This window comes from Rhinoderma darwinii, chromosome 5 (genome assembly GCF_050947455.1).
Source record: "Rhinoderma darwinii isolate aRhiDar2 chromosome 5, aRhiDar2.hap1, whole genome shotgun sequence".
In the NCBI taxonomy this organism is placed as follows: Eukaryota; Metazoa; Chordata; class Amphibia; order Anura; family Rhinodermatidae; genus Rhinoderma; species Rhinoderma darwinii.
In genome coordinates, this window is record NC_134691.1 from 163,549,607 (window position 1) to 163,671,502 (window position 121,896).

Sequence of the window (121,896 nt, forward strand, 5' to 3'; positions counted from 1 at the left end):
GTGGCAGTATACACAAGTGGGGCTGTGTGGCAGTATATACAAGGGGGGTCTGTGTCGCAGTATATACGGGGGGGGGGGGTCTGTGTGGCACTGTATAAAAGAGGGGGGCTGTGAGGCAGTATATACAAGGGGGTCTGTGTGGCACTATATACAAGGGGATCTGTGTGGCAGTATATACAAGGGTCTATGTGGCAGTATATACAAGGGGGGGTCTATGTGGCAGTATATACAAGGGGGGTCTGTGTGGCAGTATATACAAGTGGGGCTGTGTGGCAGTATATACAAGGGGGGTCTGTGTCGCAGTATATACGGGGGGGGGGGTCTGTGTGGCACTGTATAAAAGAGGGGGGCTGTGAGGCAGTATATACAAGGGGAGCTGTGTGCAGTATATACAAGGGGGGTTTGTGTGGCAGTATATACAAGAGGGGGGCTGTGAGGCAGTATATTCAAGGGGGGATGTGTGGCACTATATACAAGAGGGGGGCTGTGAGGCAGTATATACAAGGGGGCTGTGTGGCAGTATATACAAGGGGGGCTTTGTGGCAGTATATACAAAGGGGCTGTGTGGCACTATATACAAGAGGGGGCTGTTAGGCAGTATATACAAGGGGGGCTATGTGGCAGTATACATGTGCACACAGGATTTTTGGAGCTCAGCCAGAGTGACCATTGGATTCTTGGTCACCTCTCTTACCGAGGCCCCCCCCCCCCCCCCCCCCCCGATTACTTAGTTCGGTTGGGTGGCCAGCTCTAGGAAGAGTCCTGGTTGTTCCAAGCTTCTTCCATTTAAGAATTATGCAGGCCACAGTGCTCTTGGGAACTTTCAGTGCAGAAGTATTTTATTTCTACCCTTCTCCAGATCTGTGCATCCACACAATCCTGTCTCTGAGCTCCACAGACAGTTCCTTCCTGGCCAGTGTTCCCTATAAGGTGCACGGCAGCACACCTTCCACGGTCCGTCCGCTCACTAATTTTTAAAGCCCGTGCACTGTCACGGGCAGCGGGGGGATGCAGTGGCGTCGCTAGCACCGGAGGGGGCCCGGCTGCTAGCGACAGCCACATTCACTTGTATTTGGATCCTCAGGACTCAGATACAAATGAATATTATGGGCTGCAGGCTACGTTAGGCCTGCAGCCTATAAGGCACTGGGAAAATTCCCTGCGCAGGCTGGCATGATGCTGTCACTGCAACACGCCGGTGTGCACATCCGTCCCACCCGCAAGTCAGTGAAGTGCTCCGTTCGTCGCGGGAATGGGGCATGGTAAGTACAATCTTTTTTTTGGGTGGGGCAATGTGGCACTATATACACGGGGGGATTTCTGTATAGCACTATATACACGGGGGGAACTGTGTGTCAGTATATACAATAGAAGGGGCTGTGTGGCACTATATACAAGGGGGGCTGTGTGGCAGTATATACAAGGGGGGGCTGTGTGGCAGTATATACTAGGGGGGGCTGTGTGGCAGTATATACAAGGGAGGGTCTGTGTGGCAGTATATACAAGGGAGGGTCTGTGTGGCAGTATATACAAGGGAGGGTCTGTGTTGCAGTATATACAAGGGAGGGTCTGTGTGGCAGTATATACAAGGGGGCTGTTTGGCAGTATATATAAGGGGCTGTGTGGCAGTATATACAAGGGTCTATGTGGCAGTATATACAAGGGTCTGTGTGGCAGTATATACACAAGGGGGCGGTCTATGTGGCAGTATATACATGGGGGGGCTGTGTGGCAGTATATACAAGATGGGGGCTGTGTGGCAGTATCTACAAGTGGGGCTGTCTCAGTATATATGAGGGGGGTCTGTGTGGCACTATATACAGGAGTGGGAGCTATGAGGCAATATATACATGGGGGGCTGTGTGGCACTATATTCAAGGGGGGGCTGTGAGGCAGTATATACAAGGGGGCTGTGAGGCAGTATATACAAGGGGGGTCTGTGTGGCAGTATATACAAGGGGGGTCTGTGTGGCAGTATATACAAGGGGGGCTGCGTGGCACTATATACAATATGGGGGCTGTGTGGCACTATATATAATGGGGTCTGTGTGGCAGTATATACAAGGGGGGCTGCGTGGCACTATATACAATATGGGGGCTGTGTGGCACTATATATAATGGGGGATGTGTGGCAGTATATACAAGCGTGTCTGTGTGGCAGTATATACAAGGGGGCAGACTGTGTGGCAGTATATACAAGGGGGGGCTGTGTGGCAGTATATACAAGATGGGGGGCTGTGTGGCAGTATATACAAGTGGGGCAGTCTCAGTATATACAAGGGGGGTCTGTGTGGCACTATATACAGGAGTGGGGGCGATGAGGCAGTATATACAAGGGGGGCTGTGTGGCAGTATATACAAGGGGGGCTATGTGGCACTATATACAAGGTGGGGGCTGTGAGGCAGTATATACAAGGGGGGCTATGTGGCACTATATACAACGGGGGGCTGTGAGGCAGTATATACAGGAGTGGAGGGCTATGATGCAGTATATACAAGGGTCTGTGTGGTAGTATATACAAGGGGGCTGACTGTGTGGCAGTATATACAAGGGGGGGCTGTGTGGCAGTATATACAAGGGGGGGCTGTGTGGCAGTATATACAAGATGAGGGCTGTGAGGCAGTATATACAATGGGGGCTATGTGGCACTATATACAATGGGGGGGCTGTGAGGCAGTATATACAAGGTGTGTCTGTGTGGCACTATAAACAGGAGTTGGGGCTATGAGGCAGTATATACAAGGCGGACTGTGTGGCACTATATACAAGGGGGGGCTGTGAGGCAGTATATGCAAGGGGGGCTATGTGGCACTATATACAACCGGGGGCTGTGAGGCAGTATATACAGGAGTGGGGGCTATGAGGCAGTATATACAAGGGGGTTTGTGTGGCAGTATATACAAGGGGGGCTGTGTGGCAGTATATACAAGGGGGGGCTGTGAGGCAGTATGTACAAGGGGGGCTGTGTGACACTATATACAATGGGGGGCTATGTGGCACTATATACAATGGGGGGCTGTGAGGCAGTATATACAGGAGTGGGGGGATATGAGGCAGTATATACAAGGGGAGTCTGTGTGGCACTATATACAGGAGTGGGCGCTATGAGGCAGTATATACAAGAGGGGTTGTGTGGCAGTATATACAAGGGGGGGCTGTGTGGCAGTATATACAAGGGGGGCTATGTGGCACTATATACAACAGGGGGGCTGTGAGGCAGAATATACAGGAGTGGGGGGCTATGAGGCAGTATATACAAGGGGGACTGTGTGGCACTATATACAAGGGGGGCTTTGAAGCAGTATATACAAGGGGGGCTGTGTGGCACTATATACGAGGGGGGGCTATGTGGCACTATATACAAGGGGGGGCTGTGAGGCAGTATATACAAGGGGGGCTATGTGGCATTATATACAACGGGGGGCTGTGAGGCAGTATATACAGGAGTGGGGGGCTATGAGGCAGTATATACAAGGGGGGCTGTGTGGCAGTATATACAAGGGGGGCTGTGTGGCACTATATACAAGGGGGGGCTTTGAGGCAGTATATACAAGGGGGGCTGTGTGGCACTATATACAAGGGGGGGCTGTGAGGCAGTATATACAAGGGGGGCTGTGTAGCAGTATGTACAAGGAGGTCTGTGTGGCACTATATACATGAGGGGGCTGTGAGGCATTATATACAATGGGGGGGTCTGTGTGGCAGTATATACAAGGGGGGGTATGTGTGGCATTATATACAAGGGGGCTGTGTGGCCAAGAGGGGGGGCTGTGTGGCAGTATATACAAGAGGAGCTGTGTGGCACTATATACAAGATGGGGGGCTGTGTGGCACTATATACAAGATGGGGGGCTGTGTGGCACTATATACAAGGGGGATCTTTGGCAGTATATACAAGGGGGGCTGTGTGGCAGTATATACAAGGGGGGCTTTGTGTCACTATATACAAGATGGGGGTCTGTGTGCCACTATATAAATGATGGGGGTGTGTGGCACTATATACAAGGGGGATGTGTGGCAGTATATACAAGAGGGGGGCTGTGAGGCAGTATATACAAGGGGGGCTGTGCGGCAGTATATACAAGGGGGGCTGTGTGGCAGTATATACAAGGGGGGCTGTGTGGCTTTATATACAAGGGGGGCTGTGTGGCAGCATATACAAGGGGCTGTGTGGCAGTATATACAAGGAGGGCTGTGTGGCAGTATATACAAGGGGGGCTGTGGGGCACTATATACAAGATGGGGGGCTGTGTGGCACTATATGGGGGATGTGTGGCAGTTTGTACAAGATGGGGGCTGTGTGGCAGTATGTACAAGATGGGGGGCTGTGTGGCAGTATATACAAGATGGGGGGCGGTGTGGCAGTATATACAAGATGTGGGCTGTGTGGCAGTGTATACAAGGGGGATGAGTGGCAGTATATACAAGGTGGGCTGTGTGGCACTGTATAGAATATGCGGGGCTGTGTGGCACTATATACAAGATTGGGGCTGTGTGGCGCTATCTACAGGGGGCTGTGTGGCGCTATCTACTGGGGGCCGTGTGTGGCACGGTCTACAGGGGTCTGTGTGGCGCTATCTATTGGGACAGTGGTGTAAGAGAGGGATGCTTTCATTGATGCCTATAATTTGTGTTTATAAATGTCTATTTTACTGCTGGACTTGTAATATTATAGTATTTAAAAAAGTAATTAAAGGGAATGTGTCGCTAGAAATATTTTTTTTTATTTTTTCGTTTTAGGCTGGGTTCACACGACCTATTTTCAGGCGTAAACGAGGCGTATTATGCCTCGTTTTACGCCTGAAAATAGTGCTACAATACGTCGGCAAACATCTGCCCATTCATTTGAATGGGTTTGCCGACGTATTGTGCAGACGACCTGTAATTTACGCGTAAATTGACTGCCTCGGCAAAGAAGTGCAGGGCACTTCTTTGCCACGTAATTTGAGCTGTTCTTCATTGAACTCAATGAAGCACAGCTCAAGATTTACGAGCGTCACAGACGTCTCGTAAATTACGAGGAGGAGCATTTACGTGTGAAAAGAGGCAGCCGTAAACAGTCTGTCTTTTCACACGTAAATGCCTCTCAGCCTGTGAACATACCCAAACAGTTAGTATATACATGATTAGACATTGTTCTAATTTTTTTAATTTTTTCACAAGTCAGGAAATATTATAAATTAGATTCTAATTTATAACATTTCCATGTGCTGGTCACTACAGGGAGCAATTCCCAAAATTGCAGCATTGGCATGTGGTAAAGCAACCTCATTGCTTTATGCTGCAAAATTGGAGAAGACACACTCGCTATAGTGTGCTCAATTGATCCCCCTCCTTTATCCGGGCTAGTGCCAGGAGAAAGGAGGGGGTTGAATGTTCAAACCTCCTACACTGTGTGCCGCCATTTTTTGAGCGAATGCACAGTGTAGTAGGCTTACATACAGTGGTAATCACACAGTAAAACACGAACATACACAAACATAACTTACCTGCTCCTGCCGCCGCTCCCTCTGCTCCATCCGCTCCTAGTCCTTGCTTCTGAACACATGTCCGGCGCCAGATGTCACCAGAAAATGGCGCCAGATGTCGCTCGGCCGAAGACCTTCCTTTTGGACTGTGTGGGAGCGGTGCATGCGCTGTTCCCACACAGACGCCGTACACCATAGTGAATGGAACGGCTCCCGTTCGCATTCTCTATGGGGATGTATGTGCCGTATTCCATCTCTGTATGTGTCGTTAATCGACACATACAGAGATGAAAACAAATATGGCAGCCCCCAAAGTGAAGTAAAAGTTAGATAAAAGAAAAAAGTAAAACACAAACACACAAATAAATAAAATGTATTTTAATAACACACTAAAAGTAAATTGATATTAAAAAAAAAAAATTTGCGACACCTGTCCTTTAAAACGAATTTGACATAAGTTTTCTTATTCTCATATTTAGTCGCTATATTAGCGTTTACTGGGGAGTATTACCTTAGAGGGAACATTGCTCATGACTTGGTTTTTGCTCTGATCTGCATTGTCAGCTGTGAGACCATATATAGAAAGGGGTGTGTCTTTCCAAATCATGTCCAATCAAATTAATTTACCAAAGGTGGACTACAATGAAGGTGTCGAAACATTTCAAAGATTATCTAGACAAATGGGAGGCCCCCAGATCTAAATTTCAAGTGACATAGCAAAGAATCTGAATACATATGTCCATGCAAAATTTGAGTTTTTCATTTTTAATACATTTGCAAAAATGTCCAAATTCAGTTTTCACATTTTCATTATGGGGTATTGAGTGCAGAATGATGGGGAAAAGCTTGAATTTTTTTTATTGTAGCACAAGGCCCCAACATAATAAAATGTGAAAAAAGTGAAAGGGACTGAAGACTTTGCGAATGCACTGTATATTTCTTGTATGGACCATTCATATATTTATACAAGTTATTCATGTCCCTCCATGCTGGCTGTCACGTATAATACAATTTTTTGCCACATACTCTTGCATATAGTGCCTTAATAGCCCCTCGAACATTTATCCCACGATGGCTGTTAAGTTTACTGGTGCGGTTTAATTTTAGTCGTTTATACTTGTTACCTATAAGAATACATTTTGCACTATAATTACACAAAGTCGATTTTAATATCTCCCATTTATCATTTGTACCATTATTTGACAATAGTTGTTCCCAGACTGTTTCGTGCAGTCCTAATCCTGGGGATCTTCTGTCTAATTCTTGAGAGGATCTCCGTGTCCAGGCCATTTTTATTATTTATTTCTCTCTTAAACTTTTTATTGTAACCTTACTTCTTAATAAACATTTTATTTAATTTTACCGTAAGATAAGAGAGTTTGTTCAAGATTTCCTTATCACTGTCTATATACGGATAGTGATTTAAGGGGCTTTCAATTACAGAGTCTTCGGCCAGAGCATTTGTAACGTTCAGGCCGGGGACTCGATAGTTGAAAGCCCCTGACATCACCGTCTACATATGGACAGTGACATCAGGTAGTTCTCCAGGAGCAGAATCCCCGGCCAGAGCGATGCCGACGCCCTGGCTGGGAATTCCAGCATCCTAAAGCTGCTAATGTCACTGTCCATATAAGGACAGTGACGTCAAGGGCTTCCCCAGGACCTGAGTCCCCGGACAAATCGCTGGCGATGCTCTGGCCAGGGACTTCTGCATTGTAGCTCCTGACATCACTGTCAATATATGGATCCCCGACACAGCGCTTCCAGTGGCGCTCTGCCTAGGGAGTTCGGGCGACGTGTACCACTGTATGCATATAGAGTAGTATATGTAGCTACCTTTTGTTGCAGGCATATGTCGGGATTCCTCCCGACACATACCTCCAATGGAAGCAAAAAACTTAGTCTAAACCAGGTCAAAGTGATATAATTCTGGCTGTATAAAGCCACCACAAGGGGAGCTAACTACATATGGATTTTTTGCAGCTCGTATTGAACGCGACAGGAGCTGTAGAAATCTGTTTTCAGTGTTATCCCTCTAGTGGTGGCTGCAGGAAGCACTTATGGCAGTGTCATTGGAAGTAGTTCAGGGCTGGCAGCCCCATAGACAGGGCCGCACCGTCCATGAGGCAAGATGAGCTTGCCTCATGGACGGCTGCCTCTATGAGGGGCCACTGAAACCAGCTGCCGCATTGATTATCCTTCTTTGTGATACTTGAAAGTATAGCACTGTCTACAGGGAGGGCTGTATAGCACTGTATGCGGAGGCTGTATAGTCCTGTCTACAGGGGGGGATGTATAGCACTGTCTATAGGTGGGCCTGATAGCACTGTCTACAGGGGGGCTGTATAGCAGTCTACAGGGGGCACTGTATACAGGGGGCTGTATAGCACTGTCTACAGGGGCTGTATAGCACTGTCTACAGGAGGGGGCTGTATGGCACTATTTACAGGAGGGCACTATCTATAAGTGTTTGCTGTGTGTGGCACCCAGGGGAGGCGGCACCAGTCAAAAGTTTGCTATGGGGCCCAGTGTCTCCTAGTTACGCCCCTGGTGTGGCCATATTGTATTTAGGGGGCACAGTGTGCAGCAGCATTGTATTTAGGAGGCACAGTGCCTGGCAGTATTATATTCAGGGAGCACAGTGTACGGAAGTATAGCATTAAGGGGCACAATGTGTTCCAGTGTCATATTCAGGGGTACAGTGTGTGAGGTGCTTGTCTTAGCATACAGGGTTAGTGTCTGCTGCAAAAAAAGAAGAAGACAAAGACATCTGGGTGTCAAACTCTGTAGAGGTAATGCTTAGCTGGGAAAAAGTAGTCATGATGGTCTGGGAAGAACGGAGAAAAGAAGTGTAGCGAATAACTTCAATCAGAGAAGACACCACATGTAGGTCACTGATTATAAATGCTTAATCTGCCTGTGATTGTGTTTTATTAGTGCTATAGTCAATTATTAAATTTTTGTTTGTAAAACGACAGCTCTTACTATTGTTCAGATAATACTGAGAACTGTTGTTTCACGCCGTACAAACCTATATATCAGCGGTTAACCGGAGTTGGTAATTGGTTTATTTCATTATTAGAGTATATTCAGGCAGTGCGGTCAAGTCGCAGCATTTTGTTGTGATTTTGCGGTGGTCTTGGCAAAAAAAAAAGAGACATGACCACTATGTCTAAATATTCCTTTAGAGTAGAAATAATTTTATGCGGAACACTACACCACTGGCATTCCACACGCTAAGTAGGGAATCCCACCCAAGGTTATATTCCTTTTCAAACATACCAAGCTAACATTTTCTTATAACTGTGTACTTTAATCTGAGATGTAGCATTGCTCTTTAACACCGCATCATTTCTGACATGAAAGAACTCTGACATGAAAGGACTTGAAGGACAGCTATCTCCGTCCTTCTAGTATTCAGTGCTTGCTATACGTACCGAACAATATCCCGCATTCACTACTGAAGATTAGACATCCTACTTTATTCCAAGTTAGTGTAGTCTATAAAACCAATAGAACAGTGCCACCAAGTGCCTCAACTAATACAGTGAAAAACCTTCATGAAATGTTGTCATGAATTATATAGTTATGTAAACAGTATCTCTCCCCCCCCCCCCCAGGCTTGGGTAGATGACCCGGTGCAAAGATTGTGTTGTTGTCCCCCCTCCCCCCCCCCCCCACATAATACACACAAACCTAAAATGTATCTTAATCTGCCCCCTTCAAATAAAATGTATTGTTAAGGAAAATATTATTTATAATATCTATATATATATGTGTATATATATATATATATATATATATATATAGTCCAAAAATAGGCAGCACTCCAAGTCACAGTGAAAAAATTGCCTTTTTATTAGCCCTTGTGCAACGTTTCGGCTCTACATATGGAGCCTTTTTCAAGGATACAAACAGTGCATACAAAAGTGAAATATATGGAGACCAGACAATTGGTCCCATTTAACAAGTGATTTAGTATAAAAGTAGAAAAAGACAATGATATAAACATCGTACTGGTGAAAAATGTCCATATATGTATAACATAGTGATAAAGACACATAATCATCCATGTAAAAAATTTAAATCGCTGTATACATAAGTACAGAAGTGCTAATTGGTGAGCATGACATTAATTGCTCACATGTGTAAATAATACATTACAAATTAAAAACAGTTACCATGTGATACCGTGGATCCATGTTCCAGTGTGTATTTCCGGCGCCCTAGGAGTGGAACGGCACTCTTCTATGACATATATCCATGAATCTAGTGCGCACTCTCGTGCATGCGCATAGTAAATCTGATGTCAGCGGTGGCCATTTTGGTGAAGGAATCTATGCCCGATTGTTGCGTGGCAACAAGTAGCGTATGTACAAAGTAAATACTCATTGTAACTGTATAAATGAAGAACTATTATGTGGATAAAGTATCGATTTAGACATATATTAACCTCCATTCACTATAATATGTTAACTACAATGCGCACATATACGCCTACGTATGATCACTGTAAAGCCAACAGTGGCCATCTTAGTAACGTAAAGATTATTTCAGTCTGCTCTGTCAAAACGGCGCATGCGCTGTTCAAATTACGTGACTGGCTCATCCTAGCTGCAGAAGAAATGTAAGTAGTAAAAGCTCTAATTTAGTTATTCGGCTATATAGCCAAAATATATTATAGAATAAGTATATACTTATAGAAATGACAATCATGTCCTGTATCAAGTGGTAAGTAAATTAATATCATGGCAGAAGAGAGCCTGTTTGTAAGAACATGAATAATATCAACACTAAATCTTGGCAAAAAAACACGCTGCTAAAGCGCACAGTGTGTATTAGCAGGAGAATATATATATATATATATATATATATATATATATATATATATATATTATGTATAAAAGCAGGAAGGCAACACAGTGCTCCAGAAAGATAGTCCGGGTGCAAGCCCTTGAATGCTGATTCAACATTCAGATAATACACAAAGAATAAAAAGAATGGCATATTCCCCATACGTGCGACGTTTCAGCTCGCTCAATGGAGCCTTTTTCAAGCAATACAAACAGTGATAAAAGGCAGATATATAAAGGTGCTTAATAAATTACAATAATAAACATATTTAAAAGGGAATGTGCCTTTTTTTTTTTTTTATTACATTGCGTAAACAAAAATTTTATTTATTTGTGTTGTCACTTTCTACTTTTTAATGTATTCATACATTTACTTCTCTATGGGGGCTGCCATTTTTTTTCATCTCTGTATGTGTTGATTAACGACACATACACAGACGGAATACGGCAGCTACAGGTCATAAGGCACAATGAACGGCAGCCGTCCATTGCCTCTGCTATCTGGCTCTGTACTGCGCAGACGCAGGTCAGAGTCACACAGCAGAGAAGCCGGTTTGTAGGGAGATAACAGGTGCCATTATGAAGACCGGCTGCACTGCAGGTAAGGTGTGTGTCTCGGTCTGTTCCTCTCTCTCTCTCGTGACCCCCGACGGGCCGCCCACCCCCTCCCTGTCGCTAGATGAATTCTCAGTGTGGACGGTGTGCGGAGCTAAGCTTGTCAGATGTAGTATAGCTGAGTGAGTGTGTGTGTGTCTGTATAGTAGAGCTGAGTGTGTGTGTGTATGTATGTAGCAGTGCTGAGTGTGAGATGTATTGTCAGTGTGGACGGTGTGTGGACTGTGATCGGGTGAGGAGGTGAGGTATCCATCAGCAGGAGGTCGGGGAGGAGACTGTCAGCAGCAGATGGTTATTCCTATCACAGAGTGGTGTGACAGTCTCCTCTACTGCGTATCCTACTTCTTGGGTGGCTGCTTTTGTAATGTAACAGACTATTTTTGTCTGTTGGTTTGGAATAGAGATCCGTGGTGAGAAATCCATCATCATCCTTTGTAATGGTAGTGTCCAGAAAGCAGATGCTTTCTTTACTAAGACTCAAAGTAAACTTCAATTCCTCTCTAATTTAATTAATGAAATCAAAGAAATTATCTAGAGACCCTTGGGGACCATCCCATATGCAGAAGATATCATCAATATATCTATGCCAGCATATAGCATGTTGTATGAATAGGGAATTTTTATATATATATATTCTTCTTCAAAGAGAGACATGTATGCGTTGGCATAAGGTGGTGCTACGTTTGAGCCCATAGCTGTCCCGCAAACTTGTACATAGTAATCATCTCCAAATAAAAAGAAGTTTTCATGTAGAATCAGATTAAGTAATTGAAGGCACAGGGATATTGAATCTTCGTTCATCGTGGTTGATTTGAGAAGGTGTGTAACTGCCTGAATTCCCTTTTGGTGGGTTATGGAGGTATAAGACTATTTACGTCTAAGGTGACTAGAGTACAAGTGGAACTAACCCTTGAGAGTTCCTTTATTTTCCGTAGAAAATGGCCTGTATCTAAGATGAAAGATCTTGTAGTTTTAATTAAGGGTGTTAATATTTTCTCTAGAAAAATGGAAAGCGGTGAGAGGATAGAGTCAGTTGAGGCTACTATCGGTCTGCCAGGTGGATTTTGTAAGGATTTGTGGATTTTGGGTAAAATATAGAAAACGGGTATTATTGGATGAGAATTCAATAAAAATTTCAGAGTCTTATCATCAATTGTACCCCGATCTTTAAAGTCCTCCAAGACAGCGGAGATTTTCGTACGGATTTTCATTGCGCCAAGTGCCGCTTGCGTTCCACGCACCGGATGTCCGGTGTTGGCGCGCTATATCAATACCTCCTCAATGAACACAGGAATCAGACAGAATTCTTACCTTGCAGTACATTATTTTTACTTGATCTTTCTTTCTATCTGTTCCATCCTGTGCACGTTGTATACCGGTATTTTATGGTATGGTCTAAGGGGATATCGTATTGATACCCCTTCTCCATATAATTTTCCAATTTTCAATCGTCAACTAGTTGACACAATGTTTGTTCAGAATTAATATTCATTTCTCCATCTTAGATTGGGTTCTCCCTATTATAATTATGAAGAAATACCTTGTATAGTAAATACCTTTGCTTTATATAATATGGATATCTATCTAGTGAAAAATTTATCGGCATGTATATTGATACAATACTTACCATAGACATATTATACATATTTATCTTTGACAATGGCCATTTCTTCATTTGATACCATTGTTAGATATGGATTATTGTTTTTTTCAAACTATAAAATTTCATTTAAATATTTCATTTAGTTGTTTATTTTTGTTGTATTGCCTTATAAGATATATGTATTATATGACTGTTTATTTTGTATCTATAGCGATTGTGAAAAAGGCCTTGGCTAGGCCGAAACGTTCAGCAAAATCGCTTTAAACCATAAGAATATTATTCACGATATTGAATACAATAAAATTATTTTGAAAATCACCCTCAAGGATTACTAGAGTGCTTTCAGGTTTATTCCTTGGATCTGTCTGTGTAGTAGAGCTGAGTGTGTGTGTATGTATGTATGTATGTATGTAGCAGTGCTGAGTGTTAGATGTATTCTCAGTGTGGACGGTGTGCGGAGCTAAGCTTGTCAGATGTAGTAGTGCTGAGTGTGTGTGTGTGAGTGTGTGTGTCTGTGTAGTAGAGCAGTGTGTGTGTCTGTGTAGTACAGCTGAGTGTGTATGTATGTATGTATGTATGTATGTATGTATGTAGCAGTGCTGAGTGTGAGATGTATTCTGAGTGTGGACGGTGTGCGGAGCTAAGCTTGTCAGATGTAGTAGAGCTAGGTGTGTGTGTGTCTGTGTAGTAGAGCTGACTGCTGTGCTTGCCAACAAGGGTTTTGCCACCAGGTATTAAGTCTTGTTTGCCAAAGGGATCAAATACTTATTTCTCTGTGCACAATGCAAATAAATATATATAATTTTGACAATGTGATTTTCTTTTTTTTTTTTTTTTTTTTATATAATCTATCTCTCACTGGTAAAATTAACCTAGCCTAAAAATTCTAGACTGTTCATGTCTTTGACAGTGGGCAAACTTACAAAATCAGCGAGGGATCAAATACTTATTTCCTTCACTATATATATATATATATATATATATATATATATATATATATATATATATATATATATATATATGAATATTTGCCTGTATGTCTAAATATGTGCCTCTATGTATGTATAGTATCTATGTTCAAGTATGTGCGTGTCATATATATATATATATATATATATATATATATATAATGTGTGTGTGTGTGTGTGTGTGTGTGTGTATGTGGTTACGTTTTTTGTTTTGTGTGGGGCAGCAATAGAGAATCCCGCACAGGGCGCCATCCAACCTGAGGCCGGCCCTGGCTGCTACAATCAGAAGACTGTTGAGTGAAGCCAAGATCTCCCTGCAAAGTCTCATTGTTGAAAAAAAGACATGTCCTGAATAAGTTAAAATTTGCCAAGGAACACATAGTCAATGTGTTAGAAAATCCACAGCATGCTCTGATTTTTGTCCAGAAAATGTTCAGCAACATGTGGATGAGATTTATTGAAATGTCAGGCACTGTAATACGCTGCAGATTTTTTACAGCATTTCTGTCGTGTGTGAATGCAACCTTAGTACTGGACTGCACGGAGACTTTTTGTAGCGCAACTAATTGATTTTAATGGGGTTTTACAGGATTTCAAATACATGGCTGATTTCTTCTACGAATAGTATCACACAAGTGTGATATTGCAGATTAAAAAAAGGTTATTTATTGCCTTGGATGACAATTTCTAGTGTTCATTAATAATTTTGACCCACCACCTACTAGAGCAACTTTTTTTTGTTTTCTTTTGTATGCACGTTTTGGATGGTATTGCAGATCAGCACCGTTCACTTCAATGGAGCCCATGGACAGGTGTGGCACTGTTTCCCCTTAGTGACCAGCCCATTTTAGGCCCTAATGACCAAGCTATTTTATTCGTTTTTCTATAGTCGCATTCAAAGAGTTATAACGTTTTTATTTTTTCGTCTACATAGCTGTATGAGGACTTGTTTTTTGCGGGATTAGTTGTGCTTTTTAATAGCACCATTTTTGGGTACATAGAATTTTTTATTAACTTTTATTAACTTTTTTTGGGGGGATTATAAAAAAAACCTGAAATTCCGCCATTGTTCTATGCGTTTTTAAATTGACGCCGTTCACTATGCGACGTAAATAATATGTTACCCTTATTCTATGGGTCGGTACGATTACGGCGATACCACATATGTAGAGGTTTTTTATGTTTTACGACTTTTGCACAATAAAAACACTTTTGAACTAAAATTATTTGTTTTTGCATCGTCGCTTTCCAAGAGCCGTAATTTTTTTAGTTTTCCATCAATGTAGTGATTTTTTGGGCTTGTTTTCTGCGGGACGAGACGTAGTTTTGATTGGTACTGTTTTGGGGTGCATGGGACTTATTCATTCATTTTTATTATGACTTTTTTGGGGGGCAATGGAAAAAAATAGCAATTTCGCCATTGTTTTTTGCGTTTTTTTTTTACGGTGTTCACCTTGCGGTTTAACTGACATATTAACTTTATTAATGGAGTCATTACGGTCGCGGCGATACCATATATGTGTACTTTTATTTATTTTTTACACTTTTACTAAATAAAACCACTTTTTATGGAAAAAAATGTTTTTATTTATTTTTTTACTGTAACTTTTATGATTAATCTTTATTTCACATTTATTATTTATTTCATTAGTCCCACTAGGGGACTTTACTGTGCGATCTTCAGATCGCTGATATAATGCTCTGGTATACTTCGTATACCAGAGCATTATTGCCTGTCAGTGTAAATCTGACAGGCAATCTGTTAGGACGTGCCTCCGGCGCGTCCTAACAGGCATATGTCCAGGGCAGACCTGGGGGCTTTTATCAAGCCCCCAGCTGCCATGACACCCCATCGGAGACCCGCGATTGCATTCGCGGGCCGCCGATGGGTGACAGAGGGAGCTCACTCCCTTTGTAAACAAAGTTAAATGCCGCGGTCGCTATTGACGGCGGCATTTAACGGGTTAAACGGCCGCGTTCGAAGTAAACTTCGATCGCGGGCGTTGGAGCAGGAGCTCAGCTGTCATCAGACAGCAGAGCCCCGGCACCAGCCTGCACGGGAGACCCGTGCAGGACTTAGACTAGGCGAACGTTAAAAGGCGTCAGCCTAGCCTAAGGCCCCTTAGTGACCGACGTGAAAAGGTGTATTAGTGGTCACTAAGGGGTTAAAAAACAAAAAACATGATAAATAAAAGCAGCCATGTCTTCTTAATCCTGTACAACCCCTCTAAAATCAATCAGTTGCGCTACAAAAAGACTTCATGTAGCCAAGAGCTTAAAGGGAATGTGTCGCTAGAAAAGTTAAACAGTTAGTGTATAAATGATTACACATTGATCTAATTTTTTAATTTTTTCACGAGTCAGGAAATATTATAAATTAGATTCTAATTTATAACATTTCCCAGTGCTGGTCACTAGATGGAGCAATTCCCAAAATTGCAGCATTGGCATGTGGTAAAGCATTGCTTTATGCTGCAAAATTTGAGAATACACACTCGCTCTAGTGAGCTCACAGAATCCCCCCTCCTTTATCCTGGCTAGTGCCAGGAGAAAGGAGGGGATTGAACGTTCAAACCTCCTACACTGTGTGTTGCCATTTTTTGAGCTAACACACAGTGTAGTAGGTTTACATACAGTAGTAATCACACACTAAAACACGTACATACACAGAAATAACTTACCTGCTCCTGCCGCCGCCGCTCCCTCCGGTCCGTCCGCTCCGTCTGCTCCCTCCGCTCCAAGTGCTTGCTTCAGAACACAAGTCCGGAAGCCGCGACCGGAAGTAGTAATCTTACTGTCCGGCCGCGGCTTCCGGTCCACAAGAAAATGGCGCCGGACATCGCTCGGCCGAAGACCTTCAATTTGGACTGTGTGGGAGCGGCGCATGCGCCGTTCCCACACAGACAGCGTACAGCATAGTGGATGGAACGGGTTTCGTTCGCATTCACTATGGGGCTGTATGTGCCGTATTCCATGTCTGTATGTGTCGTTAATCAACACATACAGAGATGGAAAAAAAAATGGCTGCCCCCATAGACAAGGAAAAGTAAAAAAAAAAAAAAAAAGTAAAACACACAAATAAATAAAACATTATAGGAAAGGGGCTAAATAGCTCAGTAAGGCCGGATTCACACGAGTGTGTGCGTTTTGCGCACGCAAAAAACGCTGCGTTTTGCGTGCACAAAAGGCACTTAACAGCTCAGTGTGTCAGCCCCGTATAATGCGCGGCTGCATGATTTTCGCGCAACCGCCATCATTATGACACTCCGTTTGGATGTTTGTAAACAGAAAAGCACGTGGTGCTTTTCTGTTTACATTTATAATTTTACTGCTGTTGCGCGAATCACGCGCATCCAACGGAAGTGCTTCCGTGTGGTGCACATGATTTTCACGCACCCATTGACTTCAATGGGTGCGTGATGCGCGAAATACGCACAAAGAACGGACATGTCGTGAGTTTTACGCAGCGGACTCACGCTGCGCAAAAATCACTGACAGTCTGCACTGCCCCATAGACTAATATAGGTCCGTGCGAGGCGCGTGAAAATCATGCGCGTTGCACGGACGTATATCACGTTCGTCTGAATAAGCCCTAAAAGTGATGTTTCTTTATTTGTAATACATTTTCACAGATTTCTCTAAGGCTGGGTTCACACTACCTATTTTCAGGCGTAAACGAGGCGTATTATGCCTCGTTTTACGCCTGAAAATAGGGCTACAATACGTCGGCAAACATCTGCCCATTCATTTGAATGGGTTTGCCGATGTACAGTGCAGACGACCTGTAATTTACGCGTCGTCGTCGTTTGACAGCTGTCAAACGACGACGCGTAAATTGACTGCCTCGGCAAAGAAGTGCAGGGCACTTCTTTGCCACGTAATTTGAGCTGTTCTTCATTGAACTCAATGAAGCACAGCTCAAGATTTACGAGCGTCTCAGACGCCTCGTAAAATACGAGGAGGAGCTTTTACGGCTGAAACGAGGCAGCTGTTTTCTTCTGAAAACAGGCTGTCATTTCAGCCGTAAAAGCAAGCTAGCGTGTGAACATACCCTTACTCTTATTTTGCTTTGTCATTATGAGGTATTGCAGGAAGATTTATGAAAATAAAATGATTATCTATTTTAGAATATGGCAGTAACATATAAAACATGTAAAAAGTGACGGTCTGAATGCACTGTATATGGAGGATTTTCTTTCCACCTGTCCTAAAAGGGGGCAAAAACTCATCGGTTGCTCTGCTATATAACAAAAGTGTATAGTTTTAAGATACCTGCATAAAAATCATCATACACAAATGTGAAAGAGACAGAAACTACTAATAACAGGATATTTCTAGTATAGTTGTGATGGTGGAATGAAACAGTCGAGTAACAACATTAACCTCTTTCCGTCGGCCCCACGTAAATTCATGGGCTAATGGCACAATCTCATCTTAAGGCTTTATTCAGACGAACGTAAAATACGTGCGTGCAACGCGCATGATTTTCACGCGCGTTGCCCGGTCCTATATTAGTCTATGGGGCCGTGCAGACATGTGCGTGGTTTTTGCGCAGCGTTGCTCCGTTGCCAAAAAGCCACGACATGTCCGTTGATTCAGCGTTTTCAACGCATCACGCACCCATTGAAGTCAATGGGTGCGTGAAAACCACGCATGTCGCACGGAAGCACTTCCGTGCGAACTGCGTGTTTGCGCAACAGCTGTCAAAAGGATGAATGTAAACAGAAAAGCACCACGTGCTTTTCTGTTTCCGAACATCCAAACGGAGTGTCTTTGCGATTAGCGAAGCCGGACAAGCGAACCGAACTTCACCGGGTTCGGCCGAACTCGTTTTGGCCGAACCCGGCAAAAAAATTATCGGTACGCGACGTCAGGAGATAGTCACTGTCCATGGTGCAGAAAGAGTTAAACTGTTTCAGCACCATGGACAGTGACTTCCGATCCCAATAAACATGAACCTGTAAAAAAAAAACGAAGTTCTGACTTACCGATAACTCCCGGCGTCTTCCTCCAGTCTGACCTCCCGGGATGACAATTCAGGCCAAGTGACAGCTCCAGCCAATCACAGGCCAAGCACAGGCTGCAGCGGTCACATGGACTGGCGCGTCATCCAGGGAGATGGGGCCCGATGTCGAGAGGCGCGTCACCAAGGACGCGTCACCAAGGCAACGGCCGGGAAGTTCTCGGTAAGTACGAACTTTTTCTTTTTTTCAACAGGTTTTTCGATATTGTGTTCGGCATTCACTGTCGAGGGTGCTGAAAGAGTTAGCTCTTTCAGCACCTTGGACAGTGACGGGCGTCGACTAGCCTCATCTCTATGATGGCGGCTGCGCGAAAATCACGCAGCCGCGCATCAGACACGGATGACACACGCAGCTGTCAAATGGTTTTTGCGCGCGCAAAACGCTGCGTTGTTTGCGCGCGCAAAAACGCAACGCTCGTGTGAATCCAGCCTAAGGGCTGATTCAGACGAATGTGGCGTTTTTGCGCACGCAAAACACGTGGCGTTTTGCCTGCGCAAAAGCCACTTGACAGCTCCTTGTGGCAGCAGCATATGATGCGCGGCTGCGTGGTTTTCGCGCAGCCGCCTTCATTATGACAAGCCATTTGGATGTTTGTTAACATACTCTTATAAACGTACGGAGCAGGCTGCACAATCGTACAACCTGAAGGTCAGGTGCTAATCTGTAAGGGACTGGCTGGCACCCAGGAGAGAAGCAGTTTAGTACCATTTCAAAAGGTATTTCCATCAACTTCTGGGGCGCTGCCATACGAAACTGTGGCCTTGCACCATGGTGGGACGAGGAGAAACATTTTTTTTAGTAGAGGGCGCACTTCTGTGGCATCATTAAATTCTATAGACTTCACCATGTGGACCTAACATAAACATCCCTGTATTTGCCACTGATTGGAGAGATTAAACAGGTGAATTTGAGGAAACATTGTCAGAATATATTTTGTGCAGTTCTGGCAATTTAGTGAATGTTATATACACCCTAGCCCTATATGCCAACTTAAAAATGATAGCCTTTTAACCAGAATGTTCATAAACATATATATATATATATATATATATATATATATATATATAAAATGTGCGTATATATATATATATATATATATATATATGTGTGTGTGTAATATATATATATATATATGTGTGTGTGTAATATATATATGTATGTGTGTGTAATATATGTGTGTGTGTGTGTGTGTGTGTATGTGTATATATATATATATATATATGTGTGTATGTGTGTGTAATATATATATGTATGTGTGCGTATATTCGTTCAATAAGAGACAGCACTCCAATTTGTGATAGAAAAAACGGCTTTTTATTAGCCCCTGTGCGACGTTTCGGCTCTTTACATGGAGCCTTTCTCAAGCATACAAACAGTGTAAAAGCATGTGCTATATATGGAGACCACACAACTGGTCTCATTAGGCAGGTGATTTAACATAAAACATAAATAAGTACAAAGATACAGTCATGTTGCATCAGTAAAAGTTATAAAATACAAAGAAGTGCCATTGTGTATATATGATGGTCCTCAGATCAATCAGGGCCATCCAGTTTACAGCAGAAAAAATGCTAATTAGTGAACAACTTTAAAAAAAAGTGCAGGTGCACATAATATAACAAATTAAAAACATGAGCCTTGTGTTTACCTCGGATCCATGTGTTCGGGTTGTAGTTCCGGCGCCTGAAAAGTGGGGTGGCGACTATCTATGACAGAGTAGTCTCTTGCTACAGCGCACTTTCGCGCATGCGCAGTGCCACTATGAGGCAGGCGGCGGCCATCTTAGTACAGCATACAAGGCCAGCAGTGGCCATGTTTGTATAATCTTATTGTCAAAATGAAAACTTTATTCTAGGAACCGTGCATACAGTCGGTTGCGTCTATGTACAGCATATAGGGAACTTAGAGGATACCAAAAAAAATGCAATTTAATGGAGATGACAGGGAATACACCCAGTCACCAATCATAACTGCACTGTGAGATATAGACTAGTAACTTTAACCCCTTCCCGCTCCTTGACGTACTATTACGTCATGGCAGCTGTATCGTTCGCGCTCCATGCCGTAATAGTACGTCTCGGGAGTAACGGCCGTTTCGGCCGTCCTCCCGACACATACAGGAGCTGTGACGCTGCTGTCTTGTTCAGCAGCTGTCACAGCTCCTACAGCGGGGACCGATCGCTGTGTCCCCGCTGATTAACCCCTTAAAAGCCGCGTTCTATAGAGATCGCGGCTTTTTAGGGGTTAAGCTGCCATCGCCGGCCTGCTACGCGATAGCGGCCGGCGATGGTGACTATGGCAACCGGACACCAAACAATGGCGTCCGGCGATGCCATAGACGGAAGCCTAGTGGGTCCTGACAACGTCAGGACCCACTATGCTTGCTGTCAGTGAGTAGCTGACAGTTCTAATACACTGCACTACGCATGTAGTGCAGTGTATTAGAATAGCGATCAGGGCCTCCTGCCCTCATGTCCCCTAGTGGGACAAAGTAATAAAGTAAAAAAAAAGTTAAAAAAAGTTGTGTAAAAATAAGAAAATAAAAGATTTAAAAGTATTAAAAGTAAAAATCCCCCTTTTTCCCTTATCAGTCATTTATTATTAATAAAAATATATAAACAACCAAATTAACTATACATAATTGGTATCGCCGCGTCCGTAACGGCCTGAACTACAAAATTATTTCATTATTTATCCCGCACGGTGAACGCCGTAAAAAAAAAAAATAATAAACCGAACCACAATCACAATTCTTTGGTCACTTCACCTCCCAAAAAATGGAATAAAAAGAGATCAAAAAGTCGCATGTACCGAAAAATGGTACTGATCGAAACTACAGTTCGTTACGCAAAAAATAAGTCCTCGCACGGCTTTATTGATTGAAAAATAAAAACGTTATGGCTCTTAGAATAAGGCAACACAAAAAGTGAATGATTGTTTACAAAACGTATTTTATTGTGCAAACGCCATAAGACATAAAAAAAAACTATAAACATCTGGTATCGACGTAATCGTATCGCCCCGCAGAATAAAGTGAATATGTCATTTATAGCGCACGGTGAACGCTGTTAAAAAAAACGAAAAAAAAAACAATCGTACAATTGCTGTTTTTTAGTCACCAAGCCACCTAAAAATAGAATAAAAACTGATCAAAAAGCCGCATGCACCCCAAGAAAACTACAATGGATTCCTCAAGGGGTCTAGTTTCCAAATTGGGGTCACTTTTGGGGGGTTTCCAATGTTTTGGCACCACAAGACCTCTTCAAACCGGACATGGTGCCTAATAAAAAAGATGCTTCAAAATCCACTAGGTGCTCCTTTGCTTCGGAGGCCGGTGCTTCAGTCCATTACCGCACTAGGGCCACATGTGGGATATTTCTCAAAATGGCAGAATCTGGGCAATACGTATTAAGTTGCGTTTCTCTGATAAATCCTTTTGTGTTATAAAAAAAATGGTATAAAGAGGATTTTCTGACAAAAAAAAAAATGTAAATTTCACCTCTACTTTGCTCTAAATTCCCGTGAAACACCTAAAGGGTTCATAAACTTTCTAAATGCTGTTGTGGATACTTTGAGGGGTCTAGTTTCTAAAATGGGGTGTTTGATAGGGGTTTCTAATATATGGGCCCCTCAAAGCAACTTCAGAACTGAGCTGGAACCTAAAAAAATAAATAAATGAGGCAATACTTCGCTTCTTACATTATACTGATAATGAGCCGTGCCCACCCCGAGATGACCCCAGTTTTGACCGTTTGTATAAACGGAGACCCCTATTAGACCGTTCCAGTGCCCGGTTTTCCCCAGCATACACCCCTGAGAAGTGTATTTCTATTGATGAGTCCCTGGTACATTTTAAAGGGAGGGTTCAATTCCGCCAGTACCTGCCGGGTAAGAGGGCAAGGTATGGCGTGAAGATGTATAAGCTGTGAGAGTGCATCAGGGTATACCTACAGGTTTAGGATATATGAAAGAAAGGCCACCCCCAAACCAGACTGCATCCTGGACTACAATAGGTACATGGGAGGGATGGACTTGTAAGATCAAGCCCTGAAGCCCTACAGCGCCATGCGGTGTGGTATAAGAAGCTGGCCGGGCACATCATACAGATGGCATTGTACAATGCGTACATGCTACGTCGATGTGCAGGCCAGACGGGAACTTTCCTGGAATTTCAAGAGGTGATTATCAAGAACCTAATCTTTAGGGACCAAGAAGGGGGGGCACCCAGTACTTCTGGAAGCGAGCCCACACGCATCGTACCAGGGCAACACTTTCCAGGAGAAGTTCCCCAAACTGGCAAGAAGGGAAAAAGTCAAAAGAGGTGCAAAGTCTGCTATAAGAGGGGGTAAGGGAGGACACAATATATCAATGTGACACGTGTCCCGAATAACCAGAGCTCTGTATGAAAGTGTTTTAAAATTTATCATACATCCCTTGTTTTAGAATTTACCCCAATTTTACTTACCCTGATGCACTCCACACAGCTTATCCCCCCTCGTCTTTCCCCTCTGGGCCCTGCTGTGTGTCCAGGCAGCTGATAACAGCCACATGTAGGGTATTGCCATATCCGGGAGAACCCACATTACAGTTTATGGGGTGTAGGTCTCCGGTCAAAATGCTCACTACACATGTAGATGAATGCCTTAAGGGTGTAGTTTTTAAAACGGGGTCACTTCTTGGGGGTTTCAACTGTTCTGGTACCTCAGGGGCTTCTGCATACATGACTTCGCACTAGAAAATCCCCAGTAGGCCAAATGGTGGTCCTTTCCTTCTGAGCCCTCCCATGGGCCCAAATGGCAGTTTATCACAACAAATGGGGTATTGCGGCCCTCAGAACAAATTGCGCAACAGAATGGGGTATTTTGTTTCTTGTGAAAATAAGAAATTTTCAGCCAAAACTACATATTATTTGAAAAAAATAATTTTGTTTTCATTCCCAGCCCAATTCAAATAAGTTCTGTGAAAAAACTATGGGGTCAAAATGGTCACAACACCCATAAATGAATTCCTTGAGGGGTGTAGTTTCCAAAATGGGGTCATTTGTGGTTGGTTTCGATTGCTTTGATACCTCTGGGGCTCTGCAAATGCGACATGGCACCCGAAAACCAATCCAGCAAAATCTGGACTCCAAAGAACACACAGCGCTCCTTTCCTTCTGAGCCCTCCCATGGGCCCAAACGGCAGTTTATCACCACAAATGGGGTATTGCCGCACTCAGGACAAATTGGGCAACAGAATGGAGTATTTTATTTCTTGTGAAAATAAGAATTTTTGAGCTAAAATGACATATTATTGGAAAAAATATATATTTTTTTAATTCCCAGCCCAATTCAAATTAGTTCTGTGAAGAAACTATGGAGTCTAAATGGTCACATTACCCATAAATGAATTCCTTGAGGGGTGTAGTTTCCAAAATGGGGTCACTTCTGGTGGGTTTCCATTGCTTTGATACCTCTGGGGCTCTGCAAATGCGACATGGCATCCGAAAACCAAAGCAGCAAAATCTGTACTCCAAAGAACACACAGCGCTCCTTCCCTTCTGAGGCCTCCCATGGGCCCAATCGGCAGTTTATTGCCACAAATGGGGTATTGATGCACTCAGGAGAAATTGGGCAACAAAATTGAGTATTTTGTTCCCTGTGAAAATAAGAAATTTTGGTAAAAAATTACATCTTATTGGAAAAAATGTCATTTTTTTAATGTCACAGCCCAATTGAAATAGGTGCTGTGAAAAAACTGTGTGGTCAAAATGCTAACAACAACCATAAATGAATTCCTTGAGGGGTGTAGTTTCCAAAATGGGGTCACTTTTGGTGGGTTTCCATTGCTTTGATACCTCTGAGGCTCTGCAAATGCGACATGGCACCCGAAAACCAATCCAACAAAATCTGGACTCCAACAAACATATAGCGCTCCTTTCCTTCTGAGCCCTCCCATGGGCCCAAACGGCAGTTTATCACCAGAAATGGGGTATTGCCACACTAAGAACAAATTGGGCAACAAAATGGGGTATTTTGTTCCTTGTGAAAATAAGAAATTTTGATCACAAATGACATTTTATTGGAAAAAATGACTTTTTTTTCATTTCAGAGCCCAATTCAAATACGTGCTGTGAAAAAACTGTGCGGTCAAAATGGTAACAACAACCCTAAATGAATTCCTTGAGGGGTGTAGTTTCCAAAATGGGGTCACTATTGGGGGATTCCTACTGTTTTGACACCTCAACACCTCTTCAAACCTGGCATGCTGCCTAAAATATATTCTAATAAAAAAAGAGGACTCAAAATCCACTAGGTGCTTCTTTGCTTCTAGGGCTTGTGTTTTAGTCCACGAGCGCAGTAGGGCCACATGTGGGACATTTCTAAAAACTGCAGAATCTGGACAATACATATTTAGTAGTGTTTCTCTGGTAAAACCTTCTGTGTTACAGAAAAAAAATGAATAAAATTGAAATTCAGCAAGAAAAATGAAATTTGCAAATTTCACCTCCACTTTGCTTTAATTCCTGTGAAATGCCTGAAGGGTTAAAAAACTTTCTAACTGCTGTTTTGAATACTTTGAGGGGTCTAGTTTTTAAAATGGGGTGTTTTATCAGGGTTTCTAATACATAGGCCCCACAAAGCCACTTCAGAACTCAAGAGGTACCTTAAAAAAAAGGCTTTTGAAATTTTCCTAAAAATATGAGAAATTGCTGTTTATGTTCTAAGCCTTGTAACGTCCAAGAAAAATAAAAAAATTTTCAAAAAACGATGCCAATCTAAAGTAGACATATGGGAAATGTGAACTAGTAACTATTTTGGGTGGTATAACCGTCTGTTTTACAAGCAGATGCATTTAAATTCTGAAAAATGCAATTTTTTCAAAATTTTCTCTACATTTTGCAATTTTTCACCAATAAACACTGCATATATCGACCAAATTTTACCACGAACATGAAGCCCAATGTGTCACGAGAAAACAATCTCAGAATCGCTTGGGTAGGTTTAAGCATTCCGACGTTATTACCACATAAAGTGAAATATGTCAGATTTGAAAAATGGGCTCTGAGCCTTAAGGCCAAAACTAGGCTGCGTCCTTAAGGGGTTAAGAGTCAAGAATATGTTGCGCTGAAGATGCGCATATAAATGAGAGCAGTTGATAAAGAGAGTTAAGGTAGCCATTTATAGATAAAAAACGGCAAAATAAAAGGGAAGACAGTCATCATACATATCCAGAAAGGATTATGATGATTATAATAATGTTACCCCTGGGAAGATAGCAAAAAAACAAAAAAAAAACGCATCAAAAACGCTGTACAAACGCATGGTGTGCACAATACCCTTAAAAAAATCTTTTTTTTTTTTTAAAAAAAACAAAACAAAAAACCTTTTTCCCCCCAAAAATTTTCTTTTTTTATCTCCAAAAACTTTTTGGTAGATATATTCATATATAAAGTATTATTTCATGCAATTGAATAAGATACCATAAGAGGCAAATCATAACAATGTGATAAAGATGGTCCGATACCCCGAAATTGTGGATCCAAGGTGAAACACAAGTGATACTTGATATTTTCTGTTTATCAGAGATCTGGAAGAAATGAAATAGATAAGGTTACAAATTTGGTAGATTTTACACTGGTTCATATACAGGAAGACCTATGAACAATACATCCCCACGGAGTGTAAGCAGATCCCTAGACTACACCATGCGTTATGAAGTCAACATTGAGACCCCTAGGTCTCAATGTTTGCAATCTCTCAATCCATTGAAGCTCTCTATATTTGAGAGATTTAATACGGTCTCCACCTCTACGTAACATTGGTACATGGTCTATCAAATATACTCGTATATCTTTTTCCGTGTGTCCAGCTTCTATATAATGCTTGGACACAGGAAGGTCCATACGTTTTTTGCGGATCGTGTAGCGGTGTTGATTTAACCATGTTTTGAATTCGAGCGAAGTTTCTCCAACATAGAGGAGGTGGCATGGACATTCTAGTACATATATGACATTGTCTGAGTTACAATTTAAGTAGAACCTAATATCATATGTTCGTTTCGTCTGAGGATGGATAAATTGTGAGCCCTTTCGAATCAGAGGGCAATTGACACAATTCAGACACGGAAAACAGCCTGTTTTGCTTTTGGTAAAATACGTTTGTCTGTTCACTCTACCAGGGCCTATATCAGAGTGTACTAATCTGTCCTGAAGATTAGGTGACCTACGGTAGGAAAAAAGAGGATTACTCTTATGTGTGCGTATATATATATGTATGTGTGTGTAATATATATATGTATGTGTGTGTATATATGTGTATGTATGTGTGCGTATATATGTATGTGTTTGTATATATATGTATATATATATATATATATCATTAGTGTTCGGTAAGTAAAAAGGTCATGCTTCTAGCGAACACGTTTACAACAGCGTAACTGCATCAGATAAAGCCACAGCTAAATTTCTATTTTCTCAGACTCCTCCTCTAACATAAATGATCATCAAAATATGACTATACCGACCCTGCTTTTAAAAACTGTATCCAGCAGGTTGGACTTATGCTGGCAACGCGGACTGACTTGGGTGTGTGAAGGATGGTTTATTTGCTTATATTCTCTGTATGAAATTACATTGTGAATTATCAAACAGGATGCCAAATTACTACGATATGTATTCTCCATTTTGTAATGAACTTTCCTCTATATAATTCAAAGAAACATCTTATCTTCATGTGTTAAACGTGTGGCCTTCATAGCCCATTGTAGCCGGTTGGCTGAACGCCCAGACATAAAGTGCAACTATTATCGCAACAAACTACCCCATGAGAACAAATCACTAACAACTGCCCATTATATGCTTGTCTCCAGGTGTTACCTGATGTCAGCATTTTAATGAAGAATTAGAATTATGTATTTGAAATATTCTTATGGTCTGCTATTGGCTGAATAAGAGTGAGGCTGGGTTCACACGACCTATTTTCAGACGTAAACGAGGCGTATTATGCCTCGTTTTACGTCTGAAAATACGACTCCAATACGTCGGCAAACATCTGCCCATTCATTTGAATGGGTTTGCCGACGTACTGTGCAGACGACCTGTTATTTACGCGTCGTCGTTTGACAGATCTCAAACGACGATGCGTAAAAATACAGCCTCGTCAAAAGAAGTGCAGGACACTTCTTTGGACGTTTTTAGAGAAGTTTTCTCATAGACTCCAATGAAAACAGCTCCAAAAACGGACGTAAAAAACGCTGCGAAAACGGCGCGAAAAACGCTGCGAAAAACGCGAGTTGCTCAAAAAACTTCTGAAAATCAGGGGCTGTTTTCCCTTGAAAACAGCTCTGTATTTTCAGATGTTTTTGGTTACTACGTGTGCACATACCCTCATTGTCACATTGCCTCTGATTGGTTAACCTCAAGTCTACACCCCATTTGAATGATATTATTATAATTGAGTTTGGAAATAAACCTCCAGAGGAGTATTTTGAGCATGTCAGCAGCGTCTGTGTGTTTTTTCTCCTTTCTCGATATATATCGGTATGAAATATCCTGATTAGGAGGCTGGATAAAGTGCCTGGCGTGAGTCGTCTAAATTTCAGTCTAATATATTTTGAGCTTGACTTCCACGACAGGTGCTTTGGTCCGCGTGATTCATGTCTTTTGGACCAGTCATGGACTTGATCAGTATAACTGGCATGAATATTCCTAATATCCCACTAGCTCTCACAGATAGTTATCTCGAGACTTTGAAAGAAGTGTAAGATTAGAGAATTTTGGTTTAAGCTGCCCATACACTATAGAAAGCGCTCGGCTAAGCATGCGTTTTCAAAGGGAAGAGGGAAATAAGCAACTACCAGTCTGCTACTGGAACAAATGGTCAGGCATGTTGAAATCTAATTTATGAAGAGCAATGTAATAGTAGAGCAACTAAAATCTTAGAGGACACTTCACACCTGTGTAATAGCCTGTTTGGATGGAAGTTGGTATTGTGTTATTAGAGCACTAACGAGCAGTATTTAGAAGACTTTCCATACTACTACAGGATGGCTTCTAAATAAAATTTTATTGTAAGACATGTGCTAGCCTAATGTGCTTCCGACTGTTTGTGCTTTTACATTTTCCAATGTGTAAATTGCAAATATTCTTTTTCTGTGATGGTTATAGTAGGCAATAAAGTTTCCCATTCTATTAATTCTTTCCCCAACATCTGCCGTCAGCGGAGAGTCAGGACATCTCCAACTCCTCAAATGCCCAGTCGACGTCAATGATACAGTGCAGAGAAATCACATCTAATTTAGCAACATGTCAAAATAGTAAAATTGGTTCGAACGGTGTTTACAAGGTTTATCTGGAATGATAAGAGGGCGAGGGATGCTGCGAAAATATTGCATTTGCCTGTAGCTAAGGGAGGTTTGGGATATCCGAATATTGCTGCTTATCATAATGCGACCATTTTGGACCAATTAAAGCAATGGTGGATATATGATTCAAATAAGCGTTGGGTGGAGGTTGAAGCGCATATATTACACTGCTCAGACTTGAAAGTAGTGTTGGGTTCTTCTAGGATGGGGGAATTCAAAGTTGGTAATTTATCTCCCACGATCAAAGCGTCTATCCAAGTTTGGAAAGGAGTGACTAATAATGCCTCTATTCTCCCTTTAAGGCGTAGTATGGTCTCCTTAGACATGGTGCAGCATTGTATACCAAATTCTAATTTCTCTGACTGGATTGCCAAAGGTATTGTTTCAGTGGAGGTATTGTATGAAAATAATCTGCTACTACCCTATTCTACAATGTCTTCCAAATATGGTCTAGAGACTTTTATAAGTATCTCCGGTTACGGCATTTCCTTTCCTCTGTTAAATTTACAAACACTGGCCCTATTTCCAGTTCTGAACAATTCTTTTATAACCCTAAACTGGCATCTAAGGGTATATCTAAAGTTTATATAGCGATCCACCAGCATGTATCTTCTGTTTACACTTAATTTCATACAAAAGTGGGAAGTGGAATTGGGAAGTTCATTTAGTTCTAGACAGTGGGAGGCAGCATTTCAAATTTCTTATGTCATCTCGCTGTGTAAATCATTTGGAAGCTTCCCGGAAGTTGCTATACAGATGGTACATGACTCCATACCGCTTATCCAAATTATTTCCTAACGTGTCTTATACCTGTTGGCGATGTCAAATCTCCATTGGTTCTCTACATGTCTGGTGGATGTGTGATCTCATAGTTCCCTTCTGGTCGGAGATACAACAATTGTTGAATGGTGTTCTTGGCTTCCCTGTTCCTTGGGGACTGGAGGTAGCGCTGCTTTCGCTGAAATTAGATGATCTTGTTACTGAGAATAGTACGATTGTGGCTCATGTGAACAAGTATTGCTCAGAGATGGAAAAGTACTTCTATTCCGAATAAGTCAGAAATTATACGTAAGGTTCAGTATAACTGTGTGTTATGGAACATTTAATTTCAACACGACTGCATAGGCCACAGGTATTCGCTTATAAATAGTCCAAATGGCTTGCTTTTAATGGTCTGCAGCTTCCTTCATAGATTGATCGTGACCTTCTAGAAGCTCTTTAGGTTTCGCTTGTAAACTTTCAAATCCTAGGGCAGGGATTTTATATTTGTTATGTTTTATGTGTTAACACAATGTTCTTGTTTTTGATACATCTTTTTGCTTATTGGATGTCTGTAACCTGGCATAACTAATACACTGGAGGTTATGCCTTTTGTCCCTGTGATTTCACTATTTTGGTTATATTACCATTTAATAATGCTATACCTAGTTCTGTATCAAGTGTACTTTTACTGCATATGTGTACATTGATTCTGCCCTCCTATGCTTTTGTGATTTCCTGCTTCTGTGACATTCAATGTTCTAGTTTACTTTTGTATAACTTTGAAAACTTTCAATAAAAAATTTGGGAAATCCATGGGATAAGAAGGGTGGGATAAAAATGAGTAAATACGCTAGTGTTCAAAAAAATAGCAGTGAGTTTAAAAAGGCAAATAAACTGCAAAATCATTATAACAACTTTTATTTGACTAAATGCATTGGAAATACTACATGTTCAATTTCAAATCAAAACAATAACAAAGTTGTATCCAGTTTTTGTTAACCCCTTTAGGACACAGCCTGTTTTGGCCTTGTGGACACAGATGATTTTTTCAAATCTGACATGTGTCACTTTATGTGGTAATAACTCCGGAACGCTTTTACCTATCCAAGCGATTCTGAGATTGTTTTCTCGTGACATATTGTACTTTAGGTTAGTCAAAAAATTTGGTCGATAAATTCAATATTTATTTGTGAAAAACTTCACATTTTAGCAAAAATTTGCAAAAATTAGCATTTTTCTAAATTTAAATGTATTTGCTTGTAAAACAGATAGTAATACCACACAAAATAGTTACTAGTTAACATCCCCCATATGTCTACTTTATGTTTGCATCATTTTTTTTCACGTACTTTTATTTTTCTAGGACGTTACGAGGCTTAGAACTTTAGCAGCAATTTCTCATATTTTCAATAACATTTCAATAGGCCATTTTTACAAGGACCAGTTCAGTTCTGAAGTGGCTTTGAGGGCCTTATATATTAGAAAGTCCCCATAAATCACCCCATTTTGAAAACTGCACCCCTCAAGGTATTCAAAACCACATTCAGAAAGTATTTTAACCCTTTAGGCGTTTCACAGGAATTAAGGCAAAGTAGAGGTGAAATGTACAAATTTCATTTTTTTTGCCAAAATTCATTTGTAATAAAAAAAAATCTGTAACACAGAAGGTTTTACCAGGGAAACGCAACTCAATATTTATTGCCCAGATTCTGCAGATTTTAGAAATATCCAACATGTGGCCCTAGTGTCCTAATGGACTGAAGCACCGGCCTCAGAAGCAAAGGAGCACCTAGAGGATTTTGGGGCCTCCTTTTTTTAGGAATATATTTTTGGCACCATGTCAGGTTTGAGGAGGTCTTGTGGTACCTAAACAGTCGAAACCCCCAAAAAGTGACCCCATTTTGAAAACGACACCCCTCAAGGCATTTTTCTAGGGGTATACTTAGCATTTTGACCCCACAGTTTTTTTGCAGAATTTAGTGGAATTAGTCTGTGAAGATGAAAATCACCTATTTTTCTGTGGAAACATAGAATTTTTTCATTTTTACAAGGAATAAAGGAGAAAAAGCCGCCCAACATTTGTAAAGCAATTTCTCCCGATTACGGCAATACCCCATACGTGGTCGTAAACTGATGTTTGGACCCACAGCAGGGCTCAGGAGGGAACGAGGGCCTTTTGGATTTTGGAGCGCAGATTTTGCTGGATTGGTTTTCAGTGCCATGTCGGGTTTGCAACGCCCCGGAGGGACCAAAACAGTGGAAACCCCCCAAAAGTGACCCTATTTTGGAATCAACAGCCCTCAATGAATTTTTCTAGGGGTATAGTGAGCATTTTGGCCCCTCAGGATCTTTTTTAGAGCTAAGGTGACCAAAAAACAGCGATTTTGGCGCTTTAAATACTTTATTTCTTACAGTGTTCACCGTGCGCAATAAATTACGTTTTAATTTATTCTGCCGGTCGGTACGATTACGCCGATACCATATGTGTATAGTTTTTTTTAAGTTTTGCAGCGTTTGCACAATAAAATTACGTTTCTATAAAATTATTTATTTTCTGAGACACGCTATTCTGAGCCGTAACTTTTATTTTTTTTCGTCAAAAAAGCTGTGGGAGGTCTTGTTTTTTGCGGGACGGGTTGTACTTTTTATTGGTACCACTTTGGGGTAAATGCGACTTTTTGATCACTTTTTATTCTATATCTTGGGAGGGGTGGTGACCAAAAAATAGCGATGCTGACAGTTTTCCGTTTATTTTGTTTGCGGCGTTGACCGTGCGGAAAAATTAACATTATAGTTTCATAGTTTGGGTCGTTACGAACACGGTGATACCAAATATGTGTACTTTTTTTTTAACGTTTTCATTTTTTCCCTATAATAAATGACTTATTATAGGAAAACAAAACCTTTTATTTTTACACTTTTATAAAACATTTTTATAAACTTTTTTTTTACTTTTTACACTTTATATTTTTGTTTATTAACTTTTTTTTTACTTTTTACACTTTCATTTTTTGACCTGCAGCTCTGATCGCTGCTAGAATACATTACACTACCTAGGTAGTGTAACGTATTCCAACTGTCAGTGTGACGTCACAGTCACTCTGACAGTTGGTCTACGAGGATCAGCAGAGGCTGATCCTCATAGGCTGACATACATGGCAGACCTGGGGGCCGTTGTCTGGCCCCAGGGTGCCATCACAAGCATCAGAAGCCCCCACGATTGCATGGGGGCTGCTGATGCGCTACAAACCCGCTACATGCGGAGATCGCAATCGAGCCCCGCATGTAACGGGTTAATTGCCGAAATCAGCGGCGATGAGCCGCTGATCGGCAACACTGGAGTGTCAGCTGTCGGGGACAGCTGATCTCCAAGTTCCCGATGCACACTGTCGCCGACAGTGTGCCATCGGGAACGACACAGTGACTTCCTGTCACTCTGACAGGAAGCCTATCAGGACCAGCCGAAGGTTGGTCCTGATGGGCTACCGTCCATGGCAGACCCGGAAGCCATGGTCTGGCTTCCGTTTGCCATAGTAACTATCGGCAAACCCCGCGATTTCGGACCGGGGTCTGCCGATATGTTAGAAACCCCCAAAATTCGGCGATTGCACCCGATCGATCGCCGAATTTAAGGGGTTAATTCGCCGAAATCAGCGGCAAAGGACCGCTGGCCGGCAAGTGGGGAGTGTCAGCTGTCGGTGATAGCTGACCTCCCGGTTCCCGATGCACACTGTCGCCAACAGTGTGCACCGGGAAAAACTCAGTAACTATACGTCCTCGTGCGGGAAGTAACCTCCCGCAACGACGGACAGTTACGTCCTGGTGCGGGTAGGGGTTAATCCTTTACAGAAAGTAAAAAAAAGAAATATTAGGCTGTTCAAAAAAATAGCAGTGCCAGCATTTCACTTTAAAAACTCAAAAATGTAATGTATAAACTGAATTTTTTTTTTCAGATTTCAAATTACTGAAATAATATTTAGTGGCATAACCACTGTTGACCAACTTCTGACACCTCTGACCACATTCTGGCGCCTATTCCAGTCCAGGAAGATTGGACGACATTCCACAGTTCTTCTGCATTTTTGGGTTTTGCCTCATAAAGCACATTTTTGATGTCACCCCACAATTTCTCTATAGGATTGAGGTCAGGGGATTTGGCTGGCCACTCCATTACCTCAATCCTTTTGGTCTGCAACCAAGATGTTGTTGTTCGCTTACTGGCGTGTTTTGAGTCATTGTCGTGTTGCAACACCCATTTCAAGGGCATTTCTTCTTCGGCATAGGGCAACACGATCTCAAGTATTTTTATATATTCAATCTGATCCATGATCCCTTGTATGCGATAAATAGGCCCAACAACATGGTATGAGAAACATCCCCATATCATGATTTTTGCACCACCATGCTTTACGGTCTTCACAGAGTACTGTGGCTTGAATTTAGTGCCCGGGGGTCGTATGGCATACGGTCTGCGGCCACTAGCCCCAAAAAGAACAATTTGCTTTAATCAATCCCCAAAATGTTGTGCCATTTCTCTTTGTGCCTGTCAATGTGTTCCTTGGCAAATTTTAACCTATTTAGGACATGTCTTTTTTCAATAATGGGACTTTGTGGGGAGTTCTTGCTGGTAACTTCTAGTAATGATCAACTCCAGATCTTTTTGGAGGTGATCATTGGTTGAGCCTTTGCCATGTTGGCTATTCTTCTATCCATTCGAACAGTAGTTCCCCTCTTCCTTCTGCGTCCTTAAGATTTTGGTTGCCACTTCAAGGCATTGGAGATCATTTCAGCTGAGCAGCCTATAATTTGCTGCACTTCTCTATAGGTTTTTCCCTCTCCAATCAACTTTTTAATCAAAGTACGTTTTTCATCAGAACAATGCCTGGAACGACCCATTTTCCCCAGTATTTCAGAAAGAAATGCACTATAACCAACATGTGCAACATTTGCCACCCTATCTTAAATAAAGGCCAAAATTGACAGCTGATTCCGCAGAATGACTTCAATTTAACTCCTCACTGCTATTATTTTGAACAAGTCCCTTTCAATGAATAATAATTGTTGGCTCTGTTTTTTTTTCTACTACAATTACAAGTAAATTATTTGCTAGGTAGAAATATCACTTCTACCAGAAATATTGATTTATCAGGTTAATGACGTTGGACTGCTATTTTTTTTTTAACACTACTGTACATTCCTTTATACCTTTCCACTATTCTCTTAATAACAACTTGCTGGTGATTGGATCCAGCAGCTGAAAACCCCAGCTGCTGTCGTCAGAGTAAGTGGCTGTTCCTTTTATGTTTTTGCCCGACATACACACTAAATGTGCCTATGAGGCTCAATTGTCAGACGGAGGGCAAAAGTTTATCCTTTTGGCCTCCATCTGACCAGTATATGTCAGTATACAGCAATAAAGAGATATAGACTAGCAAAGTATACTTCACTAACCAATCCCGCATAGCCAAGTAAAAAAAATACAAAATGTATACGTTAAAAACAGGTGTTTTTTTTTTTCAACATAGTTAATAAGTTGAAAAAAGACAGGTCCATCAAGGCCAACCTATAATCCTACCCTGTTAATCCAGAGGAAGGCACAACCCCCATGAGGTTGATGCCAATTGCCTCATTAGGAAAAAAAAAATCCTCCCTGACTCCAAATCTGGCAGAATAAATCCCTGGATCAACATCCCATCTCCAGAATCTAGTACTCATAACCTGTAATATTATATTTTTCAAGAAAGGCATCAAGGCTCCTCCTGAACTTGTTCAATGAATCAACCATCACAACATCCTGTGGCAGAGAGTTCCGTAGTCTCATTGCTCTCACAGTATAGAATCCCAGTCTGTGATGGTGGTGAAACCTTTTTTCCTCTAGACGTGGAGAATGCCCTCTTTGTCCTTGTTACAGGCCTAGGTGTAAAAAGATCATTGTAATTCGATAGCCCCTTTTTTCTAAACAGTCTTTTTGCTAAACTGAATAGCCCCAAGTTTAAAAACCTTTTTTTCTACTGCAATGCACCCATTCCCATAATTACCTTGGTCCCCCTTTTGTGCACCCGTTCTAGTTCAGCCTGGTCCTTCATATACAGAGGTGCCCAAAATTGTACACAATATTCCATATGTGATCTGACTAGTGATTTGTATAGAGGCAAAACTGTGTTCTTGTCATGAGCATCTACATCTCTTTGGATGCATCCCAGGATTTTATTTGCCTTGGCAGCAGCTGCACCAAATCTTTTTCAGTAGTAGTTTTACTCAGTGTTTTACCATATAATGCAGAATTGTAAAAATTTGTTTCCTCATCCCAAGTTCATAACCTTACATTTATCCACATTAAACCTAATTTGCCATTTCTCTACCCAAAGCTCCAGCTTCCACAAATCCCTCTGTAGTATTATATTATTCTCCTGTGTTGATTACTTTACAGAGCTTAATATCCTCTCCAAACACTGAAATTATACTCTGTAAACCCGCTTCAAGGTCATTGAGAATATATTTAAAAAAAAAAAGGAGGAGCCAATACTGACCCATGTGGAACTCTACTGTTAACTGTGACCCATTCTGAGGATGTACTATTAATAACCACCCTCTGGCTCAGTGATAGAAACAATTACATTTTCCCTCAGACCCAGCATTTTCATTTTATATTCCAACCTTTTATGCGGCACGGTATCAAACGCCTTTGAAAAGTCTAGATGCACCACATCCACAGCGGCCAGGTCCAGTCTAGAACTTACCTCCTCATAAAAGCTAATCAGATTGGTTGGAGAGGACCGATCCCCCCTAAATCCATGCTGATGCTGCATTAACAGTATTTGTGCATTGAGATACTTGAGAATAGATCTCTTAGAAAACCCTCAAATATTTTACCCACAATGGCAGTCAACTTACAGGTCTATAAATTCCAGGCTCACTTTTTGAATATTGGCACCACATTTGCTATGCGCCAGTCCTGTGGAACAGACCAAGTCATGAAAGAATCATTAGATATCAGAAATCTATCTATCACGGTACTTAATTCCTGCAGAACGCAGGGGGGTTGTATACCGTCCGGACCCGGTGATTTGCCTTTTAGTGTTTTAAGGCAATGCTGCACTTCTCGCTGGGTTGAGCAGGTGACATTTAATGGAGAATTTACTTTATCCCTAATCACATCGCCTGACATTGGATTTTCCTGCGTAAATACAGTAGAAAAAAAATGCAACAAGTCTGTTTCAATTCTATTCAATGTCTCTTCACTACCAGTCTGCTTTAGTAGTTTGAAGGCTTATTTTTTTTTTTTCATCATTTATTGCCCCCCCTTATCGTTTTATTTAAATAAGTTATATGTTTATTCCCATAAGGTATATATTTTTTCAAAGTTCCTACTGTATTTAAGATGCTTTTAAAAAGGTCTCATTTAGTTTGTGCATCTTTATTTTTGAGCACATTGTCCCAGTTTATGCCCTTAAAGTCATCCCTTAGCCCATGAAAATTGGCCTTTCTGAAGTTTAGTGCTTTTGTAGGTGCTCTACCAAACACCTTAAGGGCTACATGAAAACTATTACCTAGGTGACCCCCCCCCCCCCCACCTGTACTTTGATATCCTGTCCAGCCTATTGGTTAAAACTAGGTCTAGAAGTGTCCCCCTCCTCTTGTTGGGTCCTGCAGCAGTTGTGAAAGGTAATTGTCCTTAATTATAGTCAAAAACCTGTTTCCCTTGTTAGACCTACAGGTTTCTGCCTCCCAGTTTATATCAGGGTAGTTAAAGCCCCTGACAATGATTTCATTATGGTTTGCTGCATCATCTGCTTTATTAGTTGATTTTCTGATTCTTCCATTATACTTGGAGACTTATAACAAACTCCTATCAGTATTTTATTATTCTATTTCTACCTATAGGGACTCCACATGATCATTTCCCTCATAGACATCATGCAGGATGGGTTTTAGGCAGGATTTTACATAAGCAAACCCATCCCCTTTTCTTAATAGTACGATCATTTCTAAATAGACTGCAACCCTGAAAATTAACAGCCCAGTTATAGCTATCATCCAGCTACGTCTCACTTATCTACACTATGTCACTATTCTCCTCCAGCACTATCAACTCTAATGCCTCGATCTTGTTATTGAGGCTTCTGGCAATGGTATACATGAAAAAATGGTACATATAAAAAGTTCTTCTTATGCCTATTAACTGTTCTAACCCATTCCCCTTATCCACCTCATGTTCATTTCTTAGCCCGAACTCACTAGCTACGCTGCCCCCCCCCCATTACCGTTTAAAACACCCCTCCAACCTTCTAGCCATCTTTTCCCCCAACAGTTGCACCCTCCCCATTTAGGTGCAGCCCATCCCTATCATAGTGTCTGTAGCCAACAGAGAAGTCGGCCCAGTTCTCCAAGAAAGAAAAACCCCATGCTTCCTACACCAATTCTTTAGCTACTTATTCACCTCCATAATCTCCCACTGTCCCTCTGGTGTGGTACATGTAGCATTTCTGAAAATACTGCTTTTGAGGTCCTTGACCTGGTTACCCAAGTCCCTGAAATCATGTTTCTCATTGTAACCTATAGGTGACAGCTACCACTGTATGGCATCCATTAAACTGATAAATGTTGACTTCTTCATGACGTATCTGTTAAACAGAAGCCATTAAAGTCTATAACAAAAGACAGCTGCCTTAGGCATCTGTTTAACAGTGGCATTTGTCACTAATAGACTTAATGGTATCAGTTTAACAGAGGTCCTGAAAAGGGGCCATGAGAGTTGACGTTTCCGGTAAAGGTATACCATTGTAGTCTATGGGTGGTGGCTGCCACTGTTAGGCATCAGTCACAGCCTCTGCTTAACGTATAAGTTGTGAGCTTTTTAATGGCGTATGCAATAAATATAGGCCAAAAACATGATCTGAACAAGGCCTATGCTGCAGCTCATGTTATTAACTTTGGCTAATAGACTGTGGGTGCTGATGTCTAAATATCCTAACAAGGTATATGGGCAGGGGCTGCACCAATGAAACAAACCTTTAACCCCTTCCCTGACATTTGTCCTAAGTATAAGTCATGGAAAGCCAGTGCTTCCCACAAAATGTCGTATACTTACGACAAATGGATGGCACCGGCTCAGAAGCTGAGTCGGTGCCATCATCCCCGGATGTCAGCTGTATCTTACAGCTGACACCCTGCTGTAATGGCAGGGACCGAAGTTAGCTTCGATCCCCACCATTAATCCCTTAAATGCAGCGGTCAAAAGCAATCACTGCATTTAAGGTGATTGCAGCTCATAGACACCCCAGCAATGAAATCGCCGGGGTGTCGGTGGCTGCAATAGCGGCCTCCCAGTCTGCCTAGTATGGAAAACTTTCAGCCCCCACCCAGCGCTAAAAGGCTTCCGTAGCCTCCGGCAATGTGGCACCAGCTCAGGAGATGGGCCGGCGTCATCAGCGCTGGATGTCCGCTGTATGTTACACCTGTAACAGCAGGAACCGGAGCTAGCTCTGATCCCTGCTATTAACCCCTTAGATGCAGCGATCGCTGCATCTTTGTGGTTGTTAGCAGATCAGCAGCTGTGCCCTGCAATCGCACGACTGCCGACTGCTACTATGGCAACAGGAGACCTAACAATGGCCTCCTGCTCTGCCATTACGGAAGCCGATTAGGCCCCATCCGGAGGCGAAGTCTAATCGGCTTGAGGTCAGTGAATGACCGACAGTTCTAATACATTGCACTACATAGGCAGTGCAATGTATAGGAAAAAAAAATAAAAAAAAAATGTGACAGTTGGACCTTTAAATCCCTAGTGGGACTAAAGAAAAGTGTAAAAAAAAAAAAAAGTTGTAAAAAAATAATAAGCGTTTCAAGTAATATAACACAGATTGCCCTTTTACCCTTATCAAGTCCTTTATTATTGAAAAAAACAAAATAGACCATACATATTTGATATCGCCACCACTATAAAATTATTGTTATTTATTCCACGCGGTGACCCGCAGAATATAGTTAAAAATGGCTGTCACCACATTATGTACAAGATAGGGTACTTATAATGTAATCAGCGCTGTAATGTAGATTACAGCAGTGTTCTTTTATTTATAAAAACGATCATTTTTTACAGAGTTATGACCTAGATTAGCTTTATGCTAATGACTTTCTTAATGGACAACTGGGCGTGTTTTACTTTTTTGACCATGTGGGCGTTGTGGAGAGAAGTGCATGATGCTGACCAATCAGCGTCATACACTTCTCCCCATTCATTTACACAGCACATAGTAATCTTACTAGATCACTACGTGCAGCCACATACACACACATTAAACGTTACTCAAGTGTCCTGCCAGTTAATAGAGATCACTACCAGCCAGGACGTGATGTCTATTCAGAATCCTGACACTTCGGTAACGTTTGTGTGAGATTTGGTCAGCGTCATACACTTCTCTCCACAACACCCACTTGGTCAAAAAGTCAAACACGCCCTGCTGTCCATTAAGAAAGTCATTAGCATAAATCTAAAATAGGTCATTACTCCGTCAAAAATAGTTTTTCTAAAAAAACTAAAAAACTGGTGTTGTAATGTAGATTACAGCAATCACATTATGTACAAGATAGGGCACTTATAATGCAGTGACAGTCTCTTTAACATGTAATTTATAACGCATGGTGAACGCTGTATAAAAAAAGAAAACTATGCCAGAATTTCTGTTTTTTGGTCACCTTGCCTCCCAAACAATAGAATAAAAAGTGATCAAAAAGTCACATGTACCCCAAAATGATACCAATAATAACTACAGCTCGTCCCACAAAAAAAAAAAACAGCCCTCATACCACCAAGCCTATGAAAAAATAAAATTAGTTAAGGCTCCACTAAAATCAGGAAAGAAAAAATATGCAACTGTGCAGGCCCGAGGGGAACATTTCTTCTGTTTCAAGAGACGATTTGTCGGAGCCCTAAAATTAGGGAACCAGGAAGGGGAGGGCCCAAACATATCTGCTGGAAGCAAGGGTGCCCATATTATACCAGGACACCACTTCCTAGCAAAATTCCCCAAACTGCAAAAGGTGCTGTTTGGACCAAAAGGGGGATAAGGACATTTATCAGTACGACACCGGCCTGTGCAGAAAGGATTGCTTCACAGCGTAACACACCGATTATTTTATGGTTTACCCCATTATACCACCTGACTATGCCGCTGATGTAATCTGCCCAGTTCACATATGTCCCATTATAAACTGAAATACCAGTAATACTCCAAACAAAAAACTACTACCAAGCAGAATCTACCTTTCAAATGCCAAATGGCGCGCCCTCCCTTCTGAGCCCTACAGTGTGCCTAAACAGCAGTTTACTTGCACATATATGGCACCACCATACCCAGGAGAACCCTTTTAACAATTTTTGGGGTGTGCGTCTCCAGTGGCATAAGCTGAGCACGACATAATTGCCACTGAATTGGCACATCTGTGGAAAAATTTACATTTTTACTTTGCACCATCCGCAGCGCATTTATTTATGGAAAAGACCTGTTGGGTGAAAATGCTCACTACATCCCTTAATAAATGCCTTGAGGGGTGGAGTTTCCGAAACGGGGTCACTTCTCAGGGATTTTTTATTATTTCACATCAGAGCCTCTGCAATTGTGAATCAATACTTTGTAAGTCACCAAGTTAGGCCTCAATTTCGCATGGTACTCCAATTCCTGAGCCTGGTCGAATGTCCAGACAAAAGATTAGGGCCCCATGTAGAGTGATTCTAAAACTGGGAAACACTGCATAATAATTAGAGAGCTGTCTTGTTAAAGTGGCACAAGCTGGGCACCACATATTGGCATATCTATGAAAAAATCCCATTTTCACTCTTGCAGAAATTAGTGTGCACTCGATGTTGCAAACACCTGCGGGGTTAACATGCTCACTACACCCCTAGGTGAATACCTTGAGGGGTCTAGTTTCCAAAATTGGGTCACTTCTGGGGGGTTTCCACGGTTTTGGTCCCACAGGAGCTTTGCAAATGCTACATAGCGACCAGAAACCAATCCAGCAAAATCTGAACTCCAAAAGCAAAATGGCGCTCCTTCCCTTCTGAGCCCTGCAGTGTGCCTAAAAAGCCGTTTATGACCACATATGGGGTATTGCCGTACTCCAGAGAAGTTGCTTTCCAAATGTTGGGGGTTTTTTTTTTTCCTTTATTTGTTGACAAAATTAAAAATTGAGCTAAAGCTGTTTTATTGTAAAAAAAAGTTTGTATTTTCACTGCCCAATTCTAATAAAATCTATGAAACACCTGTGAGATCAAAATGCTCACTACACCCCTATATTAATTACTCAAGGGGTGTAGTATCCCAAATGGAGTCCCTTTTGGGTAGTTTCCACTGTACTGGTACCTTAGGTACTTTGCAAAAGCGACAGTGTCAAGAAACCAATCCAGCAAAATCTGTGCTCCAAAAGTCAAATGGCGCTTCTTCTCTTCTGAGCCCTGCCATGTGCCCAAACAGCAGTTTATGACCACATATGGGGTATTTCCGTACTCCAGAGAAGTTGCTTTCCAAATGTTGTGGTTCTTTTTTTCCTTTATTTGTTGACAAAATGAAAAAATTGAGCTAAAGCTACATCTTATTGAAGAAAAAGGATGGTTTTTATTTTCACTGCCCAATTCTAATAAATTCTATGAAACACCTGTTGGGTCAAAATGCTCACTACACCCCTAGATTAATTCCTCAAGAGGTGTCGTTTCCTAAATGGAGTCACTTTTTGGGCGTCTTCACGGTTCTGGTCCCTCAGGAGCTTTGCAAATGCGACATGGCCTTCACAAACCATTCCTGCTAAACTTGAGCTCCAAAAGGCAAATGGCGCTCTTTCCCTTCTAAGCCATGCCGTGTGTCCAAACAGCCATTTATGACCACATGTGGGATATTTTTTTTTTTCACTCGGGAGAAATTGCTTTACAAATGTTGCAGTGGTTTTTCTCCTTTAGTCCTTGTGGAAATCAGAAAAAAATTGCTAAACCTACATTTTCTTTGAAAGAATGTAGATTTCCATCCGACTCCAATAATTTCTGCAAAAAACCTGTGGGGTCAAAATGCTCATTATATCCCTAGATAATTTCATTCAGGGGTGTAGTTTCCAAAATGGTGTCACTTTTGGGGGATTTCCACTGTTTTGGCACCGCAAGAGCCCTTCAAACCTGACATGGTGCCTAAAATATATTCTAATAAAAGAGGAGGCCTAAAATCCACTAGGTGCTCCTTTGCTTCGGAGGCCTGTGCTTCAGTACATTAGCACACTAGGGCCACATGTGAGATATTTTCTAAAACTGCAGAACCTGGGCAATAAATATTGAGTTGCGTATCTCTGGTAAAGCCTTGTATTACAAAAAAAAAATAAAAAAATTGATTATAAATGAATTTTTGCAAAAAAAATAAAAAAAGTCATTTGTAAATTTCACCTCTACTTTGGTTTAATTCCTGAGAAACGTCTAAAGGGTTGAAAAACTTTCTAAATGGCGTTTTGAATACTTTGAGGGGTGAAGTTTTTAAAATGGGGTGACTTATTGGGGGGTTTCCAATATAGAAGGCCCTAAAAGCCACTTCACAACTGAACTGCCCCCTGTAAAAATAGCCTTTTGAAATTTTCTTGAAACCGTGAGAAATTGCAGCTAAAAGGTCTAAGCCTTGTAACGTCCTAGAAAAATAAAAGGATGTTCAAAAAACGATGCCAATCTAAAACAGACATATGGGGATGTTAATTAGCAGCAATTGTGTGGTATCTGCTTGTAAGTTAGGCAGTTAGACATTTAAAATAGGGAAAAATGCTATTTTTTCAAAATTTTCACAAAATTTTGTGTTTTGCACAATTCAATACTAAATGTGCCGAGCAAATTTTAACAGTAACAAAGTCCAATGTGTCACGAGAAAACATTCTCAGAATCAGTTGGATAGGTAAAAGCATTCCAAAGTGATTATCACATAAAGTGAAACATGTCAGATTTGAAAAATGAGGCTGTCAGGAAGGTCAAAAGTGGCCAAAGCGGAAGGGGTTAAAAGGATCTACTCTTGGATCTCGTCAAGTATTCCTATACCTGTGCCATGCCAAGGTATCCACGTGTACATTAGGTCTCGTATAGAGTTCATCCCATAAAGTAACACAAGTAGCAGTTTTACACAGGTTGTAAGTTAAATGTAAATGAAGTGACAACACATGTGGAATGCTTTCCTGTTCTTTTATTGCTGTTAATTCAAGGAATTCTGCATAAAATTCAAAATATTTTCTAGAAATATAAGTAACATTTTCAGTACATAAGTTGAAATATCAAAGAATATGGCAGACATACAAATAACCATAAGGTAACGCCTCGCTTTAACAGTGCAGTATTGTAGAATCCTCTTATCTTGCCGTTCAGTTCTCTCATATTTTTCTAACCAAAGAGGTTTTGTACTACCATTGTGTTCAATTATATCCAAAAATATCTAGAATTTTAAATAAAATATAACATTTCAAATTAAAGCTTTATAGGAACCAGTAACTAAACGCTGTTCTCAGACATCATAATTTGATGCTTTGATTATTAAAAAAACAAAAAAAAAAACATTCGCTGGGGAGGTCAAAAAGGAGTTTTACATCAAGAATTTCTTTTTTCAAGTATTGCAATTTGTGTAGAATCGACTGTACATTTGTTCTCGTCTTCTATGGTCTTGAACACCATTCATGTAGTTTTACATATTTATTTATAAGCACAAATATACCTGGCGTGCAACAATATATTGAGCCTATGTAAAAGGCATCTTAAAATATATCCTCCCAGCAAAGAAAAATGATAGGAATGCAAAAAACAAAACAAAAAGAAAAAAGAAAAAACACAAACATACAATGCTGGTAATTGACCGCTGCTTGAAACACTTCCGTAACTACCAGATAACCTCAGTGCACAAAGGTATAAACATTACCTGGAAAAAAAAAAGACTGTAGTGCATATGTTGGCAATAAGTTTGGGTTATAAACTGAAAAACAGCAGCATTAGTCATTTGACATTAACACAAAAAGTTTCAGACTTTCACATTATGTGTCACACTTAGTGGTTGAATTGGGAATACAAATAACGCTTCTATTTTTTCTCAGAGCAGAATATTCCTTAAAATTACACAGGCTTTAAGAATTAAATACGGTCATTCATATAGTGTGTAAATAAGTTAGACTTGGGTGTGACACTTGCAGAAACATTAACGCTCTGCCAGATTGAAAATCCAAACAGCTTACTGTGAAGGCTTAATACACCGGTGTAAATTCACGAGCAGTCAGAGACAAGCTGTAAAGGCCTCACGCAGTGCAGATTTTGTATGTATTTTTTTAAGCCACAACCAGGAACGGAACCTAAAACAGAAGCCATGTATAAGGGAAGGCCTTAAAAAGGTCTCCTCACCGGAATCCAATTGTTTTTTGCTTTAAAAAAACGCATAAAAAAATCTGCACTTCTTGAACAAGGCCTCATGGTAACCCAACACACAGGTTATTTTCTAGACTGAAAATAACATCACGCGAACATCTCAGGACAACGGACTGGTAAATAGAATAATGGGTGCCGAGGGGAATTCTGCATCAACGGGATAAATTGTAAGAGATCTTCCAAGTCACACTTCAACTCATATTAGGAGCACAGAGGGGTTTCTCCCAATAAATATTTTAAATGCGTCATCTTGACTTAAGTACTAGTGCTTTCGTTGTATAGGAATACTTTCATCTAACACATTCAAGTACACAATGACACCTCCACTATAAAAGGACTTAACAAAAACAGACTCATTTCACTCCAGTTAGCTTAAAAACAAAAACGGTTGGTTGTTGGACCTACAGTTGAGAAGCTCCTCCTTATCTAGTTATATTCTTACAGGAGGTACACAATTGCATAATGTCCACAAATCCACCAAATGAATAAAAGCAAGGTGCTGTAGTCAAGTCTTCTGGGTTATGTATAGCTTGAATAGATGTAGACCAGGAGACAAAGAAGATCCTTCATCTCGTAGAACTAATCCAGGCCTTGTTATTAAGCCGTTCTTCATCATGGCTGCTTCCTGTCAGTTTGGGGCTCATGTTTCAAGGAAGAGCAATGGGTTTGTCAATGCCGTGAAGCAATGGTGAGAGCTTAGCTCCCATCATGAAAAGGAAAGCAAAACTCCTGTACCGTAACTTAGCAAGTGGACTCAGCGTACAATTAAAAAATAAATAAAAAAATGTGTCACTTATTTATTTTATGTGGACTGGTGTCAGTCTGCAGAATCCAAAGAATCATTAGAGGGATTAGAGTGATACCTCAGCCTGAAAGTGCCTAAAACAGGAAAGAAAACTGCTAAGTAAATGTTTACAAATTTAGAACATAGTTCAACAAAAATGTTTAACGTGGACAAAGAAGCACAACAAAAAGGCACTTTTTCTAAATGGAGACTCCAAGCATCGGACAACTGCTCAAGAATCGCACTATACAGCCCCATAAACACAGCATTCAAGCTGCTATAAGGTTTACTTCATATTATGGGGCTTTCCATTTTATTTTGAACTTCATTTCTTCTTTTGGCTATAGAAGGCCAATACTGTAAATATGTCATACAATAGACACTGATAAAGAGTTACAGAGGCACAAGAGTTTTAAATGATTAGGCACAAATGAAAATACAAAAACATCAAGACATGTAGGATTTGCACATTTATCTTTTTTGTTTTTCTTCTTTCTTTAACAGGGCTATCAATACAAAATGCTTCAATGGGGAGAAAGATCCAAGCAGATCCTCACCATTGTAGACCGTCAAGTATGAGAGCAATACACATTCACGCAAACACACGGCTAAATCACAGTCATTACGTGGTGGAGAGGAAAGACAAAACAGTTAGAAACACGTCCTCTGGGAACTATCTCGATTACCTTGCTGACTGGCCTCCATTGGTGGCTGTTTACAGTCCTGTGCATAATGGCCATTTACCCCACAGTTATAGCAGGACATATTCCCATTTTTCTTAGTCACTGACCCATTAGTGTTGCTTACAACATTAGTTGTTGGATACATTGGGTACAACCTAGCAAAACTTGCCATCTGTTGCATGCCATAGTTGGCTTGACCCCCGAGCACAGGGTCGTGTATCAGTCCATTGGTGTAAGGAGCCTGATGAAGGAAGACCGGAAACTGCGTTCCATTGCTCTGGTGTGCTTGGCTGAGGTAGGTGTTATTGCAAAGTGATGGAATAAAAAGAGGAGGAACTCTAGTATACATTTGCCCAGTGATTGGGTTGGGATAGTAGAAACTGCCAAAAGGAACTCCCCCACTGTTTCCACAACCGCATCGACGTCCACAGGATCCACATGATCCTTGTCCTATTTGTTGCGGTGGTTGGAGCGTCCCATTTGTACTAGTATTACCTATTGCAGCACTAATGAAGGAAGTGCTATCACTCTGTGCAGTACTGTGAGTTAATGCAGGACTTGAACTGGGTGCTGGTCCAGGGCTATGAGTGGGAACTGTAGGAGGGATAGCAGACTGTAACTGTCCTATACAACTAGCTGGTGAAGTGGCAGAAACAGTTGCAGCAGCATTCAGCACATTAGCATTTGGTAAAGGCAACACACCACTTGCAAACGCTGGTCCACACAGAGGGAATGGGATTGTTGAAGGTGTTGAGGGCAAGTTAGTGGCTGGGAGAACCAACTTCAGGTTTGTAGTTGCAGTCCTTGCTCCAGCACTTCCATCCAGTTGAGGCACAACCGGATTAAGACATGCTACTTGTGAAATGGGTTTAGATGGGTCTGAAGCAGTCACAGGGGAGGCTGTGAACCCATTTGGGCGGTGAATGGATAGGAAACCAGCATTGGCAGTCCCTAGGCCCAATTTAGTCTGTGTTGATCCATTAACTGTACCATTTTCTGTTAACCCCTGAGTAGGTAATTTCATCCTATGAGCTGGGACATGCAGAGTAGGGCTGCTGGGTTGACAATTACGAGGAAGAAAAGTGGAAGGAACAGGCAGAGGGGAAGCAAGCAAGTCTGTGCATTTTCCAGATTCTCCAACAGAAGATGCAGGTGGAGCCACAATTCCAGGAGATTTCTGGTAAAATACTTCTCTTACAGGGGACATGGATACTGGACTAAGAAGCATACCAAGAGTCTTTCCATCTGAGGGTATGGATGGTGGAAGTCCATGTTCTAATTTATCTGCACCACTTGGCATCACACAGTGCAATGGAGGCAAAAGATGAAAATGTGAGAACTTGGAATTGTTCATGGTCTCAGTAGTACTTTCTTCATTGTTAAGGTTTTCAGACAGTTTGGCAGTGGAAGCATTAACTGCTCCAAATGTTGTAAAACCAGGAACATGTTTGATGGAGTCCTCAGAGTTACTGTCTGTATCTGTAGAAAAAAAATAAATAAATACTAGAATAAGGGAATTCAACAGTGTATATAGTAACAAAAGGAAGAAAATCTGTGAAAAACAATTAAAAATGGAACATTAATTAGACCCAAAATGCTATTTGCCAAGCAGGACTATCTTTTTGTTGTGTATAGAAATACTGACTGCTGCAAAACTTTGTTTTATAGTTAAGATGGAATGAGATTAAAGAGACTCTGTCACCACATTATACGTGCCCTATCTCCTATATAAGGAGATGGGCGCTATAATGTAGGCGACAGCAGTGCTTTTTATTTAGAAAAACTATCTATTTTTAACACGTTAATTAGCTATTTTAGCTTTATGCTAATGGGTTTCTTAATGCCCAAGTGGGCGTGTTTTTACTTTAGACCAAGTGGGCGTTGTACAGAGGAGTGTATGATGCTGACCAATCAGCGTCATGCACTTCTCTCCATTCATTTAGACAGCGCATAGCGACACTGCTTTATTCACTGTGTGCTGTCTTAGGGTATGTTCACACGGCAGCGTCCGTAACGGCTGAAATTACGGGGATGTTTCCGCCTGAAAACATCCCCGTAATTTCAGCCGTAACGGCATGTGCAGGCGCTTGAACGCCGCGGACGTAATTGGCGCTGCTATTCATTGGAGTCAATGAATAACGGCTCCAATTACGCCCCAAGAAGTGACAGGTCACTTCTTTGACGCGGGCGTCTATTTACGCGCCGTAATTTGACAGCGGCGCGTAAATATACGCCTCGTGTGAACAGACAAACGTCTGCCCATTGCTTTCAATGGCAAGATGTTTGTCAACGCTATTGAGGCGCTATTTTCGGACGTAATTCGGGGCAAAAACGCCCGAATTACGTCCGTAATTAGTGCGTGTGAACATACCCTTATACCGACATATTAACGTTACTGAAGTGTTTAGACAGTGAATAGACATTCCTTCCAGACAGGAAGTCTATTCACAATCCCGGCACTTCGTTAACGTTTCTGTGGTACTTACAGCAGAGCAAAGCGTAATCCCGCTGTAAACTGTCATTTACAGCATGACCTCGCAAGATTACGCTTGCTCTGCTTTAAGTACCACAGAAACGTTAACGAAGTGTCTAATCACTGTCTAACAATACTGAAGTGTTTAATGTGTCAGTATAAGACAGAACATAGTGAACAACGCAGTGTCACTATGCGCTGACTAAATGAATGGAGAGAAGTGCATGATGCTGATTCGTCAGCGTCATACACTCCTCTATACAACGCCCACTTGGGCATTAAGAAACTAATTAGCATAAAGCTAAAAATGGCTCATAACGTGGTAAAAACAGATCATTTATATAAATAAAAAACACTGCTGTCACCTACATTACAGCGCCCATCTCCTTATGTAGGAGATATGGCATTTACAATGTGGTGACAGAGCCTCTTTAAAGCGAGATATCCATCTACCTGCTGTATATGGAAAGGGATGTGTATAAGTCAAACAGAGTAGCTAGGACACCTTCGAGAGCTGCAACTATTGGATGTCCTGTGGAATCCCCATCAACTAACAAACCTATGGATTTTAAGATTCAGTAACAACTTTTAAGCAAACGGTACAACATTAACGCCTCATTCACACGACCGGGTCCAAGTGTCGGCCGATAAAATCGTCCGTTTTGGGCCGTTTTTCCCGGCCGGTTTGCATCAGTTCCGGGCCGTGTTTAACGGCCGATTTTGACCCGTTTTAAAATCTGATGAATTTCACTTAGAGGCTCTGTCACCAGATTTTGCAACCCCTATCTGCTATTGCAGCAGATAGGCGCTGCAATGTAGATTACAGTAACGTTTTTATTTTTAAAAAACTAGCATTTTTGGCCAAGTTATAACCATTTTTGTAGTTATGCAAATGAGGCTTGTAAAAGTCCAAGTGGGCGTGTATTATGTGCGTACATCGGGGCGTTTTTAATACTTTTACTAGCTGGGCGTTCTGATGAGAAGTATCATCCACTTCTCTTCAGAACGCCCAGCTTCTGCCAGATCACGCTGTGACGTCACTCACAGGTCCTGCATCGTGTCAGACGAGCGAGGACACATCGGCACCAGAGGCTACAGTTGATTCTGCAGCAGCATCAGCGTTTGCAGGTAAGTAGCTACATCGACTTACCTGCTAACGCCGATGCTGCTGCAGAATCAACTGAAGCCTCTGGTGCCGATGTGTCCTCGCTCGTCTGACACGATGCAGGACCTGTGAGTGACGTCACAGCGTGATCTCTCGAGAACACGGCTGTGTCTGCACTGCCAGAAGTTGGGCGTTCTGAAGAGAAGTGGATGATACTTCTCGTCAGAGCGCCCAGCTAGTAAAAGTATTAAAAAGGCCCGATTTACGCACATAATACACGCCCACTTGGACTTTTAAACACACCCACTTGGACTTTTGCAAGCCTCATTTGCATAACTACAAAAATGGTCATAACTTGGCCAAAAATGCTTGTTTTTTAAAAATAAAAACATTACTGTAATCTACATTGCAGCGCCTATCTGCTGCAATAGCAGATAGGGGTTGCAAAATCTGGTGACAGAGCCTCTTTAAATTTGTAGATAATGCCACACAGCCCCCTGCAGGTGATGCCACACAGCCCCCCCCCCCCCCACATTCCAGGAGAAGTCACTGACTTCAATGTCCATATATGGACAGTGTAGTCACTGATTTCTCCTGTAGCGGAATCCCCGGCCATAGAGTCGGGGATTCCGCTGCAGAAGTGAGTGACTTCGCTGTGTCCATATATGGACAGTGTAGTCACGCACTTCTCCTGTAGCGGAATCCCCAATACGACTCCTACAGGGAGCAAAAAAAGACCCTCCTCCTCACATGCACTCTGCACTGTGAGGAGGAGGAGGAGAGAGAGCACGAGCGACGGAATACATGGCCATCACTCGGGACACATTCCGGTGATGGCCGTGTTTTACCCGGCCCCATAGACTTCTATCGGAGCCGGACGGCCGGGTAAACGGCATGTCCCATTTTTTGATGGCCAGGTTTCCCGGGCCGTCCCAAAAAAAAATCGGTCGTGTGAATAGCCCCATTAGGGTTCTATTGTTCCTACTGCAGCCGGGTGAAGGCCGATTTATGAACGGCCGTCACCTGGCCGGGAAACCCTGTCGTGTGAATAAGGGCTATTCTAACAAATATGGAAATGGCAATATAGTTCGTATTTATAGTGAAATGTATACTTTGGATGCACCTGGCATATGTGATGTTACATCTTGCAAACCTACTAATCCATGAAGCACAATTTCTACCCAAGTATGTAATGTAAGGAACATTTCAAACTAGCTACATAGTACGGTCGAAAGAAAGACATATGTCCATTAAGTGCAACCAAGGGAAGGGATGAAACAAAAATTCTACACATTTCGCATAGGAGCGGATATTTTTTAGTTCTAGGGAAATTCTCTATACCTTTTTTAAAGCCATCTACTGTTCCTGCTGTGACCAGCTCTTGCGGTAGGCTATTTCACAGTTCTTACAGTAAAGAAGGCTTGTCGTCTCAGGAGATTGAACCTTTTTTTCTCCAGACGGAGGGAGTGCCCCCTTGTTTTTTGAGGGAGATTTACATGGAACAGGTTTTCACTATATTTCTTATATTGGGCCATTCTTATATTTATAGAAGTTAATCATGTCCCCCCCTTAAGTCGTCTCTTTTCAAGGCTAAATCCTCTTTCGACTGCGATATTGTTTCAGTGGAATAACGGAAACCTTACAGAACGGAGACAAACGTTAAACGGAAGAGTTACCATTGGATTCAATGGTAATGCAAATGAAAGCTATTGTTTCCGTTGATGGGTTCCTCCAACGGAAAAGTCTGACGGAACCCATCAATGGAAACCGAACGCTGATGTGAACACACCCTAACTCAAATAACTGAATTGCTATGGAAAGTATCAATAAAGTACCGTATGCTACACGTGAAATATAGTATAAAGTGGATCAACACCATTCATGCATTTATTTCCAATAGATGTCCACACATACACATCAAACCAAATTTCTGTTAAGTGTCTCTTGTATGCTCATGCACTTTTACATACATTTGCACAAAAAAAAACCTGAAAAAAAACAAAACCAAAAATGATAAGCAGCAGTGGAAAGGACTAAACGTACCCCTTTAAGTAACAGAACAGATGACACGACTACCATGTAATATTTATGGAATGGAATCCTACCAATTGCAAAACCATGTCTACATACTGCTTACTATTATAACAGTCTAATGACTTCTATGCCTCTACATTGTTACATTTTACTCTCCTCCCAATTTATATAAACAAAAAAAAAATCAAGTCGTCATTGATCACAGGAGGCTATAACTCCCCCCACCCACCCCGTTATGTGCCAACCTCTGTCTTTCTCTTCTTCACTCTCAAAGCTCTCTCCCCCATTATGGCGGGGGCTAGGTGGGGAACTGTAACTCTCCGAAGAGGTCTCTCCACAAGTTTCATGCCCAGACCCAACTTCCAATGTTGGATCTAAAAAAAAATAATAATAAAATTATTTTAAACATTGGCTGACCTAAAGGTGCAGAATTGCAGATAATGAATGGAATACTGAAAACAGAAAAAAATAAATAAGGGTAAGACATTTTTATAGCCTCTTCCTATTCGTAATCCAAATCTAAAACACACATTTACTGAAGTAACATTGGAAAAGTGAAGCTAAAGATGAATATTATGAAGTATGTTTTAGGTGCACTTCATAACTTGGATTGCTGCGTTAGATGCACAACTGTCTTTCGGTCTTGCAGAATGTAAAGTTGAAGCACATGCCTTTGTCAGACATATGGTTTTAGGTATATAGTGTGGCATTTCAGGCATTAGTACAAAGCATGGAGATAGATCGATAAATAAATATGAGAGATAAAACATGACGGATATTTGTTTGTGGCAACTCCACAACTGAAATATTCGGGGAGGCTCCAATTTATATGTCCCCATTATTTATATAAGTATAATGACTCAATAACTGACCTCACAAGGACTAGATTAATTCCTAAAAATGAGGTGAATAAAAAAAAAAAAGCAAAAGGCCCAATTTACAAACACAAGTTTTTTTGCCAACAAAATACAAAAACCATGTCAGACACTGCAAAGTTTATAAGCGTAGGAATCACCTTTCCCAGTAGAAGTCCTAAGGTTTGGAGATGGTTTCACCCAGTTTGCTTTATATACTGACCGGCCATTCTGCTTCTGAGTAGTCCTGCGGAGATACGATCAGTGACAAAAATAGAGTTAAAGTAGTAACAGCATGGAAAAATATTGGGAGGAGATTTACCGAAACTGGCATTTCATATGCAAGACCAAAAAAAACAAAAACCTGCAGTAAGACGCACGCCTCACAACCACTTTTTTGCATCTTTGGCTGTCCGTGTGCCTTTGAATGAAATCCTGGCTGGCGTAGATTTACGCTAGTTTCTGGTGCGAGAGACCATGCCCCTTCTGATAAGCTCTGCCCACTTTTTTTTTTTTTTTAAATAAAATTGTTCATCCGTGTGATTGGTGCAACTTTCTAAATACATTTTATTAAACATGCTCTTTACTTGGATACAGCTGCTTTGCATACAGACCTGAATCGGTCAGGTCCGCGGGACTGACTGGTTCAGTGACAGCGGGTCCTGCGTGTCTGACACGCAGGATCCAAGTGTTATCGATCACATTTAAGTTATGAACTTAGATGTGATCGTCAACAGCTCGATCCTGCGTATCACTGAACCAGTCAGTGCTGCTGACCTGACTGATACAGAGCAAGATACAGCTGCTCTGTATACAGAATACAAAGCAGCTGTATCTCAAAAAGTAAAAAGAATGTCTAATAAACATGTATTTAGGAAGTTGCACTAATCACACTGATGGTCAATGTTATTTAAAAAAACATGATTTCAAGAGTGTACATAGCCTTTAATGTACACCATTTTCATTAGTTACAAATAATATTTACTATTGTATGTACTGCATTAAATCTGCGTGCAAAGACAGTCACTGCAATTTCTACATGTAGTACTATGATCATAGTTTAAACGTAAAGTAGCTCCAGGAACTGGAAACAAAAAAAAAAAAAAAAAATCAGATCAAATCAGGTGCTGAGGGGGTCATTTGTCAGCTCTTCCATTCCTCTAGTAACAGACACCATTTAGGACGATAAACAAGTCTCATTTATACAAGATGTGTCTGCAACAAGAACACGAAAAATGGAAAACCAGGAGGAAGGGGGAAATACCACTGGTCAACGACTGAGGAAGTTGGAACCAACCATGACCAGAATTAGCTTCGGGGGAAGTGAGAGTAGAACATCCGAAGTTCCTTTTCCCTTTAGACTTGGCTCTCCCCTACAAGGGTCCCCCGACTCACAAACTTATAAAGAACTCCACAACGGAGCGAGCCCTGTAAGTTAAAATTGCAGTGGCTGGTTGGCAGATCATAAGCTTATGCTATTTAAACAGCCCCTCCCCCATGCCAACTTGTATGCTGCCCCTGTATTATTTCACCAGTTTTAGGGCTTGGTCACCACTACAACACCCATGGTTACTCCACATCAAACTAGTTTTAACATATTGAGATATTGAAACGTTTCACTGCAACTAATCTCAATAAACAAGTTGATCACTCTTACCCCTCTGAGGTCTCCCATCCTACGGGGTGTAAACTCCGTTTATCCAATGGTCGCTGCTGTAGAAAAACAATTTTAACATTACTTAGCCACCATGACCTTGCCAGTCGTCATTTTAGGTTCCCCCAAATATTTTCACAAATTGTCAGTTTTTTGGGAATATAAAATCCTAAAAAACAAAAAATAACCATTTCAAGACCTTAAAGGGGTTTTACGATCAGGGACATTTAGGACATATCCACAGGATGTGTCAAACGTCAGATAGATGCGGGTCCCACCTCTGGGACCCATACCCATCTCTAGAACAGGGCCTCCTAAACCCTGTTCTACCGCTCTGTGTTCCTGCTGACGCGCAATTTCCAACCATGTAGGATAAAAACCGCGTGGCTCGCATGCTACGCAGTTTACGTAACGGCCATTCACTACTATGGGAGTAACCGAAACAGCGTAACTCAGCGAGCTTTGCTGCTTTTTTCTTATAGGTCGGAATTCACACGGGTCAGCGGGAACAGAACTGCAGAACGGGGTTTAGGGGGGCTCCGTTCTAGAGATAGGTGCGGGTCCCAGGGGTGGGACCCACATCTGACATTAACCCCTTCCCGCTGTGGCCACTTTTGACCTTCCTGACAGAGCCTCATTTTTCAAATCAGACATGTTTCAATTTATGTGGTAATAACTCCGGAATGCTTTCACCTATCCAAGCGATTCTGAGATTGTTTTCTCGTGACACATTGGACTTTAAGTTACTGGCAAAATTTGCCTGATACATTCAGTATTTAATTGTGAAAAACACTGAAATTTAGCGAAAAATTTGCATTTTTCTCAATTTAAATGTATCGGCTTGTAAGACAGGCAGTTATAACACACAAAATTGTTGCTAATTAACATCCCCCATATGTCTACATTAGATTGGCATCGTTTTTTGAACATCCTTTTATTTTTCTAGGACGTTACAAGGCTTAGAACTTTAGCAGCAATTTCTCACATTTTCAAGAAAATTTCAAAAGGCTATTTTTACAGGGGGCAGTTCAGTTGTGAAGTGGCTTTGAGGTCCTTAGATATTAGAAACTCCCAATAAGTCACCCCATTTTAAAAACTGCACCCCTCAAAGTATTCAAAACAGCATTTAGAAAGTTTCTTAACTCTTTAGACATTGCGCAAGAATTAAGGCAATGTAGAGGTGAAATTTACAAAGTTCATTATTTTTTTCCAGAAATTCATTTTGAATCCATTTTTTTTTTGTACCACAGAAGGTTTTACCCAAGAAATGAAACTCAATATTTATTGCCCATGTTCTGCAGTTTTAGGAAATATCCCACATGTGGCTCTAGTGTGCTACTGGACTGAAGCACCGGCCTCCGAAGCAAAGGAGCACCTAGTGGATTTTGGGCCTCCTTTTTATTAGAATATATTTTAGGCACCATGTCAAGCTTTGAAGAGGTCTTGTGGAACTAAAACAGTGGAAACGCCCCAAAAGTGACCCCATTTGGGAAACTACACCTCTCGAGGAATTTATTTAGGGGTGTAGCAAGCATTTGACCTGCCAGTTTTTTTGCTAAAATTTTTGGAACTAGGCCATGAAAATGAAAAGCTCCATTTTTTTCAAATTGTAGGTTTAGCTAATTTTTTTTTCATTTCCAGAAGAACTAAAGTAGAAAAAGCACAATAAAATTTGTAAAGAAATTTCTCCCGAGTAAAACAGTACCCCATATGTGGTAATAAACAGCTGTTTGGACACACGGCAGGGCTTAGAAGGGAAAGCGCGCCATTTGGCTTTTGGAACTCAAATTTAGCAGGAATGGTTTGCGGAGGCCATGTCGCATTTGCAAAGCCCGAGGGGACAAAACAGTGGAAACCCCCAACAAGTGACCCCATTTTGGAAACTACACCTAGGGGTACAGTGAGCAGTCTGACCCCACAGGTGTTTTACAGAACTTATTGGAACTAGGCTGTAAAAATGAAAATCTACATTTTTTTCAAAGAAAATGTAGGTTTAGGTATTTTTTTTTCATTTCCACAAGGACTGAAGGAGAAAAAGCATTGCAACATTTGTAAAGCAATTTCTCCCGAGTAAAATACCCCACATGTGGTCATGAACATCTGTTTGGACACACGGTAGGGCTCAGAATGGAAGGAGCACCATTTGGATTTTGGAATGGTTTCTGGGCGCCATGTCACATTTGCTGAGCCCCTGTAGTACTAGTACAGTGGAAACACCCCAAAAGTGACTCCATTTGGGAAACTGCACCCCCTGAGGTTCTTTGCTGAATTAATTAGAATTAAGCCATGAAAAAAAAAAAATAATTCCAACAAGATGTAGTTTTAGATCAACATTTTTCATTTTTACAAGGAAGAGAGAAGAAAAAGCACCCCAACATTTGTAAAGAAATTTCTCCCGAGTACGGTAACACTCCATATGTGGTTATAATCAGCTGTTTACATATATGGGAGCATTCAGAAGAAAAGGAGCGGTATTTATCTTTTGGAGCATAGATTTTGCTGGAATGGTTTGCGGACGCCATGTTGCATTTGCAAAACCACTGATGTACCAAACAAAAGTGACCCCGTTTTAGAAACTACACCCCTAAAGGCATTTATCAAGTGGTGTAGTGAGAATTTAGACTCCACAGGTGTTTTTCAGAAATGAATACGCAGTGGATGGTGCAAAGTGAAAATTGCAATTTTTCCACTGATATGCCCATTCACCGCACAATATGTTGTGCCCCTAGAGAATCTTACCCCATAAATGGTTAAGCGGGTTCTCCCGGGTATGGTAACGCCTTACTTGTGGCCATAAATTGCTGTTTGGGCACACTGTAGGGCTAAGAAGGGAAAGACCGCCATTTTGAGCATGGATTTTGCTTGGTGGTAGTTCTGTTTGGGGTTTTGCTGGTATTTCAGTTTATAATGTGGTGGCATATGTAATCTGTGCGGAGAACATCAGGCTATATGTAATCTGTGCGGAGAACATCAGGGTATATGTAATCTGTGCGGAGTACATCAGGGTATATGTAATCTGTGCGGAGTACATCAGGGTATATGTAATCTGTGCGGAGTACATCAGGGTATATGTAATCTGTGCGGAGTACATCAGGGCATAATAAGAGGGTATAATAATTGGGTAAATACAATTATCCATAGATGTGTGTTACCATGTGAAGCAATCCGTTATGCGCAGGCCGGTGTCACACTGATAAACGGTTATCTTTCTTATCCCCCTTTTGTAACGCTCTGCACCTCTTGGGGAGATTTTTCTCCTTCGTAGTTTGGGAAATATTGCTGGGAAAGTTTTGCGCTGGTATAATACGGGCGCCCTCGCTTCCAGCGGATGTGCGATGTCCCTTCCCTTTCCTAGTTCCTAAATACTAGGGCCCTGAAACTGAAGGAATGTTCCCCTCCGGCCTGCGCATTGAAATGTTTTTTTTATCACCGCATTACTAGTGGCATAACTTTTTTATTTTTTCCGTTGATTCAGCGGTTTGCAGGCTTGTTTTTGCGAGACGGGCTGTAGATTTTATTGGTACCATTTTAGACCACATATGACTTTTTGATCACTTTATCAAATTTTTTTGTAAAGGAAATGACCAAAAACAAGCAATTCTGTAATAGTTTTTTATTGGGTTTTTTTCCGGCATCCACAGTGCGCCCTAAATTACATGTTCGCTTTATTCTGCGGGTCGATACGATTACAGCGATACCAAATTTATATCATTTTTTTTATGTATTGCAGCTTTTGCACAATAAAATCACTTTTTTTTAATAAAATCATTTGTTTTCTGTGTCGCCATATTCTAAGACCCATAACTTTTTTTATTTTTGCGTGCACAAAGCGGTGTCAGGGATTATCTTTTGCGGGACGGGTTGTCGGTTTTATTGGTACTATTTTGGAGTAAATGTGACTTTTTGATAATTTTTTTATTGTTTTACGACATTTTTATTAACTTTTTTGACTTGTCCCACTAGGGGACTTGAGGGCCTGATGCCCCGATCGCTACTCTAATACACTGCACTACATACGTAGTGCAGTGTATTAGAGCGGTCAGTTATTCACCGACAGCAAGCCTATGAGGACTCGCCGTAGGCGGGTCCTCATCGGCTCCCGTACAAGGCAGACTCGGACGCCATTATCTGGCCTCCGATTGCCACAGCAACCCAGCGATTGCGTCACTGGGTTGCCGGTTGGGTTAAGACCTATCAGATGCTGCGCAATATTGAGCGCAGCATCTGAGGGGTTAATCAGCCAGATCGGAGAATAGCTCCGGTCCTGGCAGTTACAGGAGGGTACCAGATGTATAATACAGCTGTCACCCCGCGGTGATGGTGCCGGCTCTGCTTCTGAGCCCGCACCATCACTGCGACGTAACTGTACTGCGGTTTGCGGGAACACCTTCCAGGCAGCGCCGTATATATACGGCGGACGTCGGGAAGGGGTTAATGACATATGCTGTGGATATGTCAAATGTCCGATGGGAAAACCCCTTTAAAAGGCAATAGGTGCGGGATCCAACATACATTTTTGCTTAAAACTCGCAAACAAGCAGAGGTTTAAACACAAAAACAATGAGCTTATGCTCTCAAAAACGCAGAACACACAGGACATGCAATATTTCGCTATAACTTTTAGGTGATAAAAATATATACTGCACACGGCAAACAGCTACTATTCTACCAAAATCTACAACCGTGCATCAGTCATTATGGACTCAAGCAGACCCCTTATGTAAACAAAATGTATCCTGCAAAACAAAAAACCTAAGATGTGAGGGGTTCATGCATATCACACATGTCTACATTCACAGGTGCAATTTAAAGAGACTCTGTCACCACATTATAAGTGCCCTGTCTCCTACATAAGGAGATCGGCGCTGTAATGTAGGTGACAGTAATGCTTTTTATTTTAAAAAAACGATCTTTTTTCACAACGTTAGGAGCGATTTTAGTTTATGCTAATGAGCTTTCTTAATGCCCAAGTGGGCGTACTTTTACTTTCGACCAAGTGGGCGTTGTACAGAGGAGTGCATGACGCTGACCAATCGGCATCATGCACTCCTCTCCATTCATTTACACTGCACTAGCGATATAGTTATATCGTTATGTGCAGCCTCATACACAAGCCCTAACATTACTACAGTGTCCTGATAATGAATACACATGAAATCCAGCCTGGACGTCATGTGTACTCAGAATCCTGACACCTCTGAATCTTTTCTGTGAGATTCCGGCAACAGATACGAAGTCTCGCGAGACTACGAGGTAAACGAGATTTCGTATCCGTTGCTGTAAATCTCACAGAAAAGATTCAGAAGTGTCAGGATTCTGAGTACACATGACGTCCAGGCTGGATGGTCATGTGTATTCATTATCAGGACACTGCAGTAATGTTAGGGTTTGTGCATGAGGCTGCACATAGCGATATATCTATATCGCTAGTGCAGTGTAAATGAATGGAGAAGAGTGCATGATGCCGATTGGTCAGCGTCATGCACTCCTCTGTACAACGCCCACTTGGTCGAAAGTAAAAGTACGCCAACTTGGACATTAAGAAAGCTCATTAGCATAAACTAAAATCGCTCCTAACGTTGTGAAAAAAGATCGGTTTTTTAAATAAAAAGCACTGCTGTCACCTACATTACAGCGCCGATCTCCTTATGTAGGAGATAGGGCACTTATAATGTGGTGACAGAGTCTCTTTAATCCCTTCCCGCAAAAGCGATTTTTGGAATTTCAATTTTTTCCTCCCCACCTTGCCAAAAGCCTTAACTTTTTTTTATGTGGGCTTGATTGTTGCGGGACGAGTTGTGGTTTTCCATGGCACCATTTAATGTACTGGGAAACTGATAAAATTATTTGTGGGGTGGAAGAACAAAAAACAACGGTTCCGCCATTGTTTTTTGCGCTTCGTTTTCACAGAGTTTACCGTGCAATTAAAGTGACATGTTAACTTTATTCTGCAGGTCAAAACAATTACGGCGATACAAAAATGTTATCGTTTACAAGGGAAAAATAAATAAAAATAAAAATTGTAAAAAAATAAAATGTATTTGGAGTCGCCACATTCTGAGCCATAACTTATTCTGTCGATTGAGTGGTATGAGGGCTTATTTTTTGCGTAACGATATGGAGTTTTTAATGGTACATGCAATTTCCTGATCACTTTTTATTCCATATTATTGTGGAGAGAGTGTACGTTCAACGTGCGTGTTAAATAACACTATATAGCAATAGTTCAGACTTTTACGGACGTGGCCACACCAATTACATTTTATTTTTTTTAGGTGTTTTGAACTTTTTTTTTTGTACATAAAAAACCCCACCAAAAACTCTTTTTACTAGTCTGCCTAGGGGACTTAAACTAGCAATCGTTGGATCGCTTGCACTATATACTGCAATATTAATGTATTACTGTATATAATGTTTCTGACAGGTTCCGATTAAGCCCCCAGGCTGCCATGCCAACCATCAGCACCGTGTGATCGCGTCGCGGGGGTCCATGGGCTGTCAGCCCCCTCTTTCTAACAGTTTAGATGCCGCTGTCGACCACCGCGTCCAAGGGGATCGTGCTTCAGAAAGATCCCGCTCGTTACAGTGAAATGTCAGCTGTAACATACAGCGGACACCCATGCGTATGGAGTGGGCTCAGCCCACTCCATACTTCCCCTAATGGGTTATGATGCAAGTATACGGCGGGAAGAAGTTAAAAAAAAAAACACCAAAACCGCAGGAGGAGGGAGTCACACAATTTGAATGCAAATTAAATTGGGGATTATATAGGTATCCAATTTTCCATCCCCTCTATGTAAACTTGTCAACACAGTCTCCAGGGCCGCAGCTAGGGGTTGGGGGACGACAAGCGGGGCACGTGCCCTGGGCGCAACTAGGATGGAAGAAGGGGGGAGGGCGCCACTGGTAAAGTCTGCAAAAACAGGTGTGTTTTTTTATATTCTCCCAAACCACTGCGCATGCGCTAAAAAGGACATGATCAGTGCACAGGGAAGAGTACGCGGCCACAGGCATATTTTCAATCTAAAAATATGCAGGCCGCGTCCAAGTGAGTAAGTTTGAGTGAGGTTGGTGCCGGGAGTGGGCCACTCGTGTCACCTGACCCGAGGTCAAGTGACTGGTTCATTCCCAGGCCGGCACCGACCTCACTCAGACCTTACCCTAAATGTCAATTCAGGGAGAGCGGTAGCTCTCCACTCTGGGGCCTATGTGGCACCGTCTACAAAGAGGCATGGCCATGCGTGGCACTGTCTACAAAGGGGGGCTATGAGACATCATCTACAAAAGGGGTCTATGTGGCATTATCTACAGGGGGCTGTGTGTGGCCTCTTTAATGTATTTTCTGCTAACTTATTGTTCTATAACTATATTGCTTGAAAATATACAAATGGTTTTATGCTAGACAAAAAAAAATTACACCTCATTGATTGGTAGAGAAAGCAAATAAGGCAAGGGTGGGTGGTGTCGGGGAAAAAAATATGGGACGGGGCACCAATCTGAATCTTTGCCCAGGAAGCAGGAGAACCTAGTCATACCTCTGCAGTCTTGAAGACGTTTTTTTGTAATTCTACAAAAATCGCGAGCACTTGATACGACTTATTCCCCACCGCAATCCTTGACGCTGGTAAAAGATTAGTCCGTGAGGTAAAAAAAATAAAATAAAAGACCCCTCCCATATGTCACAGAGAGCAAGTATGAACTCTGATTGAGAAGAGGTGTTAACATGAACAAAATTTTGTTACCCCTCCCCTGGGGTCATTTACAGCCATACAGAGACAGGAGGATCACAGCTTTTCCTCCTCTCCCTACTGCTAGCACGTACCCCCTACCAGCACGTACGTACGTACGGTCTCTTTACGTAGAAGTCTATGGAGAGGGGAGGTGGAGAGCAGGAGAGACACAGACGCTGCTTAAAGTCGTCTTTGGAGAGGGATGGGGGAAGCATGGAGAAAAACAGACACACTGCCCATAGAAGTCTATAGAGAGGGGAGCCGCGTGAGAGAGAGGCAGACTAACAGACAGCTGCTTCTGGTAAGACTGGTCAGTGCTGGATTCTCAGCTAGACTTTCTTAATACGGCTGTATAATCTCCACCCTGATGCTGCAGCTTATAGAAGACATGATAGTGGTTAGGCTCCGCTCACTAGCTTAGAGAAAATTGAGGATTATAGACAGCCTGCAGAGGAGAAAACTGCTTTAAATTCATATTATGGCCAAAAATACTGTTATTCCTCATGTACTCACATATGACAACTTATTCTGTAAAGGCTCCTGAAAAGTTAGATGAGCTTTAATGAACAGTTCTGTACTACAGGACGTTCTCACCTGGTGTCCTATACTTAAATAATGCTCAGACGTGCAGTTCTTCTTACTCCAGTCTTTACCATTCTGTTCACCATGTGGCACACGAGTCCCATCACTAAGGGAACTTTTTGTTCCAACAAAACTGTGTAGATAAGAAAAAACAAAAAAAAACAAAAAACTGTAAAACATATCTGGTATAACATTAGTTTCATGCATATGAATAAAGCTTCATTTACATCTGCGTTGCAGGCCCCGTTATGCAGATGTGAACGGAGCCTACTAAAAGTTTGTTGCATGGGTTCTCATAATTATAATAAAACATTGCATTAATAAATCTTTGTGATGTGAATGTACTAGAAAATTGTATCCAAGATCAATATAGCTTACCATCTTGTTATTTCAGAATTCAATGTAAACGTCTGTATTTAACATCGTGCTTTTACAAATATTGCATATGAAACTATTAACCCCACAGAAGCTATTTTATCGGTTTTTCATCCCGCCTTCCAAAAGTCTTAACTTTATCTTTCAGTCAACCTAGCCATATGAGGGCTTGTTTTTTGCAGGACAAATAGTTAGTTTTTAATGGCAAAAATAAATAAAAGCATACTGAACAATGTACTGGAAAAACGGAGGAAAAAAAACTTTATGGGATGAAATGTGATAGAGATATATATATATATATTTTTTTTAATTATTATGTACTACTTTTACAACGAGAAGAGAACTTGTTAAAAAAAAAAAAAAAGTTGTGTGTTGCCATATAATTTATTTACTTTTGTCAATAGAGCGGTGTTAAGGTTGGTTTTTCGCAGGGCGAGCTATCGTTTTCATTGGTACCGTTTTGGGGTGCATACTTTTGGATCTCTTCTTATTCCATTTTATTTGGGGAAGCTAAGGTGAGCAATTCTGGTGTGGATTTTATTTTATTTTTTTAATGTTCATCCTACATGCGGACACTGACGTCATCGGCGCAGGGACGCGTGCACATTCACTGCACTACGGGGCCAGATGTGAACTCACCGAGTACGCTGCCTGGCCCCTGTCAATCAAAGCAAGCATGGTTGGACAGGGCAGTGAAGACGCCCTCGTTGCTCCAAAATGCTAATTTGCACACATTTAATACGTTTTTACTGCAAAGGAGTCATGTTGGGGAACAAGAAAAACCAAAGTGAAAATCAGGTTAGAATCATCTATATTCGTACGCTGTTTGTTAAAAACGGACTTCGTGACAGACTCCCTTTAATCATGGAATTCAGGTGTTTAATTCAGTCCCACTGCCAGATTTATAAAATCAAGCTATTCAGTCTACATTTATAAACATTTGTGAAAGAATGAGCCTGGCATTTGGAACTTTGTGGCCCAGTTGCTGAGGTTCCTAAACTCTTCCACTTTGCAATAATACCACTCCCAGTTTATTGTGGAGTATCTAGAAGAGAAGAAATTTCACGAACGGACTTGTTACAACTGTGGCATCCTATTACAGCACCACGCTGTAACTCAGTCAGCTCTTTAGAATGACCCATTCTTTCACAAATGTTTGTAAAGGCGACTGCATGGCTAGGTGTTACATTTTTTAGATCTGTGGCAATGGGACTGAATAAAACAGCGGAATTCAATGAGTAAGAGGTATGTCCTAATACTAATTGTCCACAGGGGAGGATTCGGAGCTTAAAGCGGCCCTGGGGAAAAAAAAATTTCAAAAGTGGCCCCATGTTGTGGGTGGGGACAGTACAAGTGGGCAGTCAGAAAACCATTAGCTGTAGCCACATTGGTGATAGATGTAATAATGCAGCCTTATTATTATTGTCAAGATTGGGCTGTGTTCACATATACGCTGTTAGGCGGCTTTCACACCACAGTATTTCTATTAATATAATGTATGGGCTGATAAAGCTCCCAGGAGATGCATTAAACTGTTTAAAATACGGATGTCTCTTCCTTCCATCCTACATAGATGCCCATGTTATTACAAAAAAAAAAAAAAAACACAGCACATTTATATGCATGGACTAGAGCAGCCTTCAAAGCTATTCCACGCAGCAAAAGCTTTTTTTTAACCTATGTTGGGTGTATAAGGGTCTATGGATCCATTTATCATAGGCCTCAGGAGCTTTCCCGCCACATACAGTAAATGGATATAAATACCATGGTGTGAAAGACGCCGAAGAGGCTTCTACTGCAGGGAAATAAATAGTGACCAAAATAGTGCAGCATGCCGGGCAGCAAGTGGTAGGGGTAATCTGGGGAGCAGAAAGTGGCAGTTTGGGGTCTTATGGGGTGAAGGGGACACTGAAGAGGATTTTTATATTCGGTGGACGACTGCGTTGACTCTGGACTTTATATAACACAGTGGACCAACAGAGTCAGCGCAGCCGTCTACCAGGACATTTTCGAGCACTTCATGCTTCCCTCTGCTGACAAGCTTTATGGAGATGCCGATTTCATTTTTCCAGCAGGACTTGGCACCTGCCCACATTGCCAAAAGTACCAATACCTGGTTTAATAACCACTGTATCACTGTGCTTGATTGGCCAGCAAACTTGCCTGACCTAAACCCCATAGAGAATTTATGGGGTATTGTCAAGAGGAAGATTAGACACCAGACCAAACAATGCAGACGAGCTGAAGGCAGCTATCAAAGCAACCTGGGCTTCCATAACACCTCAGCAGTGCCACAGGCTGATTGCCTCCATGCCACGCCGCATTAACAACACCTCAGCAGTGCCACAGGCTGATCGCTTCCATGCCACGCCGCATTGATGCAGTAGTTCATGCAGTCGGAGCCCACAACCAAGTATTGAGGGCATATACTGTACATGCTTTTCAGTAAGCCAACATTTCGGTATTAAAAATCATTTTTGAAGTTGGGCTTATATAATATTCGAATTTTCTGAGACACTAAATTTGGGATTTTCATTAACTGTTAGCCATAATCATCAACGTTAAAAAGGAAAACATGCTGGAAATAGATCACTCTGTGTGTAACGAATCTATAGAACAGGGGTCTCAAGCACGCGGCCCCTGGGGCAGTCATCTGCGGCCCGCGGGACACAGAGCCGCTAGTACAGGCTCTTCTCCGGGACTCTGTGGAATTCCCTGACATCGCTGTCCATATATGGACAGTGTTGTCATGGTCTTCCCCAGAGCGGAGTCCCGAGCAGAGCGCTAGTACAGGCTCTGCTCCAGGGCTCTGGGGAATCCCCTGACATCGCTGACCACATATTGACAGTAGTGCCTGGGGCTTCCCCAGAGCCCGAGTCCCATGCAGAGCGCTAGTATAGGCTCTGCTCCGGGACTCTGTGGGATTCCCTGACATCGTTGTCCATACATCGACAGTGATGTCAGGGGCTTCCCCAGAGCAGGAGTCCCAGTGATGTCAGGAGCACAGCTGGAGTACCAGGAAGAGCCTACTCTGCCCGGGACTCCAGCTCTGGGGTTGCCCCTGATATCACATTCCCGTCCAGGACAATCTCCTGAAGTCACAGTGTATGGACAGTGACGACAGTGACGTCAGTGGCTCCAACAGCAGAGGAATCCCCAGCCAAAGCGTCGGCAACGTGTGTGTGTGTGTGGCATCATATCTCCAGAGGGCACTGTGGCACTATCTAAAAAAGGGCTGCAAATCTTGACATGTGTGTCTGCCAAACGCTGCCAACTGAGCCGCGGGACTGCATTTAGCAACACTTAAACTGGAAAACTCGATTGTTGAAATAAGCACGTGGAGAATTCTCTCAAATTTTAAACCTAGCGCTATTATTATAGTAATATTCTAGTAATATAATGTTATAATAGTTCAAATAACTAATTGATTAACAATAATTTTGTATTGTATCAAATTTGAAAGTAATGCAACCAGTCAACTTCCCATTTTTTCTATATGTGGCTCACTTACCCGGCCGAGTTTGAGACCCCTGCTATAGAATGTTTACATTTTTTAATTGAATTACTGAAATAAATTTTTGATGATATTCTAATTCATTGAGGACTAGTATATACACAAATACATACACTTAATTTATCACTTACCGGTCTCAGGATTTCTTCTCTGCTGTGTCCGGAGTCTTGAAGTTGCAGTGATTGGTTTAGGACCTTTGATCATGTGATAGTCACGTGATGTTCTCAAAGGACCTGAAATCACTGTTACCAGCAGATAGCGCACGGAGGCTGCTGCATACATCTGTGTATGTGGGGATTTCTTTATATCACAGTTCAGTCCCCACATACACAAATGTATGCAGTATGTGTATGACTGTACAGGAGAGCGGCCCCTGAGCAGTAGAGGAGCCGGCCCACGGGGAAAATTCCAGATGAAGAACATGGCCCGGATTGTCCATAAAGTGCATATATAATTTTTTTTGGTACATAAAAATTAGCGCTTCATATATACCTTTTTTCTTAAGCGGACTGAAAAAAATTTAATCTTAGTATGTTTTTCGTCGTTTTCAATTCTTTTTAAATTAGATCTAATTTAATCTACGGCTTGTAACGATTAAGGGGATATATAATTAATGTATTTTTTATATTTAAAAAATGTATTTGTTTGAGGATTCATTGAATAACAAATAAAAAATAAATAATGTTAATTCTTTATTCTTCGTGTGTTTGATTTTGTTATTTTTAACAAATTATTTTAGTTAAAAAAAAATAATAATTAATTGTCCTACACGGGGACTTTTTTTACGTTTTATTTTGTTCTAATAATGAATTGAAATACCTACGTATTCCAATGCATTACTGCCTGAGCATATAAATTGAACAGGCAGCTGTTAGGGCATACCTCGGGTGTACCCTAACAGGTAATCGCTCCGGACTTTCTTGGGGGAATTTGTTAGCCGAGGGTGCCAATAAGAGGGCAAAGGGGGTCCCTCATTTGTGACCCCGCCATCGCTATTAATCACAGCATCACAAGAGAAAACAGCTGGGGGTCGGATTTTCCTTCTATCCCAGCCATTGCCGCAGGTTGTTGGCTGTCACACTCCAAAACCCCCCTTTGTTAAGTCCAGAAAGAATATTAAGGCTTCAACTCACTTTGTGACCGGACATTTCCCCGCAGATTTCTTATGGACGGTCATATGGTGCGTAACATCTAAGAAAGCAAAATAATATTTAGTCAATAGCGGAGAAAAAAAATAAAAAATAAAGCAACATTTGGTGGTTAATCAAGCTTCGCATCTGTATTTGCATTCTTTACTTCTTTATAAAGAAACCATAAGAAAATCTATCCAGTCACTACATAGTGAAGGATATCAAAGCAATAGTAATGTTTTGTAATAATGCACGCAAAGTAAAGTCTACTATATACAACCTTGTAATGCTAGTAAGAATTTAGCACAGGACACACCACGGGTTTACCATCATAGACCAGTATATTCCATCAGTACTGGAACTTCTCAAAAGTAAGCCACCTCTGATTGCTGCAGGTCTCACTGCCGAAACCCCCAGCCATCTCCGGCTATTGTTGGGAAAGCTGTGGCCAACACATTCCCCCTACAAATGTAGCATTATACGACAAGTTCTGTGTTACAGGGGCCAAAATTGCATGTGGAAGATGTGGCAGGCATATCGCAGTTGGAGGTACCTGAAAATTCTTCCTTTAACCCCTTCAGGACTGAGCCAGTTTTGGCCTTGTGGACGCAGCCAATTTTTTCAAATCTGACATGTGTCACTTTATGTGGTAATAACTTGGGAATGCCTTTACCTATCCAAGAGAGTCTGAGACTGTTTTCTCGTGACATATTGTACTGTATGTTAGTGGAAAAATGTGATCAATAAATGCAGTACTTGTTTGTGAAAATCACCAAACTTTAGAGAAACTTTGCAAAAATTTGCATTTTTCTAAATTTAAATGTATCTGCTTGTAAAACAGATCGTAATAGCACACACAATAGTTACTAACATTTCCCATATGTCTACTTTATGTTGGCATCATTTTTTGAACATCCTTTTATTTTTCTAACACGTTACAAGACTTAGAACTTTAGCAGCAATTTCTCACATTTCCAAAACCTATTTTTATAGGGACCAGTTCAGTTCTGAAGTGGCTTTGAGGGCCTTATATATTATAAACCCCCGTAAGTCACCAAATTTTAAAAACTGCACCCCTCAAAGTATTCAATGCAGCATTTAGAAAGTTTCTTAACCCTTTACATGTTTCACAGGAATTAAAGCAAATTAGAGGGGAAATTTAAAAAGGTATTTTTTTTGTCGGAAAATCAATTTTTTTCTGTAAAACAAGAAGGTTTTACCAGAGAAACGCAACTCAATATTTATTGCCCATATACTGCAGTTTTTAGAAATATCCCACATGTGGCCCTAGTGCGGTAATGGACTGAAGCACAGACCTCAGAAGCAAAAGGTGCACCTAGAGGATTTTGGGGCCTCCTTTTTATTAGAATATATTTAAGGCACCATGTCAGGTTTGAAGAGGTCTTGCAGTGCCAAAACAGTGGAAACACCCCCGAAAAGACACCATTTGGCAAACTACACCCCTCAAGAAATTCATCAAGGGGTATAGTGACAGGTTTTTTTGCTGAATTTAGTGGAATAAGTCCGTAAAAATTAAAATCAAAATTTCTAAGTTTTATTGGGAAAAAATGATCAATTTTTACAAGGAATAAAGAAGAAAAAGCACCCCAATATTTGTAAAGCAACTTCTCCTGATTACGGCAATACCCCATATGTGGTAATAAACGGCTGTTTGCACACACGGCAGGGCTCAGAATGGAAGGAGCACTATTTGGCTTTTGGAGCTCAAGTTTACTCAATTGGTTTTCGGGTGTCATGTCACATTTGCAAAGCCCCTGAGGGACCAAAACAGTGGACAACCCCCAGAAGTGACCCCATTTGGGAATCTACAGTCCTAAAAAGAATTTGTCTAGGGGTATAGTGAGCATTTTGATCCCATAGGTTTATTGCTGAATTTAATGTAATTAGGCCGTCAAAAGTTCTATTGTCATTTTATTCTTTTTTTTTTTTTTTTTACGGCGTTCACCGTGCGCTATAAATGATCATATTACAATATGTATATAGGTTTTTTATGTTTTACAGTGTTTGCACGATAAAATCACGGTTTTAAAAAAATTATTTTGTTTTTGTGTCGCCATATTATAAGAGCCACAACTTTTTTATTTTTCTATCAGGAAGCTGTGTGAGGGCTTGTTTTGTGCGGAACATACTGTAGTTTTTATTGGTACAATTTTTGGGTACATGCGACTTTTTGATCCCTATTTATGCAATTATTTGGGAGGTGAAGTGACTAAAAATAGCGATTCTGGTATAGTTTTTTTATGGCGGTCACCGTGCGGGATAAATTATATTATATTTTTATAGTCCAGGCTGTTACGGACCCGGCGATACCAATTACGCATAGTTTATTACTAGAAAAAAATAAATAAAGGACTTTATAAAAGGGAAAAAGGGCGATTTTGAAAATTATTATTATTTTGACATTTGTACATTTTTTTTTAGTCCTACTAGGGACTTGAAGATTCAATGGTTGGCTCGTTGTTATAATACCCTGCAATACTTATGTATTGCAGGGTAATATACCAGTCAGTTTCACACTGACAGGAGGCATATTAGGTCCTGCCTCTAGCACAACCTAATCGCCTTCCATAGATGGCAGACCGGAAGCCTTCGTTAAGTTTCCGGTTGCCATAGCAATCGCGTAGCGGGGTGCCGATGTTCATATAATAACTTAAAAGCGGTCGCTATTGATAGCCGCATTTAAGGGGTTAACCGATTCGGATCACCGCTGTGATCCGACCCGATGTTTTCCCCCAGTACTAGGGCTGCTAGCAACAGCCCGTACTGGGAGATGAAGGGCTGCGGGGAGTGTCTGTGTGCACTGTTAGGAGCACACGTAGATTAACGGGCTGCAGGCACAAGGACCAGTGCTGCAGCCTGTTAATCTACGTGGGCTGGTCGGGAAGGGGTTAATGTCGAAGAACGTTTTAAGACATGAGGAGGATGCTTTTTGGCCTAGGTAGAGAATACCATGTTTCTGTTGCAGTAAGGCGCTAAGCAAATCATACAATTCAGACAATGTTGAGTTACAGCATAATGGAGTGTATGAGAGAAATTTGGGGAGCCCCAAGTGTGTCAGAGTTCTAGCCCACACCTGTATAGCTTGGACAAGGAGTTAATTGTATCTATTGGGAAGATCAGGTATATTAAGTGGTAGTTCATCTGTTATCTAAATCTTAAAAAAGTTGAAGGTCAGGGACTGCCATACCTCCAAATTTTTGGCAGCAAAATCATCTAAAGTAAATTGATCCACCCCACTAGCAACATAGGAAATCTAGACCAGGAGCACATTTTAGTTTGGACATATTTGATACGGGGTAGAACATTATATGTCTGAAAAACAGAGATGTGCCTACTGACCTCTACCCAAGATATTTAATAGATCTACACCATTGTAGAGGTAGATTTGTTTCCCCGCACAATAGAAGAGGCATTTCTAAGGACAGAATGTGTGATTTGGACCAGTTAATTTTTAGTCCGGAAAACTACCAGGACCAGTCAACTATGCCAAGGGCATGTTTCAGAGTTACTTAAGTGTGCTATAAAAAATAAAAAAAACACTGAACAAAAAGAAGTCATGTGTGCTATGTGTATAGGCCGATGCATTCTTCAAGGGTGCCTTCAATGGTTTGCCAGCAGAGAGTCAGTGTTTTCAAAAGGGTACTCTACTTTATGATGTCCACATGTTAAGACAATACCTTTAACCTACACGTACAGAATAGAACAGAAATATAATATAGCTACTCTACTCTTTCAAAATCACGCAGAACCGGATGTCAGCTGAAACAAAAGGAAAACCCCTACACTTCCCTACCTATAAAAGGTCTTAAAAGCAGTCCGGAATATCTGAAGTCACTACCACTATTTCACTCACCTTCCTCTTGACTTGAGGTCTCGGAGCTGTCTTCTTGGCTTTTAGAATAATTTGAACAAGGTTGTAAATGACCTGAGGAAAGGAGGACAGACCAGAATTTTGTATACTTCTAGGTGTGAGATCACAGCAAGTTTTTAAATTCAGAAAAAAACGCAATGCAAACATTTCTCATAACAACGATAGGGATTTTTTTGTTTTGTTTTTTTAAATTTGGTTATGGCTTGCCCTATTGTTGGTGTAGTTTACTGTGCTTTTGCTGTAATTGGCAGCTTTAACAATGAATACAACCACGATATATTGCTTGCATTTCTAAAAATCCAATTCTTTTGATGGATGCTGCTTTTTTTAACACACTGATAAAAACATGAAACAGCCAAAGCTTGTAAATACAGCCGTGCAGTTCAAACCTCTTCTACAACGAAGATATAAAATAAGCTTAACTACTTAACCCCTTCCCGCCGGATCACGTATATTAACGTCAATAAAAACGGTGTCTTACCGCATTTTGACGTTACTGTACGTCATGGAGATGAAGCTGGCTCAGGAGCTGAGCCAGCGACATCACCGCCGGGTGACAGCTGTATGTTACAGCTGTCACCCTGAGGTATCGGCAGGACCGGAACTAGCATCCGATCCGGCCGATTAACCCCTCACATGCTGCGTTCAATAGAGATCGCAGCATGTGAGGAGTTTATAGCCACCGGCACCCCAGCAACGTGATCGCTGGGTTGCCGGTGGCTGCAAAGGCGATCGGAGGGCTAATGCTTACCTCCCGATCAGCCTGTAACGGAATCCTCCTATGCCCCGTCGTCGGCGGGGCCCAGGAGGCTTCCGGTACCATCGGCAAGATGGCGCCGCCTCAGCTTCCGGCTCAGAAGCTGAGCCGGCGTCATCAGCAGTGGGTGTCCGCTGTATGTTACAGCGGACACCCCGATCTATCGCCAGGAACTGGAGCTAGCTCCGATTCCTGGAATTAACCCCTTCGATGCAGCGATCCATTGTGATCGCTGCATCCTAGAGGTTTGTAGAAAAATCGGCAGCCTTGCCATGCGATGGCAAGGCTGGCGACTGTTACTATGGCAACAGGAGCCCTAACAATGGACTCCTGTCTGCCATTATGTAAGCTGATTAGGCCCCGCCCAGAGGCGGAGCCTGATCGGCTTGCTGTCAGTGAACAACTGACTGTTCCAATACATTGCACTACATAGGTAGTGCAATGTATTAGATCAAACAAACAGTTGGACATTCAAGTCCCCTAGTGGGACTAAAGAAAAGTGTAAAAAAAAAGTGTAAAAAAAGTAAAAATAAAAGTTGTAAAACATACAATAAAAGTTTCAAATAAGAACACAAAACACAAATCGCCCTTTCACTTATCAAGTCATTTATTATAGAGAAAAATAATAAAGCCATACATATTTGGTATCGCTGCGACCGTAACGACCTGAACTATAAAAATATTATGTTATTTATCCAGCGCAGTGAACGCCGTAAAAAAAAACAAACTCAAAAACACTGCCATAATTACTGTTTTTTTGGTCACTGTCTTCCAAAAATGTAAATAAAAAGTGATCAAAAAGTCGCATGTATCCAAAAATGGTACCGATAAAATCTATACCTCGTCTCGCAAAAAACAAGCCGTCACACAGCTCCATCGACGAAAAAATGTAAAAGTTATGGCTCTCACAACTTGGCGACAGAAAAAATACATTCTCTTTCCAAAAGTAATTTTATTGTGCAAAAAGTTATAAAAAAGTTCTATAAATTTGGTATCGCCGGAATCGTACTGACCCGCAGAATGAAGGTAACGTGTAGTTTATAACGCATGTTGAACGCTGTATAAAAAAAAAAACAACTAAAAAAACTATGGCAGAATTTCTGTTTTTTTGTCACCTTGCCTCCCAAAAAAAGGGTAACAAGTGATCAAAAAGTTGATTGTACCCCAATATGTACCAATAAAAGCTACAGCTCGTCCCGTAAAAAAAAAGAGCCCTCATACCACTACGTCTATGAAAAAATAAAATAAGTTAAGGCTCCAATAATTCAGGAAAGAAAATTATCCAGTTGTGAAGGCCCGAGGGGAACGTTTCTTCTGTTTCAAAAGGCAATGTATCAAGGCACTAAAATTAGGGAACCAGGAAGGGGAGGGCCCAACCATATCCGCTGGAAGCGACGGTGCCCGTATTATACCAGGACAACGCTTTCCCGGCAAAATTCCCCAAACTGCAAAGGTGCGGAGTGTGGACCAAAAGGGGGATAAGGAAGGACGCCAGTTATCAGTGCGACACCGGCCTGTGCAGAAAGTATTGCTTCACAGCGTAACACACAACTATGGATTATTTTATTTTATTTTTTACCTTATTATACCACCTGACTATGTCCCTGACGTACTCTGCCCAGCTCAGATATGCCCCACATTATAAACGGAAACAGTGATACTCCAAACAAAACTATTACCAAGCAAATTCCACGCTCCAAAACCCAAATGGCGCTCCCACCCATCTGAGCCCTACAGTGTGCCCAAACAGCAGTTTACTTCCACATATATGGCATCATCATACCCGGGAGAACCCTTTTAACAATTTTTGAGGTGTGTGTCCCCAGTGGCACAAGCTGGGCACGACATATTTGACACTGAATTGGCATATCTAGGGAAAAATTTTAATTTGTACCTTCCGCAGCGCAATCATTTATGGAAAAGACACGTGGGGTGAAAATGCTCACTACACCTCTTAATAAATGCCTTGAGGGGTGCAGTTTCCAAAATGGGGTTACTTCTCAGGGGTTTCTTTTATTATTTCACATCAAAGCCTCTGCAATTGTGAACCAATACTTTATATGTCGCCAAATTAGGCCTCAATTTTACATGGTACTCTTTCACTCCTGAGCCCTGTCGAATGTCCAGGCAAAAGATTAGGGCCACATGTAGGGCGATTCTAAAACATGGAAACACCGCATAATAATTGAGAGCTGTCTTGTTATGGTGGCACAAGCCGGGCACCACATATTGGCATATCTAAGGAAAAATTCCCATTTTCATTCTCCCACATAGTGTGCACACGAATTTCTGCAAAACACCTGTGGGGTTAACATGCTCACTACACCCCTAGGTGAATACCTTGAGGGTGTGGTTTCCAAAATGGGGTCACTTCTGGGGGGGATCCACTGTTTTGGTCCCACAGGGACTTTGCAAATGCAACATAGCGCCCAGAAACCAAATGCAACAAAATCTGTACAACAAAAGCAAATGGCGCTCCGTCCCTTACGAGCCCTGCCGTGTGCTCAAACAGCATTTTATGACCACGTGTGGGGTATTGCCGTACTCCAGAGAAGTTGCTTTACAAACGTTGGGTTTCTTTTTTTCCTTTATTTGTTGAGAAAATTAAAAATTTGGAGCTAAAGCTACGTCTTATTGAAGAAAAAGGATTTTTTTTATTTTCACTGCCCAATTCTAATAAAATCTATGAAACACCTGTGGGGGCAAAATGCTCACTACACCCCTAGATGGATTCCTCAAGGGGTGTAGTTTTCTCAATGGAGTCACTTTTTTGGCGTTTTTACTGTTTTGTCCCCTCAGGGGCTTTGCAAATGCGACATGGCCTCCGCAAACCATTCCTGCTAAATTTGAGCTCCAAAAGCCAAATAGCGCTCTTTCCCTTCTAAGCTCCGCTGTGTGTCCAAACATCCGTTTATAACCACATCTGGGGTATTGTTTTACTCGGGAGAAATTTCTTTACAAATGTTGTGGTGCTTTTTCTCCTTTAGTCCTCGTGGAAATTAGAAAAAATTAGCTAAACCTACATTATCTTTGAAAGAATGACGATTTTTATTTTCACGGCCTACTTCCAATAATTTCTGCAAAAAACCTGCGGGGTCAAAATGCTCACTATACCCCTAGATAATTTCCTCAAGGGGTGTAGTTTCCCAAATGGGGTCACTTTTGGGGGATTTTCACTGTTTTGGCACCGAAAGACCTCTTCAAACCTGACATGGTGCCTAAAATATTTTCTAATAAAAAGGAGGCCCAAAATCCACTGGGTGCTCCTTTGCTTCTGAGGCCGGTGCTTCAGTCCATTACCGCACTAGGGCCACATGTGGGATATTTCTAAAAACTGCAGAATCTGGGCAATAAATATTGAGTTGCATTTCTCTGGTAAAACCTTCTGTGTTACAAAAAAAATAGATTAAAAATGAATTTCTGCAAAAAAAAAATGAAATTTGAACATTTCACCTTTACGTTGCTTTAATTCCTGTGAAACATTTAAAGGGTTAAGAAACTTTCTATATGCTGTTTTGAATACTTAGAGGGGTGAAGATTTTAAAATGGGGTGACTTTTTGGCGGTTTCTAATATATAAGGCCCTAAAAGCCGCTTCACAACTGAACTGGCCCCTGTAAAAATAGCCTTTTGACATTTTCTTGAAAATGTGAGAAATTGCTGCTAAAGTTCTAAGCCTTGTGACGTCATAGAAAAATAAAAGGACGTTCAAAAAACGATGCCAATCTAAAGTAGACATATGGGAAATGTTAATTAGCAACAATTTTGTGTGGTATAACTGCCTGTCTTACAAGCAAATACATTTACATTTAGAAAAATGCTAATTTTTGCAATTTTTCACAAAATTTTGGTGTTTTTCACTGGTAAATATTGAATTTATCAAGAAAATTTTTCCACTATCATAAAGTCCAATGTGTCACGAGAAAACAATCTCAGAATCACTTTGATAGGTAAAAGCGTTGGAGTTATTACCACATAAAGTGAAATATGTCAGATTTGAAAAAATGTGTCTGGTCCTGAAGGCCAAAATGAGCTTGGTCCTGAAGGGGTTAAAGATTACCTCCAATTACATACCCAGCTGAATAAAGAATTGAAAAAAAATTTGATCCCTACATTGTCTACACTTCTAACTCCTGGCCCGTGTTCCTACTCGTGATCCAGTTGTACCCTTACATGTAAAATCTTCTCCTTCTCACTGTTCTAGTGGACGGTCACTTCTGTGATGTGTACTAAGGGGACTGTGCCCAGTGCAGTTCTCATGCTGCCGAGTGTGTCTTGTCGTAAACGTGTTCGGCAGCTCCACCAGTCAGAGAACTGAAGCGCCAACTACTGTCTCTCCTAGGGGGGAGTTCACACTGAGTTTATTGACACGGAAACCGCGTCGGAAAACGTGACAAACAACGGCCGAAAATGGAAAAACCGTCTCGCGGGAAGAAGGGACATGCCCCGTCTTCGGGCGTTTACGCCTCTGACCTCCCATTGACAACGGGATACTACATCAAAGTGAAAAGGACACGGCGCCACATAATGCAGGTCAAATTGTAATGTGGAAGAGCAGAGTTTGAATTTGCTCCCCTTGATGGTTGCAAAATACTGGCAGGTATTTGCAATGTAGTAGAAGCTGCTGCCAATCCCAAAACGCAAGCACCCTAAGAAGTTGCCTTAAGTAGAAAATGCATAAAAGAGGGAATACGTGGGCGCTGATTGGTTCTAAATGAAAAGTTGGTTTATTAGTTAAAAGCAAGGTATAGGACAGATGCTACACGTTTCAACTCCGGACTGGCGTCTTCATCAGGCAGGTCTGATGAAGACGCCAGTCCGGCGTTGAAACGCGTAGCATCTATCCTATACCTTGCTTTTACCTAATAAACCAACTTTTCATTTAGAACCAAGCAGCGCCCACGTATTCCCTCTTTATTGACAACGGGAGGCAGAGAAAGTGTATTTCGTGGCTTTTTGACTGCGGCGATTACTGGCCGCGGGCAAAAAACGACGCGAAAATCGGCGTGCAGGCAGAGCAAAATCTGCCTCAAAATTCCAAAACAGAGTTTTGAGGCAGATTTTCCACCTGCAAAAAAACTCTGTGAACCCAGCCCTAGGCGTTGCTCTACAGACTACTTCTGAAGAGCAAAGCTGAAGAGAGACAGTGTAGAGAGCAGACATTGTTGTATTACCAAGCATGGTAAGTATCAAGCATATTAAACCACTGATACCATCAATTAAAAAGGAGAAAAATCTCCTAGCCAACCAAAAGCATTAAACAAGTAAAAAGGTTTTAATCATAATATTTTTTTAAAGAATATAGTTGCCATAATAAACAAACATCTAAATATCTATCTATACATACTTATAGAAGAATGGGCATGTAAAGTGGGGAGAAGCTCAGTTACAAAAATAGGAAAAAAGTTATTTAAAAGGGGTTGTCCACTACTGGGCAATTTATGACCTATCCACCGGATAGGTCATCAGTAGATGATCTGTGAGGGTCCAAAATTTGGACCTCGCACCGTTGAGCACCAGACGTACATGCCGGAAGCAGTTGGCTCCGGGCACTGAAAAGCGGCAAGCTGCCGTACTGCACCTCTGCAGTTCGGCAGCACAGCCGCTATTATGTACGGAGCCAACTGCTTCCGGCTCTGTACATAGCATAATGGGCCATAACACCCGGTGCCCGGACCCGCACCGATGACATACGGATGACCTATCCAGTGGATAGGTCATCCGTTGTTCAGTAGTGGACAAACCCTTTAAGGGCTATGGACGCATTTGGGGTCTTTTTTTTATAAAATGCATTTATTCAAGAGAAAAAAAATAGGGGATTTAAAGTTTAATTGGAGGTACACTAATAGCTTATTCTTCCTTTGCAATGGTCCAACAGACTAGGAAAAACTGTGTGTAAAACAGGCAATACAGTAAAACATGCACAAAACTGCCAAGAGATCTTTGCCTTATAAAATGTTACGTGTGTGTGTGTGTGTGTGTGTGTGTGTGTGTGTGTGTGTGTGTGTGTGTGTGTGTGTGTGTGTGTGTGTGTGTGTGTGTGTGTGTGTGTGTGTTGAAACCTCAGAGACACAAAAAAGGAAATGTCAGTAGGTGTCATATTACTTGCAGCAGGAATATATGGGCTCACATTCCATATGTTCAGTGTAATTGTCATCTATTCCAAAATAGAACCAAGGAGACATCTCTCAGGAAGGGAAGCATGCATAAATGAGCCAAAGCATACGAAGTTTACAGTATGTGCTTACTACTGGGGTGAGTAGGTTCTGCCTGGATATTCTGGAAAAAGTTGTAGACTTTTTGATTTCGAAGCAGAGCCTGGGACGGAGATGAAAAGATTCGCCTTAAAAGGAAAAATAAAAAAATGTTAATTGCTATACAAGTGGGGAGGCAGTCCATATTTTATTGTAAACTTTAAAGAGAACAAGTAAGGCTCTGTTGCAGATTACATCATATTTGCCAGACAATATAATGCAGCATCATCTTGTCCAGCAAGATGACAGATACTATGCCAACAAAAACCCAGGAACCAATTAGTTACTTTAACCCCTTCGGTTATCTTCATTTATCTGCTCCTATGGCTGTGCAGAACACAAATATCGGCACTAGTGTGAACAGAGCCAGAGTTATTTTTCCTTTACTGGTCAGTTATGTATGGTTTTGCTTATGTACATCAGAAATACAAAAACAGCTGTACAGTTAATCTATAACACATCCATATAGGGAAGCTTGCTTTATTAAGAACATATTAAAACTCAAATCTGGTGAGCACTCGATACGGACGGCAAAATATTTTGCATATTCACAAGTATAACAAGGTACAAACAAAAAAAAAAAAACACAAAAGTATGTAAAAGTCATTGGTAAGGTGTTGTCTTGGTCAGATGACCCCTTTAATTCTAAATGTAAACTGTAGTGACTGGCTTCTAAAATTTTATCATACTTATGAGAGTGAACTGGACTCTACACATGCTTCAAATTTGTCATGTACAATAGGGCAGATCCATCAAAAAGAGTAGGACTTCATTGAATACCCACCACATGTACATTTCCCAAAGGGAATATATATTGGGTTAACCCTTTAAGGTACGGCCTAATTGTCTTAAGCACCAAGCAGATTTTTCTTTTAAATTTTATTTTATTTTTCACTGTCACATTCCTGTTTTTTCTGTTGACAGCCATATGAGGGCTTGTTTTTTGCAGGACGAGTTGTAGTTTTTAACAGCATGATTTTAGTGTACATAAAATGTATTCATTTGTTTTATTATTTTTTTTTAGGGGGATGCAAATAATACAAAAAAAAAAGTCTACTTTATCTAGGCGTCGGTACGAATACTGTGATAGCAAATAAATAAATATATCCATCTCTAGCTTTGTGTTTTATTACTTTTGCACATACAAAAACATGTTTTGTGGAAAAAAAAAACAAAAAAAACATTATGTCGCCACATTTTGAGAGCCATAACTTATTTTTTCATTGATGCAGCTGTAGGAGGGCGTGTTTTTTTGCAGGAGTTGTAGTTTTAATTATTACCATTTTGTGGTACATATAATTTAGTAAATAATTTTTATACTAAATATTGGGGAGCATAAAAAAAAAAGTTATTCCTTTTTTACGTCATGTGCTGTGCAATCATAAGTAATGAAGTTACTCTTATTCTACGGGTCGTTACGATTGTGGCGGTGCACTATATGTATTTTTAAAGGGGAGGTTTCATTTAAAATTAAGGGACTTGAAGATGCAGTCATTTGATCGCATACGTAATGTTTTGGAATACGAAATATTCAAAAGTATTATTGTTTGTCAATATTGCACTAACAGGCAATCTATTAGGCCATGCCTCCAGATAATAGGCTTATACCTTTGGCATACCTGGATACCTTTGTTAGGCCCTCTGGTGCCATGGTAACCCATCTCCACCCCTTGATCACAACCCTGAGGTTAACGTAGAGTTCTTTACAGAGCACCGTTCAGCACTCCTGATAAGTCGGTTTTAGTGAAAGCTTGTATTCCATATAAAGTAACAATTGTGGAGCATTTCTTTTTAGAACTCTGTGTTTTTCCATTCCTCCGTTATTGCTCTTGGAAGCGTATGAATAAAATTTAAAACCGTATCCCCCCCCCCCCCCCTCGTCAACAGGAACAATCTGAGCGGACTGTCAGAATATGAGGAGACACGCCCTACTGGACAAGGGGTATTGTAAGCACAGTTATCAATTCATACAATTGCAGGTGGAATAACAGAGGAATTTTGAGAAAAGACGTTCCAGCAATATTTTATGGGGAATACAAGTAACTACTAAAACTGATGTATCAATAGAGAGGACAGTTCTTCTTCAAGACTTTTAAAGCAATGATGCCAAGATGAAATGTGTCTGATTTAATATAATGATCACACAACTGAGTTGTATGTTAAATATGTTACAATATACATCACTACCTTTAACTACTTTTACACTCGCTAAAACTACGACACATTGTTTCTTTTAAAACCAGCATCTGTGTGGCGTGAGACTTTTTAAAAAGAAAAAGTTGCGTTTCATAAATGTGTCTAAGGGCCTGTTCATATCAGTGTTCGGATTCCGTTCAACTTTTCCGTCAGAGGAACTGATGAACGGAAACTGTCGCTTCCATTTGCGTAACCATTGAATTTTTTTATTATTTTTTTTTCTCACAGAAACAATAGTGCGGTCGACTGTTCTACGCTTTCTGGAGACTTTACGGAACAGAAACTATAGTTTCCGTTCATCGGTTCCTCTGACGGAAAGGTTGAGCGGAACCGCGAACGCTAATGTGAACAGGCCCTAAGCCACTCACTTTTCACTCCAGTTTTATAACCAGGCGCAAATGGCACGAATATCTGCTGCAAATGGTTAATATGTCAGACACTGGCCCACATTTATTAAACTCCATGTGATAAACGTGGGCCAATAGGTCTATAGCTTGTACACTACACCAGGACTGTAAAAAAATAAAATGACCGTCTAGGTTTCATATCGTCTGCAAAATTATCACGATCCAAAACTTACTTTACAATAGGCTCCAAGTCACAACAGTGATGTTCTGCTCTATTTTTTCCTTGTTTCATGGCATCTAAAATGGTTCTATCAAGATTTTCATTGGAGAGCTCTTTGGGAAGCTTAAAACAAGTAAAGCAAAGTTTGTCTGCATCATTACATTTATGGTGATTAGCAGCAAGTCAAAAGATCAAATTGGGGGAAAAAAAAAGGCCTCTGCGAATAATACATACACCTATCTACATCGAACGTCATAATATGAAAGTACAGTACATCATTTACAGACAAAACCTCACAGGAAAACCACCCAAAATAATTTGGAGCAGACTTGCAAGTATGAAACCCAATATCGATTACAAACCACGTTTTATTCTTAAATGGCTTAATAAACACTTTACTTTTGCAAATGGGGTAACGTGCTGGACAGTTTATACATTGTGTCAGAAACTTTGTGCCATTGCTGGCATTTTGTGAACATAAAACAAACAGGACTGGGTCACAATGTTTTAGACGTTGAAGGACTGGGGTGGGGGTGGGATGGACGTTGGGTTCATTTTGTTAGCTAATGCCAAGTGCAAAAAATAAATACAAGTAGACTTTATTTAGGTGACACGTTTGAATTCTCCATTCTCTACAGGGACATGAACAAAATGTCGAAGGATGGGCACGCAGTTTTCAGTATGCTGAAGATGCTCCACAATGAGCAATCCTTCACTGAACATTTCCTTTTGACCATAAGCTAAAGTCCTGAGGCTAAAGTAAATTGCAATACCTAGCAAAATACAAGGGGGATGGATTGAGGAAAACTCAAGCCTTCAAAAGATCCTACATTAACAGATTAGATATAATGTAGTATATAATGTAGTATATAATGCTTTTGTGCTTCTGGGCCTCCTAGACAAATCTTGTTGACCCATCTGCATCAATAAGGGTTATGAATCTCTAACACATAGCAGTCATTCCTACCATTAAAAGAAATTCCAGCAGGTCCCCATATGATTTTGTCACAGATGTTCTGGAGTTATCGGACCATTTCACCTAAAAGAAAAATAAAGGCATATCATAGTCATGGTTTTGATCTAGAGAATATTTGGATACGGTTTACAGTACAAGGACTTCTTAAATTTTTTCTCCTGGGGCCTCACCAGCTTGGGCCTCACCACCCGTGGTCATAGTCCATGCCAACATTTTAAATATTGCTCAGTTTACTCATCAATTGTCTCCCGAACCAGTAGAACATTAAAGAGTATCTGCACTTTCTGCAAACTTTTGATAGGTCCTAGAGACATATCAAAGATTCAGATTGGTGAGGGTCTGGGTGCTGAGACCCCACCGTTGCTAAAACGAAGGTGCAGAAGTGCTCAGCTAATCGCACTGCATCTTCAACTGTGATCGGAGCTCCCCGTCAGGCTGAAGACTGCTCACATAGACGTTATAGGTGAGCCGTCTTCAGCCTAACAAGAAGCGCCGCTCACAGCCGCACATAGTCTCTATGACCTATCAAAACTACTCTTTAAGAACTAGGAGATGTCAAACGTTTTATGAATGTTTAGTTATGTTAAATGGGTTGTCCCAGAATTAAATCTCATTGCAAATTAATTCAGTATTAAAAATTCATTTGTTTTGTAGTTTACCTTGTTACAAAAATGCTCCAGTTGTGATATTCCCTTTACTTTATTAGAATGGTGCTAGTTTTCATGCTGTATAGTAGTGTGCGGGTCCTCTTCGTGAGATGATTGGAGGACGCACATGATCAGTTCCACTCCCCAACTGCCACCAGCCAATACAAAATGCCTTTTGCTTGTCAGTGAAGACTGAGCGTTTTCTCACAAGCAGAGAAGTTTCTACTAAGAGAACACGGCTTGTACTGTGGATTGAGACCCACAGTAGGAAACACACAGGTGAGCTAGCAGTTTGCTCAGATGAAGAGAAAGCTTACATTGAGTGAGACCATAGATTACATGATTGTCTTGAAATACAACATTTCATCCGCAGCGTCACAGCTGTTGGGGTTGGCTCTAGAGGTGGTAGTCCTTGTTGGTCAATCCCCTTTAAACAAAAGTGTAGTAAAAACCAAAACCGGACAAGAAAAAAAAAAAAAAAGGCAATCTTATAAATTGCGGTATATAAAAGACTGGAACACTAAAAACATTCTTGCGACTAATGCGGATATTAGTCTAAGGTCATAATTTTGGCTACTGGACACCAGTGTGATTTATAAAAGGAATGACATTTACAGACCCATTGACCTTGACCATTCGACTGCAGGGTTGACCTAATTTGTGATTGCAGCAGGAAGAGAGTTCAAGGCTCCAAAAAAAAGAAAACATAAAAAAAAGTCACCCATAGAATTGTATTTTATAGTGGACAAAGTGGAGGCTGTCTGCCCAATGCAAGCAAAGTGCAACTGGTATGTACAAACCGATTCCTCTGTGCAGACTAATACACCAACTCATCTTATACCGAAATGAGATCATTCCAGGAACAATTAAAGAGCCAAATATACATAGGACCTACCAATCAGATACAAACTATCCACTCACCTCAAAAGTGTAGTCTGCATTTTTCTCAGATCTCCTCCTTTGTACGTGCTTAATATATATACTTTCAATATACACCGCTGCAAAACACAAAGAAAACAGTTACAACGGACTAGGGGCACTTCTGCAGCATGTACTGATATAGCAAGTGCGCTCCTCATATGCAATTGGTCATATGTTGAAGCCGTTGTACACTGCTAGAAAAGTTATTTGTTCTTCAACCCTAATCATATTCTTATCAAAAAGACCTTAAAGGGAATGTGTTGCCAGAAAAACATGTTTTGTTTTTTTTTTAAGTTAAACATTTAGTGTGTAGGTGATTAAACATTGTTCTAATTTTTTTTATTTTTTCCACGAGTCAGGAAATATTATAAATTGGATTCAATTTATAATATTTCCCAGTGCTGGTCACTAGATGGAGCAATTCCCAAAATTGCAGCATTGCATGTGGTAAAGCAACCACATTGCTTTATGCTGCAAAATTGGGAAAAAATCCCTCGCTCTAGTGAGCTCACAGAATCCCCCCTCCTTTATCCTGGCTAGTGCCGGGAGAAACGAGGGGTTTGAACGGTCTAACCTCCTACACTGTGTGTCGCCATTTTTTGAGCTAACACACAGTGTAGAATGTTTACATACACTAGTAAAACACACTGAAACACGCACATACATAGAAATCACTTACCTGCTCCAGTCGCCGCCGCTCCCTCCGGTCTGTCCGCTCCCGCTGCTCCATGTGCACAAGTCCGGAAGCCGCGACCGGAAGTAGTAATCTTACTGCCCGGCCGCGACTTCCGGTCCACAGGAAAATGGCGCCGGACGGCGCGCATTTCAAATCGGACTGTGTGGGAGCGGCGCATGCGCCGTTCCCACACACACAGCGTACACCAAAGTGGATGGAACGGGCCCCGTTCGCAGTCCCTATGGGACTGGAGCTGCCGTATTCCATGTCTGTATGTGTCGTTAATCGACACATACAGAAATGGAAAAAAAAATGGCAGCCCCCAGAGGGAAGAAAAAGTGTAAAAATAGAAAAAAGTAACACACAAATAAATATAAACGTTTTTAATAAAACCCGAACATAAAACTGATATTAAAAAAAAAAATTTGGTGACACTGTTCCTTTAAAGGGAATGTGTCGCAAATTAAACCTTTTTTTTTTTTTAAGTGTCGTTACTTATTTTTATTATATTTTTTACGTTTTTTGCTGTATTTTTTTTTTTTTTCCGTATGGTGGAAAGTATTAAAAATTAAATAATAATTGGACATGTTTTCCAATGTTGGCCACCAGGGGGAGCACTTCCCAGAATTACAGCAAGGTGAATAAGGCAAGGCAACCTGACTCACAGCTGCTGTAAATGTGGGAGGGAACCTCACCCCCCCTCTCACAAGCCAGGTAAAGGTGTCTTCAAATTGCTAAGCAGTGTCTGGCAGCCATATTGGGTGTGATTCTGCAGCTGGAAGAAGTTATAGGACACACCAAAAGGCTAAGTGTATGTTCACACGCTTACTAAACAAAGGGAAAACCGATCCTGATTTTCAGCCATTTTTTAATCAAACTCACGTTTTTTAACGGCCGTTTTTGGAGCTGTTTTTCTATAAAGTCAATGAAAAACGGCTCCAAAAACATCCCAAGAAGTGATGTGCACTTCATTTTGGTCGGGCGTCTTTTTACGTGCCGTTTTTGGAAAACTACCACGTAAAAAACACCCTGTCGGAAAAGAACGCCGTATTTCCCATTGAAACCAATGGGCAGATGCTTGTAGGCGTTCTGCTTCCGATTTTTCAGCTGAAAACATTGTGTGTGAACATACCCCTAGGGTATGTGCACACGCTAACTGCATTTACGTCTGAAATGACGGAGCTGTTTCCAGGAGAAAACAGCTCCGTCATTTCAGACGTAATTGCTCGTACTCGCGTTTTGCGAGGCGTCAATTACGCCCGTAATTTGGAGCTGTTCTTCATTGAATTCAATGAAAAACGGCTCAAATTACGTCCCAAGAAGTGTCCTGCATATAATGTATATAAGTGTCCTGCACTTCTTTGCCGAGGCTGTTATTTTACGTGCCATCTTTTGACAGCGACGCGTAAAATTACAGGTCGTCGGCACAGTACGTCGGCAAACCCATTCAACTGAATGGGCAGATGTTTGCCGACGTATTGGAGCCGTCTTTTCAGGCGTAAAGCGAGGCGTAAAACGCCTCGTTTACGCCTGAAAATAGGTCGTGTGAACACAGCCTTAGAATGATGAAAGTGAAGTGAATGACTTTTCAGTTGACCGGTTCACACGCCGTGTATTTGACATGTATTTTTTTTTGCACATTTTACGTGCAAAAAAAAAAACGCTCGATTACACTTGATTTTGTGTGTTTGGGGGGGGATGTGTGTGTGTGTGTGTGTTTGGGGGGGGATGTGTGTGTGTGTGTGTGTTTGGGGGGGGATGTGTGTGTGTGTGTGTGTTTGGGGGGGGATGTGTGTGTGTGTGTGTGTTTGGGGGGGGATGTGTGTGTGTGTGTGTTTGGGGGGATGTGTGTGTGTGTGTTTGGGGGGATGTGTGTGTGTGTGTGTTTGGGGGGGATGTGTGTGTGTGTGTTTGGGGGGATGTGTGTGTGTTTGGGGGGTATGTGTGTGTGTGTGTGGGGGGGATGTGTGTGTGTGTGTGTGTTTGGGGGGATGTGTGTGTGTGTGTGTTTGGGGGGATGTGTGTGTGTGTGTGTGTGTGTGTGTGTGTGTGTGTGTGTGTGTGTGTGTGTGTGTGTGTGTGTGTGTGTTTGGGGGGACGTGTGTGTGTGTTTGGGGGGATGTGTGTGTGTGTGTGTGTTTGGGGGGGGATGTGTGTGTGTGTGTGTGTTTGGGGGGGGATGTGTGTGTGTGTGTGTGTTTGGGGGGGGATGTGTGTGTGTGTGTGTTTGGGGGGATGTGTGTGTGTGTGTGTTTGGGGGGGATGTGTGTGTGTGTGTTTGGGGGGATGTGTGTGTGTTTGGGGGGTATGTGTGTGTGTGTGTGGGGGGGATGTGTGTGTGTGTGTGTGTTTGGGGGGATGTGTGTGTGTGTGTGTGTGTGTGTGTGTGTGTGTGTGTGTGTGTGTGTGTGTGTGTGTGTGTGTGTGTGTGTGTGTGTGTGTGTGTGTTTGGGGGGACGTGTGTGTGTTTGGGGGGACGTGTGTGTGTGTGTTTGGGGGGGACGTGTGTGTGTGTGTGTGTGTGTGTTTGGGGTGGATGTGTGTGTGTGTTTGGGGGGATGTGTGTGTGTGTTTGGGGGGATGTGTGTGTGTGTTTGGGGGGATGTGTGTGTGTGTGTGTGTGTGTTTGGGGGGATGTGTGTGTGTGTGTGTGTGTGTGTGTGTTTGGGGGGATGTGTGTGTGTGTGTGTGTTTGGGGGGATGTGTGTGTGTGTGTGTGTGTGTGTGTTTGGGGGGGATGTGTGTGTGTTTGGGGGGGATGTGTGTGTGTTTGGGGGGATGTGTGTGTTTGGGGGGATGTCTGTGTGTTTGGGGGGATGTGTGTGTGTTTGGGGGGATGTGTGTGTGTGTGTGTGTGTTTGGGGGGATGTGTGTGTGTGTGTGTTTGGGGGGATGTGTGTGTGTGTGTGTTTGGGGGGATGTGTGTGTGTGTGTGTTTGGGGGGATGTGTGTGTGTGTGTGTTTGGGGGGATGTGTGTGTGTGTGTGTGTGTTTGGGGGGATGTGTGTGTGTGTGTGTGTTTGGGGGATGTGTGTGTGTGTGTGTGTGTTTGGGGGGATGTGTGTGTGTGTGTGTGTGTGTGTGTGTGTTTGGGGGGATGTGTGTGTGTGTGTGTTTGGGGGATGTGTGTGTGTGTGTGTGTGTGTGTGTGTTTGGGGGGATGTGTGTGTGTGTGTGTTTGGGGGATGTGTGTGTGTGTGTGGGGGATGTGTGTGTGGGGGATGTGTGTGTGTGTGTGTGTGTGTGGGGGGGGGGGGGGGATGTGTGTGTGTGTGTGTGTGTGTGTGTGTTTGGGATGTGTGTGTGTGTGTGTGGGGGATGTGTGTGTTTGGGATGTGTGTGTGTGTGTGGGGGATGTGTGTGTTTGGGATGTGTGTGTGTGTGTGTGTGTGTGGGGGATGTGTGTGTTTGGGATGTGTGTGTGTGTGTGTGTGTGGGGGATGTGTGTGTGGGGGATGTGTGTGTGGGGGATGTGTGTGTGGGGGATGTGTGTGTGGGGGATGTGTGTGTGGGGGATGTGTGTGTGGGGGATGTGTGTGTGGGGGATGTGTGTGTGGGGGATGTGTGTGTGGGGGATGTGTGTGTGGGGGATGTGTGTGTGGGGGATGTGTGTGTGGGGGATGTGTGTGTGTGTGTGTGTGTGTGTGTGTGTGTGTGTGTGTTCTCGCCGCTGATTCTTCAAAACAGCTGATAAGCGGCTATGAAGTATCAGCGGCGCCCGTGCACACTCCACTCTGCCACACACACACACACACACACACACACGGGAAAAGTCTTAAAGGGGTCGTCCAGGAAAACATGGCGCCGCACCTGTCCTCAGGTCGTGTGTGGTATTACAGCTCTGTCCTATTCACTTCAATGGAGGTGAACTGCAATACCAGACACAACCTGAGGACAGGTGCGGCGCTGTGTCTCCAATCCTGACACCCCTTCTGTCCTGAGATGACCCGACGGGGGAGGCGGGTGTCAGAGCCACCCACCGCCATCACCGCAGACAGAACCACACAACTATGGCATGAGGGCAGGGCTTGTCCTGAGTGCACTGTCTCTTGTTATGGACAGTTATAGTCACATGAACCCCGTCTGATGAACCGGTAACCTAGGTCCGATCACATGACAGAGGGGGTCACCAAAAACCAGGTGCACCCTCAGCCCGTCCATCCAGCCCTTTCCTGGTTATATCTGCGTCTGGGAAAGCTGGGTGACCACCATTACCCCTCATACTGGAGTGTTTAGGGATGTGACTAATGAACCTCTCACACTCCAGTAGGAGGGGTAATGGTGGTCACCCAGCTTTCCCAGACCCCTGAACGGTAAATTTCTCTAATTGTGCTGAGACGGAGAGGTTCATTAGTCACATCCCCAAACAGTCTCAGCACAACTAGAGAGATTTATCATTCAGGGGTCTGGGAAAGCTGGGTGACCACCATTACCCATCCTAGTGGAGTGTGTTTGGGGATGTGACTAATGAATATCACACTCCAGTAGGAGGGGTAATGGTGGTCACCCAGCTTTCCCAGACCCCTGAACGGTAAATCTCTCTAATTGTGCTGAGACGGAGAGGTTCATTAGTCACATCCCCAAACAGTCTCAGCACAACTAGAGAGATTTACCGTTCAGGGCTTTCCCAGTACAGTTTCATCGTGTGTCCTTCACACAAGGGGAGGGAGGGAGGGAGGGAGGGAGGGGGGGGGGCCCGTCGGGGGTCACGAGAGCGGGGCTGTGAGGTAGAGAGTGGGACATGCAGAGACACACATCTTACCTGCAGTGCAGCTGGTCTTCAAGATGGCGCCTGCTCTCTCCCTGCAAACAGCTGCTCTGCTCTGTCTGACTCTGACCTGCGTCTGCGCAGGACAGAGCCATAGTGCAAAGTGAATGGGACGGGTCCCGTTCATTGACTCCTATGGACTGGAGCTGCCGTATTCCATGTCTGTATGTGTCGTTAATCGACACATACAGAAATGGAAAAAAAAAATGGCAGCCCCCATAGGGAAGAAAAAGTGTAAAAATAAAAAAAAGTAACACACAAAAACACACAAATTAATACAAGCGTTTTTAATAAAACACTAACATCAAACTGATATTAAAAAAAAAATTTGGGTGACACTGTTCCTTTAAGTTAGGCCGGGTCCGCACAGCTTGGATTTGCTGCAGATAATTCTGCAGCAAATCTGACCAAGAATCCGCAACACAAAATTCCTGCGAAGTCTAAAAATAAAAGAATTTTGAATTTTTTTTTTCTTTTTTGAACAGAGAAAAATGCTGTCTACCGGATGGGTTATTTTTATCATTTATGTAAAACTGATCCAAACAGATTTTAATCTGTTTAAATCCGTTATTTTGATACTGTTTTTATCCTTATTCGGATCTAAAAACAGATTAGAGTAATGGATTACAACACAAGTATAAACTTAGTCTAAAGGCCCGATCCGCAACGATTAGCCGATGAACAAGCAAACGCTCGTTCATCGGTGAATAGTTTATGCAGTGCAAAATGTTTTTGTTGTCGGCAGCACACCTTCCTGTGTAAACAGGGAGATATGCTGCCGACATGAGGGAAATGCATGGGAAAGAGTGATCGTAGGAACGATAGCTTGTCCCCATACATTACTGATCATAACTCCTTGTGAAAGGAGCAAACAAGCGTTGTTCAACGAGCTGCCTCGTTGTTACAGTCAAGTACCCCAATTCCGATAAAGTCAAAGTGGGTCAACTTTTGTTTAAGAACCGGGCCCAGATAAGAATCCAGGATAAGAGCTACTACTATAGATGATATGGAGAATTGAATGACACACATACCTTCCTGCTGAAGATTGTGAGTTGTTGCACCAACTCCATTGAGAGTACCTATACTGCCATCTAGGACACGGCTATCACTGTTGGGCAAATATTCATGAAAACTGTCCTGCAAAAGAGATGTAAACAATCATTCTGTTAGCGGCATTTGTTAGTGCTAAATAAACTGAAATACAGGTTGCGTAATCATAAGGAAGGCAATCTAGAGGGAAAAAAAAAAAAGAAAATTCCGCCAATGAGGGATGCTAAATGGTCCATTGTTTTACTTTTCCCTTCTATATAAGCTGTAATAGACATGACTATATTTACAAGGCGTAAAATGTGAGGTAGTGTATATAATAAGTACTGAACGTATGCATGTAAATTAGGGCTGGGCAATTAATCTGAAAAAAAAAAAAAACTAACCCGGAATTCAGCTCAGGTAAACTTGTGCATTTTGTTTTTTCCGGTTCGGTTATTCCCCAGTTTCAACTGCATCCTTAAGATGTAGGTACAGTTATAGCCGTTGGTGGAGCAGGGAGCCGTCAGCTCCCTGTTCCACCATTAACTTTGTAAAGCAGGATATGGGCAGCTCGGCACAGACAAGAGCAATGCAATGCAGCGCCGAGCCACACAGAGCACAGACTGGAGGAGCAGAGGGATCTCCTTCACTCGTCGTGGGAATGGTGTTAGGGGAGCATTTTATTAGGCCTATATGGCAATATACTGTGTGAGGAGACACTATAGGGACACACTGTGTGTGGGGGCACTATACTGTGTGGGAGGCACCATGGGGGGCATTATACAGTGTCAGGAGGGGTATATTATAAACAATAGTATACAGCAGGATCAGGGGATAAATATTATTCCCTTCCCCCCACAGACAATTTTCATTTTTGTTTTCCAAAAGCCATAACTTAAAGGGGTGTTCCCATCTTGACAAATATACCTATAAAGATTAACAACCTAAAATTAGGCATTTTTGTAAATACCTTCCTTTTTTTAAATGCTGTACTTTGCGAGATATCATGGCTCCGTCTTACCGACAGCCCCTCTTTGTTTATTGCTCATTGCCTAGGCATCCAGCCACCACTGCTTTCCTTTAGCGGTGGCCGCGCCTGCGCTGTTCTACATCCTTATTTTGCAGTGAGGGTGGCCGGGATCTCGGGAACGAGCATACTAGAGCATGCGCAGTAGCTCCCTGCCCGACCACCTCTCAGGTTCTATTTAAAGGGAATGTGTTGCCAGCAAAACATGGTTTTGTTTTTTTTAGTTAAACAATTAGTGTGTAGGTGATTAAACATTGTTCTAACTTTTTTTTTTCACGAGTCAGGAAATATTATAAATTGGATTCAATTTATAATATTTCCCAGCACTGATCACTAGATGGAGCCATTCCCAAAATTGCAGCATTGCATGTGGTAATGCAATCACATTGCTTTATGCTGCAAAATTAGGTAAAAAGCCCTCGCTCTAGTGAGCTCTCAGCATCCCCCCCTCCTTTATCCTGGCTAGTGCCGGGAGAAACGAGGGGTTTGAACGGTCTAACCTCCTACACGGTGTGTCGCCATTTTTTGAGCTAACACACAGTGTAGTAAGTTAACATACACTAGTAAACACACACTGAAACACGAACATACATAGAAATAACTTACCTGCTCCAGTCGCCGCCGCTCCCTCCGGTCCATCCGCTCAGTCTGCTGCCGCTGCTCCATGTGCATAAGTCCGGAAGCCGCGACCGGAAGTAGTAATCTTACTGTCCGGCCGCGACTTCTGGTCCACAGGAAAATGGCGCCGGACGGCGCGCATTTCAAATTGAACTGTGTGGGAGCGGCGTATGCGCCGTTCCCACACAGCGGCGTACACGATAGTGGATGGAACGGGCCCCGTTCGCAGTCCCTATGGGACTGGAGCTGCCGTATTCCATGTCTGTATGTGTCGTTAATCGACACATACAGAAATGGAAAAAAAAATGGCAGCCCCCATAGGGAAGAAAAAGTGTAAAAATAAAAAAAAGTCACACACAAACACACAAATTAATGAAAACGTTTTTAATAAAGCACTAACATCTTTAACATATTAAAAAAAAATATTTGGTGACACTGTTCCTTTAAGTCTATAGGACGGCCCCAGGCAAGCGCAGTAGCCCTGGAGCCGTCCTGTACTCGGCACAACAGTAAAGGACTAGGTATGTAACATTGTCTGTTACATACTTCCGCTACACAGCAGCATGGACTGACCGATGTCCGTGGTGTAAGCTGCACATAAATCAGCTGTATGAGAGCGTCCTGCTCGGTTTCCTGTGCTCCCATCTGCTGTAAGGAAGCCAGCCCTGTATCAGTGTGTCAGCGCATCAGTGCGGGCTGCTGCACTGCCAACAGGAGCACAGGAGACAGAGCAGGACGCTGTCTCATACAATTGATTTATGTGCAGCTTACACCACGGACCCTACAGTCATGGGCTCCTCCAGGACAGGAATTCCTAGAGTGTTTGGAAACTACACTCCTAGGAATCCCAATGGAGTTAGCTACAGGGAAGGGGGGAGTAGCATCTAACAACGTCGGGAACGCACACTAACAGAGCAGAGCAGCTTGATTGACATCGAGCCGCTCACGCCCCCTTTTAGAAAATCTAACCAGCACTGGCTGCATTATCTAGTTGAGGAAAAAAGGAGTTGGGAAATTAAAAAATTTTTTAGAGCAATATATTTATATTTAGGATGTATTAAAAAAAAAAAAAAAAAAGACTCAACTTGGGAATAACCCTTTCATTTTTTTCTTCGATATAGCCATTAAGTCTTTTTTTTTGCGGGACGAACTGTAGTGTTTCATGGCACCATTTAATGTACCATATAACATACTGGAAAAAATAATTTATGTGGTGAAATGGGCAAAAAACAGCAATTCCGCCATGGTTTTATGGGTTTCGTTTTTACAGTGAAGTAAAAACGACATGTTAACTTTATTATACAAGTTAATACGATTATGGCAATACCAAATTAAATGTTTTTTAATTTTTATTTTTTTTATTTTTTTTTAAGTCTTAGCACTTTTACAAAGAAAAAAAACTATTTGAAAAAGTGGCGACCCCAAACACTTTTTTTTTTTTAACAGCCATAACTTTTTTATATTTTCAACAATTGAGCGGTATGAGGGCTTATTGTTTGCAGAGCGAGCTTGTAGTATTTGTTCGTACCATTTTAGGGTACGTGACTTTTTTATAAAATTTTTTTTGATTGCTAAATTGACTATATGGCGTTTTCATTATTTACAGCGTTCACTGAGCGGGTTAAATAAGGTTATATTGTAATAGTTCAGACTTTAACGGACACTATGATACCAGTTGTGTTAACCTATTTTTTTTATCCGGTTCAGGTCCGGGCTATTTTGAGCCTTCAGGACCAGACACGGTTTAGCCATTTTTAGCACGCGTTAGTTAAACACCTATAACTATTTGTTGGGCAAGCGACGTGAGTTTTGTGATGTTTTTTTCTATAGACAATGCAGGTTTCTTTTTTTTATCATTTTTATACATTTCCTTTTTGCTATTTTAAAATTTTTAGGTCTGAAGTTAGCTAAAAAGTAAAAAGGCTTCTTTTTTTACTATTTTCTATTTTTTTCTGGTAATATAGTTTTACCCTAAAATAGACCTTTTATTTGCGATAGTCATTGTTGATCATAAATTTTGATATATAAACAAGTCTATTTTAGGGTAACTGGGTCAGGGCTAGCGTTACAACAATGATTGGCGGGGGGGGGGAAACTGGATATTTTATTTTTTTATTTAATATTTTGTATTTTTTTTGGGCACATTAAGGGCTTAATAGGAGCACAAAGATGGCAGACCTGGTGTCCTTCATTAGGTCCCTAGGCTGCCATGACAACCATTGGGACCCCACGATCGTGTGACGGAGGGCCCAATGTGCTGCTTTCTGACTCGCTAAGATGCCACGGTCGCTATTGATCTCAGCATCGAAGGAGTTAAACGTCCGGAATCAAAGTGATCTTTGATTCCGCCCATTGCAGTGAGGTATTCTGCTGTTACAACTGAAACACTCAGTATTGAGTGGGCCCAGTCGGTGAGCCCGCTCCATACAACCACTTACCGGCTGTCATGTGCAGTTTCATGACAGTTTGTTAAACGGTTAATTCAATGGCGTGACATGCAAAAAGTGGTGTGGCCTAAATAATCCTTCATTAATCGTAAGAGCGGTCACACGCCCAATTAATTGTGATTTTTATTTCAGTCAATCACCCATCCCTAGTTTGCCTAGGATGATAGTCGCTGACACCTCGCACTGGATACCAGTGCAAGGTGCCAGTGACAATCATAGACAAACTCTTCTCACCTCTAGGACTACTAGAGGCTTGCTAGAAGGGAGGAGTAAATTGATTGATATCTACTACCCCCCATAGTCCCTGTGTCTTTTTGGTTATCCATATATTAACTCCCAAGCTAGAAACCGGCATTCACTTGGTAGGAGCAACAGGACCGTCCTCCCGTGGGCTCTATGGAGAGAGCTGCACAAACAGGGGTAGAGGACTCGAAAAAAAACATAGTTGGGAAGCTCAGTTTGTTTTTTTCTTTGTGCATGGGGCAGTTTATTTTCAGTTTTAGAACTGTACTGCTCCTTTGGGAAAAAAAACAAATGATTGTGGACAACCCCTTTCCTCTTTGGCCACTTTTGACCTTCCTGACAGAGCCTCATTTTTCAAATCTGATACGCGGTGTACTTTTACACAGCATATCTGCCCTGTGTGAACATGGCCTAAGGCTTGAGTTCACACGTTGCAGATTTGGTGGATTTTCAAGGGGTTAACCTTTGCAATGCAAGTGTGAGATCAGCGTCAAATCCGCAGTCTCATGTGTATTTCTATGTATAAGACTGAAACCTGTACTGAGGAGCGCCGCGGTGTTACGCCAGCGCGCATCAAACGAGAAAGCTCCTTACTCTCAACCTATGGTAGACAGCGCCGGTAGATAGTAAGGAACTTTCTTCTTTGGCAAGCAGAAATCAGCGGATTGGTTTGTTTGGGCAGGATGCAGAATAAGGCCCCATGCCCACTTCAGTTTTTTCCTTCAGGGTGCTAGCCGTATTTCTGACGGCTAGCACCCTGAACCCATTCATTTCAATGGGGCCATGCACACTACAGGTTTTTTTGACGGTCCGTTCCGATCCAAAGTAGAGCATGTCCTACTTTGGTCAGGGATTCCGTGACCGTGAGGCCCATGCAAGTCAATGGGGCCGTCCAAAAAACTGAAGGCACACGGAAGGCATCCGTGTGCCGTCCGTGTGTGACGGAGCGGGCGGCCAGAAAAAAACATTAGAAAAATATTACACTAATCGGCAATAATAATAACTGATAGAGAAAAGAGGCTGCTGATTAAAAATAAAATAAAAAAAGCATTTCATATGTACCCGGTCGTTGTCTTGGTGACGAGTCCCTCTTCTTCCTCCAGTCCGACCTTCTTTTGTGACGCGGCAGCCTGTGATTGGCTGCAGAGGTCGCTGCAGCCTGTTATTTGCTGCAGAGGCGGTCATGTTGGAAGAAGCGTCATCAGTGGAGGCCGGCCTTCTGACGTCATCCTGACCGCCACTACAGCCTGTGATTGGCTGCAGCGGCAACATGGATTGAACGTCATCGCTGGAGGCCGGACAGGAGGAATGCAAGTATGAACTTATTTTTATTTTATTTTTTATTACATTAAAATTGTATTTTCCACACGCCGAGCATGGTACTGTCAAGGTTGCTGAAAGAGTTACCGCCGATCAGTGCAGCCCATTAACTCTTTCCCCAAACAGCAGTTTCCTTCCACATATATGGCACCGTCATACCCGGAAGAACCCTTTTAGCAATTTTTGGGGTGTGTGTCTCCAGTGGCATAAGCTGGGCACGACATATTTGCCACTGAATGGCATATCTAGGGAAAAATATAAATTTTGAATTTGCACCATCCACAGCGCATTCATTTATGGAAAAGACCTGTGGGCTGAAAATGCTCACTACACCCCTTAATAAATGCCTTGAGGGGTGCAGTTTCCAAATGGGGTCACTTCTCAGGGGTTTATTTTTATTATTTCACATCAGAGCCTCTGCAGTTGTGAACCAATACTTTGTAAATCGCCAAATTAGGCCTCAATTTTACATAGTTCGCTTTCACTCCTGAGCCTGGTCGACTGTCCAGGCAAGAGATTAGGGCCACACGTAGGGTGTTTCTAAAACCAGGAAACCCAGCATAATAATTAGAGAGCTGTCTTGTTATGGTGGCACAAGCTGGGCACCACATATTGGCATATCTATGGGAAAAAATCCCATTTTCACTCTGCAACATCGAGTGCACACCAATTTCTGCCAATCACCTGCAGGGTTAAAATGCTTACTACACCCCTAGGTAAATGAATTGAGGGGTGTAGTTTCCAAAATTGGGTCACTTCTGGGGGGTTTCCACTGTTTTGGGCCCACAGAAACCAATCCAGCAACATCTGCACTCCAAATGGCGGTCCTTCCCTTCTGAGCCCTGCCGTGTGCCCAAACAGCAGTTTATGACCACATATGGGGTATTGCCGTACTCGGGAGAAATTGCTTTACAAATGTTGGGTTCTTTTTTTCCTTTATTTGTTGCGAAAATGAAAAAATTTGAGCTAAAGCTACGTCTTATTGAAGAAAAAGGATTGTTTTTATTTTCACTGCCCAATTCTAATAAATTCTATGAAACATCTGTGGGGTCAAAATGCTCACTACACCCCTACATCAATTCCTCAAGAGGTGTAGTTTCCTAAATGGTGTCACTTTTCATTGTTTTTTTCCCCTCAGGGGCTTTGCAAATGTGACATGGCCTCCGCAAACCATTCCTGCTCAATGTGATCTCCAAAAGCCAAATAGCACTCTTTCCCTTCTAAGCCACGCCGTGTCTCCAAACAGCCGTTTATTACCACATATGGGGCATTGTTTTACTCGGGAGAAATTGCTTTACAAATTTTGTCGATTTTAATTTTCACGGCCTACTTCCAATAATTTCTGCAAAAAAACTGTGGGGTCAAATTGCTCACTATACCCCTAATTTCCTCAATGGGTGTAGTTTCCGAAATGGGGTCACTTGTGGGGGGTTTCCACTGTTTTGTCCCCTCAGGAGCTTTGTAAATGTGACATGGCCTCCGCAAACCATTCCTGCTAAACTTGAGCTCCAAAAGCCAAATAGCGCTCTTTCCCTTCTCAGCCCTGCCGTGTGTCCAAACAGCCGTTTATTACCACATGTGGGGTATTGTTTTACTCGGGAGAAATTGGTTTACAAATTTTACGGTTCTTTTTCTCCTTCAGTCTTTGTGGAAATGAGAAAAAATTAGCTAAACCTACATTTTCTTTGAAAAAATGTCGATTTTAATTTTCACGGCCTACTTCCAATAATTTCTGTAAAAAACCTGTGCGGTCAAAATGCTCACTGTACCCCTAGATAATTTCCTTGAGGTGTGTAGTTTCCCAGATGGGGTCACTTTTGGGGGATTTCCACTGTTTTGGCACCGCAAGAGCCCTTCAAACCTGACATGATGCCTAAAATTTATTCTAACAAAAATAAGGCCCCAAACTCCACTAGGTGCTCCTTTGCTTCTGAGGCCGGTGCTTCAGTCCATTAGCACGCTAGAGCCACATGTGGGATATTTCCTAAAACTGCAGAAACTGGGCAACAAATATTGAGTTGCATTTCTCTGGTAAAACCTTCTGGTGTTCTAAAAAAAAAAAATTGTATTAAATTTATTTCTGCAAAAAAATATGAAATTTGTAAATTTCACCTCTACTTTGCTTTAATTCCTGTGAAATGTGTAAAGGGTTAAGACATTTTCTAAATGCTGTTTTGAATACTTTGAGGGGTGAAGTTTTTAAAATGGGGTGACTTTTTGGGGGTTTCTAATATATAAGACCCTCAAAGCCACTTCACAACTGAAATGGCCCCTGTAAAAATGGCCTTTTGAAATTTTCTTGAAAATGTGAGAAATTGCTGCTAAAGTTCTAAGCCTTGTCATGTCATAGAAAAATAAAAGGATGTTCAAAAAAACGATACCAATCTAAAGTAGACATATGGGTGATGTTAATTAGCAACAATTTTGTGTGGTATTACTATCTGTCTTACAAGCAGATGCATTTAAATTGAGAAAAATGCTAATTTTTGCAATTTTTCGCTAAATTTTGGTGTTTTTCACAATTAAATACTGAATGTATCGAGCAAATTTGGCCAGTAACTTAAAGTCCAATGTGTCACGAGAAAACAGTCTCAGAATCGCTTGGATAGGTGAAAGCATTCCGGAGTTATTACCACATAAAGTGAAACATGTCAGATTTGAAAAATGAGGCTCGGTCAGGAAGGTCAAAAGTGGCTAAAGAGGGAAGGGGTTAAGTCCGATTTACATCGGCAAATGATCTGGCGAACGAGCATACGTACCAGATCATTGGACCTTGTAAACAGGGCAGCGATCGGTTACGCTGCCCTGTAAATTATCGTTGTGGACAGCAAATCTCCCTGTGTAAACAGGGGATGTGCTGCTGACATTTTGTAAACTGTATGCGGACCGAGCAATCGTATTAACAATAGCTTACCCACGTACAGTTTACCTTCGCCGTATAAAAGGTGGTTTTACAGTTACTACGATCAGTTGTCCCTATACATTTGCATCTTGTCAGCAGCACATCTCCTGTTTAACAGTGAGATGTGCTGCCAACTAAGCGACCACATAAAAAAATCTTAGCCGATGAATAAGTGTTTGTTCATTCATCGGCTGATTGCTGCCGTTTATAGAATAATCTTAAACAAGCGTTCCTACAAACGCTCATACACTTAATCATTGGCCCGAGTGAAAGGTCCTGAACTTTCGATCGACCTGTATATATCGAAAAACGGCGCTCATTATGGCCACATATCTGCCCATGTAAACCAGCCTTCCGACCTGCAATCACGTGTTGAGTGCTTATAGTGACGATATCTAAAAAAAAAAAAAAAAAAAGTCTAAAAATAACCAAAATTGTTAAAATACGATGGCTGTCATGTAGAGTGGCTTTAGGTCTTCTATGGAAGAATGATTTTATTCCCCTTCACACAGTGGAAAGAAGGAAACAATGTTAGGCCCAATATCAACAGTGTGTTCCTGTGAGTTTTATGCAGTTATGTCACAGGAGGATTCCCTGTTCTCAGACAGCTGGAATGAGGAGGATCCTGGCAGAGAGAAGCCCGCACAGTCAGCTGCAGATGTTATTTTACCACGACCAGTCATTTACAAGAGCTAGAATAAGGTTCTACAGAAATCACACTCAAGTCTATGAACAGTCAAAATGGCAGCATGGCATGTGAAGACCTGAGTCGCCAGCAGAACCTAGCATCTATTCTGAAATCACTGAGCAAGACATTCTTCTGAAGAGGAAGGGGCTCTGTTCACGCTAGAAATGGTTTTCAAAAGGATCAGAAGATATAAAAATATATGTTACTTGACATTTTTTTCAGTTTTCATAGATTAAAAATCATAACCGTACAGTTGATTATCACTTCAAATAGATATTATTAACCCTTTCACGCCGCAGCCCTTATTCAGATTTTAATTTTCGTTTTTTCCTCCCCGCCTTCCAAAAGCCATAACGCCTTTATTTTTCCGTCGATATAGTCCTATGAGGGCTTAATTTTTGCGGGACGAGTTGTAGTTTTTCATAGCACCATTTACTTTGCCATATAATGTACTAGGAAACGGGGAAAAAATATTTGTGGGGTAGAAAATGAAAAAAAAAACACAATTCCTCCATGGTTTTTTTGCGCGCCGTTTTTACGGAATTCACGGTGCAATTAAAACATGTTAATTTTATTCTATGAGTCAATACGATTACGCCGATACCAAATATATGTAGTTTTTTCTATATTTGACTACTTTTACAAGTAAAAACCTAAGTGTAAAAAAGAAAATTTAAGTTTGTTTCGCCAAATTCCGAGAGCCGTAACATTATTTTTTCGTCGATTAAGTGGTATAAGGGCTTATTTTTGCGGGATAAGCTGTCGTTTTTAATACCATTTTGGTGTATCTGCGACAGTTTTATCACTTTTATTTCATTTTTTTGTGGGAGATTAGGTGAACAAAAAAAAAAAAAAAAGACATTCTGGCGTTTATTTTTTTACGCCGTTCACCGTGCGGGTTAAATAATGATATATTGTGATAGTTCAGACTTTTACGGACGCGGCGATACCAATTACGTTTATTTATTTCATTTTTTACTATGCTCTAGGGGGAAAATGTTTTTTTTTTTTTAACTCAATTATTATTATTTTTTTTTACACACAAAAAAAAACAATTTTTTGTTTTTTTTATTAGCCCCCCTAGGGGACTTCAACCAGCGATCGCTTGCACGATATACTGCAATACTAATGTATTGCAGTATATCGTGATTCTGACAGACTTCTATGAAGCCCTGCCGGAGGCAGAGCTTCATAGGAGTACAACGATGGCCGACCTGGGGGACTTAGTCAGGCCCCCAGGCAGCCGTGCCAACCAACGGCTCCCCCCGATCTCGCTGCGGGGGTGCCGTTGGGATGTTACAGGGGGTCGCCCCCGCTTTTAGTAATTTAAACGTTGATTCAGCAGCAGCATCGGCGTTTGCAGGTAAGTAGCTACATCGACTTACCTGCAAACGCCGTTGCTGCTGCAGAATCAAATGTAGCCCCTGGTGCCGATGTGTCCTCGCTCGTCTGACACGATGCAGGACCTGGGGAAGTGACGTCACAGCGTGATCTCTCGAGAACACGCTGTGTGTCTGTGCACTGCCAGAAGCTGGGTGTTAACGAAGAGAAGTGGATGATGCTGATTCGTCAGCATCATACACTTCTAGTCACAACGCCCAGCTAGTAAAAGAAGTAAAACCGCCCAGATGTACACACACAATACACGCCCACTTGTACATAACTTTAAACACGCCCAGTTGTACTTTAGCAAGCCTCATTTGCATAAATATAAAACTGGTCATAACTTGGCCAAAAATGCTGTTTTTAAAAAAAAACAAAAAACGTTACTCTTATCTACATTGCAGCGCCGATCTGCTGCAATAGCAGATAGGGGTTGCAAAATCTGGTGACAGAGCCTCTTTAAACAAGCGGGATCGCGCTAAAACGGGATCCCGCTCGTAACCCGGAAGTGTCGGCTGTAACACACAGCCAACACACTCACTCTATGGAGCGGACTGAGCCCGCTCCATATTCCCCCACCCAGCTTGCGCCGTATATATACGGCGGATGTCGGGAAGGGGTTAAAGGTCAATAGAACAGTGGAGGACTCGCAAAAACAAGGAGTTTTTAGTAGCGGGGATCGGGAGGGACAAAGCGAGGTCGAACACTCATGTGCAGCGACACAATTGCTGATCGGGCTGAAGACGTTGCAGCCCTGCTGGAGAACTCTGCCAGACTTCCCCCTGATGAGGAGAGATGCCAAGTTCTGACGGTGCAGCAATGCTGGAAGAGGGTGATGTGCAGCGTCTGAATATGCTATTGGTACACTGGTGTGTATTTATTATCTCTCGGCTGTGTACATGCATCTATTTCCTGCCTTTATGTGCTCTTGGCGGATGTCTGCAATGGACAAGGACCTCAATCCTCTGCTCAGTTCTTTTTCCGCATATGTTAACGGCTGAAAACCTCTTTTAGCTCTTGGAATGTCAGAGGCATGGGAGATCCTGTCAAACGAAGTTCCCTGTATAGATTTTTGCAACCTCGCATGCCAGTGATAGTTTCCAGTAGACACATTTCACGAAAAATACTGTTAATCTACTCAACAGGTCATTGATAGGCAAATCCTTCCGTGCGACATATACTGGGCATTCTAGGGGGGGGGGGGTGAGCGTCCTCGTTCATAGATCTATTCCTTTTTTTACAGTGCAATCGGAAAGTCTTCAGACGCTTTGATTTTTTTTTTATGATGAGGCCTTGTGCTAAAAAAAAAAAAAAAAAGTCCCCCCCCCCCCCATTCTGCACTCAATACCCCATAAAGACAAAGTGAAAACAGGATTTTATAAAAAAAAATTGTGCAAGTTTGTTAAAAATGAAAAACTAATTTCGCATGGACATAAGTACTCAGACCCTGTGCGATGACACTTGAAATTTAGCTCTGGAGGCCTCCCATTTCTCTAGAACATCTTTGAAGTGTTTCTACACCTTGATTGGAGTCCACCTGTGGTAAATTCATTTGATTGGACATAATTTGGAATGTCACATCCCTGTCTATATAAGGTCTTACAACGGACAATGCATAGAGCAAAAACCAAGCCATGAGGAGGAAAGAACATCCTGTGGAGCTCAGAGACAGGATTGTGTGGAGGCACAGATCTGGAGAAGGGTATAAAAAAAAAAAAAAAAAAAAAAAGAAGCCCAGTGGCCTTCATAATTCTTGGAATGGAAGAAGTTTGGAACAACTAGGACTCTTCCTAGAGCGGACCACACCACCAAATTAAGTAATCAGGGGAGAAGGGCCTTGGTAAGAGAGGTGACCAAGAACTCAATGGTCACTCAGGCGGAGATCCAAAGATCCTGTCCCTGTGTGCAGATGGTAGAAACTTCCAGGAGGTCAACCATTACTGCAGAACTCCACCAATCCGGCCTTTATAGAGTGGCCAGAAAGAAACATGAAAGCCCGCCAGGAGTTTGCAAAAAAGCACCTAAAAGGACTCAGACTGTGAGAAACAATATTCTGCGGTCTGATGAAACCAAGATTGAACTTTTTGGCCTTAATTCTAAGCGTCTGGAGGAAACTAGGCACTGCTTATCACCTGCCCAATTCCATCCCTACAGTGAAGCATGGTGGTGACAGCATCATGCTGTGGGGTGTTTTTCAGCGGTTAGGACAGGTAGACTGGTCAGGGTTGAGGGAAAGACGAATGGAGCAAAGTACAGAGATATTCTTGATGAAAGCCTGACCCAAAGTGCTGTGGACCTCAGACTGGGCCGAAGATTCACCTTCCAACAAGATAACCCTAAACACACAGACAAGACAACACAGGAGTGACTTATAGACAACCCTGTGAACGTCCTTGAGTGGCCCAGCCAGAGCCCTAACTCGAACATCTCTGACGAGACCTGAAAATAGCTGTTCACCGACGGTCCCTACGCAACCTGACAGATCTTGAGAGGATCTGCAGAGAAGAATGCAGAAACTCCCCAAATCCAGGAGTGCAAACCTTGTGGCATCATACCCAAGAAGACTGGTGGCTGTTATTGCTGCCAAACGTGCTTCAACTAAGTACTCCCCAAAGGGTCAATGCAATATTTTCATTTTTCCTATTCAATAAATTAGCAAAGATTACTAACATTCTGTTTTGACTTTGTCATTATGGGGTATTGACTGTAGAATGATGGGGAAAAACATGAATTGTTTTCTATTTTAGCACCAGGCCTTAAAAAAAAAAAAATAAAAAAAAAAAAATGTAAACAATTTTTTTTTGTTAACCTCTTAATGCCGAAGGACGGATATATCCGTCCTCTGCAGCTGCTAGTTCGCGCAGGAGGACGGATATATCCGTCCTGTGATGGCGCGGGTACTGAGACTGTACCAACGCGATCAGCGGCAGGAGCACGGCTGTTATACACAGCCCGGCTCCTGCTGCAACTGCCAGAATCGAAGCGCGCTCCGATTCCGGCAGTTTAACCCATTAAATGCCGCTGTCAATAGTGACAGTGGCATCTAATGTGTTTGACAGAGGGAGGGAGCTCCCTCGGTCACCCCATCGGCGCCCCCGCAAACAAATCGCGTGTCGCCGTCGGGTTTCCATGGCAGCGGGGGGTCTAACAAAGACCCCCAGGTCTGCCTTCAGCATCTGCCTGTTAGGCGATGCCGGAGGCATGACCTAACAGATTGCCTGTCAGTTTTACACTGACAGGCAATAATGCTTTAGTATACCAAAGCATTATATATGCGATCGGCACATCGCATAGTGAAGTCCCCTGGTGGGACTAAAAAAAAAGTCAGTTAAATAAAGTTGGTGAAAAAAATTATAATAATAATTTACAGTGAAAATCAAATACTTTTATTTAGTAAAAGTGTCAAAACAAATCACACATACACATATATGGTATCCCCGCGATCGTAACGACTTGAACAATAAAATGAACACATTAATTAAACCGCCGGATGAACAGCGTCCAAAAAAAAAACGCAAAAATCAGCAAAATTCTCTCTTTTCTCCCATTCCCCCCATAAAAAATTAATCTATAAGTCCTATGTACCCCAAAATAGTACCAATGAAAACTACACATCGGCCCGCAAAAATCAAGCCCACATACGACCACATCGACGGAAAAATAAAAACGTTACGGCTCTTGGAATGCGGCGATGCAAAAATAAGTAATTTTTTTCTAAAAGGCTTTTTATTGTGCAAACGTAGGAAAACATATAGAACCTTTACATATTTGGTATCCCCGTAATTGTGCCGACCCATAGAATAAAGTGAACATGTTATTTACGCTGCATAGTAAACGGCATAAATTTGTAACGTGAAAATTAATGCTGGAATAGCTGCTTATTTTCAATTCTCTCCTAAAATAAAGTTAATCGATATATTATAAGCATCTAAAAATGGTACAATTACAAAATACAACTCGTCCCGCAAAAAACAAGCCCTTATACGGCTATATAGACGGAATACAAAAACAGTTACGACTCTTGGAATGCGACCATGAAAAAACAAAAAATAATCCTTGGTCATTAACGTGCAAAATGGCCCGGTCATTAAGGGGTTAAGGGTCTGAAGACTTTCCGAATGCATTGTATGTATCAAGCAGGAGCTTGATGATGAGGGACAATGTCTGTTTACATTGCAAGATCTTTGCTGTGAAATGTATAATAGAACAACTACCTAATGTTCTTTCCATGATGATCTGGAGATTTTAATAATGTAGCTCGCCCACATTGGGACAAACTGCGAGCTGATCAGACAACTAAACAGCGTCCGGACTACTTTTGGACTGTTACTTACTGAACTTACCTTATTAGAGGTGTGGAGAGAATGGAACCCAAATGTTCGTGCTTTATTGAGCTCGTACAATTCCAAGTCTTGCATTGATATTCTTCTTATGAGTTCTTGTTACCTAAAGTCCTTGGAGTTTACTATTTAACGAGAACACTTTCTGATGATTCTTCCATGTTATTGAGGGTTTATTTTTCTCGGGAAGCGGCAGCTGGAATGTGGGTGTGGAGATTCAATGCATTCTAGCTTCCATTATTGAAGAACATTTATATTGCTGAATATTTTTATATCAATAGGGGCTCAGCGAGTATGGCTGTGGTATGGGACGCTACGAAGGGGTCTTTAACCCTTTCACGACCAAGGACGAAAATGAACGTCATGGTCGGCTGCTAGTTTCCGCACCATGACGTTCATTTTCGTCCGCATTTCAAACTGTCACTCTGTGTAAACACAGCTGAGACATCAGTCTCGCCGGACAGCGGACCATCACCGCTGCTTTCGGCAGTTAACCCCTTAAGTGCGGCGACGGATTGCCGTCGCCGCATTTAAGTGGTTTGAAGCACATCGGCAGCCCCCACGAAGTGATCGTGGGGGCTACCGATGCTTGTCACGGCAATCGGAGGTCAGATAATGACCTCCGGGTTGCCATGTACGGAAGCCTCGGAGGAACAGCCTCCGGCCGTTCCTCCTCTGCTTCCTGTCACGTGTGTAATGTACTCTAGCAGCGATCAAAGCTGCAAGTCTAAGTGTCCCCTAGTGGGACAAGTAAAAAAAAGTACTAAAAATGTTTTTAAAAAAAAGTGTAAAAATAAAAGTTATAAGTTCTATAAACACAAAATGCTTTTTTTCCTATAATAAGACTTTTATTATAGAAAAAAAAAATGAACACGTTAAAAAAAGTACACATATTTAGTATCACCGCGTTCGTAACGACCCCAACTATAATGTTATTTTTCCCGCACGATGAACACCCCAAAAAAAAAAAAAAAAAAAAAAATCAATAAAAAACTACGACAGAATCACAATTTTTTTGGTCACCACCGCTCCCTAAATAAAGAATAAAAAGTGATCAAAAAGTCGCATGTACCCGAAAATAGTACCAATAAAAACTTCTATCCGTCCCGCAAAAAACAAGCCCTTACACAGCTTTTTTAACTAAAAAATTATGGCTCTCAGAATATGGTGACACAGAATTTTTTTTTTTTATAAATAAGTCATTTAATTGTGCAAACGCTAAAAAAAAACAAACAAAAAAAACAAAAAAAAACAAACCTATATACATATGGTATCGCCGTAACCGTACCAACTCGCAGAATAAAGTAAAAATGTCATTTATAGCGTACGGTGAGCGCCGCAAAAAGAAAACCTAAAAAAACGGTGTCAGAATTCCTGTTTTTTGCTCAGGATTGCAAAAAAATGTAATAAAAAGTGATAAAAAAAAAATAAAATCGCATGTACCCCAACATGGTGCCAATGAAAACTACAGATTGTCCCGCAACAAATAAGCCCTCACACAGCTCCGGTGGTGAAAAAATAAAAAAGTTCTGGCTTTCAGAATATGGCGATGCAAAATGTGCAGAGTGTCCAAAAGTGGATAAGATTCTGCATCATTTATCAGTGCGACACCGGCCACACATCTATGAATTATTTATTTACCCCATTATTATACCCTCTTATTATGCCCTGATGTTCTCCGCACAGATTACACATGCTCCCCACATTATAAACTGAAATACCAGCGAAACCCAAAACAGAAACCTACCAAGCAAAATCTGCTCTCCAAAAGCAAAATGGCGCTCCCTCCCTTCGGAGGTCTGCAGCGTGCCCAAGCAGCAGTTTGCACCCACACATATGGCGTCGCCATACCTGAGAACCCGCTTAACGTTTTATGAGGTATTTGTCTTCTGTGGCACAAACTGGGCACAACATATGCACTAAAATGGCGTATCAGTGGAAAATTGCAATTTTCACTTTGAACCATCCGCTGCGCATTAACTCCTTTGCGCACTTTGACTTAATTGCCCGTCATGGTGCAGCGGTTGATGTATAAACCAACATCTCCCCAACATTGAAGTCCTGGTGCCGTTACTTGCTCTTTATTCCTGATATATATATATATATATATATATATATAAAAATCAAAACTATATTTTGCAAACTATGCAGCCCATAAATAAAAAGGCAATTTCATAATATCGTAATCATATACTGATTAGCAGTATATTCAGTTCTACTTAACTGTAAAATGATGTATCATCACCTAGAACTATTTAAAAAGTACAAATCATTATATCTGGCAGTTTCTGTTTGACAAAACGCAAGAAAATGTTTTTCACTGGTCATTTTGCACAATTGTTACCTGTACAACAGGGGTCAGCAACCTTCAGCACTCCAGCTGTTGTGAAACTATAATTCCCACTATGCTCTAATAGCCTTTGGCTGGAATAATAAAGCCTGTGGCTATCCGTGAATGTTGGGAGCTGTAGTACGTAGCATCATAGGGATAATAGGAACATGACTATAATCCCTACATGTGAAATTAAAAAATATCTTTCCGTTTCAGCCACTAAGTAGCATGAGAAGAAATCTTATTTTAATAAATTGCAGGGCTTTATTTTGCCATAAAACCCACATCCCTGATAGCTAGATGGGTACTGCTGTGCCACATATTGCAGCCTTGTAGTAAATGAGGTGGACCTGGGATACGTTATGTCTGTACCTAAACAGGGAATAGATTGATACTCACAGAACACCTCTATTCATTTAAAGAGGCTCTGTCACCAGATTATAAGTGCCCTATCTCCTACATAATGTGATTGGCGCTGTAATGTAGATAACAGCAGTGGTTTTTATTTTGAAAAACGATCATTTTTGAGCAAGTTATGAGCAATTTTAGATTTATGCTAATGAGTTTCTTATGACCAACTGGGCGTGTTTTTACTTTTTACCAACTGGGTGTTGTACAGAGGAGTGTATGACGCTGACCAATCAGTGTCATACACTTCTCATTGTTCCAGCCCATCTTCTTTCACTGCACACACTAACAATGGGCTGGAACAATAAGAAGTGTATGACGCTGATTGGTCACTGATTGGTCAGCGTCATACACTCCTCTGTACAATGCCCAGTTGGTCATTAAAAAACTAATTAGCATAAATCTAAAATTGTTCATAACTTAAAAATGATTGTTTTTCAAAATAAAAACCACCGTTATCTACATTACAGCGCCGATCAGATTATGTAGGAGATAGGGCAATTATAATCTGGTGACAGAGCCTCTTTAAGGCCTAATTCACACAAGCGTGTTTGGTCCGTGATATACGGTTCGTATGTCAGCAGTATTTCCCGGACCGAACACACTGCAGGGAGCCGGGCTCCTAGCATCATGTTATGCTATAACGCTAGGTGTCACTGAATCTCCGGGGAACTACTGTCCCGTACTGAAAACATGATTACAGTAAGGGAGTTTTCCCGCAGCGAGGCAGTGACACCTAGCGTCATAGATAACTATGATGCTAGGAGCCCGGCTCCCTGCAGTGTGTTCGGTCCGGGAAATCCTGCCGACATACGGACCATATATCACTGACCGAACACGCTCGTGTGAATTAGGCCTTAGGGTGGATTCACACAGCACATTTTGTTGCCGAATTTCCTGCAACTGAAAATCAGATCTAATTCTTTGAATGGAACTTACAGAAACCCATGTGTCTCCTGCAGAAAGCACCCCATTAAGATAAGTAAAAAAAAAGATTTTTAGTCAGAAATTTCTGCAACAAAATTTGCCACACGTGACTGCACCCTAAGGCCTTATTCACATGAACGTGTTATACATCCGTTAAAACAACGGCCGTCACACTGACCTATGTAATTCCATGGGACCGTTCACACAGCCGTTGTTTCAACGGACCGTGAGAAAAAAGACGACAAGTCCATTTTTTCACGCATCCCTCCATAGACTCTAGTCTATGGGGGATGCGTCATAACGCGTCCCGCAGCGCATGGATGCACCTCGCACATGAATGGCGCCGGTTTTTCATGTCTGAAATACGCAATGCTCGTGTGAATCAGGTCATCAGTACATGATCTGACACTCAGACCTCGCTCACATCAGCTAGTCCGATGCCTCCGTGCACCGGACGTACATGGCGGAAGCAGTTGGATCCTGCCATGGAATAGCAGCTGAGCTGCAGTACTGCAGCTCTGATCCTATTCAAGCAAATAGGAGCAGACCTGCAGTTCTGCAGCGCGGCCGCTATGCTATGTATGGAGCCAACTGCTTCTGGCTCCGTACATAGCATAATGTGCCATAACAACCGGTGCCAGCAGGCCACCGGAGAGGCTGATCGGTGCAGGGTCTAGGTGCTGGACCCGCACCAATGATATACTAATGACCTATCCGGTGGGTAGGTCATCAGTTATCAGAAGGTTGAAAACCCCTTTAACTATCTTCAGTCTGTCTTGATAAACTGAGATCTAAACAGTATGTCCACCCTTGAACACTGCATAGTATTGCTGGTTTTCATTGTAAACCGACAAGCTTGATGTCCGACACACCCCGAAGGCCTCATGCATACGGCTGTAATTTTGATCCGCAATTATGGATCATAATTCGGGATTAAAGTACGGACCCATTAATTTTTATTGGCCACGAACACCTTCCCGTATATATTTAGCCGTAGAAAGCATTCGTAAAAGATAGAACATGTCCTATTTTGGGATTTTTCGGACCGTGCGCCCATACTTTATAATGGGTCCATGGCCCACAAATGCAGGTGACTGTCTGCGGCCGGCTGTGCCCGTAATCACGGAACGTACATGGGCTTAAGGGCTTGTCCACACAACGGATTTGCAGCATATTTTCCATCCGGAATTAAAGACGGAAGATACGAAGTGGAATACAGTAGCAGCAAAGTGGGTGTGATTTAACAAAGGTCATCCACACGCTGCAGAAAAATTCAGTCCAGAATTCACCTGCGGTGCGTAATTTTAGTTCCACAGCATGTCAATTATTGCTGCGGAAAGTCGACTGACTTCCTGCATTTTTGTGCAGTCATGGAGCAAGAAAAGAAGATTACAGCTCTGGAATATAATACAGACTGTAACTCAGAAGTTGTAGATACATTGTATGATATCGTACTAAAGTTACTCAACCTTTAAATATAGATAGAAGTTGACTCACTATGACAACCCATTTTATAAAGTAAAAGGTGTTTTCCCAAAATCACACATCGCTAGCTATCAACAGGATAGATCATTTTCCAATCAATGGTACCCCCACCCATCCTCCTCACTGCTCGACCGAATTGGTGAGAATTTTCTTTTTGCTGGAGGCCCCACTAATGACGGACCGTGAGAATGATGTTCCCCCGAACCACCAGATCCTTCTCACTGCAGGAGCTTAAATGGAGCAGCGGTCAAGCATGCGCCTGCCGCTCCATTCACTGTGAGAATGACGGAAAAAGCGGAGTAGAGTTCTCTGCTTTTTTCGACCGCCGCTCTATTCAAGCTCATCCTCACTACAATGGGTGTAGTGAGAAGGATCCAGCGATCACCAATTCTGTGGATAGGTGATAAGTTATGATTCTGGGAAAAAAAACTCTTTCTGAACCCCCTGATCACCAACTATCACCAAGGGACCAGCTACACAGAGTGATTCCTAGAGGGGATATCTTGGTGAGACATCCAACTTTAATTATCAATTTTGACATGGTGTTCAAAGGTAACCAAACCATACGTTTTAATTAGAATGAGCTGAACATGGATATGCCATGATCCAGCCTTTAACAGCTGGAGAAATAGAACTATACACGGGAAGGCCAGAAATCACACTGAACGATGCTGTGCCAATCAATGACCATCTCTGAAGAACGGCTGGCATGGTAAAGCATGGATCTTCACCGGTTGTGATAGACAAGAAATCATTCCATAAGACATTTAATTACCATGAGGTCACAATGGTAAAGGCCAGTTTACACATAGCAGTTATCTTTTTAATTCTGAGCGCCTATAGTGATAACTGCCCACTGTATATGCCACAAAACCTTCAGTAGTGGCATCATCCATTTAATTTGTAGTGCTTGCACCCTCAACACATTTTTGGAGTCCCTAACCTATAAAATGTTGTTACTGTTGGAATTAGTGTCCCTAATCTGTCCTTTACAAAACGACTGAGATAATCTGTAGATTTCAGATCAGTGTGATGGGCGCCACTTGCTCCCCAACATCACTAATGTGGGTACCATTCATTTAGTTTCACTCTTGATCACTTATTGGCGCCATCAGCCATTTTCGCAGCCCAGTGTCAAGGTTACAGGTGGCACGAAGTGAAAGCAGGCAGCCAGCCATGATAGGGATAACCGGTTTTCTGCACATGTGGGCTATGACAGGAGACGTGACGGCTGCTGGTCCCGTCAGTGGGCAGGAATACGGGGACTTGTGGCTCAGTCCCGGCTTACCTCAGTGTGGCTCTTTCTGCACAAGGCCTCCCGCAGCTGCTCCAGGCGCTCCCGCATGGTGACCCGCTGATGGAAGGAGAAAGACGGGTGCAGGGAGCCCATGGTGAAGAGAAGCAGCAGTTCCTCCCCGGGATCCTGGTCCTCCGCGTCCTGTTCCCACCCCTCCAGCAGCCGCTCAGTCTCCATGGACGGCAGCAGCAGGCGGTAGAGACGACCAGCTACGTCCCGGTTCTCGGAGCCGAGCAGCGCCAGGTAGACTATGAGCCGGGAGCGAGTGATGGGATCCCCGAGGTCTCCCAGTAACTCCCCGGCCAAGCTATTGGCTCTGCTCTCATAGTCCCGCAGATAGTGGCAGTCCTTGCGGGCCAGGTCCTCCAGGCAGGAGCCCAGAAAGCGCAGCTCCAGTGGGTTACACAAGTCGAGTAATCCGCAGGCAAACTCCAGTCTCTGCGCCGGGCCCAGCGTCCGTACAAACCACTCATAGACCGCCTCACGCTGAAGAGACCCGGGTACACCATTTTTCGCTGGGCAGTCCCGGACATTACAGGGACGAGAACACATCCCGACCCGCTCTCCCTCGTCGTCCTCATCCGATGCTCTATGCTTGCTCTGGGGCAGCTTCATCTTGAGCATTATCAGCACTGGAGCTGACACAAGGCCGGTTCCATGGCCACCTTACCGGCCACTCTATCACAGAAGCGGTCACTGGGCGTGTGAGGGGAGGATCCAGAACCGACTTCCAGAACGCTCGTTCTCTTTCCCCGGGTTCCAAAGCCGGAGTCGTGACGTACTGCATCCTGCGCAGTGATTGGCTGCCCGCGGGATCCCCCCTGTCGCTCCGCCTCCCATCTCCTCACAAGTCTTCCTTCAGCGCTTTTTCCTTTGCGGGGTGATACGGTGCGTCATGTACTGCCATAGTGACCGGCGACATCATGAGATTCCTTTGGTCTGTCGGAATTAGCCTATAGTAGTCTATAATGACACTGGAATTTACCGCTATACAGGCCAGACACAGTGAAAGGGGTTTCCCGCTTAATACAAACAAATGACTGCAAAAAGTGGTTTCAGGCATATGCGACAGATTTATCAAGATGGCGCATTTTTTTTTTTTTACTTAATATCGAATTTGAAGGTGAATATTTTTTTTTCAGTCTACCAAAATGTTTTCTTTTTTTTTGCAGGACATATTTTATCCATATGTCGGATTATTTTGTTTCCTTGGTGGTATTTTGTTTTTTTGGAGTCGCACGCCATTTGGTGGCATTCAGATGGAACTTTTAAAAAAAATTGTATTTCATAAATATATCACAAAGTGACACATGCGGTGTACACAAAGTATATTCCATTGTTTTCAACAAAAGTGCCACTCAGAGCTTGATACATGTGGGACATTGTTCTTTCAGGAATAAAATGCAATCACTATTAAGTTTGTCAGTATTATATTGGGGGGAATATATAATTGTTCTTGAATCTTTCACTTTGTACTGTAATATAGTTTGTATAACCAAGAAATTTGCCTCATAAAATAATCCTCTAATTTTTCTGAATATGATACCAAATATGAACAAGTCACTTCTTATCTGACGTAGCCATTACTGCCCAGAACAAAGATCCAACATGTCTCACTCATGTGGTATCTGCACGTGTTACACATGTAGCTTTTTAGTCAAAGCCAGGAGTGGTTTTCAAAAGGAATACAACAGTAAAATGGTATACATTTTTTAAGATGAGAGCCTATGGGTGACGGATGCCACTGTATGGCACCCGTCACAGGCAGGGGCGTAACTAGGAAAGACTGGGCCCCATAGCAAACTTTTGACTGGGGGCCCCCCCTCTGCTGGGTATCACACAACCCCCCCCCCCACTGTAGATAGTGCCTCCCTATAGATTCCACCACACAGCGCCCCACTATAGATAGCACCATACACAGCCCCCTGTAGATAACGCCATACAGACCCCCTGTAGATAACACCATACAGCCCCCTCTGTAGAGAACGCCATACAGACCCCCTCTGTAGATAACACCATATAAGCCCCCCCCAAAAAAACAAAAACGGCCTATAGTTTGTCCTACAAAAAACATGCATCCCCTATCCACAGGATAGGGGATACATGTGCGATCGCTGGCATTGATAAGGAGAACGGGGGACCGAAAGTCCCCCGAAGTTCTCCATGACTAACCTCGGACTTCTGGCGTCTGCGCAGTTCAATAAAAATGAAAGGAGCGCTGGTCACGCATGCACACAAGCGCGACCGGCGCTCCATTCATTTCTACGGAGCTGCCGACACAGACCCCGGAAGTCCGAGGTTTGTCATGGAGAATTTAGGGGGGACTTTCGGTCCCCCGTTCTCCTCATCGCTGGGCGTCCCAGCGATCACACATGTATCCCCTATCCTGTGGTTAGGGGATGCATGTCTTTTGTAGGAACAACCCCTTCAGTGGCGTCGGGCTGTAGCAGCCATAGCGGCTGCTAGCGGAGCCTGCGGCCATGGGAGGGGGCCGTGCCGGCGGGTGCCACGGGCCCCCTCATGCTGCAGGCCCCGTAGAAGTCGCTACGGCTGCTATAGCGGTAGTTACGCCACTGCGTATAGGTTTGTACTGTGTAAAACTACAGCTCCCAGCATGGCCGGAACAATGATAAGGATATGCTGGGAGATGCGGTTTCACAAAAAAAAATCATACCACCCATCATCTCGCTGCAGATCATACAGTGACTACAATACTGATTAGAGGCAGATTAATTTACATTAAGTGACTCACCGGTGACATCTCAGATTCTAGTTCTTTTCTTCTCCCTCCGGTTCAGACATCTATGATGAATTCTCCCGGCCATGACCCATTTCTGCAGTTTTCCGTTTAGATGTCTTCAGCTTCTCAGTTTTAAAACTTCTGCACCTATAAACAAAGTTACAATTCTCAACACATCTAAATATAACTGTCTCACACACACACACACACACACACCGTGCCCCCTGTAGATAGTGCCCACATATGGACTCCAGAGCTGCAAGGCAATAGCGCTAACCACTGAGCCACCGTGCTGCCCTACATATAGCTTCCCCTATAGTTAGTGCTCCACGTATAGCCCACCTCTGTAGATAGTGTCTCACATATAGCTCCCCCCTGTAGACTGTGCACTACATATAGCCACCCTGTTGCTAGTGCCCCACAGGTATCCCACCCCTGTATATAGTGTCCCACACATAGCCCACCCCTATAGAAAGTACCCTAAAAAATAGCTCCCCTATAGATAGTGCTCTACATATAGCCCACCCTTGTATAGTATCTCACATATACTGCCCCACATATAGACCCCCCTGTAGATAGTGGCCCACATCCCCACATACAGACCTCCCCTGTAGCTAGTGCCCCACATATAGACCCCCCGCCTGTATATAGTGGCCCACATATAGACCCCCCTGTATATAATGGCCCACATCTAGAGCCCCCTGTATATAATGGCCCACATATAGAGCCCCCTGTATATAGTGGCCCACACCCCCACATATAGACGCCCCTGTAGCTACTGCCCCACATATAGACCCCCCTATATATGATATGCCCCACATAAAGACGACCAACCCCCCCATTATAGATAATGCCATTCACATTTTTGAAGAAAAAAATTAATAAATTGCCATACTCACATGATCCCGTTCCCACGCTGTTCACTGGCGATGCAGACATGCTCTCTTCTGAGCATGTCTGCAGGAGCTGAACGAGCGTCCTCCAATGACGCTGATTGGCGGGGCAGAATGACTTGCCCCGCCAATCAGCACCTTCCAAGCATGGAAGCGGCGCGATGATGTCATCGCGCCGCTAGCCAATCAGTGTCATTGTAAGGCACTGGATGGTCAGGCACGGAACATGCCCGGCCATTCAGTGCTGACACATGTATTTGGCTGCCGCTAGCACTGGGGCCCCCTCCGGTGCTAGCGACACCTACAGGCATGATGAGAGGGCCTGTGTAAGGCCCCACAGTAGCGGCGCTACCGCTGTAGCAGCCATAACGGCTGCTAGCGGCGCCACCGGGCATTTGGGTGGGCGTGTCGGCTGGCGGCACGGGCCCCCTCAAGCCCCGGGCCCCGTAGCAGCCGCTACTGCTGCTACCGCGGTAGTTACGCCACTGGTCACAGGTATACGTTATTTAAACGTATACCCAGGGGTGTAACTAGGAAAGACTGGGCCCCATAGCAAACTTTTGACTGGGGCCCTCCCCTGGGTGTCACACAACCCCCCCCTTGTAGATAGTGCCTTTTTTACAGCCCCCCCTGTAGATAACACCATACAGCCCCCTGTAGAGAACGCCATACAGCCCCCCTGTAGAGAACGCCATACAGCCCCCTCTGTAGATAACGCCATACAGCCCCCCTGTAGATAACGCCATACAGCCCCCCTGTAGATAACGCCATACAGCCCCCTGTAGATAACGCCATACAGCCCCCCAGTAGATAACGCCATACAGCCCCCCAGTAGATAACGCCATACAGCCCCCTGTAGATAACGCTATACAGCCCCCCTGTAGATAACTCCATACATCCCCCTGTAGATAACGCCATACAGCCCCCTTTGTAGATATATACAGAGGGGGCTGTATAGCGTTATCTACAGGGGGGACTCTGTATGGCGTTCTCTACAGTGGGGGCTGTATGGCGTTCTCTACAGGGGGGCTGTATGGCGTTCTCTACAGGGGGGGCTGTATGGCGGTCCCTACAGGGAGGGGGCTGTATGGCGTTATCTACAGAGCGGGCTGTATGGCGTTATCTACAGAGGGGGCTGTATGGCGTTATCTACAGGGGGGCTGTATGGCGTTATCTACAGGGGGGCTGTATGGCGTTATCTACAGAGGGGGCTGTATGGCGTTATCTACAGGGGGGCTGTATGGCGTTATCTACAGGGGGGCTGTATGGCGTTATCTACAGGGGGGCTGTATGGCGTTATCTAAAGGGGGGCTGTATGGCGTTCCCTACAGGGGGGGGGCTGTATGGCGTTCCCTACAGGGGGGGCTGTATGGCGTTATCTACAGAGGGGGCTGTATGGCGTTATCTACAGGGGGGCTGTATGGCGTTATCTACAGGGGGGCTGTATGGCGTTATCTACAGAGGGGGCTGTATGGTGTTATCTACAGGGGGGACTGTATGGCGTTCTCTACAGTGGGGGCTGTATGGCGTTCTCTACAGGGGGGCTGTATGGCGTTCCCTACAGGGGGGGCTGTATGGCGGTCCCTACAGGGAGGGGGCTGTATGGCGTTATCTACAGAGCGGGCTGTATGGCGTTATCTACAGAGGGGGCTGTATGGCGTTATCTACAGGGGGGCTGTATGGCGTTATCTACAGGGGGGCTGTATGGCGTTATCTACAGGGGGGCTGTATGGCGTTATCTACAGAGGGGGCTGTATGGCGTTATCTACAGGGGGGACTCTGTATGGCGTTCTCTACAGTGGGGGCTGTATGGCGTTCTCTACAGGGGGGCTGTATGGCGTTCCCTACAGGGGGGCTGTATGGCGTTATCTACAGAGCGGGCTGTATGGCGTTATCTACAGAGGGGGCTGTATGGCGTTATCTACAGGGGGGCTGTATGGCGTTATCTACAGTGGGGGCTGTATGGCGTTCCCTACAGGGGGGGGCTGTATGGCGGTCCCTACAGGGAGGGGGCTGTATGGCGTTATCTACAGAGCGGGCTGTATGGCGTTATCTACAGAGGGGGCTGTATGGCGTTATCTACAGGGGGGCTGTATGGCGTTATCTACAGGGGGCTGTATGGCGTTATCTACAGAGGGGGCTGTATGGCGTTATCTACAGGGGGCTGTATGGCGTTATCTACAGGGGGGCTGTATGGCGTTATCTACAGGGGGGCTGTATGGCGTTCCCTACAGGGGGGGCTGTATTGCGTTATCTACAGAGGGGGCTGTATGGCGTTATCTACAGAGGGGGCTGTATGGCGTTATCTACAGGGGGGCTGTATGGCGTTATCTACAGGGGGGCTGTATGGCGTTATCTACAGAGGGGGCTGTATGGCGTTATCTACAGGGGGGTGTATGGCGTTATCTACAGGGGGGCTGTATGGCGTTATCTACAGGGGGGCTGTATGGCGTTATCTACAGAGGGGGCTGTATGGCGTTATCTACAGGGGGCTGTATGGCGTTATCTACAGGGGGGCTGTATGGCGTTCTCTACAGGAGGGGCTGTATGGCGTTATCTACAGAGGGGGCTGTATGGCGTTATCTACAGAGGGGGCTGTATGGCGTTATCTACAGGGGGCTGTATGGCGTTATCTACAGGGGGGCTGTATGGCGTTATCTACAGGGGGCTGTATGGCGTTATCTACAGAGGGGGCTGTATGGCGTTATCTACAGAGGGGGCTGTATGGCGTTATCTACAGGGGGGTTGTATGGCGTTATCTACAGGGGGGCTGTATTGCGTTATGTACAGGGGGGCTGTATGGCGTTCCCTACAGGAGGGGGGGCTGTATGGCGTTATCTACAGAGGGGGCTGTATGGCGTTATCTACAGGGGGCTGTATGGCGTTATCTACAGGGGGGGTTGTATGGCGTTATCTACAGGGGGGCTGTATGGCGTTCTCTACAAAGGGGGCTGTATGGCGCTAACGCCATACAGCCCCCCCTGTAGAGAACGCCATACAGCCCCCCCTGTAGAGAACGCCATACAGCCCCCCTGTAGAGAACGCCATACAGCCCCCCCTGTATAGAACGCCATACAGCCCCCCCTGTAGAGAACGCCGTACAGCCCCCCCTGTAGAGAACGCCATACAGCCCCCCCTGTAGGGAACGCCATACAGCCCCCCCTGTAGGGAACGCCATACAGCCCCCCCCCTGTAGGGAACGCCATACAGCCCCCCCTGTAGGGAACGCCATACAGCCCCCCCTGTAGGGAACGCCATACAGCCCCCCCTGTAGGGAACGCCATACAGCCCCCCCCCTGCAGGGAACGCCATACAGCGTCCCCCCTCCCAAAAAAAATGTGACCTACAGTGTGTCCTACAAGACATGTATCCCCTATCCACAGGATAGGGGATACATATGTGATCGCTGACAGCGATAGGGAGAACGGGGGACCGAAAGTCCCCCAAAGTTCTCCATGACTAACCTCTGACTTCCGGCGTCTGTGCAGCTCAATAAAAATGAAAGGAGCGCTGGTCACGCATGCGCACAAGCGCGACCGGCGCTCCATTCATTTCTACGGAGCTGCCGACACAGACCCCGGAAGTCAGAGGTTTGTGATGGAGAACTTCAGGGGACTTTCAGTCCCCCGTTCTCCCCATCAATGCCAGCGATCACACATGTATCCCCTATCCTGTGGATAGGGGATACATGTCTTGTTTAATGGCAGAGCGGGGAGATACCTCCCTGCTCTACCGTAGTCGTGTTCAGTGGCGTCGCGCTGTAGCAGCCATAGCGGCTGCTAGCAGAGCCTCCGGCCATGGGGGGGCCCGTGCCGGCGGGTGGCACGAGCCCCCTCATGCCGCGGGCCCCGTAGCAGCCGCTACGGCTGCTCCGGCGGTAGTTACGCCACTGCGTATACCACAGGGAGCTCCTGACATCACTGTCCATATATGGACAGTGATGTCAGGGGATTCTCCAAAGCTGGACTCCCCGGCCGGAGCATTGCCGACGCTTTGGCAAGGGACTCTGGCCTTGCAAATTTCCTGATGTCACTGTCCATGTATGGACAGTAAAGTCTGGGGACCAGAGCGTATGGACAGTAACATTAGGAGCAGTGCCGGAGTCCCTGGGCATAGCGCTAGTTGGTCAGGAACTTCCACAGTGTCAGAGACCACGGGCAAAGCGCTAGCAGATGCTCTGCCTTGGGACTCCAGCGATGGGAAAGCCCCTGATGTCACTGTCCATATATGGACAGTGACTTCAGGAGTTTTCCCAGGGCCAGTCCTCAGCGATGTATGCCATACAGTTTGGCCTTTCATTGGAGGTATACGTCGGGAGTCTTCCCGACGTATACCACAGACGGATTGCCAAAACATGTGAATGGGGCCTTACTCTTCATCTCTCTTTTGTATCCACTCCTCTGTTTGGCTCTATATAACGGCATTAAGAACTGCATACGGTGGCGTAACTACCGCCATAGCAGACATCGCTACAATGGGGCCCGCGGCATGAGGCACGGGCCCCCACATGCCCGGTGGCGCCTCTTGCAGCCGCTATGGTTGCTACAGCGGTAGCGACGCCACATTCAATCATATGCGTCCTTAGGATGCAGATACTATTGAACACTATGGCAGAGCAGGGAGGTATCTCCATGCTCTGCCATTTACTAGGCTACAGGCCGAAGAAGGGGGAGGAGGGGGCTGTATGGCACTGTCTACAAGGGGGAGGTGGTTGGCTGTATGGCAGTATCTACAAGGGGGAGGTTATTGGCTGTATGGCACTATCTACAATGGGGAGGTGGGGTGCTGTATTGCATCTACAGGGGGCACTATCCACAAGGGGGGCTGTGTGTGGCACCCAGGGGAGGGGAGGCCAGTCAAAATTTGTTATGGCGCCGAGTGTTTCCTAGTTACGCCCATGACTGCATATATGCAAATCCAGCCTGAGGCCTCTTACACATGAGCGTATTTGTAAACATCTGTTATATGGACGTATTACGGATGATATTGCATCAGTATTTCATTAGTATTACAGATCCGTAATACTGATGGGCTGTCTTCTAGGGAGATAATTAAATTACATAAGATAGCCCCTTTGAAAAACAGATGTAACATGGATGAAATACTGATGACATACGGACCAAATGCAGATACATCCATACTTGATTAACATAATGTTCCTATTAGGCCACTTTCACACGGCAGTATTTTGGTCAGTATTTTGCATCAGTACTTGTAAGCCAAAACCAGGAGTGAAAACAACAGTATAGGGCCGGGTTCCCGTGGGTTGGATATGCTGCGTAAAAATCACGCAGTGCATGTGACCTGGAACACGCAGCACCTTACATCCGAAGAATCTTGTGGTTTTTTGGACGGAATTTCTGCTGCGTAAGAAATCGCTCATACCCCCCTCTCCTTTGACATCCTTTGATTACGCCGCAAAAGTCGCAACACTTGGCTTTTTGTTGCAGGTTTTGCATCCCAATTGAACTCAATGGGGAAAACCCGCAACAGAAAATCAACAAAAATGCAGCATAAATTGACATGCTGCGGAATTAAATTCCGCACCGCAGGTCAATTCGTTAACGTTTACTCTGCATTTTTTCTCCGTAGGGTGGGCATGAAATTTTCTAAATCTCATCCACTTTGCTGCTACTGTAAATGCTGCGGAATTTCCGCACACAATTCCGTTGCGGAAATTCCGCAGTGTTTACGCTACGTGGAAACCGAGCCTAAGGGTCCGTTCAAACTGCATATTTTTTGCAACGGAATTAGTTGTGGAAAATCCGCAGCAAATACAGTAGCAGCAAAGTGGATGAGATAAAACAAATCTCATCCACACGCTGTGGAAAAAACGCTCAGAAATTGACCTGCAATGCAGAATTTTATTCTGCAGCATCTCAATTGTATTTGCGGAAACGCTGCTTATTTGTTGCGGGTTTTCCCCATTGAATACAATGGGGAGGTAAAACAAATAGAAGTTGTTGCGTTTTTTGTGGCCGTATCGCAGCGATTCCGCCGCAAAAAAGTAACTCAGAAAAAAAACTTATACTGACCCAGGAGTCTGTGTTTCTTCCTCCAGGCTGGTCTCCTGGGATGACGTTCCATCCCATGTGACCGCTGCAGCCAATCACAGGCTGTAGCGGTGGTCTCCTGGGATGAAACAACATTCCGGGCGAAAAACTGCACCACAGTTTGGTGCGTTTTT

The 121,896-nt window shown here is 42.7% G+C and overlaps 1 protein-coding gene across 4 annotated transcripts; it reads right to left on the reverse strand.

Annotated features, from left to right (window-relative positions):
• Nucleotides 1–44,191: 44,191 nt before the first annotated feature.
• ZCCHC2 (zinc finger CCHC-type containing 2) lies at nt 44,192–112,882 on the reverse strand. Of its 4 annotated transcripts, none has more exons than XM_075826721.1 (14): nt 112,747–112,882; nt 90,662–90,767; nt 84,187–84,263; nt 82,610–82,681; nt 81,656–81,765; nt 78,874–78,968; nt 71,852–71,923; nt 67,981–68,038; nt 62,971–63,091; nt 54,650–54,705; nt 53,154–53,239; nt 52,384–52,512; nt 46,530–48,005; nt 44,192–45,938 (listed from the first exon to the last, which is right to left on the reverse strand). In XM_075826721.1, exons 1-14 carry the CDS (start codon nt 112,861–112,863, stop codon nt 45,877–45,879), a joined length of 2,637 nt encoding a protein of 878 aa, XP_075682836.1. In that variant the 5' UTR covers nt 112,864–112,882; the 3' UTR covers nt 44,192–45,876. The 4 variants fall into 4 exon arrangements, with proteins under 4 accessions (XP_075682836.1, XP_075682832.1, XP_075682833.1 ...); XM_075826717.1 differs by having other exon boundaries at nt 112,068–112,832; XM_075826718.1 differs by lacking the exon at nt 71,852–71,923 and having other exon boundaries at nt 112,068–112,832.
• Between the last annotated feature and the right edge of the window lie 9,014 nt (nt 112,883–121,896).

What these genes read in the sequence shown, in the direction of transcription:
- ZCCHC2 (XM_075826717.1), bottom strand. Translation starts at nt 112,700, where the DNA reads ATGCTCAAGATGAAGCTGCCCCAGAGCAAGCATAGAGCATCGGATGAG. An exon ending in GACCTCAAGTCAAGAGGAAG is followed by an intron (nt 68,039 to 71,851) that starts GTGAGTGAAATA and finishes TTGCTTTCTTAG; the next exon opens with ATGTTACGCACCATATGACC. An exon ending in TAGGACTTCTACTGGGAAAG is followed by an intron (nt 52,513 to 53,153) that starts GTGATTCCTACG and finishes ATTTTTTTTTAG; the next exon opens with ATCCAACATTGGAAGTTGGG.